General features: G+C 41.0%; 1 protein-coding gene across 2 annotated transcripts; it reads left to right on the top strand.

The window, feature by feature from the left end:
* Window positions 1–45,090: 45,090 nt before the first annotated feature.
* On the top strand, window positions 45,091–129,058 carry PAH (phenylalanine hydroxylase). 2 transcript variants are annotated; one of them, XM_089651817.1, is made up of 14 exons: window positions 45,091–45,257; window positions 58,707–58,811; window positions 77,095–77,278; window positions 95,177–95,254; window positions 102,825–102,913; window positions 109,916–109,983; window positions 111,740–111,936; window positions 117,254–117,389; window positions 118,113–118,182; window positions 118,271–118,327; window positions 120,097–120,192; window positions 124,000–124,133; window positions 124,437–124,552; window positions 126,271–129,058. In XM_089651817.1, the coding sequence occupies exons 1-14, from the start codon at window positions 45,216–45,218 to the stop codon at window positions 126,312–126,314; spliced, it is 1,416 nt and encodes a 471-aa protein (XP_089507943.1). In that variant the 5' UTR covers window positions 45,091–45,215; the 3' UTR covers window positions 126,315–129,058. The 2 variants fall into 2 exon arrangements, with proteins under 2 accessions (XP_089507943.1, XP_089507944.1); XM_089651818.1 differs by lacking the exon at window positions 95,177–95,254 and having other exon boundaries at window positions 45,094–45,257.
* The last annotated feature ends 15,121 nt before the right edge of the window (window positions 129,059–144,179 follow it).

The raw sequence follows: 144,179 nt of genomic DNA, 5'->3' as shown, positions 1-144,179 counted from the left end.
TCAGCCTTCGTTCACACCAATACAATTTGTTATGCAATTTGACAGTTCAAAATAGCATGACAAGTCACACCGTATGTTCAGCAATGGAACAGTTTAGATTGTTGCGACTCAAGCCGCAGTGATTTCGAAAAAAGTTTAAGCACTACTTTTCTGCAATTTCATTGCAACTTGCATTGACTTCTGTTAAATTAAATTGCAAGCCACAATGGAATTGGAGATCCAAATCTCACTGATCTGCGGCATTGAAATTAAGCTGAAGTAGCATTATTTCAAAGCTGCACTGGTGTGAACCAGTCCTGAAGGTTAAAAAGTAAATTGATAGGAATAAAAGGGAATCAAGCAATACAGGAAACAGCTAAGGATTTATTATCCTAAACCACCAATTCACACTGGTGCTAGTGCAAAATCATACATTTTTAGTGCATTTTTGTAGAACATTTTGATGCATGTGTATTTTTTATGCATTTTTGTTTTAGCCAATAATCAGCAACAGACAACAGGAATATCTGCCATAACATTGGTATCCAGAAGTGTCACTTACAGTGGCATGCAATGGCAAATCAAATAAAAAATGAAAAAGGTTGACTAAATAATGAAATAAGTTTCAACAAACCTCCCAATTTGAAACTTAAGTATGAGGGACACCTAGGGATGGAAAAGACATGCGGAGCGCACCATGACACAATGGGCGTGGCTAAAATGCTCTGAATATTAAAATATGAAATTGTGTCAAGTCAATGACTATCAGTAATAAAAAGATACCAAATCCCAAAAACTATACTAAAGAAAAAAAAGATGAGACATCTGGGACTCTCCAGGTACCAAACAACAACACCATTAAGATAAAAAAGTACAAAATGTATAGGACAAGATTACAAATTATACATAACATGTACACTGCTCAAAAAAATTGAAGGAATGCTTTTTAATCAGAGTATAGCATCAAGTCAGTTAAACTCCTGGGATATTGATCTGGTCAGTTAAGTAGCAGAGGGGGTTTTTAATGAGTTTCAGCTGCTTTGGTGTTAATGACATTAACAACAGGTTCACTAGATGGGCAACAATGAGATGACCCCCAAAACAGGAATGGTTTTACAGGTGGAGGCCATTGACATTTTTTAATCAGGTGCCAAAATTACTTGTGAGCTAATATGGTGAAATTCAAAAGTGTTATACACAACCAAAAAATAAAGATAATTTTTATATATATGTACAAATAGGTTCGCTAGCACCCTACACCAACTCATAAATAGTGTTAATAACTCTATATATTCAAACAATAGTGCATCGCTCCCTTGCTCATTAATTAGTGTACTAAAAAATATATATATATAAATTAGTTTACCAAAAAATATTTTATATTCTTAAATTAATAAATCCTAAACTTGTGATTATGAATCCAAAAATAATCTATGTAATTAATCTAAATATATGCAAGTATATTAATGACCAAAACAATATAATTATCCAATCCAAAAAAACGAAAGCAATATATCCCATCAACAAGTGTCCAAAATGATATTTAAAATGAATAGTTTTCCAATATTAACCACTTCAATACCGGGCAATTTTACACCTTCCTGCCCAGGCCATTTTTCAGGTTTCAGCGCTCTCACATTTTGAATTACAATTGCGCAGTCATACAACATTGTACCCAAACTAAAATTTTATCATTTTCTTCACACAACTAGAGCTTTCTTTTGGTGGTATTTAATAACCACTGGGGTTTTTATTTTTTGCTAAATAAACAAAAAAAGACCAAAAATTTTGAAAAAAAAAAGTTTTTCTTTGTTTCTGTTATAAAAGTTTGCAAATAAATAATTGTTCTTTATAAATTTAGGCCGAGATGTATTCTGCTACATGTCTTTGGTGAAAATAACCCAAATTAAGATGTATTATTTAGTTTGTAGGAAAGTTATAGAGTTCACAAACTATGGGATATATCTGAATATTGATCAATCCTGAAGTACTGATGACCAATCTAATTTCTTGAGGTCCAAGAATGTCAGACCAGTACAGATATCCCCCAAATTACCCCTTTTTGCAGAGTAGACAGTCCGACGTACTTCATAAGAGGCATGGCGAGTTTTTTGAAGTTGAATTTTTTTTGTCATAATTTTTCGGGAAAATTAAAAAATTAAAAAAATGAGTTTCACTATTTTTTTTTTACATATTGTCACCAGTGCAGTACAGCATCATCATATAACTGGCATGGCGGTGATCAGGGACACTGACTGGTGACAGTATGAAAAAAAAAATTACATATTTTTTTTTATTTTTTTTATTTTTTTTATTATTTTTTATTAAATTTTTTTTCTTTTTTTTAAGATTTTGTTTTTATATTTCATTATGACCAAAGTAGTACAATGTTACCATAGTAACATTGTACTACTTTGGGGAAGTGATCAGTATTTTTTTTTTTTTTTACACAATTTGCTTATTGCAAAGAATTACTTTGCTATAAGCAAGCATTTACCTGAATGACATCAATTCATTCAGGGTTTTTTTTTTTTTTTTTTTATGCTTAGCTGTGATTTGGACACAGCTAATCACATGACATGTGCATGTGATTAGCTGTGACCATTCACAGCTAGGCAGTAGTATACAATGGATGGCATGAATGAAGCCATCCATTGTATACAACTGTCATGTGACCTGCTGTGATTGGTCACAGCAGGTCACATGGTACCGGCAACGGGGCCGATACTCAGATCTGTCATCGGCCGTGTCCGAGGTACATGGCCGGTGACAGATCACGCCGCTGCGCCGCCCTGCAGGAGCGCAATCTGCGCATGTGCGGGAGGACGCCGTATGGAACGCTGATGACATTTTCCGCCCGCCATTCGGCCATAGGGCAGGCGGCAAATGGTTAATATATGGATTTGTTCCAACACATTGGACGGCTTCAGGATAATTGTCCCTCTATTATGCGCTTACCTCCTTATTTGCCTACTTAATATAGGCTGAAATAGCTGTTTGTGCTACAGGGATAGATGCAAATACTGCTGCTCCTGAACTCCTTTCTAGATGGTTCCACACTGCAATTTACTAATTATCCACCTGATGTCTCTCCAGTGTGTAGTTTCTTATGGTGGTATAAGGATGGATGGATAGATTTCCCCTTCCCACCTCCAGGGTTCTATTCCTCCTTGTATCCACTCCAGGTGTCCACCTGATCCGTGCTGCTGCTGAGGGCGCCCCCGGGAGATGCTGGCCACTTACACGTGAGAAGTGCTGAGCTCAGCTTCCTGCAGTTTTGCATTTGGCTCAGGTCAGTGTCACGACTGATAGCATGAGGCAATACCTGGACCCTACAGAAGTTGCTCAGGAAGTCCAACTCCTCCAGGATGGCACATCATTATGTGCCATTGCCAGAAGGTTTGCTCTGTCTCCCAGCACTGTCTCAAGAGCATGGTGGAGATTCCAGGAGACAGTCAGTTACTCTAGGAGAGCTGGACAGGGCTGTGGAAGGTCCTTAACCCATCAGCAGGACCGGTATCTGCTCCTTTGTGCAAGGAGGAACAGGATGAGCACTGCAATAGCTCTACAAAATGACCTCCAGCAGTCCACTGGTATGAATGTCTCTGACCAAACAGAAACAGACTTCATGAGGGTGGCCTGAGGGCCCGACATCCTCTAGTGTGCCCTGTTCTCACTGCCTGGTACCATAGAACTCGATTGGCATTTGCCTTTGAACACCAGAATTGTCAGGTCTGCCACTGGCACCCTGTGCTTTTCACAGATGAGAGCAGGTTCACCCTGAGCACATGTGACAGACGTGAAAGGGTCTGGAGAATCCGCGGAGAACATTCTGCTGCCTGTAACATTGTTCAGCATGACCGTTTTGGTGGTGGGTCAATGATGGTCTGGGGAGGCATATCCATGGAGGGAAGCACAAACCTCTACGGGCTAGACAATGGCACCCTGACTGCCATTAGGTATCGGGATGAAATCCTTGGACCCATTGTCAGACCCTACACTGGTGCAGTGGGTCCTGGGTTCCTCCTTGTGCACAACAATTCACGGCCTCATGTGGCGAGAGTATGCAGGCAGTTCCTGGAGGATGAAGGAATTGATACCATTGAATGGCCCCCATGCTCGACTGACCTAAATCCAATAGAACACCTCTGGGATATCATGTTTCGGTATATCCGCCAATGTCAGGTTGCACCTCAGACCAGGAGCTCAGTGATGCCCTGGTCCAGATCTGGGAGGAAATACCCCAGGACACCATCCATTGTCTCATTAGGAGCATGCCTTGATGTTGTCAGGCATGCATACAAGCACATGGGGGCCATACAAACTACTGAGTACCATTTTGAGTTGCTGCAATGAAATTTCAGCTAAATGGACTAGCCTGCTGCATAATTTTTTCAGGGGGTCTTTGAATTCAGTCCTCTGTAGGTTGATCATTTTCATTTCCATCAAACGATGGGGCACTCTTATATTCCTAACACATTACCCAGTCCATATCAGTATAGATATCCAGCATGATATTTTACCCCTTTGAGATCTGATGTGTTTTCAAAGTGTCCCTTTAATTTTTTTGAGCAGTGTATAATGGACCAATTTGAATTAGATTGTAACTACATAGTTGAGTCGATTCCATTCCATCTGTTGGGAGGTTTTCAGATGGATTTGAGACCTTGAAACCTCAACCCTGTTGCAGCTCTTAGCAAGCCTTAATCATGAGGAAAAAAATGGTCTAGGACGAAAAATCTGTTCGCTGTAACTGCTTATAAAATGTTAGTGTATCTAAATCTGCTAGGCCATCTAACACTCCCCTCCTCCCAGACTGACAATGATGCTGTCTAACGGTGCCCCCCTGTGCTCCTTCATCCAGAATGGGAGCGCTCTAATACAGGAGGTGGGTTACTAGCCAGAACACCAGGTGAAAACACAGGGAAAAAAAGTCTAAAAAAAAGAAAACAAATGCAGCCACCACAGCTAATGATTGGTAAGCTGTAATATATATTATATTTTTGACTTTGGGTCTAATACCGCTTTAAGTCTACACATAGTATATACTTTACACAGTCTGCAGGCCTTGTACCCACAAAATAATCCCTGATTTCTGTGTTATGAGCAGGGGCGGACTGACAACTCATGGGGCCCCCGGGCAATAGGGGATCATGGGGCCCCTGTGTCCTTGCCCAAACTCAAAAAGCCTATGAAAAAGGTACCAGGGGCATCTCATGGGGCCCCTTACTGACCCCGGGCCCTCGGGCAGTGACCAAGTTTCCAAATGGTCAGTCAGCCCCTGATTATGAGTGAGAGGCTCACTGACATAAACCTACACTTAATAAAAAAAGTCCTGCCATGTATACATTCAAATACAGTCAAGAGCTGATGTATACTTAGTTGCTCTTTATATCAGAATCTTTCTTACACATCCCTTTTGCATCAGGTGTCCCCCTTCACATTAAAGCCCCCCCTTTCACACCATGAGTCCCCTCCTTAACATTAGTAGTTCTCTCTTATATCAGAAGACCCCGCACATCAGGAGTTCCTTCTTCAAGTTAGGTGTCCCTTCTTCATATGAGGAGTTCCTCCCTTCACGTCAGATTGCCTTGTTCACCTGAGGAGTCCCACCTTCACATGCGGAGTCCTCCTTTTTACATTAGGAATCCTTTCCATCAATTCAGAACCCCCCCACCCTTCAAATCCAAGTCCCCGTTACATCAGGAGTCCCCTCTTACATCAAGTTCCCCATTTTCATCAGAAGGTCAACCCCCTACATTAACAGCCACCCTTTAAATCAGGTGTTCCCCTTTCACATCTGAGCTCCCCTTCAAAGCAGGAGTCCTTTCTTCACTTCAGGAGTCCCCCCATTACATCAGGAGCTCCCTTCTTAGCACTAGGAGTCCTTCTTTAACATCAGAGTCCCCCTTTACATCAACGTTCCCTTTCACATCAGCAGAAGCCCTTTAAATTAGGAGCCCCCCTTTACTTAACATCAGGAGTCCCACTTTCCCATCAGAGCCCCCCTTTGCCATCAGAGTTCCCCTTTCCCATCAGAGTTCCCTTTAACATTAGTAGTCCCCCTTTCCCATCAGAGTCCCCCTTTAACACCAGTAGTCCTCCTTTACATCTGGTGACCCCATTACACCAGGAGTCTTCCCTTCACATCAGGAGTTCCCCTATGCATCAAAAGTCCCCCTTTACATTAGGAGTCCTCTTTTTACATTAGAATCCCTCTCTACATCAGGCACAGGGGGGAATGGGGAAGGAAGATAGAGAGTGTTAGGAGGATTGTGCCAGGGATATCAATTAAATAAATAGGGATTGGGACAGGGATCCTAAGCTTAGGATACAGACAGCTAAAAGGGAGATACTGCAGACTGGATTACAGTGTTAATCGGAGGGCATTGGGCTGTGGACCAGGGGAAGTATCTGGGGAATGGAGGAGTCTAGCAGGAACTACTGGCGGGGAAAGGGGCAATGATGGTGACTGAACCAGGGTGCCTGTTGAAGGGGAAAGCGAGTAGGCATCTAGTGGAGAGAAAACAGAGGTTTTGTGTGTCATGCCAAGAGTGACTGGGAAGGGGAGATGTGTATTAGTATTGGAGATTCTGCCGGCAGGGGAGGAGAGCTGGAAAATAGAGCTACAGGACTAAAGTTACTTATTGTGGAGAAAAAAGAATAGATGAGCTGGGCTGGAGTGGAGAAAGTGTGTAGGTGCAGCGGGAGCAGAGATCACCAACCTGTCGGATGTTGGAAAACCAGCATGTCAGGCAGTGGATGTTAGTGCCCAGAATTGGAAATAATTGGTGTGAGATACTGACAGACAAATGCAGAAGCAGGGTTATATTGTATGATCAGGGTCTTCTGATATGTATAAGATCGGCTGCAGAGGTTGAGAATTGGAGGCAAAAAATGTAAAGTTGTAAAACACATGAATTGTGGCAAAAAATAGAGAAAAAAAAACGGCTGTCATTTCTCTTGCCTTATATCTGCTGTGCAGGAGAAGAGTAAGTGGGGCAGTGGAGGTGATACGGGAAAATGCTCAGCTAAGCGGGACTGCAGGACAGATGTCAAAATCTGGGGCTGTCCCGCAGAATCCGGGACTGTTGGGAGGTATGTTCAATACTTTTGTTGAAGTGAGGCTGAGTAAGCATCACAATCAACATAGACTGCATGGGCAATGTCATTCCCTGCGCCCCCTCCCTGCCCTGGTGCTGTGATCCTTGAAATTATCGTCTTTGGGATTGTAGGGCAAAGTCATATCATGCACCAGCAGTTCTTCATTGTGGTCTGTCCTGCTCTCTCCATTTTTGTCTGCAGCCTGGTTAGAGTAGGGGAAACTGGTCGTTATGCATAAGAACAGGCTAAACCACATGTACATGCATTTTCAATGTATTTCTGTTAAGGACTATGAGGCCAAAAATGCACTATGTTGCACCAAAAAAGCACCTACAGCTTTCCAAAATTTGCACTGCAGCAGCATTTGGCATAGGGGTGAATGGGCTTCCTAGAGATTAACTTGATTTCTATGGTCTTGCATTGTAGCTCAGTGGTGTAATCACCACAAACCACATTAGTGTGTATATGCCACATACAGAATGCATATATAGCTGTCGATCAATAAGTAACAAGTTTGTGCAAACAAACTTGATGTTCCTCCTGGTTGGTACTCAATAATTGCTTTAAACCCAGGGTGTAAAAAATGAATTATTTGTACTCTGGCAATGTTTCATCAATATAACCTATAATAAGTTCTGGTCTGTGAGGGCTATTTACAGGGGTGCATGGGATATGACTGTCACTTGTCACTGGGTATGGCACCTTTACTCCACACAACAGTCTGCAACTTACATCCCATTTATAAAATGCAGGTCAAGGTGTGGTTCTTAACACTGCAAAGAGATCTCTGCCCATACCTGTCAACCTATGCTGGATTCCTGGGGAATGTCCTGGTATCCTGCAAGCTAGGGCCATGTCCCACTACTTCCAGCTACATTCAGTTTGCTGTGTAGTACATCACATAGACCTGATCCCTGCAGTTTACACACTATGTTGTGTGTTGCATATTTTACAGTCCCATGCAGGGCTGCTGTTAGAAACCACAGGGCACCATACAGCCAACCTGACAGCCCCACCCCCCCTTAAAAAAAACCCACAGTTTACTAGGCTTCAGTTATGAATGAACACAATGAGTGATCAATACTAATCACTCATTGTGCTCATTCAGGAAAGGAAGGGGCTGGTAAATGTGACATATTTAGATGGACCCTTCCCCTACTCTCTATCCTGAAGGATCCTATTGTGTGCTTGCAGCTGCTGGTGGAAAGGAGAGGAGGGAATCCGACATCACTGTGGGTGTGGGGGAGGGGGGGCACAGAAGGGCCTGGACACCAGGGGGAAATGTATAATGTACAGGGAGGGTAATAGGTGCAATAAAAACACAGCAAACTCTGTACTCCTGGTCTTGGGGGTGGACTCAGCAAAGGCTATGGTAACAACTCAGATGTCCTGGAAAATGCACTCCTTGCTGCCCTCAACGGACCGAGGTAGTCCAATGTCACTCGATACAAAGAAAAACAAACAGAGGGCGCACTGGCCTAGTGCATTATCGTAAAAAATATTTATTAGAAGGATAAAAAGTAAGTATCTTACTCACAATTGACATACAGGTCAAAGGCACATCACACTAAAGAGCGTTGTCCAATCCACACTGCATATAAGTCCATATATGGAACCCCGGACTTCCAACAGGCTAACACTTTTCAAGAACTCAGCCCCTTCCTCAGAGCCCTTACTTTTACTTACTTTTTATCCTTCCAATAAATATTTTTTACGATAATGCACTAGGCCGTTGCGCCCTCTGTTTGTTTTTCTTGGTATCCAGGGTAATAGGTGCACCAGGGGTGCAATTACTGAAACCGATCCCCTGTATGGCTCCCACTGCAGCAGCTGAATGCCAGTGGGAGGGAGAGGAGAAGAAACCAGCTTTCAGCTGCTGCAAAGAGAGCCATACAGGGGATCAGTTCCAGTAATTGCCCCCCGCCATGCCGATCACCCTCCCTGCCCACATCCAGTACACCCAGCTGACTGGGCACCCCTGGCCTGGGCCCCATAAAGGAGGACTGGTGGTACCCCCTTATCCATGGCCCTGGTCTCATGGCTTAAATAAAGATCCTATTCATTTGATTACACTGATAATTAAGTCTTATCACTTAGTATAAAGCGTTCCTGCAGATCAAACATTTTCATTTCTGTCCACTTATCTTTTATTTTATCATTATTATTAGAGATGAGCGAATCGAACTTGGCGAAGTGGAATTCGTTTCGAATATTAGGAAAAATTCGATTCGCGCCGAATCCGAAAATTAGCAAACTTCGAATGCACGAATTGAATTTTTCCCGATCGGCCGATTTTCATCCCTTCTACAGCCGGCAAAAAGTGTCCCTGCAGAGAGCTCCGCTATTTCTGACAGTTCTCTGACAGTTCCTTCACATTTACAGCGGTTGAAACATTGTATCTATTTGTTTCCATTTAGGATACAGATGTTTTTATTCGGAAACAAATAGATACAATGTTTCAACCGCTGTAAATGTGAAGGAACTGTCAGAGAACTGTCAGAAATAGCGGAGCTCTCTGCAGATACACTTTTTGCTGTACTGGAATTCTTCTTATTTTCATCCTACTTTTTCTTCTTCTTCATCCTCATCCTCATCCTCTTCTTCTTCTTCTTCTTCATCCTCATCCTCTTCTTCTTCTTCTTCTTCTTCTTCTTCTTCTTCATCCTCATCCTCTTCCTCTTCTTCTTCTTCTTCTTCATCCTCATCCTCTTCTTCATCCTCATTCTCTTCTTCTTCATCCTCATCCTCTTCTTCTTCATCCTCATCCTCTTCTTCTTCTTCATCCTCATCCTCTTCTTCTTCTTCATCCTCATCCTCTTCTTCTTCTTCTTCATCATCCTCGTCCTCTTCTTCTTCTTCTTCTTCTTCTTCTTCCTCACCATCATCCTCTTCTTCTTCATCCTCATCCTCTTCTTCATCCTCATCCTCATCCTCTTCTTCTTCATCCTCATCCTCTTCTTCTTCTTCCTCATCCTCTTCTTCTTTTTCTTCTTCTTCTCTTCTTCTTCTTCTTCTTCCTCATCTTCTTCTTCTTCTTCATCCTCATCCTCTTCTTCTTCTTCTTCATCCTCATCCTCTTCTTCCTCATCCTCTTCTTCTTCTTCTTCATCCTCATCCTCTTCTTCTTCTTCTTCTTCTTCTTCTTCTTCATCCTCATCCTCTTCTTCTTCTTCTTCATCCTCATCTTCTTCTTCATCATCATCCTCTTCTTCTTCTTCTTCTTCTTCTTCTTCTTCCTCATCCTCTTCTTCTTCTTCTTCTTCCTCATCCTCTTCTTCTTCTTCTTCATCCTCATCCTCTTCTTCTTCTTCTTCTTCTTCTTCTTCTTCTTCATCATCCTCATCCTCTTCTTCTTCTTCTTCTTCATCCTCTTCTTCTTCTTCTTCTTCATCCTCATCCTCTTCTTCTTCTTCTTCTTCTTCTTCATCCTCATCCTCTTCTTCTTCTTCATCCTCATCCTCTTCTTCTTCTTCATCCTCATCCTCATCCTCTTCTTCTTCTTCTTCTTCTTCATACTCATCCTCTTCTTCTTCTTCTTCTTCATCCTCATCCTCTTCTTCTTCTTCTTCATCCTCATCCTCTTCGTCTTCTTCTTCATCCTCATCCTCATCCTCTTCTTCTTCTTCTTCATCCTCATCCTCATCCTCATCCTCTTCTTCTTCTTCTTCTTCATCCTCATCGTCTTCTTCTTCATCCTCTTCTTCTTCTTCTTCTTCATCCTCTTCTTCTACTTCTTCTTCTTCTTCTTCTTCATCCTCATCTTCTTCTTCTTCCTCATCCTCATCCTCTTCTTCTTCTTCTTCTTCTTCATCCTCATCCTCTTCTTCTTCTTCTTCATCCTCATCTTCTTCTTCTTCATCCTCTTCTTCTTCATCCTCTTCTTCTTCTTCTTCTTCTTCTTCATCCTCATCTTCTTCTTCTTCTTCTTCATCCTCATCTTCTTCTTCTTCTTCCTCATCCTCATCCTCTTCTTCTTCTTCTTCTTCATCCTCATCCTCTTCTTCTTCATCCTCATCTTCTTCTTCTTCTTCTTCTTCTTCTTCTTCTTCATCCTCACCCTCTTCTTCTTCTTCTTCTTCTTCTTCTTCTTCTTCATCCTCATCCTCTTCTTCTTCTTCCTCATCCTCATCCTCTTCTTCTTCTTCTTTTCTTCTTCATCCTCATCCTCTTCTTCATCCTCATCTTCTTCTTCTTCATCCTCATCCTCTTCTTCTTCTTCTTCTTCATCCTCATCCTCATCCTCTTCATCCTCATCTTCTTCTTCTTCTTCATCCTCATTTTCATCCTCTTCTTCTTCTTCTTCTTCATCCTCATCCTCTTCTTCTTCAATTGAAGCTGCTTCTGCTCCGCCACTCTGCCATTGGACTCTTGATAGTCGTCTCCCCACACTGCTGCTGGGGGGACTTTTTAACATAGGCCTCTGTATGGCCTTCAATTTAAGCTGCTTACGCTTCGCCACTCTGCCATGGGCCCCTGTACCGCCTCCTCATGCTGCTGCCAGGTCCAGAGTGTGTCATGGGTCCCTGTACGGCCTCCCATTGCTGCTGTCTCCATCGCCACACTCTGCCATGTGCCACTTTCAGGTCTCCTCACACTGCTGGTGGGTTCCATTTTGTCATAGGGTGCTGTATGGCCTCCCATTGCTGCTGCCTCCACCGCCACACTGTGGCTCCACACTCTGGTTTTGGCCCCGTGACTGCCCAAATGAGTGAAGTGTGCGGTGATTCTAAGATCGACGGCACTCATCTGCATGTCATACTGACTGACAGTATTATTTCTCTTCCCCAGCAGACTCCAAGGGCATTTAAATTAAAGGTACAGTGTTCTGCACTAATATAAAGGCTCTCTGAAGCCTAGAAACCCTTTTAATAAGTTAAATTCGCAGCGAATAAATTTGCATCGAATCGAATTTATTCCGCAAATTCGGCGAATCAGCCGAATCGAATTTTTGAATAATTCGCTCATCTCTAATTATTATGCAAAATAATGGATTTATTTATGTTTTCTGATCCTTCCAGTATTTCTTTAGGAGACTCAATCCCCGCCTCTCAACATCAGTCTAAGCTCTTTCTGAACTCTGTGTGAATTCTAAACCCCCAAAAAACCTACAATACTTACCAGCAGCGCTTGTAATATGAAATTGTCATAGCTGCAGACAGGAGAGGCTGCTGATGTCAAGTTTCAATCATTTTCTCTTGCTTGCAGTTAGTGCAGCTGTTTCCAGTCTTCCTGATTCTAAATTTCAGCTGGTATGCAGGGGATGATGATGACTTAAGCCATCCATAAATTATACGATTTTCTTTCTTGCAACCAGGTTGCAGGGAAGAAAATTGCTCAATTCTCCCATCAACACAGTCAGTGTTAATAGGGTAATCCTTCCCACAGAGCTATTGTGTTCAGCCAGGGGGGAGTCTTCCCTGCTGGGAGAACACAATGATTCCTGCTGGCGGCTATAACCACCAGCGGCAATCACATGTAAAAAAATCAGTCAGGCTGGTTATACTGAAGTCGATCGATGGATCGACTTCAGTACAACCTGCCTGCCCATACATGGGTGGAATCTCAGCAGGTCCCTGCTTAACAGACCGAGATTCGATCCATCTATGCCCGGCTTTAATATTAAAGGGTCTACAGCAGATTACCCACTTGACCTCCAGAAGATTTATCCCCGTCCTGGTTAGGCCATTTTTGCTATATGGTACTGCGTTAATTAAACTGACAATTGCACGGTCATGCAATGCTGTATATAAATGAAATTTGGATCATTTTTTTCACACAAATAGTGATTTCTTTTGGTGGTATTTGATCACTACTGGGTTTTTTATTTTTTGTGCTAAAAAAAAAATGAGACCGACACTTTTAAAAAAGTTTTTACTTTCTGCTATAAAAGATATCCAACAAAATAAAAAAAAAAACTAATTTCTTCATACATTTATATATATGTGATTCTGCACAGAGCGGACCCCCTGTAGCAGTAAATCTGCTATAGTGCGATCGTGAACTGGTTACACATGGGGCTCTGCGGGGGTGTAGTTATGTCTGTAGACACTGCTACTTCCCGAGAGGTGCATAAGTGAGCACTCAGACCAGTGCTGGTCAGTTTTAGTCGGGTTTCTGGTTGTTTTAACCCTTTCACTGCTGGACCAAATTTTTATTTTTTTTTAAAGATTTGCACACAAGTTCATGATTCTAAAGTCTCTTTTTAAAACAACAAACAGGTCTATGCTTACCTGCTCTGTGCAATTGAATTGCACAGAGCTGCCTTGAACCTCCTCTTGTCAGGTTCCCCACGAATGCTTCTGGCTCTTCCTCTTCTTTGTGTGCCCCCATAGCAAGCCACTTGGTATGGAGGCACACCTGTGTGCTTGATCCCGAGCTGTACTGCGTGCGTCTATAGCCACAGATAGCTCAGCCCTGCCTAACACTCCCTTGTTACAGGATTTGACAGACAGCAGTGTCGGCCTTCTTGTCCGACATCAGTGCCTGACTTCACAAATGTTCTTCTGGAAGAGTGGTCAAACCGTCCCATAGACACACTCCTAAACCTTGTGGACAACCTTCCCAAAAGAGTTGAACCTGTTATAGCTGCAAAGGGTGGGCCAACTCAATATTCAACCCTACGGACTAAGACTGGGATGTCATTAAAGTTCATGTGCGTGTAAAGCAGGCTTCCCAGTACAATGTAGTGTATAAAGGTGTGAACAAATCACTGGAGTGGAAATGTTAAAATGGCATTATACATAGAAGACCAGATGATTGCTTGTCCGAAATATGGACACCTCACTGTCCTGGAAATAATTTCCCTTTTCCTTAAGGTGTGGGTGGACTGCTGAGTATTGACTCCTGTGTTGGTCCTTTCATTTGTTATAAGGTGCAGCTAATATGTTTTTGTAAAGGTCGGTGCATTCCCAACAACCCTGCAAATACCAATTTGTTTTGCTCGTGTTTGAGTGCTGGGTCTTTAGGATCTAGAAGCTTCTGTCTCAACGTATTTCTAAGTTTGAAGTACACAAGGATGCAATTTTTTTTTATAGATCCATCTGCATTTTTCTGACAGTCCAGCCTGGGTACAGGATGACTGTATTACTTTGTGTTCTACTTCTCCCGTCTGTTTGATTGTCCCTTTGTAAGGCTGACCATACAGTATGCACGCTGAAGGAAAGAAAAGCACTCGATTCCCCTATCAAAACAGTCATTGTTGATAGGGGAATCCCTCCCTTTGTGCTATTGTACTTTGTCAGCGCTGTTGGAATACAATAATTACTGCTGCCAGCTATAATCAGCAGCAGTAATTACAAAAAAATGACAGGCTGGTTGTACTAAAATTTATCGATAGATCAACTTCAGCGGAACCAGCCTTCACATTCAGTAGGAACCAGCCTATTGGTTCAGCAGGAAATGACCAAATTTTGATCTATCTGTGGCTGGCTTTAGGGTAATTTGTTTTTCTGTTCCTCTTCCCATGTAAATGTAATGTATTTGTTCACAGAGTTTATGTGCTCACCAAAAGTTTGTATTTCTAATGTTCTAATCTTGACCCATATTATATCATTCACATACCTGAATCAATGACTTGGCATTAATCCTCTTGAACTTACTCATGCATGAAGAGCCTCTGTCTGTCATTTTTATGTGCCACCAATTTTATAAAAATGGTAAGTGTGCAGATGCACAGCTGGTCACTTCCAGGTATTTGGGAGCTAGCAAAGATCAGTGGCACATCTGCACAAGTGCCGCTGGCTTCTGGTAGATGGGCACTATGGTGCCCTGTGGCAGTAGTGCACATGCTTTGACGTAGCAAGCCCAGCAGATGGTGAGGCCTGGTCTAGTCTGTCTTGCAGCATAAAATAACACAAAGGTAAAAAAAAAATACACAGACACACACATATATATATATATATATATATACACAGTGTATCTAGTGCCTGTCACTTTAAATGCAAGACAGTCCCGGGTAGAAAACTAATCCAGTTTCCCACTAGAGTGCTCCTTCCCCTTACTGGCCCAGTGGGTGTAGGTCTACTCACTCAGTCTTCTGATAGCCGATGGGTTGGTCACTACTCTCAAGCCTTCTGCTGGGCTGCTCCTTCCCTGTTGCACAGATGATCCTAGCTCTAGGGACCGATGAGGTCCTAAGCTTTCGTCCCTTCCAGCTCCACTGCCTGTAGGTGATCCCCTAGGTGGGCCCCCTCCTAGGCTCCTGCATCTCACCCTTCACTTCTATCCTCCACCCAAACTCTCCTGCTGTTGAGCAGGCTCTCTCACATTTAAGGGCTGCCCCGGCCCCATGCCAAGCCTCTTGCTTGGGGATTGGCTAGGGTCCCATAAGTGTGCAGGCCAACCCCTCCTCGTGCTGTCCACTGCTTCTAGAATCTTCTCCATGACCTCTAAATCAGGGGGAGGTGTCAAGGAACTGACCTGAACAGCCTCCCAGCCCCGACTGGAATAATTCTCTGTCTCAGCCCAGGCTGCTATGCAGCCTTCCTAGCTGAAAGAAAAACCTATATAGCTCCCCGTAGCTACCAAGGAGGGTGCTACATTGGTTATTGTATAGAAATGCTTATCCTTGGAGGAGCTAGTGTCATAGAATCCCATGAGGTACTATGAGACCTAAGCTGGGGTTAAGGCCTGTCAGGAACCCAGTGATAGGAACAAGTGGACTACCTGCCGTTCTGCCAGGAGGTAGTTAAATTGGCTGTCCTGCCCCATTCAGATCTCCATTAGGGAGGGACACGATATGACAGCTCACCGACCTACCACTTTCACTACTTGCTTCCTCCGTGGCTCTTACAGATGGCATCATTCAATGAAGAGTGCAGCAGAAGAAGCAAGTAGTGGAAGACTTCCTCTGCTGGCTTATGTGTCTACAAGTGGCAAGTTGGTAAACTATCATATCAGGTCCCGTGCTGAGAGAGGTCTGTTTGGGTGCAGCCTGAGCAGCAGTGATCCATTTTTTAAGTCCTTTGTACCTAACCTGTACTGTCTCACTCAATTCTTCATTGCCTCATTTCATATGCCATGTTTCAAGTTCCCTTTTTCACACCGTCTGCTTCCATGTGCCATGTTATATGTGTAGAGATGTGCTGGTTGCTTTAAATTTTAAACAGCAGTTGCAAAGCATTTTTTTTTCTTTTCCCTCTTTGTGAGTGACAGACAGGAAAAGCAGGACTGTGCTCTGATTGGTTGTTGCTACAGCTGAGAAGGATCCACCCATAGCAGCACTGTTGCAGCTGGACTTATGATTGGCTGTGGAGGAAAGGAGAGAGGAAAAAGGAAGAAGAAGCACATGTGGGGAGGCAGACATTTTCAGGGGACCGGATGGATCAAGGGCTCCTGGTGTAAAGTCACAGAGTCTCACTCTCTGTGCTGCTAGAGCCCATGGACTGGGCTGGGGAGTGTGTAGCAGAGAAATTGTTGCAGGAGGACAGTGTGCAAACTAAGGATTGTCCTGCCTGACACTCAGGGTTACAGCCACTCAAGTGCATGTTTCTCTCAAAGTCTGGAGCTGCTGAAAGAGAGAGGATTTCTACTGCTGTCTAATGCTATCTAGAGGACAATCCAGAAACAGTGAGTACTCTGTGATGAAAGGGGATTTTGATATTGCTGCATTTGCTGTTCATCTCTGGAGAATGGTCATGAGTAAGCCTGCTCTCTAATTCTCAGAGTGACACAGATCTTGGAAAGCCCAAGCTGCTCAGAATTAGCTATTCCTGCTGCTGATTGATGAGAGAACTCTGTCACTGTATATTACTGGTTTGTCTCCTCAAGATTTGTGCTGTGGCTGACGAGTGTGTTTAGTTCCACGTCCCCACAGAAGCTTGCTGCTCTAAATATACTGAGCAAGTGTCAGTATATCAGGATTTCACCTTTATGGTAAAGATTTGTTGAAGTGTTGTTTTTCTTCTATTGTAATGTTCACTGGAAGATTCTGATTAATGGAGACTGTACTATCCTGCTACCCCTGGATTACAGATACTCTCCCATGCAGAGAGTGAGCGATCTTCCATTGATTAAAGGGCCCCAACATTGAGAGACTTTAAGTTTCATCTCACTGGCCAGTGGTTAGGTAGGACATTTCTGCTCTAGATAGTACTGCTATAGCAAATGTCAGTAAGCTGCTAAATCTCATTAACAGTTATTGTTTCATGTGTCAATGTCACCCTAGTGTGATACTAGTCAGTTTTGGAGTCTTTGGCGAGTGAATTGTGACTTCTTACTAACTGTGTTATGCAAAGTGGTATCTGTGTTTTATGTACATTACCTGTGTTAAATCAGCTGATTCTTTTTCAGGATTTGTTTTCTTCAATAAAACCCATATAAAATATTTTCAGAGTGTCGGAGTGTTCAGGGTTATCGGAGGTGTCACCAGATTCAGGTGAGAGCTGAACCTATATATCTGGCCAAGTTCCACCCAAGGGTGTGCTACATATGTTTCCTATACTTCACTCCCTTATTTCATATGCCATGCTATACATTCCCTTTTCCACACTGCCTAATTACCTCTGTCATGTTGTACATTCCCTTTTCCATACCACCTCATTCCCTATGCCATGATCAACTTTCCTTATTATGCAATTCCTCATTCTATATATAAAATGTAGTACATTTCGTATACTGCACCACTTAACTCCCTGTGCTATAGTTTATGTTCACTATAAGACATTGCCTCATTCCCATGCCTCCTCATTCCGTATACCATGCTGTATGACCCTATTGCAGAACATCTCGTTTCATATGGGTCATTCTATAAGCCTTGTTGTATATTTTTATATTCAATACCACACTATTCTATGCAATGTGCTGTACATTTTAGATTTTATGCTGACCCACTATTTTTGAGCTGTACAATTTACACACCACACCATTCCATTCTGTATACTATGCTGTATATTCCCTATTCCATACGTACTGTGCTGTAGATTTTATATTCCATATCATTTCATTCTAAAGACTAAGAGTACTCCCCCCCTCCCCCTCCACAGATCTGTACTTACCTCAATATTACTGCTGCATCTCTCCTCCTTCCTTCTGAACCTACCATGGTAATTAGGATGTTGAACAATGGTGTTTTTACTAGGGGGAGGGGATTAACATTTTTTGCTATGGGGCCCTGTGATTTCTAGTTCTGCCCCTGTGGTTTATTACATTTTGAAAGAATTAATTCTGTTATGAAGTTATAAATTAAATTCAGGTCCCATACCATCACTTTATTATTAATAAGGCCTTACACAAAGCCCTCACACAATATAGCAATATTATAGAATGGAATACAGCTATCTAGCGAAGCTTTTAAGGAACCTGGATTTAGCAGCTGTTCATGCCAAGATGGCCTATCATCCTGTCCTGCTTCTTCTTCACTTCATATCTGCCTTTTTTGAGATACTCTGCCATCTTGTGTCACTCATTTTCCTGGCCTGTAGACCACCTTCTCACTTATTCTCTGCCTGAAGCCTGGAATAAAGAATATTCAGTCCAGATGCTTTTCAACACTTCATTGTATCAACTTAGGCACACAGCAATACATTGTCTTCATAACACTCAATCTCAGTGTAGAACACTCAGAACTATTACACTGTACTAACATCCAGCCATCTTCCCAGATGTATCCAGTATGTCCCCCAAATGGAATACACACACCAAATGTTCCTCAGTCCTAGGCCCCAAGGCTGTCCTAAACCCAGCCACAGATCTGCTAGCTGAAGGTCAGGGGTAGCAAGTTTCTTCCACCTTCTGTATTGAGAGTCCACATCTACTCCTCATGGCAATCTTGCCCTGCATAGGGCTCTTTTCTACTTGTGCACAGGCCACAGACCTACATTCTGTTGGTTAGACTTGTTCCCATACCAGAACTGACTGGAACCACCCTCAGCTGCTATTAAAAGGGCTCAGCACAGACTCAACCCACTATACCTGCCAACAAGTATGATAATACACTCATTGTGACAATTATTAAAAGGGGAAATTAGTGTTTTTAATTTATAGTTAGGGATACATTGCAGTCCATTTTTGTTAACATGAAGTCAAAATGGACTGACATGGCTGATTTACTAGGGGAATTGAGAATCATCACTCAAAAGGGTGAAAATTCACTACAATTATCCAGTCATATATAAATAAAATAAGGAGAAATTTGTTTATCACATGATTAACAGATCAGCCTCAAGCATCACAGGATAACAGATTGTCCTAAATTAATACATTTGACCTTAGACTAAACACACGTACATGCACTAAATGTATATTAAAGATAGGATTTTAAATATTAAAATGATGTTATAGGTTTGTAAGGAGACTTGTTATTGGCTGTGTGTTAGTGCAAAAGAGTACAAGTCCCTGCCCCGCTTCCTAGATATAGCAACAACCCACCTGCTTGTAGCACTCTGCTTCCACCATATTGTGCCCAACTCCTTGCCAGAGGCCTTCCCATGACACCCCCGGCCATTAGCCTTTATATTTAAAAGAAAGGAATGTTCACAAAAATAGTACAGTTTTCACACTTTACTGCTGTTTCTTAAGAATATGGCAGATTCTTCAGAAGATGGCAGTAACCAGTCACATCACATAGACATTCTATCTGGGGTCACTTGACATTACTTTGTCAATCGCATATAGTGGACAAACCACAGCAGTCATTATGTGAAAGCAGCACTCAGTACATCACCCTTAAGCCATCTTCCCCTTTTAGCACAGTCTCTCTCTCCTTCCCTGGGTCATTAGTACTCACTCAGAAGGCTCTTACTTGCCATAGGCTCTATGTATCCAGCTCACGACTTCCTGTGTGTCGTTCCAGAGACAGGATAATTGAAGCTGCACCTCTAGCTTCAGTACACTTCCCCTAGGTCCTCTAGGGGGCAGAATTCACTGCAGATGACACTTGGTCTGGCCTGAAAGACCTTTTGCATACCTCTCTAGCCTCCACCAACCACAAGACACAGGAAGACTACAGTTGGCTTTTCTACGTGCACAACTATCTGACCCTGTCCTCCAGCCGCTGTCTAGGGCTTCAACATTAGCTGACCACATCTGCTGCTGCTTTGGTATCTGGCTCCCATGCCCCCAACTGCACTGAGCTCCTCCTGACCTGGCAGGGGTTTGACAAAAAAATGTAAGCACTGCATGATTTGCAGGAAGGAAAGTGATGGCATGTTTCACGTTGAAAGCGGAAGTGATGTAACACTCTTTTGCTCCTGCTGTGTGATGAGACACCTAGCTAATAGGTGGGAAGCCTCACTTTCATCATTCACTGCATGCGCTGCTAGTAATACTGAGTCATGTCGGAGCTTACTGAGCTTCAGAGAAGGCAAATTGTTGGTGCCGCTTAGCTGGTGCCCCTGTGACTAAAGTTGCCAATTTATTTGCCGTGTCACGAGGTACAGTATCAAAGGTTATGACGACATATACAGTTTCTAGGGAAATGTTGTTTGATAAGAATAAGCACAGTCAACATGGTCAGCTGAACGAAAGAGACAAAAGGACATTGCACAGGATCGTGACCCGAAATAAGAAAACAACTGCTGCAAAAGTGACTGCAGAAGGCAATCTCAGTCTTCACAGGACTGAGATGGAGCTCTGCAGTCACTTTTGCAGCAGTTGTTTTCTTATTCCGGGTCACAATCCTGCACAATTATACATTACTTCCGCTTTCAACGCAAGACACGTCGTCACTTTCTCACCTGCAATCATGTAGTGTTTCCATTTTTTTTGTTTAACCCCTCTATATACCCACTGACTCACCCATGACATCACTGCAGGAGCACTCAAGCTAAAAGGGACCCAGCACATGATTACATTATTCTCTGTTATCACAGTATTTTGGGACAGAGCCACCTAGTGGCAGGCTAGCTAACTGCACTTGCTTACAGGTTAGCTTTTCTCAAAAACATTGTCACCCAATGCATTTACAGGCATACCTCGGTTTATGAATTTAATTAGTTCTACGGGACTTTTCGTATTGTGAAAAATTCATAAACCGAAAGGCGGTTTCCCATAAGAATGCATTGAAAACCAATTAATCCGTTCCAGAAGTCAGAAAAAATTTTAAAAAAAGGTATTTTATCTATTCAAAACTCTTTGGAAAGTGCACTTTAAAGGCATAAATACTGTACAGGGACATGATTAAAAATTAATTTGTAAATGCACTGAAAACCAATTAATCCGTTCTGGAGGTGAGAAAAAAGTCAAAAAAAGTTTTATCTGTTCAAAACTCTTTATAAAGTGTACTTTAAAGGCATAAAGGGACGTGATTAAAAAAAAAAATTGTAAATGCATTGAAAACCAATGAATCCATTCCGGAGGTCAGAAAAAAGTAAAAATAAAGTTTTATCGGTTCAAAACTCTTTATAAAGTGCACTTTAAAGGCAAAGTACTGTTCAGGGACGTGATTAAAAAAATTGTAAATGCATTGAAAACCAATTATTCCGCTCGTATTGCGAAAAAACAATCGTAAACTGAGGCATTATTTTCAATGGATTTTTGTTCGTAAACCGAAAATGACATTAACCAAGGCGTTTGTAAACTCAGGTACGCCTGTAGATCATTTGTAGGCTCTCATTTTAGGAATATGTCTGTGCTGTGACATATGACATATGCAGATTTTTGCAATGACAGGTGACATCATGGGATTTCCAACTTGGTGAACACCTTTTTTGTGACAGAGGAAAGCAATGCATCTGCTTTTGTTCACTGTAGATAATCTGTCTTTAAAACCTTTGAATATCACAGATATTTGACAATGGGCATCTTATATTAAGGGTTACTAAACCTAAACTTAGAGTGGTGGGAGATTTCAGAAAAGGCTTGCCTTCATTTTGAAACAGAGATCCATCCTCAGGTTAGTGATGTCTCTTTGTAGCAAGTTCAGAAAGAACTTATGTGAGCTGAAGCATCCTTAATTAGACAATTCTTTGACCTATTCCAAAAACCTTGGCACCCAGTCAGAAGGTGTTACCCGTGGTCTAAGAATGATGTCTGTTGGAAAATTCACATGTATAGCACTAATGAAGCATGCAGTATGTTTAATCACAAGTCATGGCTTAATGTGTTACTATTGTGGGGAATCAGTGCATGGTAATTAAATGTTTAATTAGTTTTCCCAGCCACTTACTTGTGAGATGATGTGCCCGAGAAAATCTTCCACTGATTACCATAATCAGGGCACATGGGAAAGTCAGTAAACAAGATGCGGGGGTTTCTTATTTGCTCCAGGGAAGCCTTTAGATTAGACACAAAGGCAATGAGGACATCCCTAAGGGCCTATTTGCCTGATGGCAGCATTGCAGACAGTAGGCACAGATCATTTATTGCTGGGATGATTTATTTGTGCTATTTAAGATCTGGCAGAATGTACCTTTTCATACTGGTGGATTTAACTCTGACTCAGTGAACATCACAGTGCTGACTGCTCACATTTGGTTTATAGAATGAATAAAGGATAAATAGGAAGTGGGACTGCCAGCACTTCATTAGCATGATATTTGCATCTCATTTTCTCCAAAGTATAGCATGGGAAATAAACTGGGCTCATACTATCTCCTTAAATTTCATAACCCTGTGATTAGGACTTAATGTCAGGGTGAGCCTAGGGAATTTGGATCTCCATCTATCTACACTTTCAGTTAGCAAGTTTTTGGTATAGCAGAGGCGAGCTTGTTTCTCATATATTAACCTACTATATTCTTTTAGAAATTACTAATTTAAACCAATGGTTATACAATAACACTCATGCATTTGACATGGGACTCCTGGCAAACAGCAAAATGCACAGTTTAAATACATTTATTTTTTGTATATATTATTATCATAGGTACTTATATAGTGCCATCAATTTACATAGCACTTTACATACATATTATATATTCACATCAGTCCCTAACCCTCAAGGGGTGTATAATCTAAAGTCCCTAACTCACATTCATACATACACATAATAGGGCCAATTTAGACAGGAGCCAATTAACCTACCAGCATGTCTTTGGGGTGTGGGAGGAAACTGGAGTACCTGGAGGAAACCCGCGTAGGCACAGGGAGAACATGCAAACTCCAGGCAGGTGGAGCTGTGGTTGGTATTTGAACTGACAACTCTGGTACTGTCAGGCAGGAGTGCTAACCATTTAGCTACTGTGCTGCTAATATATACAGTATATTATACAGCATATCCCATGGTTATGCTACATATGTTTCACAATGCAGAGCCAAGGTGACACATGTATTTTCTGTTTCAGCAATATAGCTTTCTGTATCACTCTTCCACTTCCAGATTGTGCATTGGCCACCTCTGTACAGTAGAGAACTATTCTGAAACATAGTTCGTACATTCATTTTACAATTCATATCCAAATCTATTAAATAGATATGGTAATATTATGAATATATTATTTAAAGCGACTCTGTTGCCATCTAACTGAAAAAAAAAGCTGTATGGAAATGTTCTTCTAACATTCACTTGTCAGGCTACTTGTGCTGCCAAAAACTGCTGTCTTGAAGTCATACCACTGCCAGACTTGCAGCTGTGTCACATACCTGCTCACCTGCTACACACTGCGGCAACATGTGGATGAAACCACAGAGTGCAGAGATGAATTGGAATCAAAAACACTTGGTGTTAGTAGGCTAAAATCAGTGTTAATGTATTGACAAAAATATTTTCATCACATATTCCATAAGATTTTTTTTATTTAAATTGGATTTTTTTTTTAAATCAGATTTTTTTTAAAAAAAATGCTTTTTGAGGAAAATATATTACCATCCAAAGGTTATTCCATCATGAAATAAAGATTCATTTTTTAATTATGTAGGATAAGGCTGTATATGTGTAATTTTTTGGTAAATAAATTCCATTAATCCATTCACAATGTCATGATCTTCTAGAGGTTTTTGTAAGATTATTGGGCAGTTTCTCTGCCTACAAGATATTATCACAGATGCTTGGTTTACTTTTGCAGTTCTCAAAACTGAATTTGACTCAGCGGAGATCACATGCCTCTTCTTCACAGCAAAAATGTTATAACATGAACAGAGTTAAGAAAAAGACCTTAATCCTAACTTCTACAAACCTTTTACGATTTTAATTGACTAAAAGGTAACAGAGATTTTAGTTGAATAAAAAGTACTGAAGATTGTAGTCTAGTAAAATATGACTAAAACTAAAACAATTCAGATGACTAAAATATGATTAAAACTCAAATGGCATTTTAGTCAAAAGATTATGATTAAAACTAAATCGAAATTTGACAACAAAATTAACACTGGATACAGTTAGCCATTATCAGTTGTAGTGAATAGGTCCATTGTTGATGTCAGTTGTATAAAATAAACTCCACATCCTTGGAGTCAGTGGAATACAATGAGCCCTATAGTTGCCATCAGTGTAAGCAAAGTAAACCTAAAATCTTTAGGCTGCATTTACACTTGAGCGATTTTTAGCTTGAAGCTCGAAGCTCCAAAAACGCTCAAGCTTAAAAATCAATTGTTCTCTAGGGTGCTTGTTCCAAGGATCAGGTGTGAACAGGCAGCATAGAGAACAATTGATTTTTTTAAGTTTAAGCATTTTTTGGAGCTACAAATTGCTCAAGTGTGAATGCAGTCTTAGGCTAGGTTCACACCTATGCAGTTTGCGTTTGATCCATTTTTGCAGTGTTTTTTGCAGTGTGTTTTGCGTTTTTGCACATGCATTTTTTTTTACACGTTTTTGACGCATTTTGATGTGTTTTGCATATTTTTTCTTGTTGCTAGGCAGATTAAAACACATCAAAAACGCACTACATACTTTTCTGCAGCATCTCCATTGAAGTCTATAGAAACAAAAATGCTAAGTTTTGTATTTAAAAAGTCCCTGACCCTTTCCAAAAAAAGCACAGAGATGTGAATGTGTCCCATAGGAAATCATGTTAAATGGACTGTGGTGTGTTTCTACAAAATGCTGCGGAAAACGCATAGGTGTGAACCTAGACCTAGTGTCAGTGGGAGCAAAATTATTCCAACAGGCACAACTGCTGGATAGCTGACTACCAAAATCCCCCTGTGCTTATAGTTCTTTGATTAACCCTAAAGTGGTTGTAAAGTCTAAAGGTTTTTTTACCTTTATGCATTCTATGCATGAAGGTAAAAAACCTTTTCTGTGCAGCAGCCCCCACCCCCAATACTTATCTATGCCCCTTCTTGATCCAGCAAAGTGCACTGGAATCTCAGCTATCCCGGGACTCCCTCTCCTCATTGGCTGAGAGAACAGTGGGAGCCATTGGCTCCCGCTGCTGTCAATCACAGCCAGTGAGCCAATGAGAAGAGAGGGGGCTGGGCTGAACCACGGCTTTGTGTGTGATGGACACACAGAGCAGTGGCTGGGAGTGTGCATGCTCGGATGCCTCCATGGCAAGCTGCTTGCTGTGGGAGCACCTGGCAGGAAGGAGAGGTCAGGAGCACCGGTGGGAGACCCGAGAAGAGGAGGATCAGGGCTGCTCTGTGCAAAACCACTGCACACAGCAGGTAAGTAAAGACATGTGTTTCTCTTTTCTTTTTTAATTTAAGCCTTTAGAATCACTTACAGGTGAAACTCAAAAAATTAGAATATCGTGCAAAAGTTAATTTATTTCAGTAATGCAACTTAAAAGGTGAAACTAATATATCAGATACACTCATTACATGCAAAGCAAGATAGTTCAAGCCATGATTTGTCATAATTGTGATGATTATGGCTTATAGCTCATGAAAACCCCAAATCCACAATCTCAGAAAATTAGAATATTGTGAAAAGGTGCAATATTCTAGGCTCAAAGTATCCCACTCTAATCAGCTATTTAAGCCATAACACCTGCAAAGGGTTCCTGAGCCTTTAAATGGTCTATCAGCCTGGTTCAGTAGGAATCACAATCATGGGAAAGACTGCTGACCTGACAGTTGTGCAGAAAACCATCATTGACACCCTCCATAAGGAGGGAAAGCCTCAAAAGGTATTTGCAAAAGAAGTTGGATGTTCCAAAAGTGCTGTATCAAAGCACATTAATAGAAAGTTATGTGGAAGGGAAAAGTGTGGAAGAAAAAGGTGCACAAGCAGCAGGGATGACCGCAGCCTGGAGAGGATTGTCAGGAAAAGGCCATTCAAAAGTGTTGGGGACTTTCACAAGGAGTGGACTGAGGCTGGAGTCAGTGCATCAAGAGCCACCACACACAGATGGATCCTGGACATGGGCTTCAATTGTTGTATTCCTCTTGTCAAGCTGCTCCTGAACAACAAACAACATCAGAAGCGTCTTACCTGGGCTAAAGAAAACCAGACTTGGTCTGTTGCTCAGTGGTCCAAAGTCCTCTATTCTGATGAGAGCAACTTTTGCATCTCATTTGGAAACCAAAGACCCAGAGTATGGAGGAAGAATGGAGAGGCACACACTGCAAGATGCTTGAAGTCCAGTGTGATGTTTCCACAGTCTGTGTTGATTTGGGGAGCCATGTCATCTGCTGGTGTTGGTCCACTGTGCTTCATCAAGTCCAGGGTCAACGCAGCCGTCTACCAGGAGATTTTGGAGCACTTCATGCTTCCTTCTGCAGACGAGCTTTATGGGGATGCTGACTTCATTTTCCAGCAGGACTTGGCACCTGCCCACACTGCCAAAAGCACCAAAACCTGGTTCAATGACCGTGGGATTACTGTGCTTGATTGGCCAGCAAACTCGCCTGACCTGAACTCCATAGAGAATCTATGGGGCATTGCCAAGAGAAAGATGAGAGACATGAGACCGAACAATGCAGAAGAGCTGAAGGCCGCTATTGAAGCATCCTGGTCTTCCATAACACCTCAGCAGTGCCACAGGCTGTGAGTTTGCATTTTACTTTTTTAAATGTTTTAATAAACGGTCTACACTATGGAGGATGTCTTCTTTTGTCTTATGGGGATCTGAGCTGGGATCCATCTGGCTCATTGGCCCGCAAGGATACTAGAGGAGAGGTGGAAGCTGTGTCCTGTGGAAACATTTTCAAGTCACACAATCGTGAGGAGCCCATCCTAGTTCTAGTGGTGGTATATTTTACAAAAAAGCGCTGTGGCCCTGCAGGGTCGCAGGTTGGAGGTGAGAGGCCATTTTAGCCGTTATTGGATCACATTCAAGGGTGTGTGGGTTCATACACATTCCTTTGATTTGCATGCATAAAAGGAATGTGACACGGATCACTGGACTTTCTTTTTTCCTCGTGTGTACTGTTTGCAGTGCTGTTTACCACTTTTATATACCTAAGTAGTACATTGAGGACTGGAAGTGTTATGTATTTCATTTCTGTCCTGTGTGGATAAAGGACTTTGGTTTGTTTCTGCACATGTGGATTGCTTCACTATTTAAAGGCTTATGCTAGGAATGATTATACAGTTATTCCACTTGGGGGTCACTATATCATTTTTATTGTTCATGTTTAAGCGCTACATCATTTATTTATGTGTATGTGAGAATCACCTATTCGGTATAGGATTGGATGTTAGCAGCTGCTGAATATCTGGTGTGAGATAGATATATTTTTTCCCACTACTGTCGTACATAAGAGCGCAAGAGGATTTTGTATTATAGTGCCACAGGCTGATAGCTTCCATGCCACTCCGCATTGAGGCAGTAATTGCTGCAAAAGGTGCCCAAACCAAGTACTGAGTACATATGCATGCTTATACTTTTCAGAGGTCCGATATTGTTCTATGTACAATCCTTGTTTTAGTGATTGCATGTAATATTCTTATTTTCTGAGATTATGGATTTGGGGTTTTCATGAGCTATAAGCCATAATCATCACAATTATAACAAATCACGGCTTGAACTATCTTGATTTGCATGTAATGAGTCTATCTCATATATTAGTTTCACCTTTTAAGTTGCATTACTGAAAAAAATGAACTTTTGCACGATATTCTAATTTTTCAAGTTTCACCTGTATTAGGACTACTACACTGCTGAAAAAAAATTAAAGGAACACTTTTTAATCAAAGTATAGCATCAAGTCAGTTAAACTCCTGGGATATTGATCTGGTCAGTTCAGTAGCAGAAGTGGTTGTTAATCAGTTTTAGCTGCTTTGGTGTCAATGAAATTAACAATAGGTGCTCTAGATGGGCAACAAAGAGACGACCCCCAAAACAGGAATGGTTTTACAGGTGGAGGCCACTGACATTTTTTCCCTACTCATCTTTTCTGACTGTTTTTACTAGTTTTGCATTTGGCTAGGGTCAGTGTCACTACTGGTAGCATGAGGCAATACCTGGACCCTAGAGAGGTTGCACAGGAAGTCCAACTCCTCCAGGATGGCACATCAATACTTGCCATTGGCAGAAGGTTTGCTGTGTCTCCCAGCACAGTCTCAAGAGCATGGAGAAGATTCCAGGAGACAGACAGTTACTCTAGGAGAGCCGGACAGGGCCATAGAAGGTCCTTAACCCATCAGCAGGACCGGTATCTGCTCCTTTGTGCAAGGAGGAACAGGATGAGCACTGCCAGAGCCCTGCAAAATGACATCCAGCAGGCCACTGGTGTGAATGTCTCTGACCAAACAATCAGAAACAGACTTCATCAGGGTGGCCTGAGGGCCCGACATCCTCTAGTGTGCCCCGTTCTCACTGCCAAGCACCATAGAACTCGGTTTGCGTTTGCCATTGAACACCAGAATTGCCAGGTCCACTACTGGCACCCTGTGCTTTTCACAAATGAGAGCAGGTTCTCCCTGAGGACATGTGACAGACATGAAAGGGTCTGGAGAATCTGAGGAGAACGTTCTGCTGCCTGTAACATCGTTCAGTATGACCGTTTTGGTGGTGGGTCAATGATGGTCTGGGGAGGCATATCCATGGAGGGCCGCACAAACCTCTACAGGCTAGACAATGGCACCCTGACTGCCATTAGGTATCGAAATGAAATCCTTGCACCCATTGTCAGACCCTACGCTTATGCAGTGGGTCCTGGGTTCCTCCTGGTGCACGACAATGCCCGCCCTCATGTGGCGAGAGTATTCAGGCAGTTCCTGGAGGATGAAGGAATTGATATCATTGAATGGCCCCCATGCTTGCCTGACCTAAATCTAATAGAACACCTCTGAGATATCATGTTTTGTTCCATCCGACGCCACCACTTTGCAACTCAGACTATCCAGGAGCTCAGTGATGCCCTGGCCCAAATCTGGGCAAAATACCCCAGGACACCATCCGTCGTTTCGCATGTCCCAACATGGTCAGACATGCATACAAACACGTGGGGGCAATATAAAGTACTGAGCACCATTTTGAGTTGCTGCAATGAAATTTCAGCAAAATGGACTAGCTTGTTGCATCATTTTTTTAACTTTGATTTTTGGGGCATCTTTGAATTCAGTAGGCTGATCATTTTCATTTCCATCAAACGATGGGGCATCCTTATGTTCCTAACACATTACCCAGTCCATATTAGTATAGATATCCAGCATGATATTTTTCTCCATTGAGATCTGATGTGTTTTCAGAGTGTTCCTTTAGTTTTTTTGAGCAATGTATTTGTGTCAGCAACAACTTTTATTGCTAGCTCTTGCTCAACCACCATTTGCTGCAGGCATTTATTTGTGTTCTTAATATTTTTAGACAATAACCTGCCTGGTAGCCCCACAAAAGGCCAGAATTGACTACCCATTGAAATTTTGCCCAAAAGTTCAGATTTGCCAAACATCTTGCAGGATTTACTTATATCAAAAATGGTGCTGTGCTTAGCAAACCTTCTATTGTTCTCACTTTCCAACCTTTAAGTGCATTATATCAAAGTTCAATCAATATCATACCACAAAATCATTAGGTTAGCAAATTAAAGTGCAATTTATAATTTATATAAAGTGCATGAAACAGCTCTCAGTTAAAGTGGTTGGAAACACTTACACATACCCAGTGAAATGACTAGCCTCAGTTTTTAAATCGTTTTAACAAAACTAAAGTCGTATAGCACTATTGAGAGTCCATTTTCTTATGGTGGAGGTGCTTGGAAGAAGTGAACCAGTGGTGGAGAGGAGATGGAAATGAACAGGGGAGATACTATAAAAATGCATGTTGACCTTCTTATACACAATAAGGTGTCAAATTAGGTGAGTGGCTCCCACTATGGGTAAAGGGTGGAGGTGAACATGAGCAGTTTTGTGTTTGGTGAATGAAAGACTGTCAGAGAGCATTTTGAATCAGCACAATATCACTTTATGTTAGTAGATTCATTTACATTGGATTATGAATTTAAAATCTAGGAATGGATTTTGATGGATCATTCTGAGGAGGAATGTAGTTGATGGACTTTTAACACTTTAGTTTTCTGCACCTTAATTTAACTTACAGCTATTTATTACATTTTATTTACATGCAGTAAAGCATGCTTGTTATATTCACTGTGGAACCTAAGGGGTCAATCCTCCACATTGTGTAAAAAGGCTGTTTGAGCTTGTCTTTGCTGATCCTCCCATTCTTCTACTGTCCTCAATTCATCTGCTAATTGTACAGAGCTCTAGGAGTCACTCTACACATGCCCAGTTTAGTGTGTATTGCTGGAAAGTTTTTTCATTCTTGGGAGAGTGCATGTGATCAGCACATGGCCAATCAGCACTGTTCAGACAGAGGGCCAGGGGTTATGCATCCTCAAAGGAAAGTCAGAGCAGAATGAAAACTCCCCCTACAAGCTTTAACCAGTGATCAGCTGGACACTGATAGATGTCACAAGACTGCTATATACTGCTGATATATTTACTAAAGTAATTGCATTTCCATGTTGTGTGTACTGTGGGAGACCAAATATAATGAATGCAGGGTCCTTGGTTTAGTAACACTTTAATTTACTAACCTATTGATTTTGTGGTATGATATTGATTGCGCTTTGATATAATGCACTTTAAGGTTGGAAAATTAGCATAACAGAGGGTTTGCTGAGCGCAGCACCATTTTGTATATGTTTATGCACATTATTGCCCTTAAAGTGGAAATCCAGCTGTTTTTGTGTTTATTGAAAGTCAACAGCTACAAAAACTGTAGCTGCTGACTTTTAATAAACACACACCTACTTGTCCCAGAGTCCAGCGATGTTCTCACCCACACCGTCCCTTCTCTCCTCCTCTCCTCCACAGCGCTGGCATCTTAACTGTGGGCACCAAGCTGTGACAGCTTGCGGTTTCACAACCTGGTGCACACTGCACATGCTCGAGTTGCACTGTGCATCCTGATTGGTCCGGCAGTCTTCTGGGACCTGTGAAAGTTCTCAGGAGACTACGGGAGGAAGGAGGGGCCTGACTTCCGGCTCACTTCCCCACGGTGAACTGAGCGAGAAGTGGGAGTGGGTACCTGTCAAAAACAGGTATCCGCTCCCCCCAAAAGGTGCCAGATATGGCAGTGGAGGGGGGGGGGAGGAGGCAAATAAGTGGAGCTTCCATTTTTGAGTGGAACTCCGCTTTAGGAACAATAGGAGGTGCTTGCATTTTAACCATATAAGAGTGCTTCCACAGGCGCAGAGTTTAGTGTTCTATAATCTTGCAGGATATGGCAACCTACAGGAGAAGCAAATCTTGCTGAATTTGCTCACCGTTACACCTGTCTTCACCAAATAGTCTACAGCAGTTTCACCTATGGTGCTTTATGAATATGCTGCATCCAGGAACCCCAGAATAAAGGACTGAGTGGACAGAGCAGACTCAGCTAGTGCTGCATTTTCACCATCATTGATTTCAGTACTGCCTATTAAAGCGTACAGAATGGAAATAAATGCCGTATCATGAATAATGAAATACAGTTGCACCACAGAGGATTTATTTTACATAAATGTTATATTTTACTTTTCCCAGAATTTTTAGTCTGGCATGTTAATAACACTACACTTTATAGACTGGTAGTCATTTAATTATATTTCCTGTTTCCAGCAAAAAAAGCCACAACTAGCAAAATATGAGTGGATATGAAAGAAAACACAATGACTAACATCACAATTTGTTACATAACTGCCTTTATGTATGCTTTATTATATATTACATAATATTTCTTACAGTTGCACACAGGACATAAACTGTATCTTGTAGTATCAGACAAACAAGGCTTCGAATGTAGTGATGGAGCATTCAACTAGAGACTGATTTGTTGTATCTTGACACTGGAAACTGGAGAGTGCAAAATCAAGCTCACTTCTGTTTTGAAACCAATCAGCTTCCAGGTTTTATTGCCAACGCTTAATTGAACAAGCTGAGTTTAGAAGCTGATTGGTTTCTATGCAGAAATAAGCCTAATGTTTCACTCTCCAGCTTTAGCAAATAAATCCCTTAGTGAGATTTCTAGATTTAGTACTGCGATGGGGAATAAGTAGCTCTAGCACTGACATATATTCAAATCAAAGGCATTATTTAATAGACTAAAGTTTATAATCCATATACTATATAAGACCCTAGTGTAGCACCCTCCTAGTTAGGTGCTAGAATGTGTATAGTTAGGATAGGTATAGCTGTGTTTCTCTGCTTAACAGAGAAACTGTTAGGAAAATCTAATTGGGCTCTCTGCTTAACAGAGTGCTGTAATGGATTAGTCAGGTCTGCTCATGATGCCCTGGTGCTGTTTGAGTTTGCCTGAGTTCCACCTGCCTTCAGGAAGCTGTGGGAGCCTTCCTGAACATAGATAGGGGATAGGCAAATGAACAACATGAATATGGATACAGTCCTGGCCAATTGCAGAGGAGGATGTCCCCATTGCATGCTGGGAGTGGTATTTTTAAGGAGCAATGTGGAGCTCCGGCGGCCATCTTTTCGCCAGGACGGTTAGTCCAAGTTACACTGTTATTTGCATTTTGTACCTGGAAACCTGCTACCTTCTGGATGTTTTATGCTTAATAAACTACCTTACTATACTACACTTTGGAGTTTCTTCTGCTTTAAACTCCCCCGAGGAGGATTACTTTACAGATTCGCAGGACTCGCAGTAAGGATTTCCATATACCTGTTGAGCTGACCTGTCCATCCCATATAGGGACCCCTGTTACCTTTCCATCACACACCAGAGGCTACAAGATCTAGGCACACTCAGTGAGGGATTCTACTCCATTCCTGACCAGACCTTGATGACCTTCGGTGACATCAGGATATTTACATACAAATGCACATTTTATTATCCTGTTACCGACTCGGCTTGCTCCTGGATCTGTCTACTCTGATTTACCCCTGATCTGACCTCAGCTTGGCTTACGGATACCTTCTCTCCCTCGCTCCTCTGTGAATGACCTCGGCTTTCCCATCTGACTACGTCCGCTCTGATTCCCACCTGGTATCTGACCTCGTCTTGAACTGACATCCCAGTGAACATCCAAATCCCGGAAGGGCATGCATATGACGCACAGGTGCCTCCTGTCTGCAGACCTATCTCCGTGTACCAGCTGTGCTTCTGAGTGGACTACAAACCAGCACTCCTGCAGGCGACCTGTGCAACTTTGGGCCTGACTCCCACTGTCCCACTCTCAGGGGAGTCCGGAACTTAGCCGCAAGGGAAACCCTCTCTCCATTGGCCTCCATCACCAGGTACGTGATAGGGCCTCAGGTGGGCGACCTGAGGGCCTGAAATTAGGAAGAGTGACCCTGGTTCTACAGTAAGCTGCCATTCTGTCCATGGACTTGTGAGTACAGACACCAAGAGATCTTGAGGACTCTGCATGCTTTGCTACCCCTCTGGTGCTTGATAGCATGGGTCTGAGAAAAAAAAATGAACACTGACTGGTGTTCTGAAGAGCTTGTCCAACTGTTGCTACTGCAAAGGATTTTGCTCAGTTCTACAGTGCCTTGAAAAAGTATTCCTACCCCTTGAAAGTTTCCACATTTTGTCATGTTACAACCAAAAATGTAAATGTATTTTATTGGAGTTTTTATGTGATAGACCAACACAAAATGGCACATAATTGTGAAGTGGAAGGAAAATAATGGTTTTTACAAGTAAATATCTGAAAAGTGTGGCATGCATTTGTATTCAGCCCCCTTTACTCTGATACCCCTAACTAAAATCTAGTGGAACCAATTGCCTTAAGAAGTCACGTAATTAGTAAATAGAGTCCACCTGTGTGTAATTAAAATTTCAGTATAAATACAGCTGTTCTGTGAATCCCTTAGAGGTTTGTTACAGAACATTAGTGAACAAACAGCATCATGAAGGCCAAGGAACACATCAGACAGGTCAGGGATAAAGTTGTGGAGACGTTTTAAAAAAGGATTGGGTTATAAAAAAATATCCCAAGCTTTGAACCTCTCACAAAGCACTGTTTAATCCATCATTCAAAAATGGAAAGAGTATGGCACAACTGCAAACCTATCACCATCCACCTAAACTGACAGGCCCAGCAAGGAGAGCATTAATCAGAGAAGCAGCCAGGAGGCCCATGGTAACTCTGGAGGTGCTGCAGAGATCCACAGCTCAGGTGGGAGAATCTGTCAACAGGACAACTATTAGTCATGCACTCTACAAATCTGGCCTTTATGGAAAAGTGACAAGAAGGAAGCCATTGTTGAAAGAAAGCCATAAGAAATCCTGTTCTAAGAAACCATGTGGGGGATACTGCAAACATGGAAGAAGGTGCTCTGGTCAGATGAGACCAAAATTTTACTTTTTGATATAAAAGCAAAATAGTATTTGTGGCAGAATATTAACACTACACATCACCCTGAACGCACCATCTCCACCATGAAACGTGGTGGCAGCATCATGTTGTAGGAATGCTTTGCTTCAGCAGGGACAGTGAAGCTGGTCAGAGTTGATGGGAATACGGGGCAATCTTAGAAGAAAACCTGTAAGTGTGCAAAAGACTTGAGACTGGGGCAGAGCTTCACCTTCCAGCAGGACAACGACCCTAAACATACAGCCAGAGCTACAATGGAATGGTTTAGATCAAAGCATATTCATGTGTTAGTCCAGATCTAAATCCAATTGAGAATCTGTGGAAAGACTTGAAGATTTCTGCCCACAGATGCTCTCCATTAAATCTGACAGAGCTTGAGCTATTTTACAAAGAAGAATGGGCAAAAATGTCACTCTCTAGATGTGCAAAAGACTTGCAGCTGTAATTGCAGCGAAAGGTGGTCCTACAAAGTATTGACTCAGGGGGGCTGAATACAAATGCATGACACACTTTTCAGATATTTATTTGTAAAAAATTTGAGATTGCTCAAAACCAAGCATGGTGGGCTGTGTTACTAAAGGAGTAGAGCATGTTCACTCTCCAAATTAATTTTTGCTATGCAGACTGAATTTTCACTTAGTGCAGTAAACTAAGTGCACCAAAGTGAAAATTCCTTTTACGAATAATACCCAACCATATGTAAGAAAAATTATGAAAACAGGATTTTGCTTGCACAAGATTAGATAGGGCGTAATCCTAGAAACCTCAGAACTGCAAGGAAATGCAAATCTTTTGGCATTTAAAACAACTCTCATATATAATTAGTCAGTGCATTTAGCTATTTGCCTGGATGTAGGCAGGCTGCCTATTGTAGTTTAGTTAGGTGCTGCCCCAGGCCAGAAGGGTTAGAGTTAACTGTGCTTCCCAGGTTTGCTGATGCCATTGTCATAGCCCGCTGGCAATCTGCTGTGCCATGCTGAGTCTGGAGTTCCTGATAAAGGTTGCCTAGCGTTGGAAGTCTGCCATCATGTAGAAGGACTGCTGGGACCTGCAGTCCACCCCAAAGAACACCAGTAACTGGATACTGCCAAGATGGACTATTATCTGTGCAGGTATGCCGAGGCAGCCACAAGCCCAGTTAGGATCTAGGAACATTAGGAAAAGACTGTGTACCGTTGTGCTTAAAAGTTATCATATCCTTGGAGAATTGGTAATATATATGTACCATTTTTAAAGAAAACATGATGCAAAGCACATTTCTTTTATTTCTTAAAGAGATTCATATTCAACTGTAGGTCATAACAGAATGGCACAATCATAAAACAAAACATGGCAACAAGTAAACAAATGAAATGACCCCTGTTCAAAAGCCCTTAGTTTTTAATACTGTGTACTTCCCTCTTTAGCATCAATGACAGCATGCATTCTTTTGTTATAGTTGTCTATTCACCCAATTCTTGGAGGTAGTATAGCTGCCTATTCATCTTCACAAAATGCCTCCAGGTTATGCAAAGTCTTTGGTTGTCTTGCATGAACCATAAGTTGGAGATCTCCCCAGAGTGGCTTGATGATATTAAGGTCAGGAGACTTTGATGGCCACTCCAGAACCTTCACCTTTTTCTGATATAACCACTGGAGGGTCAACTTGGCCATGTGCATAGGGTTATTGTGCTGGAAAGACCAAGAGTGTCCCATTTGCAGTTTTCATGCAGAAGAATGCAAATTGTCTTCCAGTATTTTCTGATAACATGCTGAATTTATCTTGCCATCAATTTTCACAGGATTACCTATACCTTTAGGGCTCACACATCCCCAATACATCAGTGAGCCACCACCATGCTTCACAGTGGGGTTGATATTTTTGTCACTATAGGCCTTGTTGAGCCCTCTCCAAACATAACACTTATAGCTGTTACCATAAAGCTTTATTTTGGTCTCGTCACTGCAGATTACAGTGTACCAGAAGCTATAAGGCATATCAAGGTGTTGTAGAGCATATTGCAACCAGACCTTTTTGTGGCATTGGTGCAGTAAAGGCTTCTTTCTGGCAGCTCGACCATGCAGCTTATATTTGTTCAAGTATTGTGGTATTGTGCTCCTTGAAACAACCACAATGTCTTTTTCCAGAGCAGCCTGTATTTTTTCTGAGGTTACCTGTGGGTTTTTATTTGTATTCCAAACAATTATTTTGGCAGTTGTGCCTGCAATCTTTCTTGGTCTACCTGACAAGGCATCAAGAGATTCCAGAATTTTCCACTTCATAATAAGTGATTGAACAGTACTGACTGGTATATTGAAGGCTTTGGATATCTTTTTATATCCTTTTCCATCTTTATAAAGTTCCATCAACTTGTTATGCAGGTCTTTTGACAGTTATTTTCTGCTCCACATGGTTCAGTATCTAGCCTGCTCAGTGTAACCACGTGAGCACTAACAAACTCAATGACTATTTATACACAAACACAGATGTGGGAAATTACCTTTAATTATCATTTTAACCTGTGTGTGTCACCTTGTGTGTCTGTACCAAGGTCAAACATTCCAGGGTATGTAAAATTTTGATCATGGTCATTTGGATGATTTCTGTTATCATTATGACTTAAAGGATTTAAAAAGGGGCCAAAAGAACTGTATCATAATAAATGGCTTCATATGATCCCTATCTTTAAATAAAAGACAGTTGTTGGCATGATCATTCACATTTTCAATATCAAAATTTCTGCCAGGGTATGCAAACTTTTGAGCACAACTGTACTTTGTTCTGTCTTGCTGAGAGTTTTCAGGAAGGTTTTGAAACTTTGTACTTGGCTCGTCTGCAGTTATTAAGAGGTGCAATGCAAGTAACCGGCACATTCTACACATAGTCTACAGTGGGAGTCGGTAAAGCACATTGGGGTATGTAGACACCTCTTTAAGAGCTAACACAGTGTGGAGTACAAACATGTGGTTGCCAAGGGTAATGAAAGTGTAACAAGCATCCTGTCTTGAAGCATGTGTCTGGGACAGGTGGGATAGCCTCTTGCAGCGAGGGAGCTTTTGTCGACACTCTCTCCGTGAGCGGTCTGTCTCCCATTGCAACAGATCAGCACTGCAGTGGTCCTCAGCCTGTGCACAGGTACGGAAGATTTAACAGAGCACGTATGTAGTCCATGTTAGGTGCTTGGCAGGACCCCTTTCCACTACTAGTAGTGAGGTAGCATAGATACGCTGGTCTGGTGGAATGGGCATAGGCTCAGCATGTCCTTTCTAATTGCTACAGTCAAGGACAAGAGAGTTAAGTGGAGGACAGCTGTTGATCAAGTGTACAAAGTTAGAGGTTCGTCTTGAGGTTGAGTTATCCCTGAAAGTGGTCTTAGCCTTGTCCCACGGCATTTATGGATATGACACAAACTAAAGTTACCCCATCTGCAAGGCGAGCGACCCTGTTCAAGGTGCCTAGCGTAGCCCAGAAGAACCCATCCTGGGGTCGGTCTCTCATGGCTTTCAGCTTTATTTGAAATGAACCAACCTAAACTGAAGTTCAGAATCAAATGTCACTAACACACCATAGTTCTTCTGGCAAACTTGGCATCAGTAGCAAATTTAAGGGAAAGATGGAATCATAATGAGTGGGAATGGGCCCTTTTCATGAATTAATTGTACTGATTTGTTTTTTGTTGTTCTGTCAGCCTATTCTGACTACAGAAAAACTTCTGGTGGAATGAATATAACTAGCCTTACTTTGTGCAAGTAAACAAGCCCTGCTGACCTTTTTTTTGCTTTTATATTTTTTTTTCAGTCTCTTCAGTTTCTGTAAGGCAAAGACATTGATCTGGTCCATTTTATATGAAGCAATGGAATTGATTTACTAAAAGAGTAGAGCCTGCTCTCCTTCCTAATGTCACCAGTCTTCTTTTGGGCAATTATTGTAGTATAGTAGTATTGCAACTAATTCAGTCTGCACACTCTGGTATGCAGGCCCAGGCCTTCCTCTCTAGGTCTTTCTCACTCATCAGTGGCATGCAATGTTGCAATAAGCACCCAACCACTGGGTCATATGGGTGAGGCAAGTTTTGCATAAGTTTTCCCAGAGTGTAACACATAGGCATTAGCTGTCTACAACAGCTGCTGAACCACTGCCCACTGAGCCAGTGCCAAAAAGATCCCCTGCCTTGTGAGCCTTTTTCTCCTACCTGGCAGAGAATGTGTCTGTGGTGGTTTGTAAATCTGATGGCAGAAAAAACACGAAAGGAAACCTAGGTTTCCTTTAAGGTACTACTTCCCTAATATCACCCATAAATCACCACCACAGGTGTAGTAGAAGCGGCACAAAAATATCAGACCTGCATGCTTTTCTTCATCTCTTCTACCTTCTTCAGTCCATTATGCCCACTCCAATTCTCCAGCACCACCAGTGTATGCTGTTGATGCTTCTTCTCTGGCTGCCATTTGTAGCAGGTCCTCTGGTAACAAAGAGTTGTCAGAGGCTCTCAGGCAGAGGGGGCTGAGTGCTTCCTCCTATACCTCCAACTTTACCATCCCAAGGACCAGCATTATGCTCCCAGCTAATGATGTACTTTTTTTGGTACAAGAACTGATCCAGGATAGGAGAAATGAGCTCTCAAAACCTGTAGAAGTAATTTAAAGACCACTGCATTCTTAAAAACTAGCAAAAAGCATCATAATTTTGCCTCTCCTTGACTCCAATGGCTAATTTCACTAAAATGCCCCAAATTTTTCATCAGAGTTCAAGTGTAGTGAAAATCTTCACTTTCGTTCTTCCCTATTTCTGGTAAGGATGGGAGCAGACAAATATCACCAGGATGGAATAGTTCAGGGTAGTGTGTCTGGTGTGGTGTTGCTAGGCAGACAGAAATATAAACACACAAATGGTAGAATAAAGCAGAGCACTTTCTTAAAGTGATATTGCAGGTTCAGCTTTTTTTTTTTTTTTTAAAATAACAAACATCAAACTTACCTGCTCTGTGCAAGGATTTTGCAGCGCCGATCCTCTTCTTTTCGGGTCCCCTGCTGGCTCTTCTGGCTCCTCCCCCTTGACAAGTGCCCCCAAAAGCAAGCTAGGGGCACTGGTGTGTGCTCGTTCTTGAGCCCGGCTCTATGCGTCCATAAGACACATAGAGCCGCAGCTCGGCCCTGCCCCCTGCTCTCTCCTCATTGGATCACTAGCTGTGATTGACAGCAGGTGGAGTCAGTGGCTGTCTCAGCCAAAGAGGAGAGGGAGTCCCGGGATAGCCGAGGCTCTTGAGTGCACATCACTGGATCAAGAGGGGGCTCAAGTGAGTATTAGGGGGGCTGTGGAGGGAGCAGCACACAGAAGGTTTTTTTACCCTTATGCATAAAATGCATGAAGGCAAAAAACCTTCTGCCTTTAGAACCATTTTAATCATAGACAATATGCTTAGAATGCATAAAGACCAAAACAGACATCAAATATATAACTATATGCATAAAAAACATAAAAGTACACTGTCTGGTCCTTATTTAAAGATTCAGAAGATTCTTTGAATGCAGATCATTGTTGCTTTTCATGAACAATTTTAAATGCTAGCGTCAAAAGGAAGCAATCTGCAAAACCACAATAACTTCAATTTGTCTGCTAACATAATTAAAACATGCAACACTTTCATCTTTTCAAGGTAATAGCTCAAGTTTTATATAGCATTGCTCAATGTCCTTGCAACAAAGGAACTTGAGCTGAAACTGTAGTCTACTTTAAGTGATGTAATTATTAAAGGATCTGGCCATTTCTATTATGAAAAGATGTAGTTAAAGTCACGGTTTCATCATTGCAATTACGTAGTGTGTAAGAGAGTTTCAGCAGGTGAAACATGTAGAATGGATCCATATCACTAATGCTATATACAATTTTTATAAACTGGTGGAATTGAAAGCACAGCTCTTTAAAAAAACATAGCATAGAGTTTTTACTAGAAGTGATTCTGATGTCAAAAAAGCATGCAAAGCAAATATTTCTCAAGAGACACAGAAAGGCTGCCATTGCCAATAACATTCTGAAGATGCAAGTTGACTGCCTCTTACATTGAACAAGTAGGTTCAGTAAGGTTTGAATCACTGACCTGGAACAAGTATGAATATCTGTAAAGTCAAGAAACCCTTATTTGCGTGCTTGTTCCTGGTAAGAGACAGATGAGTGGATTTACTAAAGGCAAATAGATTGTTGCAACTATTTTCCCCATAGCTTAGTAAATGTGTTAAAGTGTGCTGAGATTGTAAGCTCGAAAGAGCAGGGCCCTCGATCCCCTCATGTTTTGCATTGTATTAGTATTGTTCTGTCACATGTTCTGTCCCCCTTTGTAATGTACAGTGCTGAGTGAACTATTGGCGCTTTATAAATACTGTATAATAATAATAATAATAATTTCCATCATCCTATCATGTGCATGCAAAAAATGTTTTTTTTTTAATTTTCCTTGAATCTAAATGTGTATTCTTTACAAAGTTAAGCGTCACCACGTTTCAATTACTAAGGAAAATAAGTGCGCCTGCATTTGCAAAGTGCACAGGTCTAGTTGCCTTTAGTAAATCAACCCCAGAGTATTATTGCAAAAGGAAGGTTAAACATGACAGTCAAGAGATTAGCATTTACATTATGAAAAGTAACAGTTGCAGCCTCCATTTTTAAAAGTTTCCTTAAAGTGTTAGTAAACTGTGATAAGAAAAACTGGTCCCCCTGCAGACGTAGGTCATAAAATGCTAGCATGCACTGCTTGCTAGCACATTATGACAGAATTACCTAAAACATGGATCCCTCCAGTGGACCACTGTCACCACTGACTGGAATTCCATCTTCACCCAGCTTTCCTTCCGGGTTCACAGGCTCTGCCCATTTGAACAATGAAGCTGTGATAGTGTCACTCCCAAGCATGTGTGCCGGAGTTACGGTCATGGCACAGATCCCCCAATGGATGGCATGACATCTATTGAGAGCGCAGTGCGCATGCGCTGGTGACATCACCAGCTGCTACACTTTGGAATGTCTCCTAAACGGTGCATGTTTAGGAGCTATTTACTTTACCTACAGGTAAGCCTTTATTATAGGCTTACATGTAGGCATAAGATAAAAAAACGAGTTTACTACCACTTTATAAGGCTGGTAGATAGGGTAGACAATTATATGCTCATGTATGCAGGGTTACTCAGGGACAGGATTACTTGCCCATTTACACCACAAGCCCAATACAGCCCCGTACTGTCTGCTTTCTTGTGTACAAATATTGGGATAGAATCCCCACTTCGCCATCCCCCTGGCCCACCACACACACCCGTCAGTTCAATCAGGTGCTACTCATTTGCAAAGCCTTGCAGTTCCTAGTGATTACAGGCTGTGGCTCAGGTGATCTTACCTTGCTGATGGAGCACATGTGACATGGGGGCTTAGGTAACCTGATGTACTTTCCATCTGAGGGGTCCTTTGCTCACCATCAGGAGGATAGAAGACCTACTAGCCACCACCAGCTGTCAACAAGGTTTAGACTGTGTACCTAGTATTCAGCATCCCAATCACCCGTAACTGTGTAGCCTATTAAGAGTCTAACCACCTACAGCCTACAGAACAACTTTACATTTTTCCAGGTATTTCTTTGAATAACACACCTCCAGACAGAAGCCAACTTAATCGTTTTTTACTCAGTAACTTATTGTTACAACTTGCAAACATTGGTAGAAAAAGAATAAGACATCTCAAAAGAGACCATAGAACCCAAATCTTCTGGCATAATTGTCATTTTTCCATTTGGGTTAGGGTTTAGTGGCAGATGTCTTAAGGTCCATGGCAGGGGAAGCCCATGTGGGAAAACCAAACACAGTTCCACTAGTCCACCTCTGCAATTTCCTTCTATAGGATACACAATACTCTCCACCAAGGACTAGACTCCGCTCACCCTATATAAAGATTTCCACTGGAAGGATAAGATTACTGTGTCACTTCCTGTAAGGAGAGGTTCAAACCAATTTAAAATTAACAAATTAAAAAATACCTAAACAAAAGTGTCAACCCCTTCCTACATTCAGCTGGGAGGAAATATTTAATATTCACTGGTAACACCAGTCTCTAATAGATACAGTATTTTACCATCAAATTGGTACTGGTTACAAAATACAACTCTCACTGAACTCTGAAAAAGGTGATCCTCCAGTAGTGGTACCTATAGGCACTATCAGATGTGGTTCCATTATATTATACGTTTTACAGTAAATAGTATATTCCAGTGGTAAAACATAGATCCTCGGGAATGATTTGTAAAATATGTCTGGATGGCACTCTCAGTGCAAAGTAGGACAAAATATTGAGGCTGGGGAAAAATGACAGTGTTTTACACTTTCTTATTATTGTTTGCCCATTCCTCCTCATGTTGCAGTGTTCAAGCCTGGTGCTATGCCATTCAGTTTCCATTTTACTAGGACACACCTAGTTTCACTGCTCCCACACCCTTGGCTCTGCCATGTGACATTGTTTAAGGAATTGGGGGTGATTAAACAAATATTAGTACAGACATTAAGAAATAATATCAATATTATTAATCCACTCCAACTTCTCAGTATTCTTTTAGGAGGTAGGTCAGCAATGAAACACACACTGTAGGTGAAAAAGATTATATTGTACAAAGAAATAACCTGAACAGTCTTACTACAAACATGGAAATGTTATTTAAAACAATAATCTAGAGCAGCGTTCTAAAACTTGGGCCAGATGCAGTCCTTTGCTTGCCTTTATCTTGCCCTTGAGACACTATTCCTCCATCTGACATTAACAATGGGGCATTATTCCTGACAACAACAATGGAGTATTATTTTTGCCACTGACACCAACAATTTGGCACTATTTTTCCCACTTACACCAATGATGGGACACTCTTTTTCCCACTGGCACCAATAACGGGGCACTATTCCTCTCATCGACACCAATGATGGGGCATTTTTACCTACACCAGGACATTCCCACTGGTCAAAGTCAGGCCCCTGAAGGATAGTAAACCGGGCCTTTGTTTAGAAAGTTTGGGGACCCCTGGTTTAGGGACCCCTGGTCTAGAGACATAAAAATTGCAGGCAAAGAATGACAGAAATACCAAGAAAACATTCCACTCATATTGCAGAACCAGTTCTAAGTAGCATAAAACTCATAGGCCCATATTCACATAAAACCATCAAAAACTGGAAAGATATCTGGCCCACAAGCACATCCAACATTACCACCCTCCAAAGTAAGCCTCCAGTCAAGGTCTCTTTGCAACTTCCCAGTCAAGCTTCTAGTCGAGCTCCCCCCGATGTCCAATCTTTGGCTTTTCCTATACTAAGTCCCTCCATTTGCTATCATTGAGGAATCTCAGATTGGTCCAAAGTGCACAATCACATTTTTATCAAAAAAGCCACTGGATGGAACTCAAGTCCTTTGATTTCCTATCAAGTACTTTGCTATGAAGCCCAACCAGTATTAATAGAGTTGTGGTGTCTGAGGCTGGATTTCATAATTTAGACGTGCGTTATCCTATCTCCTGTAATAAACAGTCCGCTAATTTAGCATCTCAAAGCCACATGATCGATGGTGCTGAGGAGTCTGGAATACGCCCATATATATATATATATATATATATATATATATACTTATGACATTTTTATTTGAATATTGAGAGCAGGGAAGACTAGTTCTTTTGAGAATTAGGGGGTTTTCTTGTCCTGTATGGTATACAAACATACTTAGACCAACTCATTTCATAGTCATCTGTGTATTCCCACATATCATATTAATCCCATATATAGTGTATATTATGGACAAACATTTTCTACAAATATATATTTTATTGGGTATTGCCATTTCTTACAGTTGGCCCTGGAACTATAACAGGTGGGAGATCAATATGCTACTGCTCAATGCTCACTGAACCTCTAGCAACCTTTGAAGGAACCCTGATTGAGAAAGTCTGGTATATACATTTGTGCAATCCATGAAGTCCGCATTTGACACATTCATCTTCCCATCTTGGTATGGGTGCTGAGTGGTCAGCCACTGCAGGTAAATTTAATACCTGCAGATTCCATTTGAGGGTATTAAAGATGCATATCTACTAAACAGTTAAACCTTTTTCTGAATATTAATATAGATTACTGGTACTAGTACTGGTAAAAGATAATGATAGCAGATGCTACACCACTATATAACACAGAACAGCGTAGCAGACCATAATTCTTCTGTTACACGATTCCTCAAAAACAAGAGCATTCTATATGAAGAATGCAAATAACAGTTTACTGCCACACTGATACATGACATATGCTTTGGATGAAAAACAGGCAGCAATTTTTGCAATTTGTTGAGGAGTGAGGAGGCGATGGTCACATCCAGCCAGTCACATGATGGCAGCGCCTCCTTAGGTAGACCGGTGATTGGTGAAACTGTGGTGAAGAACATTAAACAGGCTGGATTATTGAGGGAACAGGAAGGCTTTAAATGCTCTGCTGCTGGACTGTGTCACATATCTCACACAGGTACATAGGCTGATCTCAACTCTGCTGAGACCACCACTAGCAAGATGAGTGTAGATACATGCAAGATGAATGGAAGACATACCTATGTAAGTCAAACAACTCTGTCAGTGTATTTATCCACTTTTTGTGCTCATGTTATAAGGTCTATGTTTTCTGTTAAAATTGGTATTGCAAAATAACGTGAAACTATTTGTACACATTTGCAATGTAACCTCTGTACTGCACATAATAATTGCAGAATGTGTTTTGCAATGTATTTTGCATGGATTTGTGTTTTTTTTTTTGTAGATCAAAATATGTTTTATATATATATATATATATATATATATATATATATATAATGTATACATCATAAAGACTATTCAGTCATATTAGCAGTAACAATCTAAAATTTTTCTTCCCACTCAATATATACTTTATTATTAGATAATTCATCTGTCAGCATATTTTTTTTGCTGTAACATAGCACCAATCAGAACATTTTCTGCTCACTCTGCCACCAAATGCTAAACTCTAATTGGTTGCCATTTGTTACAGCAAAACATAATTATATGCACATAATTTTATATATATATATATGTATATATATATTTGTTATTAACCACCTACCCTCCAGAGGATTTACCCCCCTTCCTGACTAGGCCATTTTTTGTGCTACGGCACTGTGTTACTTTAACTGACAATTGTGCGGTCATGCAACACTGCACTAAAAATACATTTATGTCCTTTTTCCCCCACAAATTTTCTTTCTTTCGGTGGTATTTGATTGCCTGTACGGTTTTTATTTTTTTCTCTATAAACAAAAAAAGAACAACAATTATAATTATAACAATTACAAATAATATATTTTTTACTTTTTGCTATTAAAAATGTCCAGTAAAAAAATTAAAGAATCAAATTTCGTCATAAATTTAGGCCAAAATGTATTCTACATATTTTGCTAAACAAAATCCCAATACGTGTAAATTAATTGGTTTACGTGAAAGTTATAGCATTTACAAATGGCAGTATAGATATTGGAATTTTTTTTTTATACTAGTAATGGTGACGATCAGTGACTTATAGCGGGACTGTGAGACTGCGGCGGGCATTCTGACACTAGGGGGAAACTGACTAACTGTCACTGACATCCCCAGTGACACTAACACAGTGATCAGTGCTAATAAAAAGCAGTGACACTGTACAAATGAAACTTGGCAGGAAGGGGTTAACATCTGGGGTGATCAAAGGGTTAACTGTGTGCTGTTTTACTGTGTGTGCTGTGTGTGTGTTTCACTGCTGACAGGGGAGAGATCTGTATTGTTTACATACAGATCTCTCCCCCATCAGTGATGCCTGGCAATTGCCGTGTGCCAGCAGCAATCACCAGCCAGGACCTGGTGATCGACAGCTGAGGCCGCCAATGGCGGGCCCCCTACCTGGGAAAATCACACAGTGCCTGTCTGCAGTGGCACTTGCTCTCACATAATATGAAGACAGGAGAGAGAGCTATTGGATCCTGCTGTTGTCAATCAAATCCGGTGAGTGGAGAGCCGAGAAGGGGGTGGGGCGCAAGCCCAGCTGTGTGTGAGTCTGGCTTGGGAGTGCACCTTCATGTGTGCCCCCATAGCACACAGCTTGCTCATAAGAGGAGGAGTGGAGAGCACCAGAGGGGGCCTCCAATGGAGGAGGATCAGCGCAGTACCATTTCACAGAGCAGGTAAGTATAACATGTCTTTTTTATCTTAAAGCGGAGTTCCAGCTGAAAAAAAAAAGTCAGTGGCTACAAAAATGGGGGAGGGGCCTGAACATGGCGCTAGGAGACTTCTGAGCGCAGGAGCTCCTGCCACCCGCCACATGAAGAGTGCTGAGCCAGGCCTCTCTATATTTTGCCCCTGAAAGCTCACCTGTCCCAGCTGGTGGTTCTGGCAGGGTCTGTGTGGGGAGTCCACCGCGTTTTGCCAGAGAAACGCGGTGGCTGCTGTAGAGCCCTGGGAGAGGGGCGGTGCTGTAGTGAGCCGGTACTGGGATCACGGAGTTCTTGGAGAGATCAGTGCCGATCGATGGAGATGCTCACTTGTGTGTAGGGGAGTGCTGTGAAAGGAGGAAGTTGGAGACACTGATGAGGACTCCAGGAGAATTAGAACACACGAGGCTGTACAAATGAAGTGCTAAATGATCTAAATAGCCTGGAAAATAGAGACCCTGAAAGCAGGGAAAAGTATACAGTGACAGAAGGTCCCAAAACCCCAGGCTCAGTAGGTGATGGTGAGTTATCATGGTTAATGGCTTGCAGCATCACAGCCGGGTGCCCACTGCGCATTCACAAGAAGAGCTGCGCTTTGTGAATAGCCCTGTAGTCTTAGTATAGTGCACGGATGTATGCAAAAATAGAACATATTCTATTTTTTGCATTTACCTCTACAGCAGGGGTCTCTAAAGTTTCTAAACAAAGGGCTAGTTTACTGTTCTTTAGACTTTAGGGTGGTCAAACTGTGGCCATTGGGAGTAGAAAATGTCCTGGCATCAGTAAGAGTAAACAATTTTTGGTGTCAGTGAGAAGGATCGTGCCCCATCGTTGATGTAATTGGGCCCCATTGCTGGTATCATTAGGAGGAACTGTGCCTCATTGTTGATGTTTAGGGAGGAATTGTTCCCCATTGTTTGTAAGAGGAATCATGCCCCATTGTTGGTGTCATTGGGAGGAATCATACCCCATCATTGGTGACATTGGAAGGAATCGTGCCCCATCGGTGGTGTCAGTGGGCCCTATTGTTGGTGTCATTGAGAAGAACTGTGCAGCATCGTTGCTGTCATTGGGAGGAATTGTGCCCTATCATTGGTGTCATTTAGAGGAAACGTGCCCCATTGTTGGTGTCATTGGGATGAAATGTGTCCCCTTGTTGGTGTCATTGGGAGGAATTGTGCCCTAGTGTTGGCATCAGTGGATAAAGTTTTGCCCTAAGGGCCAGATAAAAACAAGAAAAGAGCCACATCCGGCCCCAGGGCTGCAGTTTGGAGACCACTGCTCTGCAGTATACTCACATTTATGCAAGCATATTAATTTTATCCTAATACCGCAAATTTAAAGATTCTGGGTTAGAACCTCATGCTAAATAATTTAAGATATAACAGACTCACTTAGAACTCATTTTGCTGCTCTGACATCCTATCCAAGTTGGCAGTAACTGGATACATTTCATTTTGAAGTAATAGTAAATTGTTTCCTATATATCTCTGCAAATACATGGTTATAATGGGGTTGATTTAAAAACCGGAGAGTGCAATATCTGGTTCAGCTGTGCATGGTAGCCAATCAGCTTCTAACTTCAGCCTGTTCAATTAAGCTTTGGCAATTAAACCTGGAAGCTGATTGGTTTCTATGCACCAGATTTGGCACTTTCCAGTTTTAGTAAATCATCCCCAATATCTCAGTTTAGCATCAGGTCCTTTACAGCAGGGCATTTGAAGAACTGTGGTGCAGAAGTGTTAATTGCATAAGAAGAGAAGTTCCATTTTAACATCTCCTTCCCACCCCCTGTCCCACTTTTGAAGGCTTGTTTGTTTTGGGGGTAGTGGGTACCTAGTTTTAGCAAGTCCCCGATCCCACTCCTGTTCTGACCACCTAGGCGATCGGAGCGGAAGTTCCACCTCCCCTCCCACCCACAACCTTCTGAGGTATGTCACAGGTCTCAGTAGGTGGGTGGCCATTCATACAGTGTGCATTGCAGAGCAGCTTGCTCATGTCCATTTTGAAGCTGGCTGTGAAGCCAAAAGGAGTCACAGCTGGCTGCCTTTAGTAAATATGCCAGTGCAGGGGACCTGAAGACCGGTGAAGAACCAGCCCAGGTGAGGACAGTGCTAGATCCTTGGACAGGTAAGTGTTCTTTTTGAAAAGTCAACAGCTACAGTATTTGTAGCTGCTGACTTTTATTTATTTATATTTTTAGGGCTGAAGATTCTCTTTAAGGCTGAGCTTTCAGGCAATAATTAAAAAACACTGTCAAAAGGACTTTCTAAGTTGTATTCCATTACTCATAATTACATGTATTTTTGCATACAGCATTGTAAACTAACCAGAGGTGCCTGGGGCCATTGGAGACAAAATTTGGGCACATTTCCCTTCCCGGGAGCTGCGTACAGCCGTACGTAGAAACTATTTACCAGATGCGACTGTACAAGGATATATGCCTCTACTTGCACAAGCAGGCTCACCCATACAGATGCATGCCCCTGGATGCAGACAGACTTTATCCAGAGGCGTGCATGTGCTTAAACAAGTACACGCATATATCCATGTACAGCCATATCCTGTAGGTGATTTCTATAGACAGCAGTATGCAGCAGCTGTAGTTCCCTGAAGGGAAAATAATCCCCAATTTTATGTTCCATGGCCCTGGACATTTCCTGTACAGCAACCCTCAAACTGTGAGAGAAAGCCTTGGTGGTAGGAGCCAGTCAGACTCTTCTGCATGCACATATGTTGATGGGGAACACGCTGACTGGACAGGGAGAGAGCTGAAACATAAAAAATGGCTAGATAAAGTATGTGTCCTTTGGCAGATAAAACAACTCACATTTCAACTGTTTTAGTTCTTTACATGGAATATCCCACATACATATATACTGTATATACACACTGCATGTTGAAATGCGGTTTTTATATATTACAAAATATATGAAACATATTTTTAAAAATATATATTTTTTAAATTATTCTTCAGATTTTTTTTAACATATAAAAAAGTAATTTTAAGATATATTTTTACACATATTTGTAAATGCTTTCCAAAGATGTAGATTTGTATTTTTAAAGATATACAGTATATTTGAAATGTGTTTTTAAAAATATATTTTGTAGTAAAAACGCATTTCAAAATACAGTGTGTATATATACTGTATTTTCCGGCTTATAAGATGACTTTTTACCCCTTGAAAATCTTCTCAAAAGTCGGGGGTTGTCTTATACGCCGGTATACGGCATACTGACACTTTTTAGGGGGGCGGCGCGGTGCCGCCGCCGCCCCCCCCTTCCAATGGAAGGGACACTAAGTACAGGGGTGGGCAGGGGCTGCTGTTTATTGCCTGGCTCCGGTCCCACAACGATCCGGTCCAGGAAGCGCGGCTGCTCCTTCAGTTCGGTCACTGGATGTTCGCGCGGCTGCTTGGCTCTGCCTCCTCACCGGTGATTGGCCGCCAGAACTGTAGCTCAGGAAAGGCACACAGGCGGCCAATCACCGACGAGGGGGCGGAGCCAAGCGGCCCGGCGAAAATCAAGTGAAGGAGCGGCCGGTAAGTGTGCCGTGTAGAGGTGCTGCTGCAACCACACATGCTGGCTGCAGCAGCACCATACTAGAACAGAGGTCAGCAAGTGTAATTGGTGTCAGTGGGAGGAATAGTGCCCCATCATTGGTGTCACTGATACCAATAATGGAGCACTATTCCTCCCACTGACACCAACGATGGGCACTATTCCTCCCACTGATACCAACGATGGGGCACTATTCCTCCTCCCCACTGACACCAACGATGGGGCACTATTCCTCCCCCCCACTGACACCAATGATGGGGCACTATTCCACCCTCCACTGACACCAATGATGGGACACTATTCCTCCCACTGACACCAATGATGGGGCACTATTCCCCCCACTGATACTAATGATGGGGCACTATTCCTGCCACTGATACCAATGATGGGGCACGATTCCCCCCACTGACACCAAAGATGGGGCACTATTCCTCCCACTGATACTAATGATGGGGCACTATTCCTCCCACTGACACCAATGATGGGGCACTATTCCCCCCACTGATACTAATGATGGGGCACTATTCCTGCCACTGATACCAATGATGGGGCATGATTCCTCTTACTGACACCAATGATGGGGTGCTATTCCTCCCACTGACACCAATGATGGGGTGCTATTCCTCCCACTGACACCAATGATGGGGCACGATTCGTCGCTCTGACACCAATGATGGGGCACTATTCCTCCCACTAATACCAATGATGGGGCACTATTCCTTCCACTAATACCAATGATGAGGCACTATTCCTCCCACTAATACCAATGATGGGACGCTATTCCTCCCACTGACACCAATGCTGGGGCACTATTTCTCCCACTGGTGTGCATTGCTAGACGGGTAGTCTTATACGGCGAGTATAGCCCAAACACTACATTTTAGCAGGAAAAGTAGGGGGTCGTCTTATACGCCCAGTCGTCTTCTACGCCGGAAAATACGGTATATATATATATATATATATATATATATATATATGTTGAAATATTTTTTTTTTAAAATATATTGAGTATGGCCACAATTTTAGTATTTCAAATATATGTCAATATATTTGTGAAGAATATTTTTAAAATATATTTCAAATATATTTTTCTTCCATATGGGATACCTCTACAATGTATTCTCAAGATGCATACCTCTACAATGGTTACTATACTTGACCTAAATGCTAGCCTCAAAGCCCAACTCCAACCAACTCTTTATTTGTTAAATGTTCTCAAAACTTTTAAATCTGGGAAGTAGAATGTACAGTAGCTGTTCATTTACAAAATGCGTTTAATTAAGGGAGTATAAAAATGTTTTCAGTGTTTGTGGTTAAGAAAGACAAATTATTGCTTCAGAACCATCAGTTGAAATGAAGAATCTCAAATTCAAAATCTTGCCATATTTTCTGGCAGGCTTCGTTAGTGTACAGCGTTTTTGGTAAGACACTACTATTGTGACATGTGATAATTTAGTATATATGTCATCCTTTAATCAAATGCATCTTCCAACATCCGTTAAAGTGTTCATATGTCAGAACACACATTTTAATTTCTTTTCAGACCATAAAAAAATTATAGAAATATGAGAGATAGCGCAGCAGTTTATTAGTCTCCAATCATAGACATATAGGGGGAGATTTACTAAAGCTGATTCAATCAGAATTTGGTGCACCGGTGCATGTTAGCAAATCAGCTTTTAACCTTGTTCAATTAAAAAAAGTGTTACTAAACCCACAACAGTAAAGTCAGTCCGTATATGCAGTAAGGCATGCTTGTTATACTCACTGTGGAACCTAAGGGGTTAATCCTCTGCATTGTGTAAGCTTGATGTTTGATCCTGACTTCTCTGCCCCTCCTCTTGTTAAAATTACCCCTGGATACAGACTGAACCTGTACATGCTTAGTTTGGTGTGCAATGCTAGAGAGGTGCATGTGATCAGCACAGGGCCAATCAGCACTGCCCGGACAGAGGCTCAGAGGTTTCACATCCTCCTAGAGTACAAAGAAAACTCCTCCTACAAGCTTTAACCAGTGCTCTGCTGAAGTCACAAGACTGCTCTAACTGCTGATGAGAAAAGGTATTATTTACTAAAATTGCATTTCCATGTTCTGTGTACTGTGGGAGACCAGATATAGTGAATACAGGGTCCTGGCTTTAGTAAAACTTTAAACTTTGGCAGTAAACCCTGGATGCCTATTGGTTTCTATACAGAATTGCATCAGATTTTGCACTCTCCAGTTTTAGTAAATAACCCCAATAGCGGTTGACTTAGTAAAACTGCAAAGTGCAAAAATCTGGTGCAGCTGTGTATAGAAACCAATCAGCTTCCAGGTTTCTTTGAACAAGCTGAAGTTAGAAGTTGATTGGCTACCATGCACAGCTGCACCTGATTTTACACTCTCCTGTTTTAGTAAATCAACCTAACATATGTAAATATGTACCTGTTAAATACGTACCATGTTAGAAATACATAACATATGTAAATACATACCTCCCAACCTTGGAACTTGAGAATGAGGGACACTTCAGGCAACCTGTGGCACACTATGGGTGTGGCCAAACTGATATCAGTGGGAGGGGCTTAAGGGACATGGTTAAAAAAAACTGGGCTTTCTTGTACTTCTAAAATATGCTTTGATTACTGTTCCACAAGCAGGAGTCTCATAGACACAAATAAACCTCAACACAATAATTAAAAAAACCCTCTTCCATTACATATGGTTTTGCACTTTGTGAAAATAGACAGAAAGCTTTCACTTTGGGGGTTATTTACCAAAAATTGGAGAGTGCGAAATCTGGTGCAGCTCTACATAGAAACCAATCAGCTTCCAGGTCTTATTGTCAAAGCTTCATTGAACAAGCTGAAGTTAGAAGCTGATTGGCTACCATGCACAGCTACACCAGATTCTAAGTGCACCAGTTTTATTAAATCAATCCCTTTGTCTGAGCCTTTCTTAACCACATTCCACCTGCCCTATAGTACAATGACGGGCGCAAGGTGGTTCTCTCGTTCTGATAGGACGTCATATGACATCCTACCATTCTCACTGCGTATGCACGGCTCAGAGAGCGCGCAGCGCGGCGATCGCCGGTGCGCTGTGTCCCTCGGACATCAAGTGTACAGTCCATTTGCCTTTAGTAAATCAACCCTATTGTGTTCAAGGATCAGGAGTATGTAGCACACAGAATGCTGTAGTCAGTGCTGAGTTTAGGAGTAGATGACACACAAAGAGCAGGATCTAGTATTTCCTAATGCACAAAATTCAGGGGACAAGGAGTGTGCAATGCACAGTAGAGTTGGGAGAACAAAACAAAAGAGTCAGGGGTGTGTAAAGCACCGTGTAGAGGTCAGGAGAGTACAAGACTCACCCTGCATGCAGGACTCCCTCCCACTTTACTCTTTCATCAAAATTCCCTCCCCTGCAAAATAAATCCAACAGTCCCCGAGCACAAACCCTCTCCCCATCACAGAGTAAATCTCCCCCCCATCCCCCCTCTGAGCACAAATCTTCTATCCCCTTTCCCAGCACAAATTCTCCTCTACCCCCTCCCCAACCCTCCCCCCCCAGCAAAATCCCCCCCTGCTTCTCCATCCTAGCACAAATCTCTACCCCACCTCTAATTCCCCCTCCCAATACAGATCCTCTTCCCTTCCCAGCGCACAAATTCTTTCACCCTCCAAGACCCCCGCACAAATCCTCCTTCCCCCCTAATCCCAACTCCCAGCACCACATATTCCTCCACAAAAAAATTAACCCCTCCCTCCGCAGACACAGATCCCCCCAAATTCCCCTTCTAGTACATCCTCCCCCTCCCAGCATAAATCCTTTCCCCATTTCTGGCTCTAACCCTCTCCTCGAAACTCCCCCTTCCAGCACAAATCTTTTTCTATACACCCAAATCCCCCTTCCCAGCACAAGCCCCATCCCTGGCACAAATCTGCCCCCCCCCCCAAAATCTTTCCCCTCCAAGTACATCCTGACAAAACCAGCTACATGATTTGGTGGAATGTGTTGACATTGCTGTGTCCAAATGTCACTGGAGCCCTGACACCTTCTACAAGTAACTTCAGCAGTAAATGCACTGATCATATTACAGATAGGCATAACAGCATGATCCAACTCCAAGCCCTGTACATCTCGGTTCCAACTCCAAGCCCTGTACATCTCGGTTTCAACTCAAAGCCCTGTACATCTCGGTTCCAACTCCAAGCCCTGTACATCTTGGTTCCAACTCCAAGCCCTATACATCTCGGTTCCAACTCCAAGCCCTGTACATCTTGGTTCCAACTCCAAGCCCTATACATCTCGGTTCCAACTCCAAGCCCTGTACATCTTGGTTCCAACTCAAAGCCCTGCACATCTCGGTTCCAACTCCAAGCCCTGTACATCTCGGTTCCAACTCCAAGCCCTGTACATCTCGGTTCCAACTCAAAACCCGGTACATCTCGGTTCCAACTCCAAGCCCTGTATATTTCGGTTCTAACTCCAAGCCCGGTACATTTCGGTTGGTAAGACGAAACCTTAAAGCAAAACAGTAGAGATATGTGAGCTGTTTTATAATCTTGAAACAGCTACTATTCCAAATAGTGGTGGATGGATTGTTGTGATATTGCCCTGACTGTTTTTCAAGACTGCAACATTTAAGTGGACGTTTACCTCTACTCCAACATCTGTTTGCATGGTCTGCTTTGTAATTCATGCTACTGGACACTTTCTTTAAGCTCTTCTGGCATGAATCAATTCTAGATCTTAATGTTGGACTTTGTAAGCAGCTGTCCTGACTGACTTGTGAGTTATAGTTAGACATCTTGCGGGAATTTATATTAAGATTACCTAGGAGAAGGTAATATCAACCTTTATTTTAGTTTTGCATTATAGGTACCACATGTTGATCTTCTATCTAGATATTAATTTTCATTGCCAATTGAAAGCAGGCATATAATTGTAAGGTAACCATAACCAACATTTCTGATAACTTTAACTTGAAGATTGGGGTTAGCCATAGTAGAGTTGCCTTGCAATTTATCTATATAAATTTCAAGGCAACTCTACTATGGCTAACCCCAGTCTTTAAGCTAAAGTTATTGTGATGTCCGCACATTTCTATGTACTTCAAGACAACGTTCTCTTTTTAATAGGTTATGTCAAAGGTGTCAAACTGGCGGCTCTCCAGCTGTTGCCAAACTACAAGTCCTATGAGGCATTGCGAGAGTGACAGTTACAAGCATGACTTCCAAAGGCAGAGGCATGATGGGACTTGTAGTTTGGCAACAGCTGGAGGGCCGTTAGTTTGACACCCCTGGGTTATGTGGTGAAGGGTATGCATTTTCTACATTGGCTGTTAAATTGTGACATTTTGTTTATGTATTAATAAATTAAACTGATTTTATTAAGAATGTTGAGTTTGAGCAGATGCCACTTGGTTTTATAAATTGGTTGCTATCAGGATTTTGAGGAGTCTATGCCACAACCCGTCTTCTTATTTTTGGTTGAGCCCTTACAAATAATCCCCAGCACAATTCCACCCCCTAAATCCCCCCTCTCAGCACAAATCTTCTCCCCTCTTTGTGAATTACATGTGAATTCCACAAGAAAGTAGTGTGGTTCCTGCGCGATTCACATGCAAGCTACAGTGTGAACCAGGGCTAAATAGTTACAAGTTTTTCTTCTGTTATGTTCTTCATTTGGAAGTTCACCGGGTCAACTCTAATCAAGTACAGGAAACAGTGGTTACATTGTATTTGTTTTCAACATCTGTCCTTGGTTGACCTGATCTGGGAAGCGCTGCTGACCAGGTTTTCCCTCTATTTTTATGGTTGGATGCCCCCTTTAGGTCATACCGTATAAATGGGGCTCACTTAGTGCTCGTGGGGGGGTCTCAGAGTCTTAGAGTCCTGGAGAGGTATCTGCCAAGACGTAACTGTTATGCTGCTGGAGTGACACCCCCTATATGGGAACCCGGCTTGGGTTCCAGGGGATCTGGATCTGCATGGACGTATGCTAACATCTGCTGGACTTTGTGTGGATTACATCCTGCTTGTGAATTACTGTTTATTGGACTGTTGTTGCTATGTACTACTTTTTAACCTTTGCTGCTAATCGGGTATGACTACCTTTTTGGGCACATAGAGAACTCTGTATAGACGTTTATATGGAGTGTCTTAGAAGGACTGTTTTTGTGTTACCCCTGATTACCTCAGTAAAGGAGTTGCTGTTTAATTTCTACTTTGCCTAGTCTGAAGTCTCTTAAAGGGGTGCATGAATGGTGATCAAAGTACAGGGCTTACATCAGGGGATTAGAGTGTTAGAGAGATACAGTACATTTGGTCCAGCATGTAGGATGCTGCCTAGTGTAGGCTATATTTCTGTTGCTAGGAACAAGCCTGCGTGTATCATTTGCTAAATGCAGCCAACCAGCCAGGGAATGGGTAACTGGTAGGGGTAATGGTTTCTCGGGTAGTGAAAGGGTGTTATGCTTGGCCCCTTCACTATGGCCAGTTCCCCACATACTGGGACTGGATCCATGGCACAGTGAACCTAGGGACCTAGTCTGGGAGTCACGGGAGAGAGAGAAGTAGTGGGGCCCTTGGGAAGAGAACAAGCCTGTAGTTGTAGTAAAGTGTTTTTCCTGTATCCAGTATCAACAGAAAGGCATGTCATTGGGAGTGAGGTGACAGGATTTTCTGTGTTGGTGGAAATCGGTACATGCTCTAGGACCCTAAATGCACACCTGGGGAGTGGTTCTCTAGCAAGTATTTGAGCCTAGAGAACTTAATGTTAACAAGCTTGGCCACTGTCAGTCACTGCTCTCCAATCTGCTACTTCGGAACTGGACTGGGGAGGGGGCTGGTACAGCTGGCTCTGGCTCTCAGCTCTATGCTAAAGGCAGACCCAGCTGTCAGTCAGGCAGTGGGGTGGATTCCTACAATATTGTCAGGATCTTTCCATCCTACCAGAGCCTGGCATGGCTGACAGAGCCTTCTATAAGATGACTATGGGTCACAGGAGTACAAAAGTTAATGTACCCCTTTGAACCACGAGAGAAAAATGGCCAAAAAGCTTTGACCATACTTATCTTTTAAAGGATTTAAAATTCTGTTTAGCCTCAGTTTTTTTAATTTAAGCACATCTGCCAAACTTCACAACAAGATAGATCAATCTACTAATTTCTGCTTTATTGTTTCCTGGATCCCTGCTCATTGGACACAATTGGTGATTCTAACTTAATGTCCAGTGAGCAGGCCTGAAGTTGAGGGGTAACATAGGAAGCCACAAACATACTAGTTTAGAATTCTATATCGAACCAAAAACACAAACTGCTGCAGGTAAAAAGTCCCTGACCCTTTCCAAAAAAACACACTGGCCAAACCACACAGATGTGAATGTGAACCATAGGGAATCATGTTAAATGGACTGTAGTGCATTGCTGCAAACTGGGAAATGCACTGGAAACCACACAAGTGTAAACCTGGCCTAAGTGTCTGAATTGCCACGTCCTAGGGTCCAATGTTGTCATATAACAGGCTAGGGAGCATAGTTGTGCCATCCCTAATACAGGGTCTGTCAGTATAACCAGAGATATTTCAGGGTTAATAGTGGGAATCAGAACAGCAGTAAGAGTGCCATTAAGATAAGTTTAGGCATCAAAGGATGCACTAGCGCAGGGTGATGATTACGTTTAGTGTCCTTAGTTTTAAACCCTTTTGATATATTCATTTGATTTTCAAAAGCATATATCAGAAAACTTGAAAACAGACAATATACTGAAAGTCCAGAATAAAATTCAGGTAAATATTACTGCTTTTTTATGATAGTCAATAGAATGTGGGCCAGCACAGTGGTTTAGTTGTAAATACTTCTGCATCACTGGGGTCCCTGGCTACAAATCTTGGTCAGAACAATATCTGCGTAGAATTTGCATGTTCTCCCTATGCTTTTATTGAGGATAACTGTCTAAATTGGTCCTAGTATGTGTATGTAGGAATGTGAAATAGGGACCCTAGATTGTATAATCCTTGAAGGCAGGGACTGATGCAAATGTACAATACTGTATATGTAAAGAACTATGTAAATTGCTGGCATTATATACAGTAAATACCTGTAATAAATAGATTAAATACATTTGAGGTTCAACTTTACATTTTAGAATTTGTATTTTCTTCAGTTTGAATTTGAGTAGTACTGTTTATTGGTGTTCTAGAAATATTGTTTTTTCAACAAAAACATTTCAGTAACTCAAACAATTTCCTTGGTATGCAGGATTCTAACTATATTGAAGAGAGCACTAAAGACAACAGGATCTCTTTGATCTTTTCACTCAAAGAAGAAGTTGGAGCTTTGGCCAAGGTCCTGCGCATATTTGAAGTAAGGATACATGCGTTCTCTACATATGCTTTTTGTCCTTGCCACATTGTTTTAATTGTGGTATACTGCCATTTACCACAAGGTGATATACTAGTGTAGTACAATGTCGTTCAGTGTAGTATTGCTGTGAGAGTATAGGTGACTGTTAAAGGAGGCTACACAGATTTACAATGATCATTTAGCAACATTTTATTCAATTACAACCCTGAGTTGTATAGGCAGCCCATGCTTACAACAATGATATTCCAGGTTTAAATAGATATTTCTCCCTTAAAGTAGTTGCAAACCTCAGACATGAAATATGAACAAAGCGTATCCCTCTATAGTGTGTGCATGTCTCAATTCAGAGCAATAAGTGTCATTGCTGTCTGCTGCCTTGTTCCTCTGCTATAATCTTGAGTCACTTCTGACAAGTTTTCCTGACACCAAGAGAAAAATGGTGACAGGGGAAGGACCTCCAGCAGAATGACAGTCTCAGCTCTGTTCCTTCAGAGGTGAGTGGGAGGGAGGAAGCGCTAAGACGCATCTACTCTGTGTGCGTTTGGGGATGGACCATCAGCAATGGGGGTTAGTAGAAGGTCCATGTTGGGGTGGTGTCCAAGTCCATCTGTAGTGGGGGGCTTGTAGTAGTATGGACTTGTCCGAGGAGGCAGCTGGCTGTAAGAGCTTGTAGATACTCCTAATGCAGGTAGAGAAGAGAGACAGCAGCGCCACTCTAAGTGTAGAAAGTTAAAATCAGGCAGATTTAATGGTAAAATTGCACTCACATAGGTAGGTAACAGGTAGGCATGTCAAGTGATGGAGGTCCAGTGGGAGCATCAGGTCCTTTGGCCACGCTCTGGGTGTTTTCCTGCTGCTCCGATGGTGTACAGGGCTTGGGGAGCAGCAGAGGGGTGCAGGGAGGCTCACAGAGATGATGTCACCGCATGGACTGGGTTTCCAAGATGGCATACGTTAGGAGTATGCTCACTCCTTCGTCAGGCCGCTGCTATCTCTCTTCTCTATGAGCTCTGTTCCTGTTTACTGGGTGAAGGGGTGTGTGTCCCTTCCCTCCAATCAGCTCTCAGAGCTCTCCTCACTGAGTGTAACTTCAGCTCCCCGCCCCCTGCTTTTCAGAGCTGAGAGACCCTGTGCAAATTCTACACTTTGAATGGATGTAGGGGACAGATGGCTGTAGATAGACAGGTACAACTTATGTAGGATGATTTGTTTCATTTCTGTGTCTCACCTGAGGCCAGTCACTTCACTGGGTATATGGAAGGGTTTACAACCACTTTAAAGTATTTTAACTACACGCATGCTGATAAATTCAATGTTACCAATCATTCTTTGGGTTCCACAAGAACTGAGCTTTCCATTCATGATTATTGAATTTAACATTTTTAAACAATTTGGACCTTGCACACAGGGCCATCCAGCTGCAGTGGGTCTCTCCTGGCATTTTAGTACCTATTGAACTATCTACACAGGATTTCTAAAGATTATGCAGTCCTCCTTGTCATTCCTTAGGGCCTTGCTGCTTCTTTGTGTGCACATCACCTGGGCAAATGTGGCTTATGTTTTCATATGGCTGGCCTAACATTAAAGAATATCTTACCTTTTCATTTCCTGTGCCTGCTGTACCATGTACCTGTGTTAAAAAGTATCCTGTTCTCTTTGTATTGCTTTCTTTGTTTGAAATACCTGGTGATCCTGCCAGTTCCCCTATTTCAAATTGACCACGCTAGGCTGAGAGCACATCCATCTCAGCTTGGTCAGTTTTCTGGCTGTGCTGGGAGAACACCCTGCTTGTAATGCAATGGTCAGACTTCTGCTGACACAACCCCCTGTACAACCATTCACTGGAAAGATCGGTGTTCTGCTGTTTCTCCACCCCCAACTCCCTAAGGCCCTTATGCAACTGAGAATAGCAATTATGTGATCACCTGTAAAAAAAAAGTGAAAAAAAACATTTATAATTTTTTTATTTATATACAGTATATACAAAAATATTTTACCTTTCATTTCTATTTTAACTGCTTCCTGTCCACCCATTGCCAATAGATGGCAGATGGAAAGCAGCGCTGATGAGGGCTAAAGTACCTGTATGTCAGCCAACATCGGAGGCTCCTGCGGGGCTCACTGTGTCACCCAGACACAGCGGATAACATTATTGCTGTGTCCCGATGGTCACATGGTATTGTACCATGTGATTACTGTGTCCAATCACATCAATCACATAATAAACAATTGCAATGGAAAGTAAAGATCATTTCTCTCTGCTCTTTCTTTGAGAGCATAGAGAAGTGATGCTGCAGCCTGTCAAGCTACAGTGACAGACAGCCCCAGTGTCCCCGATCATTACCCAGTGTTATCATAATATAAAATGCAGCCAGTCCCTGTCACCTGTCCCAGTGCTTACAAAAATACCGCCATACAACATACCAATGTACTGATCACTGCCATACCCATATCCTGACCACCGCCATACCCCATACCAGCACCCTGATCATCGCCATATGCCATATCACCACCGTATGCCTTACCAGCACCGTGATCACCACCATACACCATACCAGTATTCTGATCACCCCATATGTCATACCAGTGTCCGGATCACCGCCATACACTGTACCAACATCCTGATCACCACTATACCCCATACCGTCATACCCCATACCAACATCCCGATCACTGCCATACCACATATGGAATTTTAGGGTCTCAACTGATCAATTTATAGATATATGGAAGGATCACCAGGTATGGTGCAGGTTTCAAAATATGACAAAAATGTTATTGAAATGAATATATTAAAGTGTATATGAGATTTTAGTGATTTGGTTTAGATCCACTTCAGCAGTTCAGCACATATTCATGACAGTTTATGTTGCTGTTATTATCCTAATGCTGCTTTAAATTTGTAATCAGCTTTTTTGTTTGCTTTTCATGTGAAATGAAGGGACCATGAGCTTCTCTTTAAAAGAGTTTGCCTATTTTGTTGTAAATGTTTGTGTTGTGACACTTCAAATAATCCTCAAGGGCACTATGAAGGGTCACAATGATTCCCTGTCTGTTTTGTCTAAACTGCACATGGAAAAGTATAACTTCAACGTGAAGCTTGTCAAAGAAAAATCAGATAAATCAAAATTAATTTCTGTTTGGGTGCAGGTGATCTTGATGATCTGAATAGAATGGGTTATATTAGGATATATATTAATCTACTACAGAGTAAACTCTCCCAAAACTAGTATTTTAGGTTTGGATAATCATGACAAAAGAAAAACAATATGGCAAAAAATGAAATTTAAACAGTAAATAAAAGGATTTTCACCCATACTGCTCATGAGATTGGCTTGCTTGTCCCCTTAGGTGCTGATTGCACCTGCTCAGTCAGCTTTCATAGACCAGTAGAAGGATATACTCCAAAACCAGAGCCACAGCACAGCCATATACACATATATGATGACCACCTGATGTGGTCATATTATCATGTACCTCTCGGGTTGTACATATTAATGAAAAGTGCTCAATTATATAGATTTACTCAATACAAAAGTATATTCTTTGAAGTAATAAAAGCAAGTGTAACCATGACTGTAGCTGATAAGCACTGCAGAACTTTGTTGCTGCTGTATAATCCTTCAGCAGTGTGGACAAGTTTACACTGAATATTCATTAATGCAGAAGTTCAGCAGTCATTTTTAAGCTGGCCAATTTGCAATGCTCATCTATGGAGTGTTTCCAGTGCAGGGGGGCAGCCCTCTTGGCTGGGACTAATTCAGTCCTAGAGAAGAGTGATTGGCTGATGCAACAAAGCAAAGATAAGGAGGTCTACAGACTGTGGAGCAAAAAGGAGAGGAATGTCTTGAAGGAAGAAGGTGTGTGGGGAAAAGATTGAGCTGCTGCTGATGGCTGAATGGATCCTTGCCATAGCTACCACAATCAGGTGAACTCAGAAACGCAAAGAGAACCTTTTTACCTGGGAGGGTGTGAGGTGTGATTTGAATGCCTGGTGAGATCAGACTGTACTGTAGAGAGCCCCTATCACTTGCTAGGAAGGAAAGGAGGTACTGTCTATGTAGGATTGAAAGACATCATGGCAAATCCTACCACTGTCTGGGGGCTTGAACTGAACCAGAACATGTGTCCATAAACCCAGAGGAGGGCACCTTGGGTGTGGTAAGAGACTAACATTGTACAAGTTCATCTGTTGTCTGATGGGAACTGTTGTGCTTTTTTTTGAGGGCCCCAACTTTGCCAGCCAATGGTTTTCTTTTTTTTTTCATCAATCACTAGGGGCTGTTGTAGCAAGTCAGGACTGTCTTTATATACAGTTGCTAGGTAAATGTAGTTCCTGTTAATTACTGTTATTCAGAATACCGCACGTGTTAACCATATCTCTGAGTAATGTTATTGTCTTATTGATTTTTTTGTGTACTGTAAGTACACTTTCTAATTCTCTTCTTTTAAGCTACTCTTGGCCTTATCAATTCTTTAAAATACTTTGTGTGTTAGTACATGCTAATTGAGTGAGGTGTGTCATCATTAGTTGTGTAGAGAAATCACGAAACAATTCTGCGTTTTTTCTAGGGGTAGCGCTACTCAAGTAATAACTAAGAAAAATTACATGTTTTTTATGTTGCTTATTATTTATTAAAGCTCCGCACAAATGTGGTGAATTTAGTTTGTGAATCTGAAATACCCCCTGAATCAGAATTACAGCAGATCCTAGCTGAATGACTGCTAATGCACTCATATGAAAAAATAACAGACACACTTCAAAGAAAAAGACTGACTTCCACATTTTTTCATTCTTTGTTGCACATCAGCAGTTTCTTTGCAGTCACTTTCTGTCTACACTGAAGAAAAGACTGCATGGCATTTCTCTATACAAAAGGGATAACAGGCACATGGTGTGGCAGTCCATGTATGTTTGATGAGTTTCAAATGGGCAGGGGTAAGGGTAGTCCAGTAGGCACTAAGGGCAAGCTGCGTAGGAGCGAAGCATAACTCTGCAGAAGGGAAACAAAGAAACACAGCGCCTCTAAGTGTGTACTGTGAAGGTAATTAATAGAAAGATAGGTAGTAATTCACATCTTAGAATTTAGGAACAGGCTCATGGGTAAGAGGGTGTGACATCTGTAGCCAGATGTTGTGTGACTGATCCAGAGAGGAGAGCTATTGTCTGCCAGCAGGTGGTGCTGTGCATGTGCAACATGGATGGTAAGCCTGGTGGAATTTCCAAGGTGTCTGCCAGCAGATGGTGCTGTGCATATGCAGCATAGATGGTGAAGCCTGGCAGAGTCTCCAAGATGTCCGGTATCAGCACGTGTGGCGTCTGAAGTCATCAAAGTATGACGCGTTTCTGAGCATGACAAGAGGAGTCCAAGCGCACTCTTTCATCAGGCAAGCTGTGTTTGCATAAATACTGTCCTTGTCGGGTCATCAGGTATTAGTTTAATAAAAGCTGCATATATAAAAATATCTATATTTTTTGTTCTTTAAAAATTATTTTAACATAGGATATCTATGGGGCCACCAGTTGCAGAAGCTAATTCCATCTGGAAAATACAGGGACAGGACATAGCGCACAAACTGGAAGCATTGAGATACCAGTATTGCTGTGCACCAGTCAGTTTTCAGAAATCTGTATTTTTTAAAGGAAAGCACAAAATTAAGTGCAATGAACAAATTACACTTATCTCCAGCTGCCTTTTCCATGGATATTTCCTAGATGTCTTCTTTAACATGTGTTCAGCCTATTGCTAATTATTTATAACACAGGTATTGGCAACCATATGTGTAAGATCAGAAATATTTGTGATACAAAGAATATATGATTCATCTAGCAAATAAGTATTTTATATTTATATCTATTTTCCCTATTACACTATTTTTTTGCATATATGAATGGCATTTTAGACATTAGAGTAAGAGGCACGGCAACTAAACTAACTGTTAAACCTCATCCACTAGGCCTTCTGGATTTGACACAGGAGAAATTGATCTGGGAAGTAAGAACAGACGTATACTCCACATAACCATCTCTCCTTGGGGATGTATGCCTTTTCACACATTTACTTGCATTTTACTCACGTTTACATGAATTTAGACAAATTGGGTGAAATGGTCCCAGGATTCACACATTTCTTGTTTGCATAAATGTAGATAGGCAGATAGTAGCTGCTGAACGTCAAGGTGTGCATTCAGCCATAGAAAAGCATTAAATGCTTCCAGATGCATTTAGAAATGAGTTCTGAAATGAATTTTTACTCATGTGTACACGAGGCCTTAGCAACAGGCAATAGCTTCTTCTCTGTTTCTAGAACCAAATGTTTTACTCTCTTTCTATATTAATCTACACATTTCATGGCTTGTGCACACAGGTAAAGATATGCATATTACAAATACATCCCTGTGTATGGTACTGCTGGAGCTCAGACACATATAACTATTACATGCATGACCTGTCATCCTACCTTCTGTGGGTAGGAATGATAGTTAATTTTCCAAACATGTGTTTCTGGAATCTTGATGCACTGCCCATGACAGAGCAGAGAAAAGGACCAGTGCATAGTTCAGAAGAGGACTGCACATCACTGGGCCTTTGACATTTCATTTGTGTTCAGAGACTAGCTCCACTACACACTACTCTGTTCTGTCCTTTGACTCCAAGAACAACCTCAGCCCCTCTGACACACCTTGAGTGAATGTTAGTGAAGCACTTATAGGAACACAAGTGTAATTCCTGTTGTGTACGAGGAAATAGACACAAGACCATTTAGTGGTAAATGAACTCAATGTATTGGTATGGGTTAGAATGAATGGTGGTTTGAGCATACATAAACACACAGAAGGTAGGTTCAGACACAGTCTGCTAGACCAGGGTGCCTTGAGGTTTCTTCAGGGGTGCCTTGGCAAGATGTCTAAAAATTGCCCAAAACTTGTATACAACCAGCGGATGGAACAAGCTTGCTTTTTACACAAAACCACAGGTTTTCATTGTGCAGTATTACGACCTTCTAGCTGCCGGTGTCCTGACAGCAAATTACATCATCAGTTGATGTTCAGCAGCCTAGTTTGACCCTCCCCTGCCCCTTTCTATCAGTGCTGGGTTCACATTAGCTCAAGTGGTGGAGAGCAACTGAGGGAGAAGAGAAACATTGGAATACTAGTCAGGACCAGTGTGCAAAAGTGTATTCGCTTTGGAAGAATAAATCAGCTCTAATGTTGAGTGTCCTACATGTGTGGATGTTGCTGCATTATAAAAAAACTATTAGAATAGTTTTTCACATTTTAGAATGGAGTGCCCTTTTAAAATTATGGACAGTCTAGAGGTGCCTCAAGACTGTCCATAATTTTAAAGGATGCCTTGGGACTGTCTATAATTTTAAAGGGTGCCTTGACCGAAAAAAGGTTGAGAAACTCTGTGCTAGACAATATAATCACTATGCCATGCTAACGTAGAATAGAGTTTAGTAGCACTAGACTGACATTAACTTATGAGTCAGCAATGTCAGCAATAAAGAGTGCATATAAACATTAACTGTAATGTGAATAATAATACTATAACTAGTCTAGAGCACACTCTAGGAGAATGGCTAGGATATGGTGGAATGTCCCCTAAGAGGTACCTCTTAGCATAAGTGATAGGTGAAGGTCTCTGTGTAACTGCTGTAAAAAGACAGGTTTTAGTCCTAACTCTTCATCCAGCTAGCGTTGGAGTCCAATTGGACCATTAGTGCACACCAAGAATAGTCCCAGTTAGACCTGTAAGCAGCAATAAGGCTCCTATATGGCGGTATGGTCAGTTCCTAAAGAGCTTAGTCCCTCTAGGAGCAGATAGTAAATCCCCACAGCAGCAGCTCACCCATCCCAGCAATATTGCAGCTCCCCATCCAGTCCCACACAACAATTAGTCCACTTTCTGCTCTGCACCCAGATGACTTTGGCTGTCAGCACACCTGGACTAAGCACTCTGAATCCTACTCAGGCCAATGATATGCATCAGTGGTAGTGCACACTGGACAGAGATATGCACTCTCCAGTCTCCCACAAGGCAAGAAGTTGTGTCCTGTACAGCCTGAGAACATGCTGCTCTTTCCCCTCCTTCTGGCTATCTCTTTTTGGGAAATGCAGTTCAAAGAACTTTATTACAGTAGAGTCTCTCTCCTCTGAACTACAGTTCCCACAGTGCAGTGCTGCCTGACTCAGTCTATTGAACGCCTCCTGCTCAGCAGCTCTCTCCTCTTGCTGATATGGCTGTTAACCAGTTCAGCACTGCAGGGCAGCAGCTACAGTGAGCAGCTGCAGCCAGTGTTTCTCTCACTCTCCATTCTTCGCCAAGCAACTGGCTACATATACTCACAGGCAACCTTATTAGTTACACCTTAGTACCGGATTGGACCCCCTTTTGCCTGCAGAACTGCCTTAATTCTTCGTGGCATAGATTCAACAAGGATTTTGGTCCATATTGACATGATAGCATCATGCAGTTGCTGCAGATTTGTCAGCTGCACATCTATGATACAAGTCTCCCATTCCACCACATTCCAAAGGTGCTCTATTGGATTGAGATCTAGTGACTGTGGAGACCACTGGAGTACAGTAATCTCTTTATCATGTTCAAGAAACCATTTTGAGATTATTTGAGCTGTGTGACATGGAACATTATCCTGCTGGAAGTAGCCATCAGAAAATTGGTACACTGGCACCTGGTGTGGTCTTCTGCTGCTGTAGCCCATCTGTTTCAAGGTTTGATGTGTTGTGCATTCAGAGGTGGTATTCTGCATATCATGGTTGTAACGAGTGATTGTTTGAGTTACTGCTGCCTTTCTATCATCTTGAACCAGTCTATCCATTCTCCTCTGACCTTTGACATCAACAAGGCATTTTCATCCACACAACTGCCACTCACTGGATATTTTTTCTTCTTCAGACCATTCACTGTAAACTCTAGAGATGGTTGTGCATAAAAATCCCAGTCAATCAGCAGTTTTTGAAATACTCAGACTAGCCCGTCTGGCACCAACACCCATGCCATTTTCAAAGTCACTAAAATCCCCTTTCTCCCCTATTCTGATGCTTGGTTTGAACTTCAGCAAGTCATCGTCACCACATCTAAATGCCTAAATGCATTGATTTGCTGCAATTTGATTGGCTGAATGTCAATTTGTGTTTCCAAGCAATTGAACAGGTGTACCTAATAAAGTGGCCGGTGAGTGTACATAATAGTGGGGTAAGGTTTTCAGGAGAAATATAACGATCATTTTCTAAAAACATTTTGTGGAGTCGCACAATTTCTATGAGTATCAGTGAGCACTAAGCATTACTTCCATTAATTTATGCCAAGAGAGATGAATTATTATCACTTTATCTCCCTATCATTCTACCTGTCAATTACCAGTCTGCACTGTCTGCAGATAAAACATTATTATGTACACCTTTGGTAGATAAATACTGGTCATTTGAGTTTGTAATAGAAGATGCAGTCATTTGTGAACCATATTGTTTTTGGACATTGGATGAATGCTCAGTGAGCTTGGTAATTGAGGCCCTGTACATGTCAAAGATCCAATTAAGTTCCAAGAAAAATATCCTGTTTCCCTTGCACATGATTGGGCATTCATTATGAACATAGCTTCAACTCATTTAGTAACTTTACTTTTGCAATGTGAACAGTATCTGCTACTTTAGGAAATCAACCCAAGTTCAACTGAACACTGCTTGTCAAATTATGTTCTAGGGACCATATGAAGCCAAAATGTCAGCATTAACACCATGTGGAGTTCAAAGAAAGACAACTGACTACTATAATCATATCCATACCCTCCCCTAATTAAGACATGTTTCTGATTTCAAATGACCTTTCTGCAGTTAAAGGGTTTAAAGCTTTACCCTGTGGTGCTGCTAAAGATCTTTATGTGGGGAAGACTTGTCTTGAGAGAAATATGGGGCTGTCCTGTTTTACTTTCCCTTCTGAAAATGTTTTATCACATGACCTGAAACAAGTATAGGGATAAGGATTTCTGATTTGCCTTGAGCGTTCCTGATCTGCATACTCATTCTGTGATTTATTAAAGAAGTATCAATGCCGAAACAACCAGGCCATAACATTACAGACCAGTTCTTTTCATTTGCTGGCAACAATTAGTGTTTTTGCTGGATGTTGCAACATTACTGGTAATTCTCCTGTCTCTCTGATGCCACGCAAAATAAATGGGCAGGACAGAAAAACATGTGTGTTTAGCTAATACACTTCAGATGGTGTTGAATTTTATCCATGGCTTAAGCAATTTGTTAGGGGCGGCTTTCAGATTTATCAAACACACTGATTTAGGATTCGTCAGATGAACATGATTTCACCAGCCTATAGGCTTTAAGAATGAATATCCACCCTCTTCGTTTATTTGGGTATTGCAAGTCACTGAACTTCATTTGTTTTTCTCCTACCTGCTTAACATTGGTCAACATACTAAAACACGTTTAAAGTTTGACAGGGCGATTACAAATAAATGTACGCTGCAGTATTAAATCAGAGAGCTGCATTCAGATAAAGTGATGCATTAAAACATTAATATACCAGCACACATTGTCACTTTTCAGTGTACTATAATTTGTAGCTGTGTGAGATCTGTTTTTATAATCAATCTTCTTAGGTGGCATGTGATTAAGCTCCCATTCCCTCTTTTGTGCAAGGATTATTATGTGCCATATTATTATTATTATTATTATGTGCAATATTATTATTATTATTATGACGTGCCTTATTATTATTAATATTTTATTATTATTATGTGCCACATTATGATTATTATGTGCCATATTATTATTATTATTATTATGTGCCATATTATGATTATTATTATTATTATTATTATTATGTGCCATATTATGATTATTATTATTATGTGCCAAATTATTCGTTATGGGTCCTATATGTTTGTGACCAAATGCTTTGAATGCATAGGGCTCTAAACACGACTACCATTAGGCACAGCATTTGGCTCCGTCCAGCCACAGCATATTTAAAAGTGCTGCATAGATTTTGACAAGTTGCTGGCAGAAGGGCTGGAGAACTATGCAACATTTTTTTTAAATAAATAGGGAGGATCAAATCTGCCTGGGTTCAATTTTGCAAAACGTTCTCGAAATTTAAAAAAAATCCAAACTCTTCCCCTAATCCCATTGAAGTCTCCAGGGGTCGCATCTTGACAATAAATGTGTTCCTTTTGTGGGGCTAGTAAACAAACTATTGTCAATAAAGAGAAATAGGAACCCAAGCACTGCCATGGTGGACATGTACAAATGGCAAAATAAAAAAAAACACCTTAGTTTCCCACATATGAAAGCATGTGAGATGACACATAGGGGTAGATTTTCTAAAAATGGTACACTCAGAATCTGGTGCAGCTGTGCATGGTAGCAAATCAGCTTCTAATGCAGGCCATAGATGGGTCGAAAATCGGCCGATTTTTTGGCCGAAAATAAAATCGGCCGATTTTCGGATTGTTAGCGGGTTAATTGTTCGGCCGTTTTTTGGTATTTTGGCAGATTTTTTTTATCGGTAAAGTTGGAAAAAGATCGGCCGATTTTGCCGATCGGCCGATTTTCGTGTCAATTATGGGCAAATCGGCCGATCTTTTTACCGATAAAAAATCTGCGCATGAGCAGTGACTTGCAATAGGAAGACAAAAAGAAGAAGAAAAAGAAGAGGATGATGATGAAGAAGAAGAAGAGGATGATGATGAAGAAGAAGAAGAAGAGGATGATGATGATGATGAAGAAGAAGAAGAGGATGATGATGAAGAAGAAGAAGAGGATGATGATGAAGAAGAAGAAGAGGATGATGATGAAGAAGAAGAGGATGATGAAGAAGAAGAAGAAGAGGATGAAGAAGAAGAAGAGGATGAAGAAGAGGAAGCAGAAGAAGAAGAAGAGGATGAAGAAGAAGAGGATGAAGAAGAAGAAGAAGAGGATGAAGAAGAAGAAGAAGAAGAGGATGAAGAAGAGGAAGAAGAGGATGAAGAAGAGGATGATGAAGAAGAAGAAGAGGATGATGAAGAAGAAGAGGATGATGAAGTAGAAGAGGATGAAGAAGAAGAAGAGGATGATGAAGAAGAAGAGGATGATGAAGAAGAAGAGGATGAAGAAGAAGAGGATGATGAAGAAGAAGAAGAGGATGATGAGATGATGAAGAAGAAGAGGATGAAGAAGAAGAAGAGGTTGAAGAAGAGGAAGAAGAGGATGAAGAAGAGGATGAAAAAGAGGAAGCAGAAGAAGAAGAGGATGATGAAGAAGAAAAGGATGATGAAGAAGAAGAAGAGGATGAAGAAGAGGAAGAAGAAGAAGAGGATGAAGAAGAAGAGGAATAAGAAGAAGAGGATGAAGAAGAGGATGAAGAAGAAGAATTCCAGTCCGGCAAAAAGTGTCCCTGCAGAGAGCTCCGCTATTTCTTTGACAGTGGTGTGACTTTTATTGCAGTTGCAACAATGTATCTATTTGTTTCCGAATAAAAACATCTGTATCCGAAATGGATACAAATAGATACATTGTTGCAGCCGCTATAAATGTCAAAGCACTGTCAAAGAAATAGCGGAGCTCTCTGCAGGGACACTTTTTGCCGGCTGTAGACGGGATGAAAATAGGCCGATTTTTTTTTACCATTCCTGGTAACGTCGGCCGCTTGAACGACCGATTTTTCGTTTTTTTGAAAGAAAAATCGGCCGGTTTTCTCCCCATCTATGGCCTGCATAACTTCAGCTTGTTCAATTAAGCTATGGCAATAAAATCTGGATGCTGATTGCTGTCTGTGCAGAGTTGCACCAGATTTGCACTCCTCAGTTTTAGTAAATAACCCCCATAGCTATCCTCAATCGCCTCTCAGCATGTCACAATATACTATATATATATATATATATATATATATATATATATATATATATACACATACACACACTGTATATGCATAGTATATATAGTGCATTCCTAAAGTATTCAGACCCCCTTCGCTTTTTTTAATTTTTTTATGTTGCAGCCTGATACTAATTCATGATTAAATTAATTTTTTTCCTCAATAATCTACACTCAGTACCCCATAATAACAAAGTAAAAGCATAATTTTAGAAATGTTTGCCAATGTATGAAAAAGGAAAAAGTGAAATATCACATTGGCATAAGTATTCAGACCCTTTCCAACAAATTTAGCTCAGGTGCCTCCCGTTTTTCATGATCATTGCTGAGATGTTTCTACACCTTGATTGGAGTCCACCTGTGGTAAATTAAATTGATTGACCATGATTTGGAAAGGCACACACCTCTCTATAAATAAACTCTCAGCTGACAATGCATACTGTATCAGAACAAATGCCATGAGCTCAAAGGAACTGCCTGCAGAGCTCAGAGATGGGATTATTGCAAGGCACAGAATGATGGTCGATGTTTTTCCGTAAATCTTCCCCCATTTTTTTATTTTTTTAATCTAATTTTCCCTTTTTTGATTTTTTTAATCAAATTTCCCTTTTTGCTCCTGAGTTTTTATTTCCGGTGAGTGGAGTTATGATTACTCCATGATGCGACTATTTTCTTCTAGTTACTGGAGCGCGGTTGCTTGTCCTATATGTTCGGTGATTAGAGCACAGGTGCCTGGTTACTATTTCCGGCGTTTGAGGTGCACTTAAACCCTCGTGAAGATGCTTCCGCTTGGGGGATAATTATTATGCGATGTACGTCGATGGCCTAATGACGTCTTTTAATGATGAAACGCATTGGATGGAGCTACAGCACATGATGTCATCAAGTTACGGATCGTGGCCATCTTGTTTATTAGAATTTTTTGTGTTTCCAAGGCTGAACTTCGTTCATTTCTGTGTAAGTGCAATACTTTTATTAAAAGCTTACGTTTTTAAAATACTATGCAATGAAGCGGTTTTGATCTTCTTTCTACAAGTGCAATTGAGAATGTTCGAACACCTCTTTCCTGGTATTTTATGTACATCCATGTTGATCAGCATAACGCATTGGAAAGTGACCAGTGAAGAGATTTTTAGAGCTCTCCAGCCATCTCTATGTATCTTATGTGCTTTTGACCGCTTGTTTTGGGTACTGTTCTGGTAAGAGGCTATATGTGTGGAAGGTGGAAGAATTCTACTTTTCAAGCACTCTGTTTTCTTTGGCACTGGTTTTCTTGTGAATTCTAGCTGCAATTTCTGGACTTTTTTTGCATGAAATAAATTGCTATTCCATTTATGAACATTTATTCTTGAGTCTCATTTTCTCTGTCATCTGATTTCTGCAATTTTCAGCTGCACTATCTGGACATTTTTAGTATGAAAAATCAATTGTCATTTTACTTATGAATATATTTGGGTTCTGCTGTAAATTAGCGCTGCATTTATTTCCTATACAGAATTGGGGAAGATAACAGAAAAAGGTTTCTGTAGTGAAGATTCCCAAGAGCACAGAGGCCTCCATAATTCTCAAATGGAAGAAGTCTGGTACAACCAGGACTCTTCAAAGAGATGGTCACCTGGCCAAACTGAGCAATAGAGGGAGAAGGGTCTTAGTAAGAGAGGTGACCAAGAACCCGATGGTCACTCTGACTGAGCTCTAGAGATCCTGTGTAGAGATGGGACAAAGTTCTAGAAGAACAACCATCACTGCAGCCTTCCACCGATCTGGGCTAGATGGAGGCCTTTCCTCATTGCAAAACACATGAAAGCCCATCTGGAGTTTGCAAAAAAGCACCTAAAGGACTCTCAGACTGTGAGGAACAAGATTCTCTGATCTGATTAATCTGTTTGACCTCAAATCTAAATGTTATGTCTAGAGGAAATCAGGCACTGCTCATCACCTGCCCACTACCATCCCAACAGTGAAGCATGGTGGTGGCAGCATCATGATGTGGAGGGGTGTTTTTCAGCAGCAGGGAATGAGAGACTAGACAGTGTTGAAGGAAAGCCAAATGGAGCAAAGTACAGAGATATCATCAATGAAAATCCATTCCACAGTGCTCAGGGCCTCAGACTGGTTTACTTTCCAACGTGACAACGATCCTAAGCAAACTGCAAAGACAACACAGGAGTGGCTTAGGGACAACTCTGTGAATGTCCTAGAGTGGCTCATACAGAGCTCTGACTTGAACCCTATTGAACATCTCTGGAGAGACCTGAAAATGGATGTTCACTGATGGTCCTCATCCAACCTTACTGGGCTTGAGAGGATTTGCAAAGAAATATGGCAGAAAATCCCTCAATACAGGTGTGCAAAGTTTGTTGCGCCATACCCAAAAAGACTTGAGGCTGTAATTGCTTCCAGAGTTGCTTCAACAGAGTACTGAGTAAAGGGTCTGAATACTTACAGTAATTACATGTGATATTTAATTTCTTTCTATTTAATAAATTCACATTACTAAAAGTGTGTTTTCACTTTTTCATTATGGGGTACTGTCTGTGTGTAGATTAGTAAGGAAAAAAATTAATTTAAACAAATGTAGTATCAGGCTGCAACATTACAAAATTGAAAAAATGTGAAGGAGGTCCAAATGCACTATATATATATATATATATATATAGTATACTATATATGGAATTGTGGTTGCGGGGGTACACAAGGATATGGAGCTCATCACACTGCAATCTGTAATATAGTACTATTATTATTATATCATACAGGATTTATATAGCGCCAACAGTTTGCGCAGCACTTTACACTGCAGGATAGCATTGTATACCACTGTATTTCAGAGTATTTTCCTCTAAACAGATTTGTCAGCTTCAGCAAGATACACTGACAATATGACTGCTGGAATCCCACTCTTTTAAATTGACAGGGCTGACTTGTCCATTAAAGAATATTAGTTCTCAGGGACCAGGGACAATGGTTATGCAGTGTAATATGGATTCAAGAGCACATTTTCAGCCACAAATTCAGAATTTTGCTGAACTGGAAAACTGTAACGTCCACATTGAACGTAAAGTGGCTCAAAGGTTGAACCTCATCCTTAAAGCTCATCTCCAGGAAAAACATTATTAGGGTTGCACCCTCACTGAATGGGTTAACTGCTATGACCTGACATTCCTCCTTCTGCTATAAGCTCATGGTCACTTCAAGTCATGAACTTATAGCAGAACTGTTCAGTAAAACAATAGCTCTAATTAGCAGCTAGGAAGCTACTTATCAGATTTATTCACCTAAAATGTCACCCCCATCCCCCTCCACTGCCGCTGCTTCTCTGCCCTCTGTCCTGCCTCTCCACCCGTCTTTCTTGACATGCTTCAACCCTGCAAGCACAGATTCCCAATCCCAGCATTGATCCCTCCTCACAACCCCAATCTCCTGCGGCTATTCTGCAGCTGCCAGCTATCCTCCTCTGCCCTCTTGTCATCATTGGGTGCCATGGGGGACCCCCCCGGGTTGCTCCTACCCCCCCCCCCCACTCTGGCATTCCCCTCACTGATCCCTGGCGCCACCTCCTTGCAGCTGTTGGCCGAATCTCCCTTCTCCGCCTTCCACCAGCTGTATCTATTTCTAAGGCCAGAGATCACTGTCATGATGGCGAGTGGGGGCTGGTAAATATGTGTGAGAGTGGGGGGGGGGGGCTGGTAAATACGTCTGTGCAGAGACTCCTATCCATTCATCAAAGTGCAGCTCAGGCTGCAGAGAAAGGGAATGTCTTCAGTCCCTTTCTTTGTCTCAAAAAGAGAGACATTAGGGGGTCTGTTTAGACATTCCTGATGTCTCTCCAATCCCCCCCCCCCCCCACATCAAAAAAAAATTATGTAAAAATAATATTGTACCTGTACAAAAAAAAATAACAGAAACACAGCTTATCTACATATTTTTGCCGCCCCCAGCTACAAGTCTAAACGAGGCCTAAGGCCTCATTTACGCGGGAATACTACAGCAAGGCCATGTTTAAGTGCACAGGTGTTCTGAGAATCCTCATGCAGGCAGTCCCATTGATGTTAATTGGGGCAGAGCATCTGCACAGAAATGCACAGGTGTTCCATGCATTCCTGTGCAGGCAGTCCCATTCATGCCAATTGGGACACGTGGACACAGCCACTGCTCCCATTTTGACATCCATGTGGGTGCATGTTCCTGAACTCACACTGTCTGCATTTGGGGCCATGCAACTACAGCCATACAGATGTCAGATGGGGAGCAGTGGCTCTGTCCTTACAGCCACTGCAACCCAATTAACATAAGTGGGACTACCTGCACAGGGATGCACAGACCACCTGTCCATCCCTGTGTGGGTAAACTCCATGGGCTTACACTTTAGTACACCTCGTGTGAATGAGGCCTTAGTATGAATTTAGCAGGATTTGTGTAAGCTATTTTGTATTTATGTGTGCAAATAAGAATTTTAGTTTAAAGGCCCTTAAAAATCATTAGCACCTTCCTTTTATTCTACTGGTCATGTACTTTCAGAAAATATATAGCTTGGGATGTCTTTTGCAAACTCTGAAAGCTATTAGTGAAACATGAAAACCTCAAGATTTTGAGAAATTTGGTTATTTACAGTTTTGCATACGTTCAATTTTCACAAAAAAGATGCTTTGTACAATTTTATATTTAGTATGAATATGGCAAGAATCTAGTAAAATTTGCTGTGTTTGTATCTTCTTATAACGATTTATGTGTATTTTTAGAAAAAATATTGTTTTGATAAACATTTGTATATCATGTGGCCCTAAAAATTAGTAACACCTCCTTCATATTCTAAATGTCATGCACTTTCAGAAAATATATGGTTTGGGGGATCTTTTACAAACTCTGAAAGCTGTATGTGAAAAATGAAAACCTCCAGATTTCGAGATATTTGGATATTTACAGTTTTATGCAGTGCAATTTGAACCATTTTTCAAAAAGGCGAAAGTTTGAAATTTTGCAAATATTTGTTGTTTATTAACTCAATACAGGTTAAGTATTTATATTTAGTAGGAATTTAGTAGGAATTTGTTTAAATTTTCTGTTTGTACCTGCTACTAATGATTTTAGTGTATTTTTAGAGAAAATAATGTTTTGATAAACCTTTGCACAAATATATTAGCACCTTTTTATCCTACTGGTCATGTGCTTTCAAAAAATATATGTTTTGAGGGGTCCTTTACAAACTCTAAAAGTTGTAATGGAAAAATAAAAAAGCAGTGGACAAATTGCAAAAATGGTCTGGCCACATGAGTTTAAAAGTGGAGTGCAGGGCCTGGCAGTGAAAGATTTAAATATCACAATAAAACATTGCTGTGAAATGTGATGTTTTTGTATGATCCACTTTTAACTACGTTTTTCCTTACAGGAACGGGGAGTTAGTCTGACCCACATAGAGTCCAGACCTTCTCGTCTCAACAAAGATGAGTACCAGTTTTTCATCAATTTGGACAACAAAAGTACCACAGCGCTGGATGAAATTGCCCGATGTCTAAGGAAAGATATTGGGGCCACTGTGCATGAACTGTCCAGAGACAAGAAAAAGGATGCTGGTAATTTTTTTTTCACTGTTTTATTTACATTAACTATGGATCACAGTATAGATATTGTCTATTGAGCAGTAATCTGTCAACTGTACATGACTGTGCCTTGCTAGTCTGGTTTTTTGTTTATGTGTGCATGCAATTTTGAACTGGATGGAAGTATTTTTTTTAACCTAACTGTAATAATTTGTGATTAGTGAACCAAAGATCCACAAACCGTAAACTTACCAAATGGAAATCTATGGGAGCAAAATCTTATAACTTGTTTCTGGCCTTCTCAAGGCCAATTTGCAAGCATTTGATGAAAAAGCTAGGCACTACCATAGTGAACATGTAACAATGCAAAAGACATTTTAAACAAATATTGCTCAGCAGGGAGTGTTTTTGTTTAATAAGGCTGGAAGGGCAACAATAAAAGATACAAAATTACTTTAAATAACAAGATGGGGATGAATAAACCTTCAAGTGAAGTGGTGCACCTGTAGTATGTATTCCAGCAAAAGGAGGGTCTGGTATAGAGTTTAGAGGAACCCAACGCCTCTTTTTTTTTTTTTTGCACTAGGTCCTGCTCAATGCCAAATCTTTATCCTAGATAAGGGCTGGTATGAATTATGAGGGGGACAGACAGACTGCGTCCTGAGGTGTACATCAGTCCACTACAGATATGTGTGAAAGTCAGTGAAGATTTGTGCAGCGGTTCACCTATAATAATAGATTTGAATAGGCCGCCTGCATGCGCCTGCATGAACCACCTGTGATTCCCAGGTGGGTAAACAGTGCCCTCTGTACAGGTGTACTGATCTCCCAAATGAATGAGGCCTTAGATTTACCCTAACACCTAAAACGGGCCTTCCGCCCTTTTTATTAAAATCACATCAGCATACAGCTCTGCATGCTGGTATGAAATATGAATAAGTTAAATCATCTCGCATTCATTAATTAAAGAAGAACTATAAACAAAACTTTTTTTTCATTTTGGATAGAGTAAAGGAGGATTATAACCCCTGTTGGTTCATTTTTTGCCATCACTATCCCATTTGGGGAGATTTTCCTTCACTTCCTGTCCCATAGCCAAAACAGGAAGTGAGAGGAAATCACTGCAAATTAAGGGAATCCCTTAGGTACCCCCCAGGCCACTAGAACTAATGTCCCTATTGGAAAATATCTGCTATATTACTTTCCTTGGGACAACCCAAAATTTGTGATTTTCTTTTACTTTCACTTTCAATGCTAATGGTAAGCAGGACAAATAGAGAGAATTAATCTCCGTAATGGGGGCACAGGCAGCAATTAAAAATTGCCATGTGTTCTAATCCCTATCCACTCTGTCCAAAACTCAAGAGGCATTGGTAATGTAATCCTGGCCTCACAGCTGCATCCTGAGAACTTCCTGTCACATGTTCCAGGAGGCAGAACCAGAATTATAAGCAGAGTTTAAGGAAGGAAAGGGAGATGGATTCATCTGCCCTTAATCAAAATGGCTACCATAAGAAGAACAAGAAGGAAAAGAAAAAAAGGTATGCAAAGAATGAAAAGCATCTGAAAGAATTTATTTGTAGACTGGCATTACTAAACATTTCTAAAGGTTGTACTTTTTATGGTAAGAGTGAATCTCCTCTTTATTCCCTTACCCAAGCCCTGAAGCTTCATTTTTACTACTTCACTTCTACAGGGCAGCACAGGTGCGCAAAATTACACACATATATACTGTATATATATATATATATATATATATATATATATATATATATATAGTGATTACTCGCTGGTGCCCGGTAATTACCGAGGTTCTCCGACGGGGAGGAGAACTGTTTTATTTACTAACAGTTCTCCTCCCTGTCAGCTCAGCCCTGTGCACAGCCATCCAAAGCAGTGTGCTTACAGTGAAGCACACAACACCCCATAGTAAAACACACCCAGCACACAGTTAACCCTTTGATCGCCCCTCATGTTAACCCCTTCCTGACCAGTGCCATTAGTACAATGCCAGTGCTTTTTTTTTTAGCACTGATCACTATATTGGTGTCACTGTCAAAGTCGCTGATTGCCACCATTACTAGTAAAAATGTAAAACAAAAAAAAATCCCAGTATATATACCGCCATTTGTAAATGCTATAACTTTCACGTAAACCAATTAATTGGTTTACGTGAAACTGACCTTGTTGCAAAATCAAAAAGTCATAGGGAAGGCTCCTCTGTAAAAATAGAAATATACTTACCTGTACCACCTCCCACATTGCATAGTTTGTTTTCTTCAGGAACTACAATGTCTCTATCAGGGGCAGACTGAACATTTGAGCACTCGGGCACTGCCCGAGGGCCCAGGGTCAGTAGGGGGCCCCATGAAATGCCCCTGGTACCTTTTATAGGCTTTTTTGGGTGTTCTTTGAGTGTGGGCAAGGACACAGGGGCCCCATGATCCCCTATTGCCCAGGGGCCCCATGAGTTGTCAGTCCGCCCCTGGTCTGTGCAATCCTTTACATCATACAGTACATCCAGGAATGTTAGATTTCTGGTCCACCACCAAGTTCTGTCGCTCCTTTCCTCAGTCCTGAAATCATTAATGTGCCTTGCAATGATGTAGGGACTTGGAGAACAAACCATAACTCCCTAAAGCCTAAACATACCCTTAACCTCCATAGTCTGAAACTAATTTTAATTAAACGCCTAACCTTTGCCACTAAAACTAAGCTGACGTCTCTTAACCTGCACCTTTTCCTTCAAACATATCTGCCATTTATATGACAATCCATACTACAATCACTACTGGAAAAAATACAGTTTGTTTTCTTAGTTATATAAGTAAATACAGACAAACATTTACAAACTTTTTTGTTTGCTGATACCAAAAATTAAGAAAAAAAATCTCTTTTCCATAGTAAAAAAAGAAATACCAGGAAGGAGTGTATGGCTAGATAAATAAGTTTAATTGTGCCTACAGTAACTGCCTATCATAGTGGAAAAGTCCTAGAAAATGCATATCTCTGCATCTTTGATCGCTCAGTTCTCAGTCTTAGAGGCAGTGAGGGAGAGCTTCAGCATCAGACTGCTGCTGCGTCCACCTTAGTGAGTATGTATGTTTGTTTTATTTAATTCCTGAACTTCTCTTTGAAATACAGACTGTCACTTATAGTAAAGTGCTTGCAGGTACAGCAGTCTATTAAGTTTGCCCTTTGGGAGTCTGTAAATAACCAAATTAGGGTTAAAATGTTACAAAGTTGCCCAGCCATGTTACAGAATTCTCTGCAAGGTTTTAGCTTCCTCTATACTGTTTCTATTTACCAGATCAGTGGCAGTTTAATAATTAATAATTTACATGGAAAGTACCAAAACCACTGACTGGGAATTAACAATTTCATCATGGTTTTAAAAAGCAGCAGCAGTTTCTGAAGTGTCTTATTGTGCTGTGCTACACCGATATTGCCTCAGCTATGAGAGATCCTCTTAAGGGCCCATTTAGACCAGGTCTGTCCTTTGTAGTGTATTTAACGTCAAGCTCAGAAGTATGGTGGCTAATTTCCAAGGGTTAGGGATGCCCTGTGCTTGCTGGGTCTACTGCTGCTGATGTTGTCTTATGTTCACCCTAGTGCAATGAGTATATATACAGTCATGGCCGAAATTGTTGGCACCCTTGATATTTTTCCTGAAAATCAAGTATTTCACACAAAAAAGGTATTGCATTAACACATGTTTTGCTATACACATGTTTATTCCCTTTGTATGTATTGGAACAAATATAAAACAGAGGCAGAAAAGCAAATATGACATAATGTCACACAAAACCCCAAAAATGGGCTGGACAAAAGTATTGGCACCCTTAACTTAATATTTGGTTGCACACCCTTTGGAAAACATAACTGAAATCAGTCGCTTCCTATAACCATCAATAAGCTTCTGACACCTCTCACCCGGAATTTTGGACCACTCTTCCTTTGCAAACAGCTCCAGGTCTCTCTTATTGGAAGGACACCTTTTCCCAACAGCAATTTTAAGATCTCTCCACAGGTGTTCAATGGGATTTAGATCTGGGCTCATTGCTGGCCACTTCAGAACTCTCCAGCGCTTCTTTGCCATCCATTTCTGAGTGCTTTTTGACGTATGTTTGGGGTCATTGTCCTGCTGGAAGACCCAGGATCTTGGACGCAAACCCAGCTTTCTGACACTGGGCCCTACAGTGCGACCCAAAATCCTTTGGTAATCCTCAGATTTCATGATGCCTTGCACACAGTCAAGGCACCCAGTGCCAGAGGCAGCAAAACAACCCCAAAACATCATTGAACCTCCACCATATTTTACCGTAGGTACTGTGTTTTGTTCTTTGTAGGCCTCATTCCGTTTTCGGTAAACAGTAGAATGATGTGCTTTACCGAAAAGCTCTATCTTGGTCTCATCTGTCCACAAGACGTTTTCCCAGAAGGCTTTTGGCTTACTCAAGTACATTTTGGCAAACTGTAGTCTTGCTTTTTTATGTCTCTGTGTCAGCAGTGGGGTCCTCCTGGGTCTCCTGCCATAGCGTTTCATTTCATTTAAATGTCGACGGATAGTTCGCGCTGACACTGATGCTCCCTGAGCCTGCAGGACAGCTTGAATGTCTTTGGAACATGTTTGGGGCTGCTTATCCACCATCCGGACTATTCTGCGTTGCAATCTTTCATCAATTTTCCTCATCCGTCCACGACCAGGGAGATTAGCTACAGTGCCATGGGTTGCAAACTTCTTGATAATGTTGCGCACTGTGGACAAAGGCAAATCTAGTTCTCTGGAGATGGACTTGTAACCTTGAGATTGTTGATATTTTGCCACAATTTTGGTTCTCAGGTCCTCAGACAGTTCTCGTCTCCTCTTTCTGTTGTCCATGCTTAGTGTGGCACAGACAGACACACAATGCAAAGGTTAAGTGAACGTCTCTCCTTTTTATCTGCTTTCAGGTGTGATTTCTATATTGCCCACACCTGTTACTTGCCCCAGGTGAGTTTACAGGAGCATCACATGCTTGTAACATTCTTATTTATCCGCAGTTGTGAAAGGGTGCCAATACTTTTGTCCAGCCCATTTTTGGAGGTTTGTGTGACATTATGTCGAATTTGCTTTCTTTCCTCCCTTTTTTTGTTTTGTCCCAATACACACAAAGGGAATAAACATGTGTATAGCAAAACATGTGTTAATGCAATACGTTTCGTGAGAAATACATGATTTCCTGGAGAAATATCAAGGGTGCCAACAATTTCGGCCATGACTGTACATCACTGTGCACAGTGATGTAGAAATGCACTTATCATTTAACTCTTTATTCATCTGTAAAAGTATTATGGATTGTGGGAAGAGAGAAAATCAGCAAAGCATAATGTTTAAGTGTTGACAAAACCACTTTATGTTATTTTTATAATTTTTATCTTAATTGCTAAAAATAGCTATTTTTTTTTAGATAGCTGGACTTACAGAAACATTTGGAGGTATTCATTGTAAGATATTTTTCTAATCTATCTCTCCTAGTAGTTGACCTTAAAGCCAACCTGAGGTCTTAGTAAGTCTACAGCGTTGGGGTGTATTTACTAAAGGCAAATAGATCGTGCAGTTTCCAAGGGCAGTTGCGCCACAGTTTAGTAAATGACGGGAAGCTCTGCTGACTTCCATTATGCAATCATGTGCAGGAAAAGAAATCCTGTTTTTTTATATTCTCCTTGCATGTGATTAAGTATTCTTTGAAGGCAAGCTTCACATCATTTACGTACTGGAGCAAATGCCCTTGCAGATTACAAGACCAGGAATGCGCTGGCACTTGCAAAGTGCACAGTCAACTTGCCTATGGAAAATCAACCTCATTTTGTATGAAAAAAAGAAAAACTTTCCTCTTCCTACAAGCATTTTTTTCTCTAACGCACACTGCCTGTGGTGCACTCACTCAGCAGTGTAAACTGCCAGCCCATTCCTGTCATGTGTAAGATGTCAAGAATAGAGCCAGGTAGCAGAACAATGCAATTCCAGCATGCATGTGCACAAGTTACTTGATTAGTGGCCCAATGCCCGAAGAGTAAAGGTGTTGTGAAGATGGCGACGGTAAATATGGTCATGCTCCTGAAAGCAGCAAAATATATCTTTCACTTGAAAGGGTAACTCCACTGATACTGATGAGATAAAAAAAAATATTGCTGGCACTCACTTCCACATTAGTGATTCTCTGATATACTTCTTGGAAATCCTAATTTGAGTAACTGTTGGACCTGTACATTACCCTCTCCAACAGAAGTCATCTGGGGAAAAAAAGGAAGCTTATACTAAGTGAAATGGGCAGCACTTGTGTTTTGATGCACTGAGGACAATCATTAACTAATCTTGGTCAATGGCTGTTAACTCTTTCTACTCCAAATTCTAAATTCAAAGCTGCATTGAAAATGCACACCACAAAGGAATGTTGGTAGCACAGTGGCTGAATGGTTAGCCCTTCTGCCTGGTAGTGCTGGGGTTGTTGGTTTGAATTCCAACCACAGCACCACCTGTCTGGAGTTTGCATGTTCTCCCTGTGCCTGCGTGGGTTTCCTCCAGGTACTCCAGTTTACTCCCACACTTCAAAGACATGCTGGTAGGTTAATTGGCTCCAGTCTAATTTGGCCCTAGTATGTGTATGTATGAATGTGAGTGAGGGACTTTAGATTGTATGCCTCTTGAGCATTAGGGACTGATGTGAATGTACTGTGTGTATATATATATATATATATATATATATATAAAGCACTGCATAAATTGATGGCACTATATAAGCACCTGTAATAATAAATTAATAAAAGGAAGCTTATACTAAGTGAAATAAGAGTCTGCCATTAGTGACCTTCCCTATTAAAATGCTATTTGACCAACTCTTATTCTAATAAAATGGCTTCCATTATTTTATATTTACTGTCCAGGAACAGGAACAGGCATGCAGAAGCTGATGTTAGATGAGCTGATCTGCATAGTCATTTTGGGTCATTGATTTAGAAAGTAATGACAGCCAGGCAACTATCATTTTCAGGAGAGATGAGCAATATCCAAAATCAAAAGCTTCCATTTGGCTGCCAGTATAGGTTTCCTTTACTGCACAGATCTGACATCCTGGATACAACTTTTCAAACACATTTTACTCCTCAGTCCGCTGATACTTGTTTTTATCAGTTTGTGTGGAGCTGACCTTTAAATTTATCTGACTGCATTTAAATACTTGAGCAGACAGTTCAGATCAGGGGTGGACTGATAACTCATGGGCCCCCCGGGCAATAGGGGATCATGGGGCCCCTGTGTCCTTGCCCAAACTCAAAAAAGCCTATGAGAAAGGTACCAGGGGCATCTCATGGGGCCCCCTACTGACCCCGGGCCCTCGGGCAGTGCCCAAGTTTCCAAATGGTCAGTCCGCCCCTAGTTCAGATCTTAAATTAACTTCATATAATTACAAACCTATAATATACAATGCTAAAACTGACTTATTAAATAAGTAAAAATATACCCAAATGATACAATCAGTTTAATTAAATGACACTGAGCTATATAAAAATAGCTCACTAATTAAGTATCTAATTTTTGACCCCTGTATTCATTTGGCTTCAACTTGGGTGTTCAGCATAAATGCATAGAATGCATCTTTTCTTCCTAAAAACAAACCAGTATTTATTGGTCAGGACACAGAATGTCCTCAGTTTTCTCTGGGGGTCAGTGTTAAACCAGCTCCTGCCACTGATTTATAACTCGGCAAGAAGACAACCCGCCTGCTCAGACAGACACTGCAGTGACAAGCATGACAGCAAGAGAATGTTTTCAGAAATCCCTTAATGCCTAATTGGATTATTTTAGATTTAGAGAGAGTGAGATGCTGGCGGGACATCTGAACAGAATATAGTAGCCACAAGCAAGTCTGTTTTTAGAAATAGATAAGAAAGGCTTCATTGTCTCCGCTGAGAAAACGTTTCATAGTTGGGTCCTGCTTCCTGAAAAATGCACACAACAGCCAATTATATAAATTTATATTTTATAATGTCTAGTATAATAATAGTAAAAGATCCTTGCTGACATTTCTAAAACCATCCAAGAGTGAAAACTAAGCAATCCTCATTATGATATAACAGCCACTTCAGATGAAAAAGAGCATTAGCAAAAATATGCACATAAAGTCCCGTAATGTTTTCTCACCAAACTAATAAGTACCACTAAGCACCCTTTTCAGTTTTCTGTACAGAGTCATAGATAAAATAATAAATATGTTTTTATGTTTTACAATGCTACTACTATACCAAAAACATGACCTGTTTTTGGATCCTAAGAGGGATATCATTATACTCATACAAGCTTTGCAGACAGCATTTCGGTGTACAGCTTCCACATTGATATTGCATAGAAATTGCAGTGGTGAACGGTTAAAGCTTAAGATGTATGCATAGTCAGAACTTTTTTATCCTGACTTTCTTTTGGCAGCATACATATGAGTTGGGCACCCGTAGGACCCCATACCAACAAATTGAAACTCCACTGTTCTCTCTTCATAGGACTACAAGCACAGAATCCCCCTTACCTGTGCCGTGGCAAATCTATGGTAACTTTTGTTGGATTTCCTCTCCTGAGTGAAGTTCTTTACATGGCCAGTGATTTGGGTGAGGATGCCCTGTGGAGTGGGGGAGCAGTGCTGGGCCTGCCAGCACTAAAAATCTAGAGAGGCAAGGCTAGTAGTCAGTGGGCTCTTTTAACCTTTCAGATTAAGTTCCTGGCCACAGTGTGGTGGATCACACAAGGTGCCTTTCACAGAGTTACTCATCTCTCCTAATTCCAGTCACTAGTGTATGTTCTGTGCATGAGTGGCAGAGGATAGTAGCTACTGTGCAGGTACAGCTGTCAGGTCATTTGAGGTGATGAATCTGGTGGCCATTTTTTACCCATTTAGTGGCCGCCACAGTGCATGCATGGCTCTGCCAGGAAGCAGCCAGGAGCATGTGACACTGTATAGGCTACTGATGCCACAGCCTGTAGTTTACCAATGCCTGTTACCACAACACAGTCCATGATGCGATATGTGGGGTCTTCCAGCCTGGAAGGTAGGTGATGGCCAAATAAGGAAGGGAGGCTGAGGCATTTTGCGGCACTATATTAGGAACTTAATGGCATGCATTCTTTTATATAACTGATGGAGCACTAGCTGTCACTGCAAGGGCTTCAGATATACCAAATTAGGTGCAACATCACTAAGTTCTCTGGCTGCATTCAGGGTGGTAAAGTTTGATATGTGGTGTGATGGGAGTCACTTTGGGTGGGAGGCTTATGGAACCCAGCTTACTTTGCAGAGGTCGGGAGACCCCTGTCTCAGCTCCCCATATCTGTCTTATGTACAAGTCACCCTGTGTCTCTTAGGGGCACAGGGTGACTAATGGATTCTGAGAATGCGGTTGGTATTACTTCATATGAAGACTATTCCTGGTTGTTGATTCTGAACTAGACAAGTGAATTGAAAGAGCTGATCAGGCTGGCCTCTCCTCTACTCCAGTGTAGGAGCCTGACTGTCTGCTCTGTAGTGAGATCCTAATTCATCAAACCATTGTCTAGGTGTGAATTCCCATTCACCTTTTGTTTTGATCACCCAGCTAGCTAACCTAATTAACTTACTGTTTAGAGTGTTAAGTCTATTTCTGTATATAGCTGCATTTGCATATGATCATGTGATCAGTCTCAGTGTGTATTGTATAAAATGCCCCTTGAGTTTAAAATAAAGAGTTCCATGCTCAGAAAGACTGGTGTCTTCTAATCTTGTATGGGCGACTGTGGTGTATGTTGTCGGTGTTCGGACAGGGAAGCGGTATTCTAACGGAAGTACTCAAGCGCAGTCTGGGTCGGTACCGTTACATGCTGCTCTGTCTGTTCAGCCCTGTCAGGTTGAGTTTCCACTTAAAGCAGCCATCAAGAGAGAGGAATGTAGCATCTAGAGAAAGATATTCTGCAAAGCTGTTCTAGACATCACTCATTCAGGTTACACAGCTTCCACCAGCACCATGGATCTCTGAGGGATGGTTGTTGGGCCTACCCAAAAAAGGTAATTCCTGGAAAAACAGTTTGTGATAATTGCTTTGTTGAAGCAGCAAAGAGAAAAACTCTGATAAAAGGGAAGTAGTTGCCTTGATAAATCAGGTTATGCAGGATTCACTGAAATGATTTGCTACTCAATCTACAGGTGTTCAGGGTGCAAAACACCTCCTCAGATGTTGTCCTCCATTTAAATTCAGTAGTTGGCCTCACGTGAGATGGAATGTTCCTTGGATAAAAGCTAGAAAAGGCAAGAAAGTAGATGTTGGATTTTTTTTATTTTGCCTCAGTGCAACCCTCCACATTACACCACAGTCCCCCCTCAACATCAATGTCCTCTGCCCCACCTTCAAACTACAGTGACCCACCCCTTTATAACAGTGTCCTCAGTCTACCCTTCACATAACAGTCCCCCCTTACATGACTGTCCCCTTCACATCACAATCACCCTCCTCATATCAGAGTCTTCACTTCTCTGCCCCCCACCCATCCCTTTTACATCCCATTCCCTCTTCACATCAAAGCCCCCATTCATACCAGTGTCCTCAGCCCCTTTGACCTAAAACCTCCCTTCCCATCCCAGCCCCCCATTCCCCACAGTCCTATCTTACACAGCAGGGCAAAGTGCTGGAGACACAGCTGGTCTGGACGAAGGGAGGGAGCTGCCAAACAGGTGGTTGGTTGCTAGGATGGTCCTGTGTCCTAGCAACCAATCATCTACTTTGGGCAGCTTCTGCCATTTGTCTAACCCTTCCCTCTGCCCTGCTGTTCATGCCCCTCTTTTAGCAAAGACCCTTCCCAGGAAGCAGGCCTGGGAGGTGAAAGTCATCCAACATAACCACCTCCCCAGGCAAAGCCTGGAAGAACAAAGACCCTTCCCCAAGGTCATCTCATATATTTATATCCTTGCTTAACATACACCTCTGCTGGCAGTCTGTTGCAAGCATCAGCTACTCCTTTAGAAAATTATTTTTTCTAAGTTTATTTTTGAACTTCCCCTTGCTACTTTTATATCATGTTGCTTTGTTCTTAGCTTTATACTGAAAATATGGCTCTCCTGAACCAATATGAGGTTGAAAAAAAAAGCTAAGTCATTCCATTACAATTATTAACATTGAGTTTGAGGTGGGTAAGGTATTACAGGTGAAAAATTCCCCCTCTGTTCTTGTTCTGATGAGAACCCAAAATTTTGGATTTTGTTTCAGATTCACCTTTAGTGATAACAGTCAACAGAGCAAATAGAGAGTAATAATCTATCTAATGGGGGTACAGACAGCAATGAAGAACTGACACATGTTCTAATTTCTCTCCACTCTATCAAAAACCAAAAAAAAAGTTTTGCCTTTAGAAATACTTGAAGTGAACTTTGTATTACTTTGTGTTAATCTAAACACTGATTGGGAACATGGCATGCTATCTAAGTAGTTATCTATTTATTTTTGGTGGTGGATGCCCTTTAAACTCAAACACTCTCTCAGCAGCATTTGGATTAATATTACATAGTTCTAGCAAGCAAGTCCTATTTAGGGATTTAAATCAATATCGTCACATTGACTCTCCAGCTTTAAAGCTGAAGTTTAGGTATGGAAGATATTTATACAGCTTGGACCAACGTAAGCATATATGCCATACCTGTGGGATCCCTGTGGAAGTTGGAAATCACTTTGTAGGCACTGATGCTCCAGTGATTTCCACTTGCTTCCAGGTCATGCTCTGAGCGGCTGCCCTGTTGTATTGTGAACGCAGGAGGTTAATCACGTTAATCACTCGGTACGGGTGCCATTCAGTGAACACTTTGCAGACACAATGAAAATCAATCAATGATTGGACCAATTGGAGAGGCAGGCTGGTGATATCAGACTACCTCATCCAACCAGAGAACACTTTGCATTCATTTTGAAACTGCAAAGTGTTCTCTGAATGGTGCTCATGCCAAGCGAATGATTTCCTGTGCTGCTCGGGAGGGGACCCAGAAGCTAGCAGCAATCACTGTAGTAGCAGTACCTGTTACAGTGATTTCCAGCTTCCACAGGGATCTCACAGTTATGGCACATACATACTTGCATTGGTCCAACCTGGACTATGTAAAAATTGCCAAACCTAAACTTCAGCTTTAACAGTTTGAATCTCATCAATTATGCATAGCCTGCACTCAGATAATCCTGATATAAATACTTTTGACAGGACAGGAAGCATTGAAGCCAGTGGATCAGCAGGACAGCCAGGCAAATGACATTTTTAAAATTAGCTCAGCAGCCTGCATGCTTCCCTCATGACAGGTTTACAGTAATCAGTTGCTTAGCCTGCATGCTGTGTCTCCACATTTCTAAAAATGTAAGACACACAGTATTATCCAAAAACAAACCTGACAAACAATGTAATGCCCACAAGTGTATTTCTAATTTATATTTTTAAAGCTAAACTATTTCACGTACATAAACATGTCAAGAAATAATTAAGGGCCCATTTACATCAGGTTCAGTGGGATGTGTTTTTGCAAACACCGCAGTACAGTCCAAAATCCATGTTATCTAATGGGCGTATTTCACACCATTGCAATGCAATGCAGTGCAGTGAAAAAAATAAAGCAACCTGCATATTTTTGCAATGTATGATGCATGTAAATGCATGAAAATGTGTGTAAATGCACATCAGTACAGCACACATAAAAGCCCAAAGAAGGAATCGACCTCAAAGGAAATGCAAGCAAACAAGCCCCTAAAACTCTTAGAAAAAATGTACTGGATTTGCATGTAAACACTCATAAATACACACGTTGAATGCGCATGCACAAATGTGCAGTTTCTGGTGTGAATTGGACACTATAATATAGTGTACATCTGAAAGAAATATTTTTCTCTGACATTTTTGTATAATAAATGATAACGGCACCAAAAACACAGGTAGCAGTCGTACATTTTGTGCTACGACGTGTAAAAACCATGCAAAAATGTGGAACGTAAAACGCACTTGGCTCATGTCTAAAATTTGGCACATGAGCTTCTTTTAGGGCATTTTTGGAGCGGAAGGAGTCCCATTCAAATGACTGTTGCCACTCCAACTACGCACTATAAAAATGGAATGCAGTAGTGTTGCTCAAATGTAAACCGGGCCTAAAAGAACTTGAAAAGAAGCCATCCGTGCCTTCTCTGGCTAATTTAAATATGAAGTTATTCATTCTCTAAAATTCCCAAAGTTCATAAGTAGTGATGAGATAAAATTTGGGCTGAACTGTGATCATATTAGGTCGATGTCATCAGCATCCCTACCCATTAAATATGTGTGGCTGTGGGGTGGTGGAATTGACAGTTTTCTGCTGGTTCAGGCCCAACTGGGTATGACACAAACCTTATCTCATTATTATTAATTTGATGTCAGGTTCCAACCTGGGTGGACCTAATGTCACCTGCCACCTCTCCTCCTTGGCCAATCAGAGAAATCCTTGTATTCATTGATAAAATTACAAGGCTTCTCCTGAATGGCGGTGAAGCAATTTAAGTCTGACTCTTTATTTTCAGCAGCAGACAGAACGTAGTCCATACTGCTGCTGGAACACAGATTCATTTGCTGTTTGTAGATACAGAGGAGGTAATCTGCAAAATACTTCCCTTCCTTCAATGGTCCAGCGCTGGCATCACCTAGCCGTGTTTTACTGACTGCTCAGCTGTGTTCTCATTGTCTGGCGCGAGATGACGTCACTCTTGTGCAGGAGGGCAGTCATTCAGGCACACAGGTGCTGTGCCGGTGTAGCGGCAAGATGAGTCCCCCCATGAAGATCGTCTCTGAAACCGTGACATGCGCAGATGCGTCAGGGAGACACATCTTCATGGGGGGACTCATCTTGCCGCTACACCGGTAACTGAGCTCTACTGTGCTACAGTAACTAGTGGGAATTTCTACTACGGCCTGGTTCACACCAAAGCTGTATGCATTTTGTCCATTTTGCAGTATGTTTGCGGCGTGTTTTGCGTCTTTTCTGATGAGTTTTTTAATGCATTTTGCTTTTTTTTTTGTCAGGGGGGCAACTTTTTGCTGGGTAGATTAACAATGCAAAATGCATGGCCTTGTCATATTTTTCCTTTTGTAATCCTCCTTCCTTTTCTATTTCTGTTTGTTTTTGGTGTGGCAGTGGATAGCTGCCTTTGGTTTGAGTTACTGTTGATGTTATGCCAATGTTTTTGTAATTTATGTGCCATTGATAGCCCCTGCGTGGGCGCACCTTTTGCTCTGTTGGTGTTAGAGCACTGATTTCTTTATTTTTTTATGTGCAATTGATGGCCTCTGCATGAGCGTGTCTTGTTGCTCCCGTTGTTTTTTTTAAATGTTTATAAACTAATAAAAAGCATTGAAATACAAAAGTGCAAAATGCATAAAAATGCGTAAAAAATGCACTACGTGCGTTTTCTACAGCATCTCCATTGAAGTCTATTGAACCAAAAACACAATGTTTTGCGTTTAAAAAAGGTCTTGACCATTTCCAAAAACACAGCACCTCAAAAAAAGCATAGATGTGAATGTGACCCATAGGAAACCATGTTAAATGGACTGTAGTGAGTTTCTGTAAAAAGAAAAATGTGCTAAAAATTTGGTGTGAGCCAGGAATTTAAATATTTTATTACATGATCATGTTCTCATCATATTTGATCAGAACATGATCGTGTAATAAAATATCAATACAGTTAAAATAATTCAGCTTAGCGAATTGATCTTACAGTTGCATCACATGGGGTAAAGAAATGAATATATTGGTTCAGCATACAATTCCAGCTTCTAGCACTCTACTGAAACATTTAGCAGCAATGTTTTCATTAGAAGAGGTGGCTCACAAATCATGCAACTAGGACAGTTTAGTTCAACAATTATTGCTAAACAGTGCCATCTTGTGGCTTTTTTGTGAAACAGCACATTTTTTGTGTCAAGTGCGTGACTGTGGTTGGAAAACAGACTGTTCTTGTTGCTGTCTTTTAGTCTAGATTCACACTAATGCAGCTGCGACTTGATCTGATTTTCAGTGCATTTTTTATGTCTTTTTAAATGTGTTTTTCATGATAATGCATTTTTCGTTGGAGAAGGAGACTATACAAAATTCTGCCAAAAATGCACTAAAATGCATTTTACATGCCTTTTTAGGGTATTTCTATTTAAGTCTATAGTGCACAAAATCATGCTTCATCACACCAAAGTAGCACTTGTACCTTCCCCAAAGCTGCATTGCAGTTGCATTGCATTGATGTGAATAGCCACCACTGTAATCAATGTGATTTCCATTGTAACGTCACTCTGTGCGAAATCGCACTCGTGTGAATAAGGCCTTAAGTAAAATGTTCTGCTACAAGCTGACATGCCCAGTAATATATGCTGTTTCATTTTATAGCGATAATTCTGTATGTACCTTTAATGATGATTAGAATGCAGTACACCTTGGATTTATGTATGTGTGTGTGTATGTATGTGTATATATATATATATTAGAATCCAACCAATCCTATGAAAATGATAGCTTTGCTATTAATTGTGATATTGCCCCGCTTTGGTATATGTCTGTGTATTTCATATATATATATATATATATATATATATATATATATATATACACACTATATTTCCAAAGGTATTGGGATGCCTGCCTTTCCTTTACATGCAGTGGGACAAGAGGAGAGCAGAGGGACAGGTGAGAGGCAGTGGTACAGGAGGAGCGCAGAGGAACAGGTGGGGGGCAGCATGGCGGGGGGGCATGGCACAGGATAGGGGCAGCGGGACAGGAGGAGCACCGAGGGACACGTGAGGGGCAGTGGGACAGGAAGAGCGCAGAGGGACAGGTGAGGGTCAGCGTGATGGAGGGCATGGGACAGGATAGGGGCAGCAGGACAGGAGGAGCGCAGAGGGACAGGTGAGGGGCAGTGGGGACAGATGGGGGGTAGTGGGACAATGTGAGGGACAGGAGGGGGGAAGTGGAACAGGTGTGGGGCAGGGTGACAGGTGGTGGCAGCGTGACAGGGGGCAGTGTGACGGATGGGGGGAAATGGGACGGGGGAGGGAAGTATAACAGGTAAGGGGCAGTGTGTCGGGGGGACAGTGAGACAGGAGTGGGGAAGCACCAGTACTCCAAGCACTTACCTGTCCAGCAGGGGCTCCTCCAGATAGTGTCAGCATCACTCAAGGAGGGGCGCCTGTGTTCCATCTCCTCCAGGATCTCCGATGGTGGCTGCAAAAGAGCGGGGGGCTCCTCCACCCTGATCTTGTCCTCTTCTTCTTCCTCCTCTGCTGGCACCTTCTGGCCATCTTGCACATCCCAGCACACACTGACAGCGGCCCTCGGCCCTCACGTGCTCCAAGCGCACACGGGGGATCTGCCCACCACTCCGCTCTCCTCTGCAGCTGGTCCCTTGGCCCAGGTGACCCTCCTTGCATGTACCCTCACCAATGGTGGCCCTGCCTTTTGCCTGGGGGGGCGTGCCTCTCCCCTGTAAACTGCCGCCTTAGGCAAACGCCTTGTTTGCCTCATGGCAGATATGCCCCTGTTTGCACGCACATGAACTTTAATGGCATCCCAGTCTTAATCTGTAAGGTTCAATACTGAGTTGGCCCACCCTTTGCAGATATAACAGTTTCAACTCTTCTGGGAAGGCTGTCCACAAGGTTTAGGAGTGTGTCTATGGGAATTTTTGACCATTCTTCCAGAAGCACATTTGTGAGGTCAGGCACTAATGTCGGATGAGAAAGCTTGGCTCAGTCTCTGCTCTAATTCATCCCAAATGTGTTCTATCGGGTTGAGCTCAGGACTCTGTGCAGGCCAGTCAAGTTCCACCACCCCAAACTTGCTCATCCATGTCTTTATGGACCTTGCTTTGTGCACTGGTGCCCAGTCATGTTGGAACGGGAAGGAGCCATCCCCAAACTGTTCCCACAAAGTTGGGAGCACGAAATTGTCCAAAATGTCTTGGTATGCTGATGCCTTAAGAGTTCCCTTCACTAGACCTAAGGGGCCAAGCCCAAAACCTGAAAAAACAACCCACACCCATAATCCCCCCTCCACCAAACTTTACACTTGGCACAATGCAGTCAGGCAAGTGCTGTTCTCCTGGCAACCAGCAAACCCAGACACGTCCATCGGATTGCCAGACAGAGAAGAGGGATTGATCACTCCAGAGAACATGTCTCCACTGCTCTGAGTCCAGTGGCTGTGTGCTTTACACAACGGCATCCGACTCTTTGCATTGCACTTGGTGATGTAAGGCTTGGATGCAGCTGCTCAACCATGGACACCCATTCCATGAAGCTCTCTATGCACTGTTGTTGTGCTAATCTGAAGGCCACATGAAGTCTGGAGGTCTTTAACTATTGACTCTGCAGACAGTCGGTGACTTCTGCACACTGTGCGCTTTAGCATGTGCTGACCCCGCTCTGTCATTTTACGTGACCTACCACTTGGTGGCTGAGTTGCTGTTGTTCCCAGTTGCTTCCACTGTGTTATAATACCAACAGTTGAGCTTGGAATATTTAGTAGCAATGACCCATTCTTTCACAAATGTTTGTAGAAGCAGTCCGGATGCCTAGGTGCTTGATTTTATACACCTGTGGCCATGGAGGTGATTGGAACACCTGAATCCAATGATTTGGAGGGGTGTCCCAATACTTTTGGCAATATAGTGTATGTGTATATAAAGATATACATATTATATATCAATGTCTGTTATATATGTGTGCATATTATTTAAAATCTTTATTCTTATGAATGCCACCTAGGGCTGTATAATTGAATGTTAATTCAATTCAATGTCTGCTTTTCCCTTTCGTACTGTGTGTGCTTTCTTCATACTTTGTCTGTATGCATTTTGGGTCCTTTCCCTTCCCTCTTATGTACTTGATTCCAGGTGCCACCTCTGCTTTTTTGCTTCATGATGCTTTTGGTTCCTCAGCATCTGTGCTACATCAGAACAATGTGATTTCAAGTGAGTAAGCTTAATTGCTGCTGCTTCCTTTTTGAATGGATATTTTGCATGCAATCATGAGGTTTAAAGATTATTTTAAAAGGCTCAAATATGAACTACTGTATATTAACGCTAGGCTAACAGTTTTACTAGGATAGATAAATAACAAAAGGGATTAAATGCTTGCCATTACTGGAGAAAATACTGCTCCTGGTTTGCTTCAGTGGTTGTCACACATGTGAAGACCTTGGCATTTGACCATGTGATAGAAAAAGAAAGCAGTGTGTACGATCATCTAAGAGTAGAATTTATTAAAAGCAACAGATTAAAATAATATACTCACTCACATGTGGCTCAAAATGACAGATATACTGGGGTTTATTTACTAAAGCTGGAGAGTGCAAAATCAGGCTCACTTCTGCATAGAAACCAATCAGCTTTCAGGTTTTATTGTCAAAACTTAACCACCTTAAGTCCGGACACACCCCTTCCTGTCCAGGCCAATTTTCAGCTTTCAGTGCTATCACACTTTGAATGATAATTGCGCGGTCATGCAACACTGTACCCATATGAATTTTTTAGCATTTTTTGGGGACAGATAAAAGTTTATTTTGGTGGTATTTATTCACCACTGGGATTTTTTTTTTTTCCAAATATAAATGAAAAGTCCCAAAATATTGAAAAAAAGTGTTCTTATAAAATTTTGCAAATAAATAATCTTTCTTCATAAATCTTGGCCAAAATTTATTCAGTTATATTTTTAGTAAAAAAAAAAATAACCCAAATTAATTTATAACCAAAAATTATAATTTATCAAAATTTTTTTTACATTTTTCTTTTTTTTTTATATATATTATTATGTTTTTTTTTTTACATAGTGTCAACCTATCTGTACAGTGTCACCATAGTGACACTGTACTACTTGTGGGGGGTGATTAATTTTTTTTTTTATTTACACTGATTGCTTTTACACCCATAAAGTAAAAGCAATCATTTCTCCTCTCTGGTTGCATTCTTGCAGCCATTGAGAAATACTGTGTTAGCTGTGATTGGTCACAGCTTGTCACATGGTACAAGGCTGTTGTGAATAGCCTTGTACCATGTGATCTCTGTGATCATTCACAGAATTCACACATAGTAAGCAATGATATCAGAAGTGACATTTTGCTTTCTACTATTCATGTGATCACTGATTGGCCAATCAGTGATCACATAATCGAGTCCTCACACAGAGGTCCCGTACAACGACCGGATCGTGGTGTGTAGGGACAGGCAGAACCAATGTGGAGTACACAGCAATATAGAAAAGACAGAAAAAAGGCAGTGGTTCCAGGAAGAGTGGATGGCATCAGGCCCTGTCTATACATTTCAAGGCCGTACACACCCTATTCCCTTCCTGTATAGTTCATTGTGATTCCATGCATATTAGGCTTGAGAAAGGGGCATTTATGGCCCTGAATGCATAGCCATGCCCACATTGACGTCTGACATCATCACACTGGTTCTGCCAGTCACTACACATCTGCAACCGATTCCTGGCATCACTCTGCAGTGCCTGGCTATTTGCCTGGCAAAATCTGCATGTGTTTCACCCACACTGAGCCAGATCCATCCAGAGATGATTCACCATGCAATCTTCTGTGGGATGATGATGATATGCAGAGTGTTGCAGAGGTCAGAGCTGAGAAGGGGTGGAAATATGATGTGGATAAGGGATGCAGAGGTATGGGCCCATGAAAGAGAGCGGAACCCTGCACTCTGTGTGTGGTGTACCCCTGAACCCTGCCCATAGCACACCCCTGATCCATGCACTCTGTACATAGCACACCCCTGATTCCTTTCACCCTGTACGTTCTGCACTCCTATCTCTGCACTCTGTACATAGCACACCCTTTTACCCTGCACTCTGTACTTAACACACCCCTGAATTTTGCACTCTCTGCACAGTGCACCCCTGAATTTTGCACTCTGTGCATAGTGCACTCCTGAACTCTACACTCTGTGTGTAACCTACTCCTGGTATTTAATGCCCCTTTAAAATCCTCCCACTGCAGTTTGACCACACCCACCATTTGATACGGATTGACAGAAAGGGGCATGGATGAGTTTTTTTACCTATTCTCTGAGAAAAGAAGCCCTATGTATTGGTATTATTTAAAGGGACTAAGTTATGATTAACCATCTACACACAAGTTCAGTACACATGGCCTAATGTTGTGTGGGTTTGGATAAAGTGTTGTGCTTCTCCTTGTCCTTCTTTCCCAGCCTAAGAGGTCAACATTGAATGCAAATACAGCTTAAAGCAAATGCTGATTACTTCAATGAGTCCCACAAAACTGTTAGACTCTGAGAGTTTCACTGTCAATTGAAATCAAGTTATTACACAAATGAAGGCAAGCAATTGAAAATGGGAGTATATATTATTTAAAAAACCCCATTCAATTCTTTGATATAATTGGAGCAACAACAGCACAAAAAATAAACCATCTAACAATATATTACTATCTGACCTAATAAAAAAGAACCACTTTTTGTCTTTAGAAAAGCTATTCTATAAAAAGAGTAGCGTAGGACAGTCATGACCAGCCTTAATTACTTTATTGAAAACCATAAAACTCTCAATGTCCTACAAATCCTGAACAGTGTGTAGGGTAGGTTACCACAGTCTTCAAGAAGGTAAGGTTAGAAGAATACCATAAAGGTACAATTATATTGATATCTGGTTACTGGGAAGGGAACGGACTAGATTATTTATAATTCTGATGAAGAATCAGAGAATAGTGTTTGTACCTGGATACAAAGAAAACAAACACAGTGCATTATCGTAAAAAATATTTATTGGAAGGATAAAAAGTAAATATCGTTCTCACAATTGACATACAGGACAAAGGCACAGCACACTAAACAGCGGTGTCCAATCCATACTGCATATAAGTCCATAAATGGAACCCTGGACTTCCAACAGACTAACGCGTTTCGAGGACTCTTCCTCAGAGCCAACAAACTGAGAGTCTGTACCTCTCTTATATACTGTATAGTGTTTGTACCACCAGGTTTGTACCACTTGGCCACTATACAACAATGCAGAGCCATTAAGGCCTAATGAACCCCATGAGATGGCTGTCTATTACTGGTAAGAATGAAATAAAAGCAGTATATATACACTTCAGGTAGAGGGGTGAGGAAAAAAATTACTATATAATAAAGCGTTATAAAGATAAAGTACCATTTTTACACTTTAATAACTGAAATCTCATTACATAATCATAATTTAAAGGACAACTGTACTTGTGGCTTTTAATCTCAGTATTTGTGATGATCTTACATATCAGCCTTGCCTAAACTTTTAAATTTCCACTGTATACCACTGAATCGAGTCATGCTAAAAAGCTATATGATGGTGTCACATTGCCTAATGGATTCTCCAAAATTTCCAAACAAATAATTAGTGTAGCTGCAAGACAGTGACACCATCGACATGACCTTGTACAACATATTTGTACATGTTTGTACATTTAGCATACTTAAGGAGTAGGGGAGGGCAAGGGTGTCTAGAGCCCTAGGATATAGTGTCTTAGGATGGACTAATAGGAAATTATCCCAGTCTGTCATCTCTTACCTTAATAGTCTATACCCAATAAAGTAGGTAACATATTCTCACTATATGGTGTTTTGTGCTTTTGCTAAATACAACTTCATATTTCAGACAATGTCTGTGATCACAAGCTCTTTATGTCTTTTTGGTAGAATCTGAAAGAATTAAATTAATCAGTTTAATCACACAACAGATCATAATTGCTTCTGTTTAGACTGGGCAAATCCGTTTAAGCCTAGAGTTAGTCACTAATAAAAAACAAAAACCAGCACAAGGAATGTTACTTAGGCAGGCCATAGATGATGTGATTTTTTTTTTATTCTGCAACCATGGGTTGCAGGAAAGAAAATTGCTGGAATCCCTTCCACAGCACTATTGTGTGTTGGAGCCTTTCCTGCCCGCAGAACACAATAATTACTGCTGCTGGCTATAGCTAAAGGCAGTAACGGCATGCAAAAATCAACAGGCTGGTTGTACCTAAGTCAATAGATGGATCAACCAGCCTGCCCATAGATGATCGAATCTTAGCAGGTCCCTGCTGAACTGGCTGATATTTGATCCATCTATGTCCAGCTTTACAGTAAATAAGATGTATCCATTATACTGCTGGCACCTGCAGTACCTGAAATCTTCCTCCTCCAATCCTCTCCAACCCAGCTGTTGTAATCTTCCATTGCAGCAGGGGTTAATAGAGCTGACAGACCTGTGACAGGTACTCATCAAAAGTACCGACTGTGCCCGCCCTTTCTGCTGTTCCTCTCCATTCGTAGGAGCTGTAGCTTCTATGAATGAGATGCAATCTATGAATGGGGGACCAGCTGATGAATGAAAGGTCCGCCTGCTCCATTCATAGAATGAGTTTCGGTTTAAATTTGTACTCCAAGCAAGTATAAAAAAACAAAAATTAAAGTGTATATAATCCCTAAATCTGTTTTTTAAGCATGTTTGACATCATGCCTTGCTAAGTACAGTTTGTCCAAGCACATTTTTTGTGAATCAATTGCAAATTTTTTGTACCTAGAGATCTCGCCCATGTAGCACTACCACTGAGGAGTCTCTAGAGATTTGGGTCCCCCTATAGTCCTGCACAGCCAGGCAACACACATCTTCCACAGACTTGCATTTCAGAGACAGTAAAACAGTCCTTGAGCTTGGTTTTTATGTTTTATTAGGAGAATTGATTTTGGATAGGGAAAGGGGTGTATGAGATGCCCAAGGGAACTGACACTGAGGACAAACTCCTTAGCAACTATGTACAAGTCCATATAAGAGTTCTCTTCTTGGAGAGCTCTCCAGCGTCTCCTGGTGTACCACCCCGAACCCCAGATAGTTCTCTTCTAGCCAGCTGTCTGGAGAAATCTCTGGGCAAGGGGATCCAGTGCCTGCCACTTTAAGATGAGACAGTCCCAGGTAAGGAGCTAATCAGGTTTCCTACCAGTATGCTCTTTTCCCCTTAACTGGCCCAGGGGATGTAGGATTACTCACTCAGTCTCTTGTGAGCTGGTGTAGGTGGGTGGCTGACTTCAGGGCTTCTGCTGGGCTGGCTCCATTCATGGCTCCACAGGTGGTCCTCGCTCTGGGGGGCCAGTGAGGCTGAGTGTTCCTCCTGTCTAGGTCCCAGCCTGTAGGTAGGCCCCTTCTCACTGGGCCCCCTCCTAGGCTCTTGCATCTCATCCTTCTTCACATCTTCCATCTGAGCTCTCCTGCTCCTGAACAGGCTCAGTAACAGTTAAAGGCTGTCTAAAGGCTCCATGCCAAGTCACCTGCTTTGTATTGACCAAGGTCCTCTAAATGTGTAGGCCAGCCCCTCCTCACTCCCACCCACCACTTCTAGAATCTTCTCCAAGATTCTAGAGCATGGGGAGGTATCAAGGAACCAACCTGCAGAGCCTCTCAGCCCAAACCCAAATTTGACGCCTCTATAACCCAGGCTGCTGCTCAGTCTCTCTATCTAAAAAAAAAAAAGAATCAGCTAGCTCCCCCTAGCTAACTTGGAGGGTGCTATACCAATAAAAGTATTTCCTGTAAAAGACAGACACTAGGTCACTGCTTTGTAATTAGGAGCAGTGTTGGCTGTCTAATGTGTGCATGTATCTTCAGTTGGATGTTGGGCTGCCTATCTGAACCCACAGCAGGCTGATAGCTCTGCTGCTAATTGCAAGGCAATAGCTTATTGACACAATCCTTCCAGCAAAAATCCTGTTAATGGCAGGATCTCTAGGTTAGAAAGTTTGCAGCAGGTTCACAAAGAAGATTTGCTTAAGAAATATGTACTCAGTGGGGATTATTTACTAAAGCTGGGGAGTGCAAAATCAGGCTTACTTCTGCAAAGAAACTAATCAGTTTCTAGGTTTTATTGCAAAAGCTTAATTGAACAAGTTGAGGTTAGAAGCTGATTGGTTTCTATGCAGAAGTGAGCTTGATTTTGCACTCTCTAGCTTTAGTAAATGAACCACAGGTAGCCTAACACACTCAGAAGGAGATTTAGGGTTTATATACACCTAATACAGCTCTGTAATATTTAATACATCATTACATATTTTTTAATGCAAGCAGAGTAAGTACCTTAATTTGCTATGTTTTCAGCTTCTTCAGTCCCCTGTACAGAAGAACAGCTCAAAAAGAGAGGAAAAAGCAGCACAAGAAGCAATTCAACTCTGATGTGCTGATGGAAAATGCTGTTAGGAGGATAGAGCAGAGTAAGGGAAAGATGAGCTTATCAGTATGCTACTTCCCTTTCACTATCTAGTTGCAGGCTGGGGGAGGGGAAGAGTAACCTAAAGCTGGATTTTCACTAGTAGATTTTTACATTGTAACATTGTAAGAACGTCCATTCATTTTTCTAATCATTAGCAGAGTCAAATTGATGTTAGTTTTGGACCACAGTGGCAATAAAATTCAAAGGGGCATGATGGAAATTGTTTCTTAAAGAGGAACTCCACCCAAAAGGGGAAGTTCCACTTTAAGGACTGCTCCACCGCTCCCCATTAAGGATTGGCACCTTTGGGGGGCAAGGGGGAGCGCGTACCCAAATTTGACAGGTACCCGCTCCCACTTTCGGTCTAGGCGATCGGAAACAGAAGGTGTCCTCCCTCCCCATAGTCTTGTGGGACACGTGACAGGTCCCAGAAGACTACAGGACTATTAATGAAGCGCAGTGGGCAGTGGGTGCCCACACGGAAAATGCTGGCCTCCTGGAATACAGGACGGCTGTTGAAATGGGCTGCAAGGGACACACCACGGGACCGAGGGACAGGTAAGTGGCTGTTTTTTAAAAGTCAGCAGCTACAGTTTTTGTAGCTGCTGACTTTTATTTTTTGACAGGGTGAGTGGAACTCCGCTTTAAATGTACAAATTTCTAACTGTATTTTGTTTTCATTCAGTAAAGTCCGTTCATTCCAAAATCGAATGTTTACGGCAAAGAAAATCTTGAACTACTTTCGAAATTACTTTAAATATACTGAGAATTTTCAAACAGATTTTTGTTCAAAATTCCACTAGTGTATACTCAGCTTTACAGCAGCAGCTACTAAGCCAGAGAGGTCTGTTCTGTACAGCTGGGTTGTGTAAATCTTGGGACTGGATCGACATGAATATAAATCCTTTGGCTGATAAGAAGGCTCGCATATATTTATTTCATCTGTGTATTTCAGTATTTACTGGATTTCAGCTTTAATTATTTGTTTATTCATTTTGTATGATAGATTATTATGGGTATGTAACATCATACATTTTCATAATAAAAGTATGGTTTCAAATATTTATTTTATACTGCACACTAATATTCACATTCATTAAATGTGTGCGATCGAGAAGTTTGAGAGTTAGGGAGGACTTTAGAAGGTATGTGTGCCAGGCACCCATTCTAGCTCTCAGCGCCTACAATACAAATTACTGAAATATGTTTTGAGAGTATCATATAAAACAGATGTGAAAAATGTCAGACTGCCTTGTGCTTTGTCATCTTGTGATAACCTGTTATGTAATTCATTTTAGTCCCATGGTTTCCAAGGACCATTCAGGATCTGGACAAATTTGCAAATCAGATTCTAAGCTATGGAGCAGAGCTCGATGCAGATCATCCTGTGAGTGCAATGGTTTATTTTGTAAATACATTTAACAATTATAATACTGTATATTCCTAAAATACATATAACAGTATATTACATTTTTTTCTTATATTATTTGATAAATATATCTGGGGATACATTTATCAAAGTAAATGCATTTAACGATATAATCACACACCTACTGAGCGACATATCAGACTGGATGTCGCTCCACTTCCTTAAATTGAACCTCTCCAAAACCGAGTTTCTTGTCTTCCCCCCAGCCCGGACACCACCCCCCATTGACTTCTCCGTCACATCCAACAACGCTACCATCAAACCCGCCCTGCAGGCCAGAGTACTTGGTGTCATTCTGGACTCAAACCTATCCTTTCAACCCCAAGTCCAATCTTTAACAAACTCGTGCAGATTCCACCTCCGCAACATCGCCAAAATCCGCACGTTCCTAACCCCAGAAACCACTAAACAGCTCATCCACTCCCTCATCATATCATGACTCGACTACTGCAACTCCCTCCTCACTGGCCTGCCTCGCCGCTGGCTATCCCCGCTTCAGTCCATCCTGAATACGGCTGCCAGACTCATTCACCTTTCCAACCGCTCTGTATCCGCCACCCCCCTCTGCCAATCCCTCCACTGGCTTCCGATTGCACAACGGATCAAATTCAAAATCCTAACGCTAACGTACAAAGCTGTCCACCATACTGCCCCGAACTACATCACTGACCTAATATCCAAGTACCGCCCAGCACGCACACTCCGCTCCTCACAAGACCTCCTTCTCTCTAGTTCCCTGGTATCCTCCTCCCATGCCCGCCTCCAGGACTTCTCCAGGGTGTCACCCATCCTCTGGAACTCCCTGCCCCAACCCATCAGATTATCACCTACTCTCCTCTCCTTTAGGCGCACCCTGAAAACCCATCTCTTCAGGGAAGCCTACCCCACCCCCTGCTAACTTGCCGACCTCCTCCACTCTTTCTACCACTCCATCCCCCACAGCTATCTCCTCCTGTACCACCATCCCCTCCCTCCTAGATTGTAAGCTCGAAAGAGCAGGGCCCTCAATCCCCTCATGTTTTGCATTGTATTGGTATTGTTCTGTCACATGTTCTGTCCCCCTTTGTAATGTACAGCGCTGAGCGAACTATTGGCGCTTTATAAATACTGTATAATAATAATAATAATACTATATATTCTTCAAATATATGTAACAGTATATTGGCGTGATTGACAAAAGTACGTGTTATATTTTTTCATAACTGAATCTAGTTACACTTATCAAAGTAGAGAAATTTTCCCTTGACAATGATTCAAGTCACAGGAAAAGTTCTCCCATTCATGTGAAAAAAAAAGTTGATAAAGAACCAGTAATTTAAATTGTTCAACATAAGAGAGCCTCTCCCCGTTCAAGTGGCAATGAAGCATGAAGTCCATCTCCAGCAAAATCCTTTTTTAATGCATCTGTTTGGATGATTTCCCTGCGGAATTCAGAAGTCTTTAGAGCTATACTTCAATACAGACTATATTCAGAAATCAAAAGATCTTAATTTTTGGTCATGTAACTGTCATTTGCAAAAATCATTGGGCACAGCAAAAAAAAACCCAAAAAACAATTTTTTTAAAATTAATTTCCTTGGATTTGTGACCTTTATATATCCCAATATTAATTTCTAATCTCAGAACAACCTTGGTCAGATGCCAAGTAGTCTTTCTTTGCCTTATTATACCATGGACAAAATTAACTGACAACCAACTTCTCCAATGTTATTCGAAACAAGGATATTCAGTTTTAACATGTTTACTAAATCATCTATATAGTGATATGTGCTGGCCTGAGCCATCTCAACAGCCAAATGTAATGGCCAAAACAAGACTTACGTAAACCTTAACTCGAGTATTATAGATTTATATGTTATATGTATGAGAAGACTGTCTACTCTCTTTTTTTATGTTACAATCAGTGTTCAGGTGCGTTTTAGCCATAATACTGGCCGCTTTGAAATACAGGAACAAACACACAGAATATTCATTTGTGACGAACACAGAGGGATAAATGCAGCCGAAAATGCTTCTATTACTTTCATTGATTTTGTGCAATTATAGATAATTGCTCACTTAATTCAGTATGCAATAGGCATCTTTGTTTGCTGCAATTCATGGGCTTTAGAGTGATACGTTCAAAAGAAAAATAAAAGCAATCAGGGTATTTTTATTACACATAAGTGTCATTTCCTGTGAATAACAAAACATTTGCATGTTAAAAATTAAGCTGAACCATAGTGCAAATAAATTACTGAATATGACTTTCCTTACAGTATCACTGACCAATATTTAGCAGGAGTAATTTTAATACACTTAACATTTTTTGTTTGCAACATGTCAGAAAAGAAAATATGTGCTTCCCAAAGTGTACATTTAAGAAGTTAGGGATGTCGCTTGACCAAAACAACGCTTGTAAATGTGCGTATGGCCTCAGCCAGCACTGCTCCAATGACCATGCCTACTAACACGTCTCTCTCCACCCTGCCCACGTGACTTAGCCCAGGTGAATGGGACAAAATGAATCAGAGGGCATGGCCAGTGGAGAAGTGCTGGCTGAGGCCATACCAGGGGCGGACTGACCATTTTGACACTCGGGCACTGCCTGAGGGCCCAGGGTCAGTAGGGGGCCCCATGAGATGCCCCTGGTAACCTTTCATAGGCTTTTTTGGAAGTGGTTTGAGTGTGGGCTGGATAAAGGGGCCCCATGATCCCCTATTGTCCTGGGGCCCCATGAGTTGTCAGTCGGCCCCTGGGCCATACACACATTTACAAGCATTGGGTCGGTCAACTTGTGTCCCTTTCTTCTTAAATCGGCACTTCTGGATCAGTGTGTTCTTATGCCTGCTCCCCTCTTCTGAGTTCAGGAAGTGAAGCACTATATACCTTGAGCTTTGAGCAGCACTACAAGTTTTTCAAGGTCCCAAACTTGTATAGTTTTAATGCTTTAATTGGTACCAAATCTCCAATTTTTATCTCTAACCAAATCATGATGATATAGATAACCATTTTTTTTTCTTAAAAGGTGTTTATTTATTTTGCATTTATAAAACACAAACAATACCAGAAAAAGGACACAAGTGATAACAGGAACCCAAAACTAAAACATAAGAGTAAGGGTTACAGAGAAAGGGAACAGAAACAATTAACAAATTATTGCCAGGCCATGAGCCCAATGCAGGAAACAATGAGGCTTACAAAACAAAAAATAGCATAACAGATCAACAATCAAAAGCAATCAAACACACAGTTGACCATACACAACAGACACAATCACGCACCAACATCCACACCATCACGCCAGAAGAGATCTCTAGCACATAATCTCCACTACTCAAGCCATACAACCCTGCGACAGTGGTTGTGATAAGAGAGTATCTCCCCAGAAAGGGTCTGCTATATCCAACCAAGGTTGCCAGATTTTTGTGAACTTTTTAGGACAGGCCCGTCCTTTATAGATCAGTTAATATAGTGGCAGCACAAGATTAACAATTCGATAGAATTGGTGTATAGAAGGTGGAGTATCACCTTTCCAGTTTAATAAAACAAGTTTTCTAGCATAAAATAGGAGCAGACATAGCAATATTCTAGACTGGGTATGAGGGACAAAATCATTCAAAATACCCAACAGGCCAGCCTACGGGGTATGTGGCACCGGCAAATGCAAATTTTCGTCAAAGAAAGTAAAAATGTCCTGCCAGTATGAAGCAAAAGGCAGACAGGCCCAAAACATGTGCAGCAGATCAGCACCATCAAAACCACAATGGCGAAAAGAGGACGCCGATCCAAAGCCCATGCCAGCCTAGCTGGGGTATAATGAAGACGATGTATGAATTTGAATTGAATAAATCTATCAGCAGTACTAATAAGATCTTGAAAACAGACCTCCACCACCTCCTCCCAACCCTCCCTAGGCAATCCAAGGAGTACCACTTCACATTTACGAGAAGCAATATGAAAAGGGTTAATCCTGGCCACCTGGATACGGGTATAGAAGGTTGTGACCAACTTCACAACATCAGGGTCCAGCAGTAGCCCCTCAAGGGGCAAAGTGGAAAGTTCAAGGGTCAAAGTACCAAATTGAACCCATAGAGCATGCCGTAGCAATAAAAATTTATAGAAAAATGTATTAGTCACTCCATGGTGAGCCTTTAAATTCTCAAAGGATATAAAACACCCATCAACAAAAACATAGGAAAGATGAGTGACCCCAAGGCGACTCCACCACCCTGAATCATGGTGGCTTAGAAGCTCAGGGATATTGGGATTGTACCACAATGGAGTCTGGGGGAATACACCGGAAGACAGTGATAGTATCTTCAAATAAATCTTTCAGTAAACTTGATTTACCCTCTAATAAATATTAGTGTATACAAATAAAGTCCAAAACCAAAAAAATCCAAAAAAATATAAATCAAAAAACCAAAGTTCAAAATAAAGTCCCAAAAATATTACTTCATAGAAAAACAATCTTTATCTGTAATTTCTCAGTTCTTCATATCTTCAAACCATCTTTGTGATATACTTCAAACCAAATCTTCATATACCTCAAAGAAAAAAAACTCAACATGTGTATTATCTCAAAAAGAGGGGTATATAAAACGTGCCACACGTGTTTCATGCAAACAAAAATGATGTGCCACCGCAACCGTGAAGAGAAATCCCTCTGCCTTAGGAATCAATCCACTGCATACCAATAAAGGAAGTGCATAATTACCCTCAGAATAGTATCAAGGGTCTGAGTACTTATTTCCAACCTTTTATATTCCTTCAGCCTTTCCAGCCACTTCCCACAGACCTCATAAACAGACCAGGGATCAGTATGTGTCATAAAAACTCATAGCACTTTATTATAGCAACTTACATTCAAATAAGATGAAATCAGCTTCCACACCAAAACGATTTATCCACAATCCTGCCTCTCCTCACAAGTGTGTAGGTATCCACACCATCCCACTCCCGAGGGGGAACAGATCGCCTATGGTAGGTTTCCAATACCTCAAAACCCCATGAGGATTCCAGGAAGGCACAACCGCGTGTACCAGGATCAAAGATGGCCGCCACCGCACTTCCGGAAGAGCATCACTACGTCACCACGTCACGTGCCCCGGACGCGTTTCGTCACATCCGGACTTTGTCAACAGGGACCCCTGGTACACGCGGTTGTGCCTTCCTGGAATCCTCATGGGGTTTTGAGGTATTGGAAACCTACCATAGGCGATCTGTTCCCCCTCGGGAGTGGGATGGTGTGGATACCTACACACTTGTGAGGAGAGGCAGGATTGTGGATAAATCGTTTTGGTGTGGAAGCTGATTTCATCTTATTTGAATGTAAGTTGCTATAATAAAGTACTATGAGTTTTTATGACACATACTGATCCCTGGTCTGTTTATGAGGTCTGTGGGAAGTGGCTGGAAAGGCTGAAGGAATATAAAAGGTTGGAAATAAGTACTCAGACCCTTGATACTATTCTGAGGGTAATTATGCACTTCCTTTATTGGTATGCAGTGGATTGATTCCTAAGGCAGAGGGATTTCTCTTCACGGTTGCGGTGGCACGTCATTTTTGTTTGCATGAAACACGTGTGGCACGTTTTATATACCCCTCTTTTTGAGATAATACACATGTTGAGTTTTTTTTCTTTGAGGTGTATGAAGATTTGGTTTGAAGTATATCACAAAGATGGTTTGAAGATATGAAGAACTGAGAAATTACAGATAAAGATTGTTTTTCTATGAAGTAATATTTTTGGGACTTTATTTTGGACTTTGGTTTTTTGATTTATATTTTTTTTGATTTTTTTGGTTTTGGACTTTATTTGTATACACTAATATTTATTAGAGGGTAAATCAAGTTTACTGAAAGATTTATTTGGTGATATTTGTACTTCAGGGGAAGGATTGTGAAAGTGACTTGGTGGGGTATCCTACTTTAAGAAGGATAGTGCTATACGTAGAATAGTGATAGTATCTTGTTCCCCTCCCGCCAGGCCAGCCAACTATTTGCTATCAGAGAATTATGGGAGCAATGGGAAAAAACAGACCTATAAAGAGTGTCCCAAAAAGAGGCCACAGAGCCAAGCTGGGCAGATAGGAAAACGGTGGAGGAAGTAGGAGAAGAACCACGGAACCAATCATACACATAAGCCAGCTGGGAAGCTATAAAATAACTATGACGGTTAGGACAAGCCAAACCCCTATTCGCCTTAGATGCCTGAAGTGAGGCCCTGGCCACCCGTGGGTGAGACCCACTCCAAAGAAAAGAGTACAAAATAGAATCAAGTTTTTGAAATAGCTTTTCTTAAAACTTAGCGAGGCCCTAAACACATACAAAAATTTGGGTAAATATATCATTTTGAAAATGTTAATCCTTCCAATTAAATTAAAGGGTAGCATAGCCCAAGAATGGAGTCTAGTCTCCATGTGCGTAACAAGGGGCATCACATTTAGTGACTCAAAGATGGAGAGGTCAGAGTGGATTTGAATACCTAAATAACAAAATTTATTCGAAATTTGCAAGTTAGAGGTAGACAAAAAATCAAAAGGGACCGTGGGGTCTATAGGAAATGCCAACGATTTGTCCCAACCAACCCGAAGACCTGATACCTCTCCAAAATAGATAAACATTTAAAGCACATTGCTCTCAAACTATTTCCTAGTATTAAGTTCTGGCCAATGTTGCAGCACTGAAATGAAAGGAAGGTAAACATGAGCAGCCAGAGAGGTGCCAATAATTTCACTTGAAGGAAATTTTTTGAGAATGTTCAGGTCTTTCAATGTTAATGAGAAACAAATTTTTTAAACTCATATTTCAGAATCTAAAAGAGGCTCTACAGGACACAGAAACACCACTGTGCTATAATTTCAATTGGGCTTGAGTTCATGTTGTAGTACTCTAAGAGATTATAGTTTTTTTAAATTTGTCATTATATATGAAACACGAGAAAGTATGAGCAGGTTTTCTTTATTTGTTATCAGGGGTTCACGGATCCCGTGTATCGGGCTAGACGCAAAGAATTTGCAGACATTGCATTCAATTACAAGCAGTAAGTAGTTATTGATGATTTATTTTCTACAAATCATTTATCAGTATTGCAAAGTTTATCCTTGTGTAATTTGAAATAAAATGAGTGTGTAATATTAGTAGTATTTACAGCAAATTAAATGAAACACTCAGTGTATCAGAACATTATTGTGTTTCTGAGAATTAAAAATATACCTTTAAAACAGAGCGTAGTTTAACAAAATTATTATTGTTTTCTTTTCTCGGTGGTTCACACCGTTTTTCACCCTATGCGGGAATCTAGATTAACAAGGCACCTAGTTTATATTTCCGTACTATTTAATGTTCTGTTGATTTTACAGATACATGTAGACCATACCATGTAAAGTTTTACTGATATCTGTGGCTCCCCTGGAGAGATTCTCCTATACTTCATGTCCTGAGGACAACCTTTTTAGTAGATAGGTAGTGAAGGAAACACTCCAACAGCAGCACAGACAGAAGTAAATATGCATTTTCAAGTTACATAGGGGAAGGCTAGAACCCATGTCAGCTACTCATGGTTGTCTGTTTTTGTAGATTTTTGCTCACTTCCTGTCTGTTAAAATCTTTTTAACAGAACCCTGGATATCAGTAAAACCAGGGGTTTGAATCCTTCACCACTCTATCTAAAAGTTAAAAAAAAAAAAGTTTTGACTATAGATATTTCAACGGGTTATCTTAAATTCTGTCTTGGTGACCCCTGGTCACAGTATATATTTTGACACAAATATTTTTATGCCCCTTTACACCTACATTTTTTTTGTGATGGTGAAAACATACATGATTAAAACTTACACCAGCTGTGCATTGTACATTTCTGGACATTGCAAATGGTCAGCTTGGTACTGTTGTGTTTGGCAGGTGTTCAAGTGCATCTTGTTCTCTTTGGGAAGTTTTTCATTTATCCAGGTGATGGTATGGCTAGTAGTACTTAGTCCCATTCAACTAGACTTATTCTGTAATGTAAACAGTTCATTAATTATCCAAGTAGCTTTCTCTCATGAAAGTCAGGTTGGAGAGTTTGTGAAACCACTTCATCATGGTTATTGGATCTTGCATTTATAGCAGGGTGTTTAACAAACTTTGATGCTTCCCATTATGTTTATAGGCTATCATCATCTGCCTCGACACCTTCCATTAAGACTGGATTTGGTTGACTTGAGTTGTCCATTTGGCTACAAATGATGGAATACGGTCCTGACACTCTTAAAAACATAAAGCAAAACATCTTACACATTACAGAGACATGTCCAAAAGAAAGTGACTAGCTTTAGAAAGTAGTATTTAGTCACATTCAACAAAGCTTGTTCAGCAAACATTAACTTTAAAGAACAAGTCCAGTGGAATGTGATTAACTAAAACTAGTTGTATCATGACCTAAATGTGGGACACTTTAGGAAAGGTTTTAGCTAAATTGAAAATTACATAATAATAAATTTGAACACACATTATTCCTTTTTTGCGTAATTAAAAATAATAAAATGCCCAGCCGTTGAGAAAAGTAAGGGGCCAAAATCCATAATATACATTGTTAAACACTACTGTTTTAGAATTGACTAATTAAAGCAGTCTTGTCCTCCATGGACCTTTGGACTGGAATCATGACACATTGTAAACCACATGACATCTCCTTCAGGAGGTTTGATAAGCAATCCAGGTGTTGGATGGGCAAGTAAGTAAATTCCACAATACAGGGTAATTATTTGCCTCCAAATAACTGTTCTGTATACTGAATTAATGTCCATGTTTTTTTTTAGTGGTCAGCCTATTCCTCATGTTACCTACACAGAACAGGAGAAGAACACATGGGGGACAGTTTTCAAAGAGCTGAAATCTTTATATCCTACCCATGCTTGCTATGAGCATAACCATGTATTTCCATTGCTGGAAGAATATTGCGGGTATAATGAAAATAACATCCCTCAGCTTGAAGAGGTGTCCAACTTCTTGCAAAGTATGTGATGAATAAATTTATAGTTAACTGATCAAAGAATAAGCTGCTATGTAAATGTATTTTATAAAAACTGTACTCGCTTGGAATATTGTTCCCTAATGGTAGCAAATAAGAATGGTGTATAGTAGTCAGTAAGCAGAAATGTCTGATATGACCAAAAAGAACCCAGGGCTTTTATTATTCAGTGTTGGGTCTATGTCACCAAAAAACAGTGCTAAGAAAATACTTTGTTGCATACCTTAAAGTGTTACTGAACCCACAACAGTAAAATCACTCTGTATATGCAGTAAAGCAGTAAAGCATGCTTGTTATACCCACTGTGGAACCTAAGGGGTTAATCTTCCACATTGTGTAAAAGGCTGTTTGATCCTGTCTGTCAGCACAGGACCAATCAGCACTGTCCAGACAGAGGGTCAGAGGTTATACGGCCTCATAGGATAGTCAGAGGAGAATGAAAACACCCCCTACAAGCTTTACCCAGTGCTCAGCCGGATACTGATAGAAGTCACAAGACTGCTCTATACTGCTGATGAGAAAGGGTATTTAGCAGTTTATATTTACTAAAATAATGTAATTTCCATGCTGTATGTACTGTGGGAGACCAGATATAGTGAATGCAGAGTCCTGGGTTTAGTAACACTTTAACCTTGACCTTTTACTTGACTCCTTCTGTGACTCTAGCACTTAACTCCCCCAATACCCTCCCAATTTCAAGTCTTCAAACTGAACCCAAGGGTCCATTGACATTGATGTGTGTATTGGTTAGTGCAGTTTCATTCACTACTAAGGAAGCCTGCATTGCACATGCATTGCGATGCTTTGCAACTTATTTTATTTGGAATGAGCTGTTTAACACAGTACACTATAAAGCACAATAACACACATTCTGTTTTTCTGCATTGTGGTGTAAATCAGCCCTGACTTCGAAAATATTGTCTCAACTTATAAACACCGTAACATTTAATCCTTAACCTAAACTTGAAAACTCTTAACACTTAACTCTTAAGCGTAACCAAATTTTAACCCTTATACTGTATATGACACCCAAAAGTTAGCTTTATCACTAAATCTTTGCACTTAAACTGAACACATTAAGGTCTAAATATAAAGCCTTTGTTGTGCAGATGTGGTAAACATCCGCACAGTGAGGATGAAAGTTTTTCTAATATGATTAGTGCCATAGTGGTAATAATGCATTTTTTGCAGAAATATCTCAATCAGATAAAAAATGCATTATGGCCACTAGATTGTGCAGACAATATAGGAACTAATCATAGTTTTTCGAAAAATCGGTCGGCCCCGTTGCCGATGCTGCCACCAATGTCCACGAAAAACGGCCATTGTTCATGGATTTTCCAGCATGACTGATAAAAATAAATGTGAAAATCCACGAAAAATGGCCGACGGGCTGGCCCCACTAACGGCATGAATATCGGCCGATTTTTCGTGCGTACAAAAATTCAGCTGATAAACGACCCGTCTATGGCCTGCATTACTGTATGGCACAGCAATCGTTTTATACATAGACCATTTAAGATCAATTACTTAACCCAAAACCTTACATTTTAACCATGACTTATCTTTAATCCTATACTCAATCTTATAAATCCTGAGATTTTTTTTATAGGTACCAACTTTATTGACACCAAATGGTCCATTAATGAACCCTAACTGCATTGGAAGTCTGCTAGTAAAAACAACTGTTCCTCAGCGAACTAATTCTGGCTCTGGGCTACATTTTTATTATTAATATTATACAGGATTTATATAGTTCCAACAGTTTACAAGATGAATAGCGCTTTACAAAAGGCAGACATTACAGTTACAATACAATTTGGTACAAAAGGAATCAGAGGGCCCTGCTCGTTAGAGCTTACAATCTAACAGGGAGGGTCAAGTGATACAAAGAGTAATAGCTGTGGGGATGAGCTGATGGAGAAAGTAAAAACACAGTGCAAGTAGGATAGGCTTCTTTAACCGCTTAAGGGCCGCCCTATAGCAGGTATATATACACGTGATTTTTTATTTCCGGGTAGGGGGCGCCCGCTAGCCTACCTGCGCCACCATTCACGGCATTGGATGTCAATCACTGGGTCCTGGCCGGTAATTACCCACCGGCGCCCGGTTACTACCGAGCATCTCCGATGGGGAGGAAGATTGTTTTGTTTACAAACAGTCTTCCTCCCTGTCCGCTCAAGCACATTGCTCGAAATGGCTGTGCACAGTACAGCCATCCCGATCAGTGTGCTTACAGTGAAGAACTCACCCCCTGCCCCCTAGTAAAACACACACAGCACACAGTTAACCCTTTGATCGCCCCTCACCATAACCCCTTCCTGCCTAGTGCATTAGTACAGTGTCAGTGCTTTTTCTTAGCACTGATCACTGTATTGGTGTCACTGGAGATGTCAGTGACACCAAGTTAGTTCCCCCCCCCACTGTCAGAATGTTCGCCGCAGTCCCGCCAAAAGTCTCTGGTCGCCGCCATTACTAGTAGAAAAAAAAATCCCATTATCTACAGTGCATCCAGAAAGTATTAACAGTGCTTAACTTTTGCTACTTTTTTTATGTTACAGCCTTATTCCAAAATGGATTAAATTCATTTTTTTCCCTCAACGTTCTACAAACAATACCACATAATGACAACGTTAAAGAAGTTCGTTTTGAAATATTTGCAATTTATTACAAGTAAAAATAAAAAAAAAAAACACATGTACATAAGTATTCACAGCCTTTGCTCAATATTTTGTTGAAGCACCTTTAGCACCAATTACAGCCTTAAGTTGTTTTGAGTATGATGCTACAAGCTTGGCACACCTATTTTTGGGCAATTTCTCCCATTCTTCTTTGCAGTACCTCTCAAGCTTCATCACGTTGGATGGGGAGCGTCAGTGCACAGCCATTTTCAGATCTCTCCAGAGACATTCACAGAGTTGGCCCATAGCCACTCCTTTTTTATGTGGGCTGTGTGTTTAGGGTCGGTGTCCTGTTGAAAGATGAACCAACACCCCAGTCTAAGGTCCAGAGCGCTCTGGAACAGGTTTTTGTCAAGGATGTCTCTGTACATTGCTGCATTCATCTTTCCTTCAATCCTGACTAGTCTACCAGTTCCTGCCACTGAAAAACATCCCCACAGCATAATGCTGCCACCCCCATGCTTCACTCTAAAGATGGTATTGGCCAGGTGGTGAGCGGTGCTTGGTTTCCTCCAGACATGACGCTTGGCATTCATGCCAAAGAGTTCAATCTTTGTTTCATCTGGCCAGAGAGTTTTGTTTCTCATGGTCTGAGAGTCCCTCAGGTGCCTTTTGGCAAACTCCAGGCGGTCTGCCATTTGCCTTTTACTGAGGAGTGGCTTCCGCCTGGCCACTCTACCATACAGGCCTGATTGGTGGAGTGCTGCAGAGATGGTTGTTCTTCTGGAAGGTTCTCCTCTCTCCACAGAGAAACTCTGGAGCTCTTTCAGAGTGACCATTGTGTACTTGGTTACCTCCCTGGCTAAGACCCTTCTCCCTCGAACGCTCATTTTGGCAGGGCGGCCAGCTATAGGAAAATTCCTGGTTTTCCAAACGTCTTACATTTATGGATAATGGAGGCCACTGTGCTCATTGGGACCTCCAATGCTGCAGAAATTTTTCTGTACCCTTCCCCAGATCTGTGCCTTGATACAATCCTGTCTTGGAGGTCTACAGACAATTCCTTGGACTTCACGGCTTGGTTTGTGCTCTGACATGCTCTGTTAACTGTGGGATCTCATATAGACAGGTTTATGCCTTTTCCTAATCATGTCCAATCAACTGAAGTTCCCACAGGTGGACTCCAATCAAGTTGTGGAAACATCTCAAGAGTGATCAATGGGCACAGGATGCACCAGAGCTCAATTTTGAGTGTCATGGCAAAACCTGTGAATACTTATGTACATGTTTTTTTTTTCGTTTTTTTATTTTAACAAATTGCAAATATTTCAAAACAAACTTCTTTCACATTGCCATTATGGGATATTGTTTGTAGAATGTTGAGGAAAAAAATTAATTTAATCCATTTTGGAATAAGGCTGTAACATAAAATGTGGCAAAAGTTAAGTGCTGTGGATGCTCTGTATACCGCCATTTGTAAACGCTATAACTTTCATGTAAACCAATTCATTTACATGTATTGGGATTTTTTTTTAGCAAAGACATGTTACAGAATAAATTTATGATGAAATTAGATTTTTTACATTTTTTTTACTGGACATGTTTAATAGCAAAAAGTCCAAAATATTGTTTTTGTCTCAAAATTTTCATTTTTTTGTGCTTATAGCACAAAAAAATAAAAACTGTGCAGGTGATCAAATACCACTAATAGAAATCTCAATTCGTGGGAAAATTTAATTTGGGTGCAGCGTTGCATGACCGCACAGTTGTTAATTGTTAGTTAAAGTAATGCAGCGCCATAACACATAAATGGCCTGGTCATGAAGGGGGGTAAATCTTCAGGAGGGCAAGTGGTTTCAGGGATCATCTAAAGGTGGATAGATTAGGAGATAGTCGGAGAGATTGGGGTAGGGAGTTCTTAGGATGGAAGAAGCTTGGTAGAAGTCTTGGAGGCGAGCAAGGGAGAAGGTGACATGGGAACTAGAGAGCAGGAGGTCTTGGGAGGACTGAAGAAAGCAGTTTAGTTGGTATTTTGAGACCAGGTTAGTGATGTAGCTGAGGGCCAAGTTGTGGATGGCTTTGTAAGTTGTTGTTAGCACCTTGAATTTTATTCATTGAGTGAGTGGAAGCCAGTGGAGGGATTGGCAGAGAGGGGTGGCAGACACTGAAGGTTGGCAAGGTGGATGAGTCTGGCAGCAGCTTTCATGATGGACTATTTTATTATGTAGTAAGCCCCCTTATCCTGTCTACTCTCCTACAATTTTCTTGTTACCACATGTAAGTGCTTATTGCCAGCTTTGTGTGCTTCATGTGCATGTAAGTGCTGTAATCTTCTTAAATTAATCACTTACATGAGCAATATTTTTTCCAGCTTTAGCTGTGTTAGCATGAACTTTTCATTTGAAGGTCTTACTTGGTTTGTGTTGGTTATTCATTGATAAGCTGGATACATGAAAAACAAAAAACATTATTTAAGTCCATAATTAGTAATAATATAAATTAGCTTTACCATTTTTCACACAAGAAAATAGCTGAGTCTTGTCCAAGTTTCAAGGTTTTGATGCTAATATGAAAGAGGTTATCCAGATGGGGAAAAGTCTGCACTAGATTGCAGTAGGCTGCAGATGCAGGGCTTAATATGAACATTTTATATAATTCCTTTTTTCTTTTTTTTTTTGAAGATTGTACTGGGTTCCGTTTACGTCCTGTTGCTGGTTTGCTGTCCTCTCGGGACTTTTTGGCAGGATTAGCATTTAGAGTTTTTCATTCAACGCAGTATATCCGCCATTGTTCAAAACCCATGTATACTCCTGAACCGTGAGTACATTTTTATTTTACTATAAATATGAAATTTAACTATAGATTAGTTATCTATACAGGTATATAAATACTTTTTTCACCAACATCTCAGGTGCTTGTCAAATGAGACGCAAACACAATGCACAGTATATCTTAATCCAAAACATATTTTTATATTCCTGGATAGAATATGCAAGACGTAGAACCCCTGTCAGGTTCTTATTACTGTGTACATGAGGTTCAACCTCTCTATTGGTCCTGGCTGCCATTGTCGCTAGGACTAAAAGTGAGGTAAAGTCCAGAATGTTGAGCTTTCACTAGAGCAGGAATAAAGGGGAAATCTTCCAATAGGGAAACTTGCTGTGGTGACAGCTGTCTGAGAGGAGATTTCCCTCATTTTGGATATTTTTTCTCACTTCCTGTTGTGCCTATAGGACAGGAAGTGATAGGAAACCACAGTGGAACATTGATGGCAAAAAAAAAATCTAACAAGGGTTTTAGCATTACCTTAATCTTTCAAAAACTAAAAAAATGGACTTTAGATATACCATCAATTGTTTTATATGTTAAAAAAGTGTTTACATTTTTTAAAAACCATTTACATTGTAGCAAAAAAATATGTCACTGATCTACAACAGAAAAATATAAAATAACAATATATTAGGTTTGTTTTAATTGAGATCCCAACCAATTGCTGTTCATTTTTTTATATATTTTATTTTGTTTGTCATGTATTTACAGTGACATTTGCCATGAACTTCTGGGACATGCTCCTTTATTTGCTGACCCAAGCTTTGCTCAGTTTTCTCAAGTAAGTATTCTAAACTCACACTTAGATATGTATGCATAATGGTTAAGGTCTAAACAAAATAACTTTTTCAACTCCTCTATCTCATTAGGAGATTGGATTGGCATCGCTCGGTGCTCCAGATGAATATATTGAGATGCTGGCTACAGTAAGTATAACCAGTCATACTGTGTAAACTACTACAGTGGTGTTTCCTTTCCTCATCCACTACATCTTTTATACAGGGGCCACAACAAATTATTAAACTATCTACATTTTTTTACTTTTTCAGAACAAAAGGAATATAATAACATATCAAGAATACCCATTTTAGACACATATCTTGAGATTTTTGTTTTTACAAGATACTGGCTGTACAATGTTTGTTGTCTGCATCAATAGCATAACTATAGCCGTAGCAGAGCATGCGACTGCTATGGGGCCCAGAAACAATTAGCAGAATTTATGTAGGCAGCAATAGTTTTTAGCAAATACATCTGGTGCTTTGAAAAAAAAACAGTATTTTGTACCACTAGAGAAATTGCCTCTAAGATGGAGACAAGAGAGGTAAACGCCCTGTAGCCTCCCTGGCGGTGTTCCCGAGTGTAGCTCGGGGTAAAGTTTCAGCACCACAAGCGGTAACCCCAAGCTACACTTGGGCTTACCATGCTGCGCTGCTCCGCGATCCTTCGATCACTTACCTTGTCCTGCGCTCCCGCGATTTCCCTCCTGCAGTGTCCCCAGCAATGTAATCCGGCGGATGCCGGCATCTGTCATCTGGGTTCCGTCCTCTGCGAGCGTCAGGACGTACGGGGGACGGAACCGCGGGAAATTTGAAAAATGACAAAAAGTGACATTCTTTACATTCACTAAAATCACATAGTAAAACATTACTGTACCAAACCATTTCACATACATTTTGTCCCTAGTGCTTTGTCCTGTGCCCTGCCTTAATTTTTATTGTTCTTTCTGCCTGGAAACTGAGAAACGTCCATGGCGTCCAAAAAGCGTCCCTTTAGGTCAAAAGCGGTTTTAGACCAGCTAGAGAACAGCGATAGTAAATTAGAACTACTTGCAGAATTGAGTGATAATGATTCGTGGGGAAATTCGTCATCAGACACTGAAAACGATTTTGCGACTTTGCTCAGCAATGTGCGAAATTGGCGCTATATTTCAAATTTCTGTGTTTTTGGTTTGATTACATTATTGAATTAAATTTATTATTATTATATTATTATTTTTTATGATTATTTATTAAATTATAATTTATGATTTCGTGTTTCAAGTTTTATCCTACCCGGGATGTTTACTAGACTCTTGTTCGGACAGATTTCAGTGAGTTATTCCTAAGAATTACAGGCTTACAATATAAAACGCCAAATTTCCATGCAAAATAATGTACAGCTTTCAGCACCAAAAATCTGAAATAATCATACCGCCAGGGAGGTTAATATTGTTGCTAGGAGGTCCGATGACACATGCTCATTTATAATGCTACACTAAATCTGGGCTGGTGTTGTGTGGCCCATTCATAAAATGCAGGCTGCAGGGTGGAGCTTGGGTATGTCACAGGATTCTCTCTGCTTAACATCAGTCACATGACGCCTTTGACAGGCCATATGACCAGGCTTTTCCCTGATTGTAGTTTTTTTTCATATTAATTTCTTAATTCATTCTAAATAATTTTTATAAATGTGTAATTTTGTTTTAATTTTTTCTGTTTTTGTATGACTGCATTAATGCCATACAGTTGCTTTTTAAATGAACCCCAAAATTATGTCCATGGTCTGTATCATTTGTTAAATACTGACTCTGACCCAAGAATCTAAAGTAATGTTTTTTCAGTAAATCTGAGATTGGATTTGCTTTCAAATCAATTTATCATATACTTTCTTTATTGTGTGCTAATAGTGATGGTTATGTTTTTTCTCCCATAAGGTGTACTGGTTTACTGTTGAATTCGGCCTTTGCAAGCAGGGAGATAACGTAAAGGCATATGGAGCTGGCCTGCTTTCATCCTTCGGAGAATTACAGGTTTGATTTTTGATACTCATTTTAATACATTTACAATCAAAGTGCAATACAGAAAGTGTAAATGTTATTAGCCAACTGCAATGTCTGTGATCCATGAATTAGAATAAGCTGTATATTAAGGGTCAGTTTTATGCATTGTAACACCACTGCGAAATATTACATGTGCAAAACAATTCACATTTGGCTAATTCTGTAATCCAAGAAGCAGCCAGTCAGAGTTCATCCATCAATGATCTAACTTCAGTAAACTGAAAGCAGATTTGTTGGCATGGGTTACAGCATTTACTGGATCTACTTGACTCTTAGTTCTGTTGTATTCAACAAAACTCAATCAGGGCTTTGTGCTGTAGCTGTCAATTCTTGGTTTACGTATGCCCAGTGGTCTCATTTTAACCTCTCTGCAGCCTCAATATGTCTCGTGTGGCAATGAGATCTGGCATTGTTAGTGTGATGCTAAGGTTAGCCAGTCTGCTGGAGTAATGGGATGGGGGGGGGGGGGGCACACGACGGTGGGAAGTATAGATTACTACCACCATTACATATGTATGGCCTAAAAATTGACATACAGGAAGGTAAGTGATTGCCCACAGATAGACAAGAGATCCTACTGTAAGAATTCTTTCAAGCCTTAGAGAATTACTACATCTTCTGCAGAACACAGAAGTTTTTCTAAGTGTAATTTACTTACCTGCACTATTACTAGTTGTAAAGTTAGGACAGAGTGATGTTAATGTCTAGTTGACCACTGGGAAAATATACATTAGGATGTTCAGTCCATGTGTTACGACCTCCTTACAATGACTATATCATGCAGCGCATGGAAACCACGACTGAATTGCATTCAAGTTTATGTACCAAAAAAGACTTGCCTTGTAGTAAAGCATATCTAAAGTCAGAGCTTTTTTGGTAGTTTTAAATAACATGGAGAAGGATTAGAACTCTTGTTGGAGGTTTACTGCTGTCCAGGGCTCAGTTGGAGAGATTTCCATAACTTCCTTTCCATTGGATAGCCTTTCTTCAACAAAAGCAAGGCATAGAGAAATAAAAATGTGTTTTGAAGTTAAGCAATGGAAGTTGGTTTAAGTGCATAGGGGAGACACATGCTGTTGGAGGATTTTGGGAAAGCTGCATCTTGGAGGGAGCTCTGGGAACATCCAGAAAGCCTGTCTTGAGTGCATTGCTGTATACAGTATACTTGAATGGGAACTACTAGATTTGACATACTGACCGCCTGTGACCAGCGCCTGGAGCAGTTTGGCACATCTCTTGGATACCTACAGTAAACCGAGCAGATAAGCTTGCAGATATTTATGGATGTTAAATGAGTCACCTGGGAGTGAGCTTTTCCTGAAGAATACAATATTTAGAAACTTCATCTTATCCCCCTGTGGTCTCCCACCTGACTAGGGGGCTTTGGTTATGGGTTTGCTGCATTCAATGAGCACCTGGCCTTAATAAATAATATCACCTCTATCTTCCTGATGAAGCTTACTGCAAAATGTTCTAAAAAAAATACACCACCCCTACTTTGCTCAATCAAACTGTATATACATTATATTGCCAAAAGTATTGGGACACCCCTCCAAATAACTGGATTCAGGTGTTCCAATCACCTCCATGGCCACAGATGTATAAAATCAAGCACCTAGGCATGCAGACTGCTTCTACAAATATTTGTGAAAGAATGAGTCGCTCTCAGAAGCTCAGTGAATTCAAGCGTTGTACCGTGATAGATTTCCTCCTGTGCAAAAACTCCTTTCAAGAAATTTCCTTGCTACTAAATATTCCACGGTCAACTGTTAGTCATATTATAACAAAGTGGAAGCAACTAGGAACAACAGCAACTCAGCCATGAAGTGGTAGACCATGTAAAATTTACAGTGGGATCAGTGCATGCTGAAGTGCACAGTGCACAGAAGTCGCCAACTGTCTGCAGAGTCAATAGCTAAAGACTTACAAGCTTCATGTGGCCTTCAGATTAGCACAACAGTGCGTAGAGCTTCATGGAATGGGTTTCCATGGTCAAGCAGCTGCACCCAAGCCTTACTTCACCAAGTGCAATGCAAAGCGTCAGATGCAGTGGTGTAAAGCACACCACCACTAGACTATAGAGCAGTGGAGACGTGTTCTCTGGAGTGATGAATCACGCTTCTCTGTCTGGCAATCCAATGGATGTGTCTGGGTTTGGCGGTTGCCAAGAGAATGGTATTTGCCTGACTGTATTATGCCAAGTGTAAAGTTTGCTGGAGGGGAATTTTGGTGTGGGGATGTTTTGCAGGGGTTGGGCTTAGCCCCTTAGTTCCAGTGAATGGAACTCTTAAGGCATCATCATACCAAGATATTTTGGACAATTTCATGCACCCAACTTTGTGGGAACAGTTTGGGGATAGCCCCTTCCTGTTCCAGCATGACTGGGCACCATTGCACAAAGAAAGATCCATAAAGACATGGATGAGCGAGTTTGGGGTGGAGGATCCTGACCTCAACCCAATAGAACACCTGTGGGATGAATTAGAGCAGAGACTGAGCCAGACCTTCTCGTCCGACATGAGTGCCTGACATCACAAATGTTCTTCTGGAAGAATGGTCCAACATTCCCATAGACACACTCCTAAACCTTGTGGGCAGCCTTCCTAGAAGAGTTGAAACAGTTATATCTGCAAATGGTGGGCCAACTCAGTATTGAACTCTACGGATTAAGACTGGGATGCCATTAAAGTTCATGTGCGTGCAAACAGGGGCGTATTTGCCATGAGGCAAACAAGGCGTTTGCAAAGAGCAGCAGTTTACAGGGGGACGGCATGCCCCCCCCCAGGCAGAAGGGACACTGTGTGTGTCAGCAGCAAGGCCGCCATGGGTGAGGGTACAGCCAAGCCAAAGCCGACGCACAAGGAGGGTCACCTGGGCCAAGGGATCAGCTGCAGAGGAGAGCGGAGTGGTGGGCGGATCCCCCATGTGCGCTCGGAGCGCATGAGGGTCGAGGCCCACTGTCAGTGTGTGCCAGGATGTGCAGGCTGGCCAGAAGGTGCCAGCAGAGGAGGAAGAAGAAGAGGATGAGGTCAGGGTGGAGGAGCCTTCTCGTCCATTATCAGTTCCTGACCTCACAAATGCGGTTCTGGAAGAATGGTCAAACATTCCCATAGACACACTTCTAAACCTTGTGGACAGCCTTCCCAGAAGAGTTGAAGCTGTTATAGCCACAAAAGGTGGGCCAACTCAATATTGAACCATACGAGCAATATAGTGTATGTATATGTCATAGTTATTAGAAAGTACATATTTCTGGATTATTCAGCGATGTATCCATCATACGTAGAGGCTTAATCTAGAGATCATATGAAGCAAAGGATGTTTTCATAACTAAAGTATTGTACATACAAAATATTTTATTATATTTAATAATAAAGTACTAAGTTAATTGATTTTTGTTTTATTTTGGCACCATATGCATATTTATCTTTGGTTTAAATTAAGCAGGGATGTTGTGCCTTTGATCATCCATCAATCCATTATGTAATACCTGCCTTATGAATTAGTAGATAGCTAGAACCCTTTTGCAGCTAGTTATTGTCTGCTTTTCTGTTTCAGATTTTCCCTCACTTCTTGTATAGTTAAACTTTTTCTCCAGGCAGGAGGTAAGGGAAAATCTCTCCAACATAAATAAAACCTTATTATCTTTTTGCCAAAATAAAAGCACATTATCCAAAACTAAAAAGAAAAGTTTTGACCGTGGATTCACTTTAATACCCATTAGACATTCCCACCATTAAGTTTTTACTCATGTATGTTGCCTATTTCTTTGTGCAGTACTGTTTGACAGAGAAGCCAGAAGTGAAGCCCTTTGAACCAGAGAAGACATCTATACAGAAATACCCAATAACAGAGTTCCAACCAGTTTATTTTATTGCTGAAAGTTTTGAAGATGCCAAGGAAAAAGTGCGGTGAGAACTCCCTTTTGTTTATGTAGGCAGCAGCTTCTACTATGGCCCTTTCAATCTCAGTAGTTTTACCACTTATCGTAAAGTGCAGTTTTCAGGATATTGTATTTCCAACCAATTTTAGGACTTTCCACCTTCTGAGACTTTAGGATTAAAAATTGTTGGATGTATGTCATTTTAAAAACAATATACATTACTAATGTACTCTTTAAATATGTTTATGGACTCTTTAAATGTGATTTATAAACGATGAATAAAATACAGAATAAAGTAAAATAAACTTGCAGTGTTATATCATTTTGACAGGAAATTTGCTGCCACAATACCGCGTCCTTTCTCAGTTCGCTACAATCCATATACACAAAGTATTGAGGTACTGGATAATGTACAGCAGCTGAAGAATCTGGCTGACTGCATTAACAGTAAGTTATTAATAATATCTTTGCTATTTGTTATATTTGTGTATCTTATCTAGAAATGTCCTGGTACTGCTTTGTATTTTAACAATAAATGCTCAATTAGCACATTAATAGACTACTAGTTAGATATTATATTAAATTAATATTGTTATTTTTTGATTGTGTAAAAAAAGTAATTATTTTTATGATTAATTCTTTTTTTTTTTTGTTTAGTGTAATCAGAACAGTAAAGGATGATTGCCTATCCTAGGATAGGTTTAGATTTTACTGAATTTTGTACAAGTTGATCACTGTTTCATAAAATTTTAATAACAATATAACAGTAATATAATTTGAGCAGCTGGTTGTTATGGTTTATTACAGGAGGTTTGGATTCCATTGTACACAAACCCGAACAGTTGTCCACACGGGATAATTTTCTCTCTATTCCTGATTCAGTAGCAACTCCAAATTTTTAGTTTTCCCTTACTTTCAGTCCTAGTGGCAATAGTCACCAGCAAAAATATAGAGGGTATCTCTCACCAGTGTGGACAGTCAGCAATAAATCCTAACAAAAGGTGTAAGCCATCCCAGAACTATACAAAACAACTACAAAAACAAAACAATAACAAAAGTGGCTGGGAAAATTGTTCCCCATCCGTCTGACGGATCGGATAACAGTCAGATGGAAACAGAAAGGCAGTCCGTTCCATCCGACCACCCCATAGAAAACAGCGGGCTGTGTCTGCTCTGCATCATTGGAGCAGATAGACATGTCATCCTCTTGCTCAGCAGGGATCAGCGGAGAGATCCCGCACTGAGCAAGCAGATCCGCTGAAGGGTTTGCCCCATCTGAAAGGAGTCTTAGGTACATTAAAATATTCATGTAGACTAGGAATAGGGAGTAAATTAGGAATAGGGAGTAAAGTAAATGCTTTGGGACAGTGGTAGTAATAGTCAGTAAATACGCCATCTCAATTTTAACAAGAACTTGCCCCAGAGATATTAGCAGATCCATTTACAACTTGACTCCTGATCCCAGGGGGCCGTAAGGTCTCTACAAGCCAAGGAAGCTTCCATATTAACCTCTGATTGATCTGCAATTGCCATGGTGCTTCACAGCTGATCAGTCACGACACCATCCATTTGATGGCTTGACAGTTCGGTTGAGAGCACAATTATCTGTGACAGTTATCATTCATGGCATGCCTTGAATGTAACTGTTTTGGAAAACAGTTAAACTGATGGGTTTATTTCTATTTTATCAGTAAAAGACAATGATTTATCTTTTTGCCTTTTTGAACCTACATTACATTTTGAAATCATTAGATTTAAGGGCTCTTGCACGCAGACATTTTATAGGCATTTTAAAGCATATCATAATTTCCAGGTGCTTTCCTGCACCTAGGAAGCCACAGCTGCCCACATACAGCCTGGAATTCAAGTGAATGGCTGTATGCGACCATGCGACATACTCTTATAAACACCAATGGTTTTTTGCATTGATGTTTACCTGTACATATACTTCCAAAGTGTTTCTTGAACATGAAACTTCCCTATTCAGGCAATACATAGGGCATGCATTCAGTTGCATGGCTAAATGTGGCACCTGGGGTTCCCTGGACACATGAAACTGATGGAAAATTATGCTAGATTTATGACATGCCTATAAAACTCTGTGTACAAGGATCCACATGTGAAAAAACAGGACTTTTAACTTCGTAACTATTCCTTTTCTGCAGGTGAAATTGGTATCCTGTGCAGCGCTCTCAGGAAGCTGGAGTAAAAATATTAATAAAAGCAGTGCAGTGATCCCATCATGGATAAAGATTGTTATCAAGTTTGAGGTGTTGAAATATGATTAGTTCATGGAGTTCAATTTACAAAGAATTTAGAGTTACGTCAATATGTTGAAACATTTACTGATACTATTTAGGCATCAAAGAAGTATTCTTCTGATTATTATACTGCTTTGTATAATGTCATAAATTACATAATAGCAATATGCTTTTTTTTAAATGGGTTCAACACCATCCAATATATATCCTGCAGAATATATATGTATATCAAATTGTGAGAAGTTTTACCCCTATGGATAGTTAAGGGCAGGTGTAATACCATCATTGAACCATCATAAAAAAGATCTTGCATTACATTTAGGTTTAAGTCTAACTAAAATGGAATAATGTTGTTATTCATTTCATGCTGTGATCTTCACAGGGAAATGGAGAGAACCTATCATTTTGCAATGCCTCGCTAATCCAACAAAACTTGTCAGTGCTTTAACAGTTTAGACAGAGATCCTAATGCTAGTATCCTATGGGCTTTCTCAATAGAATAGGTAAACTGAGCAAGCTGTTTTAACATGACAACCGTTCAGAATGTATCCTTCACTGATGATGGTGTGCATAAATATTGTTGGCTTTTATGGGTTGCTGAACTTTGCATTCCATAATTCTTGACACCTTCAACCAGGGCTTAAAATTTCAAGTCTTGAGCTACTAGCCAGGCCTTAGAGTTATTCGCCACCAACAAACACACACAAACAGAGACACCTGTACACACACACAGACATGTACATACACACACATACAAACACAGAAACATGTACACACACGCACAGAGACACATGTACACACACACACAGAGACACATGTACACACACACACATACAGACACATGTACAGTTGTGTATAAAGTGAATAAAGCTCAAAATCCTTCTAATAGCTTTTATTTCCATACACACAAATGCATTGGGAACACTACACATTCTTTTCCAAATCAAAACATGAAGAAAAATATATCAAATTTGTGTTGTTCCTCTAAAAAAAATTGAAGAAAAGTGAATATTAGACTGTTCAAAAAAATAGCAGTGTTTGTATTCTTCTTTACAATCTCAAACATTCACTATATAAACTGAAAAATGTTTGAAGATTTTGCTTTCCTTTGAATCACTTAATGAATATTTAGTTGTATAAGCACTGTTTCTGAGAACTGCTGTACATCTGTGTTGCATGGAGTCAACCAACTTCTGGCACCTGTGAACAGGTATTCCAGCCCAGGATGATTGGACAACATTCCACAGTTCTTCTCTATTTCTTGCTTTTGCCTCAGAAAATGCATTTTTGATGTCACCCCACAAGTTTTCTATTGGATTAAGATCCGGGGATTGGGCTGGCCACTCCATAACGTCAATCTTGTTGGTCTAGAACCAAGATGTTGCACGTTTACTGGTGTGTTTGGGGTCATTGTCTTGTTGGAACACCCATTTCAAGGGCATTTCTTCTTCAGCATAAGGCAGCATGACCTCTTCAAGTATTCTGATGTATTCAAACTGATCCATGATCTCTGGTATGCGATCAATAGGCCCAACACTGTAGTATGAGAAACATCCCCATATCATGATGCTTGCGCAACCATGCTTCACTGTCTTCACAGTGTACTGTGGCTTGAATACAGTGTTTGGGGGTCGTCTGACAAACTGTCTCCGGCCACTAGACCCAAAAAGAACAATCTTACTTTCATCAGTCCACAAAATGTTGCGCCATTTCTCTTTAGGCCAGTCAGTGTGCTCTTTGGCAAGTTGTAACCTCTTCAGCACATGTCTTTTTTTCAACAGTGGGTCTTTTCGGGGGCTTCTTGCAGATAGCTTGGCTTCACATAGGCGTCTTCTAATTGTAACAGTACTCACAGGTAACTTTAGACCTTCTTTGATCTTCCTGGAGCTGATTGTTGGCTGAGTCCTTGCCATTTTGGCTATTCTTCTATCCATTCGAATGGTAGTTTTTCGCTTTCTTCCACGTCTTTCAGGTTTTGGTTGCCATTTTAAAACATTTTCGATCATTTTAGCTGAGCAGCCTATCATTTTGTGCACTTCTTTATATGTTTAACCCTCTCCAATCAACTTTTTAATCAAGGTACGCTGTTCTTCTGAACAATGTCTGGAACAACCCATTTTCCTCAGAATTTCAGAGAGAAATGCACTGTAACCAGCATGTACAACATTTGCTGCCTTCCTTCCTTAAATAAGGGCAATAATTGCCAGCTGTTTTTCAAAGAATGAATGACCTCACTAATAGAACTCCACACTGCTATTATTTTGAACATGCCCCTTTCAATTAGTGATTCAATTACACAGAATCAGCAGCTTGCATGTCATGACTGTTGGGTCTGTTGGATTTCTATTACTCTACTACACCTGCTAGTAAATTATTTGCCATGTAGAAATATAATTTCTACCAAAAACAGTGATTGATCAGGTTAGTGATGTCTGACTGCTATTATTTTTAACACAACTGTATATACACACAGGCACATACAGGCACGCATACACACAGATACATGTACATACACAGAAATACACACGCACAGACACATGTACATACACACAGACATATGTACATACAGATACATGTACGTACATACACACACACATGTACATGCGCACACACACACAGACACATGTACACACACACATACATGTACATACACGCAGACACATGTACAGATACACACATGTACATACACACAGACACATGTACAATTGTACATGCATACACAGACACACACAAACACACACACATGTACATGTACACACACACACCCCACCCATAAAAAGTTGCAGTACTTCGTTGTTCACTCACAGATCCGGGTACTGCACTCTAGGGGGAGACAGAGAGCAGAGCACCCACTCCTTGCTTTGCTTTCACTGCGCTCAGCTATTGAGCAGTCTGACGGATCCCAGTGCGAGTGACAGATCCGGCCTGAGCTCCGAGCCTGCTCAGCAAGACGGCCCTGGGGGACACACTCTCCCCACCATAATTTCCACTCGCCATTGGGGAGCAGGCGAGTGGAAATTTCAAGCCCTGCCTTAAACAATGCATAGAGGGCCATGCCATACCTTAGTTCCATAAATAGAATAATCATTTGAGGTAGGCTTGACTTTAATTGGTATAAATTAATCAGTGCTAATAGAACGGAAGCATGTATATGAGAGCTTCCCTTAACCTTGTGCAAATAGACTTGCAGATATACTGTAGTATGGCAGCATCACACAAGCTGTTATTCTATTCTGTTCTTGGACTGTGGCACAAACAATTGAGTACTGTCTGTGCTATTTTTTTTATTTGCACTAACATCCAAATTTTCAGGACAAGCTTTTGGGGCGTACCCCTTCTTCAAAGTACAAGCAGTACTAATACATACAGTTTTAGCAGAATGGTAAGTAAGACAATCTAATCCCTTAGAGATTGTCTTACCAATCTACTAAAACCTTATGTATTAGTACTGCTTGGACCTTGAAGAAGGGGTACGCCCCAAAAGCTTGTCCTAAAAATTTGGATGTTAGTGCAAATAAAAAAGTATCACAGACTGTTTTTGTTGCAAGTCTACTAATACAGCTACAATCACCTGAAGCATGGACTGTGACAGAAACCAAGGGACAAGGGAAGAAAATTCCCCAATGCATATGACCATTGCTGTACATTTCAACCCCTTATATTATCACATTATAATTGAATACTTTTCTCAATTAGGATATATTTTAAATAGTTGAAAAGAACTTTACCTTATACAGTACATATTTAGGCCACATAAAGTTCTCTATGTTCCTTAAACGTATTATATATATGCTGAATATATATTTAGTATGCATATTTATATACAGTGATCTATGCTATCATATATAATTTTACTATAGTGTATTCTGACTGATTAAAAAACAGATATAACTGTCAATCCTATAATATGACATCTTGTGACCTAAGTGACAAGTAAATGTTAAGAAACTTCACAATGTATTACTTAGTTGTAAGGGGTGCTTAATATAGGTAATGTATGTAACCTCAATTACATCCAATTTAAAAGTCACACAAATTTGACCACACACACACACACCCAATCACAGTAATACCTCTGGCCAACTGGAAAGGCAGTTTAACGATGGCATACACTGTGTAAAATCAGTTATCATATGACTTCACCTACCATTTTAGTTGGTCAAAGATATTTTTCCTCCTATTAGTCTCTGGATTGGCCCCCTTAGTTACCTAGTAATCTCAATTTAGGTATCAATATACAGAAAATAATAAAACATAGCACAAACTTGCAGTATATTTGAAAATCCCCAAGACTTGTTCTTATGTTCAGTATAGTGATTCATGCGCATTAAAGGGAAGTTGCACTTTACATGGTATTTTTCCCAAGAGTTTAATGAATGAGGTGAAGATCTGTTGACTTCTATCATCCAATCATGTGCAAGCAAAATGATATTTTTTATTTTCTTTGCATATGGTCGGGTATTTAATGTAAAGTGACATTTCACCACATTCTCTAAACTCTGGGCAAAACTTCCTTGCAAAGTTTAACTTCCCTTTCAAAGTGAACAGGCTATTTGTCTTCAGTGAATTATTCCCATGTCACAGTTAAAGGAGAAGTATGGACGAAGCTTTTTAGGTGCTACTTCTTCTATGGATTGCAGCAGTGCAGTTCATTCTGCACTCCTGTGGCCCATTGTTAGTCAACAGCGGGCTAAAACCTGCTGTTGGCTAATGTCATCCAGCCTGTCCAGGCTCTGCATCGATCCAGACTTTACTGTCAGAATCCACTCGGATGACTGGCCCAGCAGCTGGCTCAGGCTCTCAGCAAAGCTCTGTTCACTCGAGACTGAGAACCGAGTCATCACCCATCTTTGATTGCACAGTTCTCAGTCTTAGAAACAGTGGGGGACAGATGCAGCATCGGTACCTACATGAGTATAAATGTTTTTTTAGGAACCCAATACTTCTCTTTTAACCACTTGCCAACCACACTATAGCCGAATGACGGCTACAGTGTGGTTGTCCAATCCTGGGAGGGCGTCATATGTCGTCCTCCCAGAACGCGCCCACAGCAATCTCCATGATTGCTGTGTCCTATGGACACAGCTGATCACGTGATGTGCTAAAAGGCCAATCACAGCGGCCTTTTACCACATGATCAGCTGTGTCTAATGACACAGCAGATCACTGATAAATGCAGTTGCCATTTGTCAGCTGTACTTTCCTCACACTGTTACAGTGTGAGGAAAGTACTGTCGATAACCGGCAATTGTCAGAGGACGGATCAGCACTGATCATCAGGGCACTGACAATCAGTGCCCTGATGGTTAGTGCCCAGCAGTGCCGCCCACCTGTGCCCAGCAGTGCCACCCCCAAGTGCCCAACAGTGCCACCCACCTGTGCCTAGTAGTGCCACCCACCTGTGCCCAGCAGTGTCCCCATCACTGCCACCCATCAGTGCTGCCCATCAGTGCCCATCAGTGCTGCCTATCAGTGCAGCCTCATCAACACACATCAGGGAAGATGAAAAATTACCTCTTTGCAAAATTTTATAGTAGAAACAAAGAAAAACTTTTTTTTTTCAAATGTTTTGCTCTTTTTTTTTGTTTACAGCACAAAAAATAAAACCCCAATGGCAAATAAATACCACCAAAACAAATCTCTGTTTGTGTGAAAAAAATTATAACAATTTCATATGGGTACAATGTTGCATGACAAGCACAATTATCATTCAAAGTGCGACAGCGCTGAAAGCTGAAAATTGGCCTGGGCAGGAAGGGGGTATAAGTGCTCAGTAGGCAAGTGGTTAATCACATTTATATGTAAATCTTTTACAGAATAGTCTTGTAAGTTGAGAAACTATAGCATTATGGATGTGACATGATATGTGTCAGTTTTAAGTTTGAAATATGGTTCTTGAATGTTTCTTTAATGAATTATGCCACAATTAAGCAATTTTCTTTTATCTCAGGCTTATAATATATATATAAATGGAATGTTAATACCCCATGCATGCATATATCTTGATAACATTCTGGAAGTTCTTCAATGTATAACTATGACATTTAGCAATAATTTACATTTCTGTAAGATTTATATTTATGTATGTAAAAGCTATTATTAAATAATTATTGAAATCAGAGAAATTTGTAATGTTTTTATTGCTGATATACTCATTATTCTTCAGTTAGCAATACACATGACCTTGCTGGTTAGAAGTTTTAAATTCAGCAAAATGAATTTTTAGGGAGGACAATATAAATTCTGTTAATGAAGTACATAAAGCCTCACCTACTGAATGCTTGAAAATGATATAAAAATATAAGTAATATAAATAGTTATTGTATTAATATGCATTTTGAATTTGTATTCTGGAGTAAATTTTGAGATCAAAATCTAAAAGTCATTGCTAAAATTAGTGTATAGTAACTTAACCTTATCAGATTTTACTTTATTGTAGTCAACACAGTAAACATAATTTCTCATTGGTAGCTGTATTTGTTAACCTAATTGGTTTCTGTTAAAAGTTAAAAACACTAAAAGGCTGATAAATAAATAGAGCAAAAACTGAACCAATTGCCCCCAAGACAACATGTCTCTTTGCCAGGGGCGGACTGACAACTCATGGGGCCCCCGGGCAATAGGGGATCATGGGGCGCCTGTGTCCCTTGCCCAAACTCAAAAAAGCCTATTAAAAAGGTACCAGGGGCATCTCATGGGGCCCCCTACTGACCCTGGGCCCTTGGGCAGTGCCCGGGTTTCCAAATGGTCAGTCCGCCCCTGCTCTTTGCTTTAGCTCAGACTTGAGACTACAGTAACATAAAAATACAAGCAGGCAGTACATTTGATCTTGGATGAGGGGATGGATGCTGCTCAGACCTTCCCTGGAGTCCAATGTAGATGGAAGATGGAATGGCCTCAGTCACCACTCTGGCCATGCCCTCTGACACATTTCTACAAATATATGTTGCGCTCCTAAATACTTCTCAATAAATATTAAATTATTAACATTAAATTAATTCAAATTATGATACAAATAACTAATAAAAGTGTATATATACCAAAGAATATTTAAATAGATAATTTCAGCTAATCAATCTCCTCCAAATAAATATCAAAATAATTCCACAGGAAATACTCCTCTAAAAAATTTTTTTGCCAAGTGCTCATAAATCATCTATTAGTGATATGATGTACTTACTAATACCCTCAATTTCATTTATATTCATAAAAATAGTGAACCAACTAATAACCCTCAACTAAAACGCATTTACATGATCCCCCATAAATAAACATAACCAAATGCTCATAAATAATTAGTAGTGATTAGTATGAATCCAAATATTATCAAAATAATAGTCCCATTGAATAAACAATTGTTTATATATAGTGACTTGGTGCTTGTTCTTCAATTTGTGACTTTTGTGAATCCTTCAAATAGTGAAGATGTGCGCTCACCTCCTTTGATGCCTGCAATTAGGCTATACACGCTTTCGGTTCACTTTCCCTGGAACCTGCTAGACATATACTTTTGCTGGTAAAATTGGGAGATCCTTCCTTTAGGAGTAATGGATGTATCCTCTGGTGGCTAATTATCCCCTCAGGGATTACACACTCCTTTTGTTATCCCAGACCTCCTAATTATCCTCTCCTTGTGTTGCTCCGCATGCAGGAAGAAATAGAGGACATAGTGCTTTACCTTTTAAAACTTTTTATTCCCACCATCCAAGTATTAAACTCACATTAGACAGGTTTAAATAACGCAATATCCCATTGGAAATCCTCTGCTGGCCTCTGAGTCATACACCTGCCGTCTATCGTGTTGTGCAGCTCCTCTCCGAGTGATGACGTAGCCCCTCCCCAAGTTAGTTATTTGTATCATAATTTGAATTAATTTAATGTTAATAATTTAATATTTATTGAGAAGTATTTAGGAGCGCAACATATATTTGTAGATATTTCCAACACAGTTGTAATTATGTGTTTCATGTTTGCGATCCTCTAGTAATTATCACACCTGTGGCTCGCAAGTCACTCTGATTCACCTATACCTCTGACACATTTCGCCCCGCCCACCAGGGCTTGATCACAGAAATGTGCAGGGCTAGAGAGGGCAAGGTTTATATGAGCATGAACCTTGCCCTCTCTAGACTTGCATGCCTCTGCGATCAAGCCCCGATGGGTGGGTGAAACGCATTAGTGGGTGTGGCCAGAGAGGCAGCTGAGGCCATTCCATCTACATTGGACTCCAGGGACAGGTCTGAGTGGTGATAAGGTACACAGAGTGGGCTAGGCACGAGTCCAGTGCGCTAATGGTATCGGTCTGCCTGCACCCATAAGAGGCATCCAGCTGAACAGGCCCAAGAAGGCTGCAGAGGTGTACACCACCCAAACAGTGGTTTGCAGCAGAACAATGCTGGATTCACTATGCAGGTGAGTATTTCCTTTAGGAGAGGGCAGCAGTACAGATAATTGGGGAAAGAAAACATGGAATGGGGACTGAGTAGCTCTTTAACGAGTCCCCTATGTGATAGGATTGGGCAGGACAGGTTCTCATCATGAGGATATTAGGGGTATACTAGACCCCTAAGGTCACCTCTGTCCTCCACTGCAGCTAATCAGTCACAGATAATACTTGATTAGTTGCATCCCCGACCACAACAGCTTAGAAATGAGATTTGAACCCAGAGTTAACAAAATGCTTGTTGTTTCTGGGTTAATATGTCCCATAGGAGAACTGGGAATGGATGTTTCCAGAGCTCCTACCACTCTCCATGCTGAAAACATTTACCTTGGCCTTGGGCTTCCTGGAGGAATGGGAAAACCCAGGAACAATGGCAGGCAGCAGTTGTGGAAAGCGTAACATTTACAAAGAATTAAAAGTGATCAGATGGCTGTATTGCTGTCTGGATCACTTTTACTGAAAAGCCAGTCATTGACTAAAAAAAAAAAATGTTAAAAAGCTCATGTCCATAGGCTGTTTATACACAGTCTTTGGACAGCAAGTAGGTAATTAACTCACAGTCAAATAAATACACTTCAATAACTGATCTGCATACAGCTACTTTGAACCTTTTAGTCAAGAAAAGCACAGCTTACGACAAATACTGTATATATATTTTTTTTTCTAAAAAGTTGTATCTTTTATCATTAAAAGCTATTTTTGTGCTTCAAGCAAGTAACTTTGCCTTGGCTAAGATTATGTCTGCTACAGGCAGGAGGAAGCATGGCCACCAATTTACTTTTATGTAACTTGTGGGTAGTGTTCCCTAGCTACTCCCCCTGCAGAATGGTTCCCTGGCTTTCCCGCTTCTCTTCAAAGCCTCGGAACAAAAATAAAAAAACACTGTCTGGATGGCAAGCAGAAGGACATCAAGGAACAATCATTTGCCATGTTCCTCTGCAATGTTTGAATCTGGAGCTCTCAGCTCTGAACATTTAGGAATTCCGAGCTGTCAAATTCCTCCTGAAAAGCTGGGTAAACAGTTCACCACAGTCTATGCTTGATTGGCTAAAACAGAGGCCTAGGGAGAAATTAGTGGACTAATTGACCTGACCTGATGTCTGCATAAAGGGTTTCTGTCACCTGCCCAATGCTATCGCATGGGGGGCTTGTTAACACTCTTGCAATAGTAATAAAGTTAAGTGAAAAAGAAAATTAAAAGTGTAAAATATAATTAAAAAATAAAATGTAAAAAAAAAAAAGCACCCTTGTCACCCCACACACAAACATATGAAAGCAAATGCATGCATAGGGTAAACAATTACAAAACCCATATTTGGCTATCTCCACACATGCTGGAGTGAGGGAAAAAATTCTAGATCCCTCATGTATGGTTAACTCTAAACTGAGTTATAAAGGAATTTAAAGCATCGCTTAGGCTCAGTTCACACCTATTCAGTTTGCGTTTGATCCATTTCTGCAGTGCATTTTGTGTTTTTGCCCATGTGTTTTTGAGGCTTTTTGCATATTTTCCAACTTGTTGCTGGGTAGAATAGAAGCAAAACGCATCAAAAACGCACTACATGCTTTTCTGCAGCATCTCCGTTGAAGTCTATAGAGCCAAAAACGCAATGTTTTGTGTTTAAAAAAGTCCCCGACCCTTTCCAAAAAACGAACCGGGTGAAAACGCAGCGATGTGAACCTGTCCCATAGGAAATCATGGTTAAATGGACCGCTGTGCGTTTCTGCAAAATACACCAGAAAACGCATAGGTGTGAACCTAGACTTACTGGCTATTTCTGGCACCATCATTTTTAGCCATTTTGTCAGGGCACCCAATTTTGAGGCTGAATATATTCAGTATCTATTAACTTGCTACAACCTCATTGATTTTGTAATAAAGACTGAGAATTATATTGTTTTTATGAACACTAAAATTCATTTTAGTTTTTTTTTTCCCTAAAAATATAAGTAGTTGCACAAATATCACACAACCAAATAAAATTGTAACTACCATTTTTTTTTATTCTGCAGGGTCTTTCAAAAAATATACAAAATGTTAGGGGTTTTAAGGGGTTTTCTAGCCAAAAATGCAGATTTTAACATTTGACCAAAACTATAAAAAGTGTTACCTTAGTTAGCTGTTACTGCCCCACACCTCTATTTTACCCATATTTAATAAAGGATTTCAATATTTATGGATTTTTGCAATTATTTTGAAGGTGGCTTAGCAATTATTTTCCCCCCAAACAAAAAGGAGACCAACAAGCAGTGGTGTATTTAGGTTTCGTGCTGCCCTAGGCTACACAAAAATCGGCTCCCCCCCCCACCACCCCCATGGAGAGACCCTGACACCGACCAACACCCCCCTCCCCCATGAAGATGAAGAGAGCCTGACAGTGACCAACAACACCACAGCCCCCAAACCCCCCCCACCCGAGTGAGCCTTCCACTACCACCGCCCCCATACACTGGCAACCCCCCACCCCGGCGAGAGACACTCAACTTCACAGCTCCGGATATCCTCGGGAACAAGAGTCAGGCTCTGCATACACCATCAAGAAGCCTGCAGCCTCTCTCAGATCCCACCTGGTCCCCATGCTGGGTGGGTCTCTTCTTCCATCCCTTCTTTCGGGGGGCGGCACTGCCCCCTGAAAAATGCTGCTGCCCCCCCCCCTGAACAGTGCCGCCCTAGGCAAATACCTTGTTTGCCTTGTGGTAAATACGCCCCTGCCAACAAATTGAAGTCTGTTTGATACATATAAAATTTGGAAAGCCTAAGGAACTTGGTTTACCCAAATGCACAGTGGGATAGAAACCATAAATCCAACTTGAAAGTGCCTTCCATTTACATGGTGGCTGCATTAGTTTTCTCTTTCAACATTTTTCCCTTGAATATTGATAATAATGCCTGTAACATACTTTTTGTACTGGGGTAACAATGCTAAATCACTGTACGTACAAGAAGAACAAAATGATCACTCTTAAACTACAGAATGCACCCCTCTCCTCATCTCTGTAAAATAGGGGGGAGGTTTTCTTTATCAAACAGATGAATCTAAGACATTGACAGGCTATGGTAATGCTGAGACTGAGATTTGTGTCAATGCAAGGGAATCATCATATTCCTTATCATCCACTTTGATAAAAGGTATGCTTCTCCAATACAGCCCTCTTCCAATTGGGGAAATCTTTCTACTGATTGAACAAATAATAAAGGTAATGCACAAGGCCTTTTCACCCCCTTGTTATTTTTTTTTGTTTAGTAGGTGTTCTGTAGTTGACATCTGAGACCTTAGAACAATTTTATCTGATAACAGTACAGAAAAATCCGACAGCACAGTAATTATCAACTCTATAGATTTCTGACAGATTTTTGGCAGTTATCAAACAGGTATGGCAAAGTGCTTTCCATGGTTTATTTAACAGCCATAAACAGAGCAAATAAAAGATGCTCATTGTCAGGGTATACATATACTGTATTTTAAGATCATTTTGTTTCATATGTATATAGTATTTCAATCACCCAGAAGTGAAGGTGTAATGGGATTAGTATAACAAACATTTTCATCTGAGCAGGATACAGTATATTATATGCAATCAATAGGGTACATAGATGGATGATTGACTGCATTGTGTCATATCAAAGTGAAGTGAATGATATTTTCTCATTTCGGTCATAAAAAATATCCAAAAAAACTAAAATTTTGTCATAAATTTAGGCCAAAATGTATTCTGCTACATGTTTTTGGTTACAAAATCCCAATAAGTGTATATTGATTGCTTTGTGTGAAAGTTATAGCATCTATAAACTATGGTATAGATAATGGAATTTATACAGCTTTTACTTTCTGACTGCTTATCACATTTCTTGAGGTGCTAAAATACCAGGACAGTGCAAGCACCCCCAAATTACCCCTTTTCAGAAAGTAGACACCCTAAGCTATCTGCTGAGAGGCATATTGAGTTCATGGAAGATTTTTTTTTTCCACAAGCTTCTGGAAAATGACAAAAGCATTTTTTTTTACACAAAGCTGTCATTTCAATTATATATTTCTTGCACAAGCCATGGGTAGATGTGGAATTACACCCCAAAATACATTCTGCTACTTCTAATGAGTATGGGGATACCACATGTGTGAGACTTTTTGGGAGCCTAGCCACATACAGGAGCCTGACATCCAATGACCACTTTGAAAGCCTGAAGGTGCGTAACTTCCTTATTTCACTTCCTCACTACCTATCACAGTTTCGGAGGCCCTGAAATGTCAGGATAGCATCACCACCCCCCAAATGACCTCTTTTTGTAAAGTAGACACCCCAAGGAATTTAAAAAGAGGCATGTTGAGTATTTTTCAGATCTCATTTTTTCTCACAAGGCTTTGAAATATAAAAAAGGAAAGAAAAAATATGTTTTTGTTTTTTTTTCTTCATCTTCCAAAAACTTGTGGCAACAAATGAGATCTGCAAAACACTCACCATGCTTCTTATTAAATTCCTTGGGGTGTCTGCTTTCCAAAAAGGGGTCATTTTGGGGGGTTGGTGCTATCCTGGCATTTCAGGGCCTCCAAAACTGTGATAGGTAGTCAGGAAGTGTAATGAGGACATAAAGCCCTTTAAAAGCCTGAAGGTGCTTATTGGATTTTGGGGTCCTGTACTTGGCTAGACTGCCAAAACGTCTCTCACATGTGGTACCCCCATACTCGGGAGAAGTAGCAGAATGTATTTTGGGGAGTAATTCCACATATACCCATGGCATGTGTGAGCAGTGAATCATTTAAGTGACAATTTTGTGTAAAAAAAAAAAAATTCTTTCCATTTTCCAGAAACTTGTGGTAAAAAAATAAATGTTTCTATTGATTCAAAATGCCCCTCAGCAAATAGTTTGGGGTGTCTACTTTCCAAAAAGGGGTCGTTTTGGGGGGTGGGAGCATTAGACGTTTATGCCACACATCATTCACTCTTCTAACCACCTGAAGATCAAGCCTTTTCTGACACTTTTTTTTGTTCACATGAAAAAAATCAGTATTTTTCTTAGGAAATTAATTTAAACCCCCAAACATTATATATATTTTTAAAGCAGACACCCTAGTGAATAAAATGGTGGGTGCTGCAATTTTTTATGTCACATAGTACTTGCGCAGCGATTTTTCAAAAGCAAATTAAAAAACAAAAATACACTTTTTTTCCTTTTAATGCACAAAAAAAAATATATTGGCCAATTATTTGGTAAACTATAAAAGATGATGGTATTTCGAGTATATAGATACCATAGGCAACGTTTTAAAAGCATTTACAAGCTATCATTTTAGATCTAGTGTTAGAATTACTGCCCTTGATCTAACGTTCACGGCAATACCTCACATACATGGTGCAACCACTGTTTATATACTAGCACAGGGTCAACGCTCACGCACACAGGTGTGTGCGCGTGGGGGGGGCAAGGTTTTGTTTTTTTTTATAGTGCAAAAAATAAAAACCGCACAGGCAATCAAATACTACCAAAAGAAAGCTCAATTAGTGGGGAAAAAAGTACGTAAATGTAATTTTGGTGTAGCGTTGTATGACCACGAAATTGTCAGTTAAAGTAACACAGCACTGTATCACAAACCGCTTCTGTAACTGTTTCCTGACCACTCTATAGCAGAAATACTGCTACAGGGCAGCGCGGGTGCGCAAAATCACATATATATATATATATATGTGATTCGCGCTCCCATGTTTTTCACGCCCCTCCCAGATAGCGTCAGATTGCCCGTCAGTACACCAGTAATCACATTTAACCCTCTGATTGCCAGGAACACGCTCATACACAATAAATCTCCATTGCTAGTGTAGTGTCTGAATGGATCAATATCTTTGATCAGATCAGCACTATACCAGCACCTGCGTCTAGCCCCTATGCTTACATCTCCCCCAGCAAGTGCAGTGTCAGTAGGTCATTGTCACTTGATACATTGCACACAAAACCGCAGTGTTCGCAGAATCAGGCCTGATCTCTGTTAGCACTTGCTGGTAAATTTTGATGACTCTCATATGCAGCAGAGTGCCAGTACTAGTGCCACGCTACCTTTTTTATGAACTGGCAAGCACTAATGGCCTAGTACATACTGGTCTTTCACATACCTCTTAGATTGTATTCTCCCAGGATCAGGCCCTCCTAACCCTCTTGTATTGAACTGTATTGTTGCTGTATTGTCTCCCGTTATATTGTAAAGCGCTGAGCAAACTGTTGGCGCTATATAAATCCTGTATAATAATAATACCAGCACTGCAGTATCACTTGGTGACATGGTGAGTCCCATAAGTGCAGTCAAAGCTGCTGCGGTGGCGAGCACAAGTATTGTCCCGCAACCACCAAGATTGATTTTTTGGAGCTGTTTTTAACGGAATACCTGTATGCATTGATTGTGGATCAAAGCAATTTAAATGCACAACAATTTATTGCCGCCAACCCAAATTCAAACCTTGCCAGACCATTCGCATGGAAACTCATTACAGTTTCAAAATTAAACATTTTTTTGGGACCTAACCCTCAACATAGGCATTACTAAAAAAATTAATTGTGATTGTATTGGTCCACAGACCCCATTCATCATATGCCCGTGTTCTCTGCTGCCATGGCCAGGCATAGATATGAGAGTATAATAGGTTTTATGCATGTTGTCCTCGGGGGTGACCCTGAATTTGACCGGCTCCACAAACTTCAGCCCCTCATAAATCACCTTCACCAAAAATTTGCAGATGTCTATACTCCCCAGCAACAAATCTGCATTGATGAGTCCCTCATTAATTTTTCTGGCCTTCTTGCATTCAAACAATATCTCCACAGCAAACATGCCAGATATGGGGTCAAGATGAAGAAAACCAGTGAGAGGGCAACAGGCTATACATATAAGTTTTGGATTTACATGGGAAAAGATAGTCACATGGAGCCCCCCAGATGCCCAGACTACATGGGGAGTAGTGGCAAGATAGTTTGGGACTTGGTGTCATCCTTTTTCCATATGGGGTACCACGTATACATGGACAATTTTTATTCAAGCGTGCCACTATTTAGACATTTGTACAATCTTGGAACTGGCGCATGTGGCACCGTGTGACCTAATGTGTGCCCGCCATTAGAAGTGGGTGGATGCAGGGTGGTATATTCTAATGGTGGGCATACCACATACTTTTTCTGGCAGAGATTTATTCTCTTTTTTTCATTCAGTCCACATGCTGCATACGAAAAAAAAAAGAACATAGCATACTGTATATACCCAACAAGGACCAGCGATGTACTGGTAGATCCCTGGAATTTGAATGGTTATACCAGGATGATGCCTACAGCTGCAGGCATCATCCTGGTATTGTTTTTTTCAGCCGGCAATCGGCTTTCATGTAAAAGCAATCCTAGTGTCTAATTAGCTGCAGGATTGCTTTTACAAGCAGTGGGAGATGATACCCCCCTCCCCCGCTGCCTTCCACGGCTTTCTTGGGCAGTCCCGTGCCATCGGGGGAACCTGAGAATGCAGCCAGTGTTTCTGCCATATGACCATAGAGCTGATTGGAGACCAGAATGCCAATCATCTCTATAGTCTAAGAAATTGGAAGCTATGAGCATTTTATCACTTCAGTTTCCAGGATATAAACAGCGCCATTTGTAAATTGGGAAAGCATCTGATCACACTGATCTTGGTTTGATTAGATAATCTAATGGCAGAGGAGAGATCTAGAATCTGATAGACCCCAGATTTCTAAAAAAAGAATATATGACAATGCCCATTGAAGTTATAGGGGATATTTGCATTCCCTGTGATAGCATTAAACATGATAAAAAAAAATGAAAGGGACAGTGTAAAAATAATTAAAAAAATCAAAAGAACAAAAAAAAAACCTTGCCTCCCCAAGCGCACACACCTGTGTGTGTGAGCGTTGACCCTGCGCCGATATGTAAACAGCGGTTGCACCATGCATGTGAGGTATTGCCATGAACATCAGATCAAGGAAAGTAATTTTAACACTAGACCTCCTCTGTAAATCTAAAATGGTAGCTTGTAAATGCTTTTAAAACATTGCCTATGGATATTAAAAATGTATGCATGTTGTCGGCATTGCACGGGGCATGCACAGTTTTAAATCATGTCATGTTTGGTATCTATTTACTCAGCATACCATCATCTTTTATATTTTACCAATTAATAGGCCAATATATTGTGTTTTTGTGGATTAAAAGTAAAAAAAGTGTATTTTTTAAAAAACAATTGTGTTTGAAAAATCGCTGCGCTAGTGTGACATAAAAAATTTAAGCACCCACCATTTTTTTTCTTTATAGCGTGAAAAATAAAAAGCGCACAGGTGATCAAATACCACCAAAAGAAAGCTCTATATGTGTGAAAAAAAGGACGTAAATTTTGTTTGGTACAGTATTTCATGACTGCGCAATTATCAGTTGAATTAGTGCAGTGCCGAGTGGCGAAAAGAGGCCTGGTCATTAAGGGGGGTAAATCCTCTGGAGGGCAAGTGGCTAAAAAAGGCCTGGATTCTTTCTTAGATACACAGAATATAAATGGATACTAACATTTATAGGTAAAGTTGATCCAGGGAATATCCGATTGCCCCTCGAGGGATCAGGAAGGAATTTTTTCCCCTGCAGGAGCAAATTGGATCATGCTTTGCTGGGTTTTTTTTTGCCTTCCTCTGGATCAACTGTGGGTATAGGATTATAACCTTTTTTTTTCTTAATGGTTGAACTGGATGGACTTTTGTCGTTTTTCAGCCAGACTAACTGTGTAACTATGTAGCTATGTAACTATGTAACTATGAAAGCCTGATGAAGCCCTCCCACATATGCTTTGAGTTTTTCTACTTTGTCCATAACCAAATTGTGATTGAATTGGATCATATCTATGGTGACATATGTATATCTTTGCATAATTTAAAAGAAGATAGGCTAGTCATCAGAGGTGTCTCCTTTGTTGTCTGCATGATGTATTATTTCAGATATGTATGTAGCTCTCACCCCCTAAAGGGTCCACTGTTTTGGTCCCAAGGTTCTTTCCAGATTAGTGCAGAGGCAGCCACATACACATCAACAGTCACTCCAATTGGCTCAATGAACAGTTTAGGGGTATTTTCGTTTTGTTTCTTGTTATTTTTGGGGTAACGTGGATACAAGGGATAGGAAATTGTATGACTTTCAGGTTAAAGAACAGTTCTCTCACAATAACAGTGGAGAGGCCGACGGTATGAATCTCTGAGAAGAGAGACTACTTAGCTCAGGCTTAGCAAACAGTCTCTCACAAACTAGAGAGGACTGGTGAGTATGTACCTCTCAGGTGAGGAACTACACAGCCCAGCAATCCCAATAGTGCACATTCAGAAAAGAGAAAACTCCAGGTCAGATCAG

Source organism: Staurois parvus, unplaced genomic scaffold (genome assembly GCF_062004578.1).
Source record: "Staurois parvus isolate SC_StPar_1 unplaced genomic scaffold, SC_StPar_1.0 ptg000025l, whole genome shotgun sequence".
In the NCBI taxonomy this organism is placed as follows: domain Eukaryota; kingdom Metazoa; phylum Chordata; class Amphibia; order Anura; family Ranidae; genus Staurois; species Staurois parvus.
The sequence above is the reverse complement of the archived record's forward strand: the minus strand, read 5'-3'. Positions and strand labels throughout refer to the sequence as shown.

Bases quoted from the DNA above. Each gene is read 5' to 3' on its own strand.
- PAH (XM_089651817.1), top strand. From the start codon at position 45,216: ATGAGTGTAGATACATGCAAGATGAATGGAAGACATACCTAT. The intron at 45,258-58,706 runs GTAAGTCAAACA...CTTGGTATGCAG, and splicing joins TGAATGGAAGACATACCTAT to GATTCTAACTATATTGAAGA. The intron at 77,279-95,176 runs GTAATTTTTTTT...ACTTGATTCCAG, and splicing joins AGACAAGAAAAAGGATGCTG to GTGCCACCTCTGCTTTTTTG.